The sequence below is a fragment of the Nycticebus coucang genome, chromosome 19 (genome assembly GCF_027406575.1).
Source record: "Nycticebus coucang isolate mNycCou1 chromosome 19, mNycCou1.pri, whole genome shotgun sequence".
In the NCBI taxonomy this organism is placed as follows: Eukaryota; Metazoa; Chordata; class Mammalia; order Primates; family Lorisidae; genus Nycticebus; species Nycticebus coucang.
This window is the reverse complement of record NC_069798.1, coordinates 22,777,119-22,921,297: the sequence shown is the minus strand read 5'-3', so window position 1 is coordinate 22,921,297 and position 144,179 is coordinate 22,777,119. Positions and strand designations below refer to the sequence as shown.

Genomic DNA, 144,179 nt, shown 5'->3' with positions numbered 1-144,179 from the left:
ATAAACATTCTGGTGCAAATGTCTTTGTTGTAAAATGATTTTTGATCACCAAGGTATAAACCTAGTAGAGGAATTGCAGGATCAAACTGTAGGTCTACTTTTAGTTCCTCGAGTATTCACCAAACTTCTTTTCGAAAAGGTCATATTAGCTTGCACTCCCACCAGCAGTACAGAAGTGTTCCTTTTTCTCCACATCCATGGCAACATCTGTAGTTTTGGGATTTTGTTATGTGGGCTACTCTTACTGGAGTTGGATGATATCTCAAAGTGGTTTTGATTTGCATTTCTCTGATGATTAAAGATGATGAGCATTTTTTCATGTGTTTGTAGGCCATGCTCCTGTCTTCATCAGAGAAGTTCCTGTTCAAGTCTCTTGCCTACATAGAAATGGGGTTATTCATTCTTTTCTTATTGATTAGTTTGAGTTCTCTGTGGATTCTAGACATCAGACCTTTGTCGGAAGTATAACCTGCAAAATTCTCCCCTTCTGAAGGCTGTCTTTTTGCTGTACTTATTGTGCTTTTGGCTGTCCAAAAGCTTTTTAGTTTGATCAGATTCCAGTAATGTATTTTTGGTGCTGCTTCAATTGCCCAGGGGGTCCTCCTCATAAAATATTCTCCCAGGCCAATTTCTTTAAGTGTTTTCCCTGCATTCTCTTCCAGTATTTTTATAGTTTCATGTCTTAAGTTTAAATCTTTTATCCAGTGAAAATCAATTTTGGTTAATGGTGAAAGGTGGGTCCAGTTTCAGTCTTCTACAAGTTGCCAGCCAGTTCACCCAGCACCATTTGTAAAATAGGAAATCTTTCCCCACTGAATGTTTTTGATAGGTTTATCAAAGAACAAATAACAATAAGCACCTGGGTTCATCTCTTGGTTCTCTATTCTGTTCCATAAATCTACCTCTCTGTTTTTATGCCAGTACCATGCTGTTTTAATCACTATAGATTTATAGGACAGGCTGAAGTCTGGTAATGTGATACCTCCTGAGTTGTTCTTATTTCTGAGTAATGTATTGGCTATTCAAGGTTTTTTCTTATTCCATATAAGACAAAGCACTATTTTTTCAAGTCCTTTAAAGTGTGACAATGATGCTTTAATAGAGGTTGCATTAAATCTGTAGATTGCTTTGTGTAGTATGGACATTTTAACAATGTTGGTTCTTCCCAGACATGAACATGACATGTTTTTCCATTTGTTAACATCTTCAGCTATTTCTTTTCTCAGAGTTTCGTAACTCTCTTTATAGAGATCTTTCACATCCTTTGTTAGGTAAATTCCCAGATAATATTTAATTGTTGTATAAAATTAAAATAAAAAAAATCTCTAAATGCCCGTATTTAAAAATTCAGCACACTTTTCCCACCCCCTTTGTCCTGTGTGCTTATGAAGTGTGATGTAATGGATGTGTTTTCTTAAGTTTGAGAGACTCAATATTTGGTTGCATTCTAATAACTTGAGGCATGTCCTCATTTATCAGCTAATCAATACAAAGGTAAATAAAAAGAAATATTTTTTTCTTAATTAATCTAATACATTTCTGTCACAATCCGAAACTTTTTATTTTATGTCTACTTAGATAATCTTCAGACTAGGTGAGGTTGGGTTTAACAAACATGCAAAATTATGGAGGTTTCATCATGTGACAAAGACATCAATTTTACAGTTTGACTGTATGACAAATCGTGATACCACCTTCTAACTGACTGAATCAAAATTCTGCTGTACGAATCAGCCAGAGTTTGCATTAGGCAGAAATAACAGTGACTTAAGCAAGGTAAAAATTTTATTTTTCTCTAATGTAAAATAAGTTCAGAGTCTTGGACTGAAATGGAGGATTCTTTTCCCCTCTTTTTTTTTTTTTAATTTCAATAGATTTAGGGGTTAGTGAGGTTTTTTTGTATAGCAGTGCAGACTGGGTTTTAGCATATCCACCACCAAAATAGTGTACACTATACCCAATAGGTAATTTTTCATCCCTCACCTTTCACATCTCCCCTCTTTTGAGCTCCAATGCCCATTATTTCATTCTGTATGACCAAGTGTACTCTGGTTTAGCTCCCTCTTATAAATGAGAACATGTGGTATTTCATTTTTCATTTTTGGGTGACTTCACTTAGGATAATGGCCATCTAGTTCCAGGAACCTTCTTTTCTTTCTGTCCAACTATATTTTGTATGAATTGTTTCATAGTCTCAGGATGGCTAACAAAACTCCAGCCATCATGTTTGTGTCTAAAGCAGAAAGAGCAAGGAATAAGGAGGGAGTGTCCTTGTTTTTAGAGAGCTTTTTCAGGAAATCCCCCACCCCCACCCCAAATATCATCTGCCTGCTGTCTACCTACAGGAGAAGTTAGTTACTTCTCTATTCCCATCTGCAAGGGAGAGTGAAAAATGTGGCTTTTCACCTGAGTACACCAGCAGAACAAAATCACAATATTGTAACTATCAAAGATGTTTAATAATGATGTTAGGTAATTTGGGGGCAAATATGCAAATATTCTTGCCCAATGTAACTCTGCTCAGGTCAATATGCTCTGTAGAAAAAAATACTTATTCCTTATAAGGAAATAGAGTGGGGTAACATGCATTTATAATTACAAATTTTTATTAAATATAGAAGAGGAAACCCTTTTTAAAAGTCATATAAATAAAACCTCAGATTTTTCTAGAGATTAAAACGTCATTACCAGGCCAGATATAGCCCAGATTTTTCTTAGTGGAGGGAGGTTTTTAGAGTTAAAAAAAAAGAGAGAGAGAAAAAAAAAATACATATAGCTCTCTCTCTTTATATAGTTAAATATATATATACAGCTATATATAAAAATAAATATAGCTATATATAATAAATATTGGTATATATATAAAAAAATATAGCTATATTAAAAATCAAAACCTTTCACCCCAAATGCAAATTTGTGACTTCTTTTAAAAAATTGGAAGGTCTTATAACATTGAGTCCATATTCCAGGTGACAGGCACTCTGAAAGACCTGACTTTAGCCTGATATTATATATCCATGTGACGAAAACACTTGTATTTTAAAATTTAAAAAGAAGATAATTATGGTAGGTGTTCATTTTCCCGTGTATACGTACATCGAAACACAATGTTGAATACCTTCAATGTGTACATCAAAGAAACAAAAGGAAACAAAATAATCATAAGAAATTATAAGCATAAGAAATTTGCATGAGTTAGTCATTTCAGAACATATACATGTATTGTAAGATCACATTGTATCCCATTAAATGTAGATGAATTGTTTTCGCTGCAGTTACCCTGACTGTCCGTACACTGATAATAATCAACAGCTTAATTTTCATTGTGTGTGCAGAATGGATGTACTCTTGGATTCCATACTCAGATTGCTTACTAATTATTTGCAGTTTGGAATCTCACAGAAATCTCAAGTTCAGTATTTTCAAAAGCAGTTTATTTAACTCCCTTACAAACTAGACCTTTTCTACTGTCTTTTTGGTTTGTAACTAATGATAGCATCTACGCATTGTCCAAATTTGATCCTGCAACTATCTGAGCATATGGAAAACAAAAAATGAAAGCACTCGAGAAGACACAGATCTATTAAATCAAATAATTACAATGCTTTGGTCAAGGGTAATAACAGAGGCACAAATGAAAGATTGGGTGCACACAGGAGGTTCAAGTGCATGTGGAAAAACACAGTGTGCTTCCTAAGCAAGGCGGGAGGAGGCAGGAGTCTCAAAAACAACCAAAGGCAAAACAAAACAGGCAGGAAAACAAGAGCCATCAGAGTTCTTAAATACACAGTTTGAAAACCAGTATTATAAAGGCTTCCTGGAGGAGTTGTAGGGCTGCCTGTAGAAGACCAATCAAGATGGTCCAGAGAGAAGAGGATGGAAGAAAAGGATGAACTTGGGGAATGAGAGGTGTGAAGGGGAGGCAAAGAGAGTGTCCAGGGTGGTTCCTTAGTTTCTTTCTTGGAGAAGTAGGAGGACCATGAAACCAACTACAACCAGGAGATAAGCTAAGCAGTTTTGTGGTGGAAAGTGAGGGATAGGCTTCCGTGAGGGATACTTGAAGGTGAGGTGTTCATGGACATTTCAAGCAGGGACTACCTGTCTCCAAATTGGAAGTAAGAGACATATAAAAGTCAATCCCCTCATTATTACCTAATATCCATGTGACTCATCCCCATATACTGGAGGGTCATTTAAGGCAGGGAGCACTTTTCATTTAGCTTTCTAAGTAACCAGTAGTATGAGTACTTTCTGTGTGAACATTTCAAGCATCTTTTCTTCTCTCTGCTCAGTAAGGGCATGTGAAGGTCCCCGCTTGTACCTCTGTCCTTTACCCCCACCCACCTGACCCCCCCATGTCCTCACTCTTTCTCTGGGATTTAGGGTTTTGTTGTGAAAGTCACCATGCTAATCAGTAATATGCTAGCAAGGATTATTTTTGAGTGAAATAAAATTAATAAAAAAAGATGTAAATTATAGACCAATAAAGTTGATATTTAAAAAAAGAAAGAGGAGACAAGGGGAGCCAGCTTTCCACAGAGGCCCCATCCAGAAGGAGAGTTAAAGGACAGAAATTTAGCAAGTAACCTGGTAGATTTGAACTGGACCAAGAAAGAAGGTTGAAGAACGCACATCAACCCCGGTGAGGTGAGCTGCAACCCCAGGGATACAAACAAAAGATACAAAATCCATCACCAAGCAGACGGGAGTCCCCTCCCTCATGAGAATGACTCTGAGTGCCCCACAAACAAACGAACAGAGTTCAAAGGACTTCCAACTACATTTCACGGGAGAGACCCTCTAAAAACTGGACCTACCTCCCCTACTAGGGTTCCACGGCATTCTCCTGCCAGGCATAAAACTGTATAAAACTGTATATATTCTCTACCTGCAACTTTGAGCTCCCAGCACTCCCCTCTGCTCTCACTCTGAGGTCTGGAGGCCTGTCCCCCAGGAGTCCAGATTCTTGGGTGATTTCTCAAAGAGTGTGGACAGTGAAAAATGCAGCTGTTCAGTGTTGACTCTGGGACACGGGAGCAAGGAGAGGATGGTCAGCTGAGAGGGAACCACACTGGAGCAGCAGTGCCCTGAGGTGCAGAGCAACAGCTGTCTTTTAGCAATAATAGGGCTCACTCCTGGATAGTCTGAAGCCAAACGCCCTGTCTCCCTGGGCAACCAGAGGAGGCCTGGGCATCTACTCAGGGGGCAACCACCACTGAACAGATCTGGGACAGAAACGCAGGCCCCGTGAATAAAGGGTTTGATGAGGCAGTACCGACCTAGGTGGAGCACAGGGACTGGAAACGCACTCCCAGACCCAGGAAGTTCCCAGGGCAGGGCTAACCCAGAGGACTGCTTTACTGAGCCTAAGATGCACCCAGCCCTCAGGGGATCATTAGCCTATAGACAAAGGAAGGCAGCAGGCTAGAACTGACAGGTAACTGAATACAAACCTGCAGGAGCAAAGACAGGGCCTGAGGCACAGGCTCTAGGAACTCAAAACAGCTTCTCTTCTGCAGGGGAATTTAGCAGGGACAGACACAAATTCCCTCAAAGTAGTTACATTCTGTTTTGTCAGTAACCTGAAACAGGGGCGGGGCTAGAACTGAGTGAACACACCCCAGCCTCCATAAAGTGCCTGAGGTTCTCAGGCCTCACCTCCTCCTGCTAGATAGAGGCAGAGCACAGTGGCCTGTCTGAGCAGAAACAGATTTCCTTGAGATTCAGGCAGGTGCAACCCCCTGGAGTATCTGTTCACTGTAGGCAACTGGATCAAAGCCCTTCGGGACTATCAGTGACTGGCTGTGACAGAAGTGCAAGGTGGGGAAGGAGGCATGAACCTTCCCAGACTGATCTATTTGCTGGGTGGGTCCTCTTGACTCCACGGAGCACTGGAACAAGCCATATCTGAGTAGTCACCAGACCCCTGCGATCCAGAGACCTTTTAAATTCTCCCACCTGAGACAGGTGCTGACTGAGACAATTGATTTGGACCTTTTGAACTGAGCCAATCGCCCGAGGACTATTCAGGTGGTGCCCTGGGTGTGTGGTAGTAGGAAGGTTTGATTTTCCTTTTCCAATTGTTGCCTGTCGGGGGCAGGGTGACTGAATTGCTGGTATTTCTCCATAGCTGAGACTTCAACCCATAGTAACTGTTTCACTAGGGTCAAACAGAGACCGGCTGAAAACAAGACAGAACCACTTAGACCCACCACAACAAACAGGTCCCCAGTTTCTCAGGCCTTAGCACTGTACAGGTCCTCGACAAAGCTCCAGGGGAAAAATCAAACGGTATAAAACAATCATGGGGTGGAATCAGTGGAAAAACTCTGGTAACATGAATAACCAGAATAGATCAACCCCCCCAATGAAAGATATGGCAGATGTAACTGAAGATCCCATTCATAAACAGCTGGCCGAGATGTTGGAAATTGAATTCAGAATTTGGATCGCAAACAAGATAAATGAAATGGAGGAAAATTTGGAATTAGAAATTCGAGCAGCAATTCAAAAGTTGGAATTAGAAATTTGAGGAGAAATTCAAAAGTTGTCTCAAGAATTTAACAAGTTTAAAGACAAAACCACTAAAGATTTTGATGCACTAAAGCAAGAATTTGGGCCATCAAACATCTGAAAAATACAGTAGAATCACTCAGTAACAGAGTGGAGGAAGCAGAAGAAAGGATTTCTGACATTGAAGACAAAGCCTTTGAACACTCCTAAACTCTCAAAGAGGAAGAGAAATGGAGAGCAAAAATGGATCATTCTCTCAGAGAGCTCTGGGATAATTCAAAGAAGGCTAATATCCACCTCATTGGAATCCCCGAAAGTGATGAAGTGGCCTCACTAGGCACAGAGGCCTTTCTCCATGAAATTATGAAAGAGAATTTTTCATACATGCCAAGAGATTCTGAAATTAAGATAGCAGACAGTTTCAGAACCCCAGCATGACTCAATCCCAATAAGACATCCCCCAGACATATCATAATTAACTTCACTACAGTTAATATGAAGAAGAAAATTCTCAAAGCAGCCAGACATAAGAAATCCATTACCCACAAAGGGAAGAATATTAGAATGACTGCAGATCTCTCTGCTGAAACCTTTCAAGCCAGAAGAGGGTGGTCATCAACTTTTAATCTCCTAAAGCAAAATAACTTTCAACCCTGGATCCTGTATCCAGCTAAACTGAGTTTCATTTCTGATAGAGAAATTAAATACTTTAATGACATTCATATGTTGAAGAACTTTGCCATAACCAAACCAGCTCTTCAGGATATTCTCAGACCTATCCTCCATAATGACCAGCCCAATCCTCTACCACAAAAGTAAACTCACTCAGATACTTTTGATCCAACTCCAACTTCCGCAGTGGCAAAAGGATTAAAAATGTCCACTGGACTTTCGAAAAACTCGAAAGCCAAAATTTTACCAGACTTATCAAAATTCTCCATTAATGTGAAAGGCTTAAACTGTCCTCTAAAGAAGCACAAGTTAGCTGACTGGATACAAAAACTCAGGCCAGATATTTGCTGCATACAAAAGTCACATCTTACCTTAAAAGACAAATATAGACTCAGGGTATAAGGATGGTCATCCATATTTCAGACAAATGGTAATCAGAAAAAAGCAGGTGTTGCAATTCTATTTGCATATACAATGGCTTTAAACCAACAAAAGTAAGGAATGATAAGAATGGTCACTTCATATTTGTTAAGGGTAATACTCAATATGATGAGATTTCAATTATTAATAATTGAATTCACCTCAATTTATAAGAGAATCTCTAACAGACATGAGCAACTTGATTTCCTCAAGCTCCATAATAGTTGGAGATTTTAACACTCCTTTGGCAGTGTTGGATCGATCCTTCAATAAGAAGCTGACCAAAGAAATTTTAGATTTAAACCTAACTATCCAACATTCAGATTTAGCGGACATCTATAGAATATTTCATCCCAACAAAACTGAATACACATACTTCTCATCAGCCCACGGAACATACTCCAAAATCGATCACATCTTAGGTCACAAGTTTAACCTCAGTAAATATAAAGGAATAAAAATTATTCCTTGCATTTTCTCGGACAACCATGGAATAAATGTTGAGCTTGGTAACAACAGGAATCTGAATACTCATACAAAAACATGGAAGTTAAATAACCTTATGCTGAATGACAGCTGGGTCAGAGATGAGATTAAGAAGGAAATTGCCAAATTTTTGGAACAAAACGACAACGAAGACAAGAATTATCAGAACCTCTGGGATACTGCCTTTGCTAAGAGGGACATTTATAACACAGCAAGCCTTCCTCAAGAAAATGGAAAGAGAGGAAGTTAACAACTTAATGGGACATCTCAAGTAACTGGAAAAGGAAGAACATTCCAACCCCAAACCCAGTAGAAGAAAAGAAATAACCAAAATTGGAGCAGAATTAAATGAAATTGAGAACAAAAGAATTATACAACAGATCAATAAATCAAAAAGTTGGGTTTTTTGAAAAGGTCAATAAAATAGAGAAACCTTTGGCTAACCTAACCACGATAAAAAGAGTAAAATCTCTAATCTCATCAATCAGAAATGACAAAGACAAAATAACAAAAGACTCCTCAGAAATTAAAAAAATCCTTAATGAATATTACAAGAAACTTTATTCTCAGAAATACAAAAATCTGAAGGAAATTTATCAATACTTGGAAGCACATCACCTTCCAAGACTTAGCCAGAATCAAGAGGAAATATTGAACAGGCCCATATCAAGTTCTGAAATAGCATCAACCATACAAAACCTCCCTAAAAAGAAAAGCCCTGGACCAGATGGCTTCATGTCAGAATTCTACCAAACCTTTAAAGAGGAATTAGCACCTATATTACTCAACCTGTTCCAAAATGTAGAAAAAGAAGGAAGACTACAACACGTTCTATGAAGCAAACATCACCCTGATCCTCAAACCAGGAAAAGACCCAACAAGAAAAGAAAATTATAGACCAATATCACTAATGAATATAGATGCAAAAATATTCAACAAGATCCTAACAAACAGAATCCAGCAACACATCAAAAAAATTATACATCATGAACAAGTCGGTTTTATCCCAGGGTCTCAAGGCTGATTCAATATCCATAAATCTATAAGTATAATTCAAATTAAAAACCAAAGACCATATGATTCTCTCAGTTGATGCAAGAAAAGCTTTGATAATATACAGCATCCCTTCATGATCAGAACACTGAAGAAAATTGGTATAGAAGGGACATTTCTTAAACTGATAGAGGCCATCTTCAGCAAATCCATAGCCAATATCGTATTGAAAGGAGTTAAATTGAAATCATTTCCACTCAGATCAGGAACCAGACAAGGCTGCCCATTATCTCCACTGCTCTTTAACATTGTAATGGAAGTTTTAACCACCACAATTAGGGAAGAAAAGGCGATTAATGGTATCCATATAGGGTCAGAAGAGATCAAACTTTCACTCTTTGAGGATGATATGATTGTATATCTGGAAAACACCAGGGATTCTACTAAAAAACTCTTCAAAGTGATCAAGGAATACGGCGCGTCTCAGGTTACAAAATCAACATTCATAAATCCTTTATATATACCAACAATAGTCAAGCTGAGAAAACAGTTAAGGATTCTATTCCATTCACAGTAGTGCCAAAGAAGATGAAATATTTGGGAGTTTATCTAACAAAGGACGTGAAAGATCTCTATAAAGAGAACTATGAAACTCTAAGAAAAGAAATAGCTGAAAATGTTAACAAATGGAAAAACATACCATGCTCATGGCTGAGAAGAATCAACATTGTTAAAATGTCCATACTACCCAAAGCAATATATAATTTTAATGCAATGCCTATTAAAGCTCCACTGTCATACTTTAAAGACCTTGAGAAAACAATATGTCGTTTTATATGGAATCAGAAAAAACCTCAAATAGCCAAGACATTACTCTGCAATAAAAACAAAGCAGGAGGACTCACGCTACCAGACCTGAGACTGTACTATAAATCGATAGTGATCAAAATAGCATGGTACTGGCACAAAAACAGAGAAGTAGATGTCTGGAACAGAATAGAGAACCAAGAGATGAATCCAGCTACTTAACCGTTATTTGATCTTTGACAAGCCAATTAAAAACATTCAGTGGGGAAATGATTCCCTATTTAACGAATGGTGCTGGGTGAACTGGCTGGCAACCTGTAGAAGACTGAAACTGGACCCACACCTTTCACCATTAACCAAGATACACTCTCACTGGATTAAAGATTTAAACTTAAGACATGAAACTATAAAAATACTAGAAGAGAGTACAGGCAAAACCCTTGAAGAAATCGGTCTGGGTGAGTATTTTATGAGGAGGACCCCCCTGGGCAACTGAAACAGCTTCTAAAATACACTGCTGGGACCTGATCAAACTAAAAAGCTTCTGCACAGCCAAGAACACAGTAAGTAAAGCAAGCAAACAGCCCTCAGAATGGGAGAAGATATTTGCAGGTTATGTCTCTGACAAAGGTTTAATAACCAGAATCCACAGAGAACTCAAACGTATAAGCAAGAAAAGAACAAGCGATCTCATCGCAGGCTGGGCAAGGGATTTGAAGAGAAACTTTTCTGAAGAAGACAGGCGCATGGCCTACAGACATATGAAAAAATGCCATCATCTTTAATCATCAGAGAAATGCAAATCAAAACTACTTTGAGATATCATCTAACTCCAGTAACATTAGCCTATATCACAAAATTCCAAGACCAGAGTTGTTGGCGTAGATGTGGAGAGAAGGGAACACTTCTACACTGCTGGTGGGAATGCAAATTAATACATTCCTTTTGGAAAGATGTTTGGAGAACACTTAGAGATCTAAAAATAGACCTGCCATTCAATCCTATAATTCCTCTACTAGGTATATACCCAGAAGACCAAACTCACATCATAACAAAGATATTTGTACAAGAATGTTTATTACATACCAATTCATAATTGCTAAGTCATGGAAAAAGCCCAAGTGCCCTTCGATCCACAAATGGATTAATTAATTGTGGTGTATGTACACCATGGAATATTACGCAGCCTTAAAGAAAGATGGAGACTTTACCTCTTTCATGTTTACATGGATGGAGCTGGAACATATTCTTCTTAGTAAAGTATCTCAAGAATGGAAGAAAAAGTATCCAATGTACTCAGCCCTACTATGAAACTAATTTGTGGCTTTCACATGAAGGCTATAACCCAGTTATAACCCAAGAATAGGGGGAAGGAGGAAAGGGAGGGGAGGGAGGGGGGAGGTGGGCGGAGGGAGGGTGATTGGTGAGATTTCACCTGTGGTGCATCCTACAAGGGTATATGGGAAACTTAGTAAATGTAGAATGTAAATGTCTTAACACAATAACTAAGAAAATGCCAGGAAGGCTATGTCAACCAGTGTGATGAAAATGTGTCAAATGGTCTATAAAACCAATGTATGGTGCCCCATGATTGCATTCATGTACACAGCTATGATTAAAAAAATAAATAAATAAATAAATAAAATTGAGGGCGGCGCCTGTGGCTCAGTCAGTGGGGCGCCGGCCCCATATGCCGAGGGTGGCGGGTTCAAACCCAGCCCCGGCCAAACTGCAACCAAAAAATGGCTGGGCGTTGTGGCGGGCGCCTGTGGTCCCAGCTGCTCGGGAGGCTGAGGCAGGAGAATCGCTTAAGCCCAGGAGTTGGAGGTTGCTGTGAGCTGTGTGAGGCCACGGCACTCTACCGAGGGCCATAAAGTGAGACTCTGTCTCTACAAAAAAAAAAATAAATAAAAAAAAATAAATAAATAAAATTGAAAAAATAAATAAAGAAAAAAAGAAAGAAAGAAATGAGAAAAAGAGGCTGAGAATGAAGAGGCAGTTTATTTTATGTGGCCATGGTGGTTATTGAAGAGCAGCGAGTGAGACGTGGGGAAGAGGCACATGGAACTTCTCAGGATGTGGAGAAGGCTGGCTACAGGAAGAACAGATTTTAAAGACAAGTGATGTGTATCAAGAATAGCCCTGAAGAGCTACAAAAGACGTGAGGGACGTGAAAGGGTTTTGTTTTCCAACTGCTTCCTAGAAAGCACATTCTGCTGAGACTGGACCGGGGGTGGGGGGAAGCTGGCAACACAAACACAGTATCTGGCTCCATAAATGTTTGCAAATGATTGGATTCATCCTCCTCCAGACTTTTTTGATTTTACCCACTAAATCACTGACTCCCTGTCTCCCACTTAAGCCTCCCCCTTGCAGCCTTGTTCCAGGCCCCAGGAGTCTTGGCCAACACTTGCAGTTATCTCTTGACGAGTGTCCCCTCCTCTTTTTGCCCTCCAATTGAAAGGAAGAATTCCAGGTTTGACCTACCTCACTCCACTGTTTAAAATCTTTCAGTGGTTCTCCATGTATTCACATGACAATAGTCAAAACTGGTATTTCTTTAGCAAATTTAGTGTACAATTTTTTCTTGCTAATGTGGTCACCCTCAGATGGCACATGTATTCATGTCCCCACTAAACGTTTTTGTGTCACTTGGCTTCAGTCATATGGGCAGCGTCACTCCCAAAGACATTTTCATTTGGGATTCCTTGCACATAGGACAGATAGACGTAAAGAGAAAAGGTGGGGGGTCAGAAACAAGGAAGGGAGAGGGAAAAAAGAAAGGAAAGAGAGAAAAAGAGCAGAGAAAGAATCAAAGAACAAAAGACAGAAAGAGAGGAGAAGAAATATAATGAAGAAGGAAAGAAAGAGGAAAGAAAGGAGGGAAGGAAGGAACAAGGGAAACGAGAGAAGGTGGGAGGGAGAGAGAAAAAAGGAGAACCCGGGTCTGTCTAATTTGTACAGAGGTAATCCTTATCTCAGAAATTTGTGTATTTGAGGAGACAGACTTCTTATAGACAGGGGAAATGTGACTCTGGGCTACATCATGCCTATTTAAGCCACTACAAATTAACACAAATGGTATCAAATGCAAGTTGCATCCTAATACTTATTAACACTCTTCTTTATGGAAGCTTAGTTAGATCTACTTATAACTTTGATCAAAGCTATTTCAAATTTTTGTCACCCATTTTAAGTCTGTCAACCCAATGCCATATGCCTCCCTCATTGACCAGAAAACTTTGCTTTCTGCTTTAAAAAGGAAGATACAGTTTCTAAGTGTGAGCTGTCTGCTTCCCCAAACTGAGGAATAGATTCACCATTCTGAATATAAAATTCTAAAACCTATAGATACCTAGAAACTCAAAGCTGTTTTTTCCCTCTGTAATTTATTTGGCGGCTGTACCAGACCTGCACAAAATTTTGGTGGCAAAAGTCTGGACTGAACTGAAAAAATATGTCTTGGGCTCAAATTTCCCTTCATTCCACTTACTCAACTGACTAGTCATCACATCAATGAACATTTTAAACCTAACGTGTCCCCAAAATTTATCTGTTTAGAGCTTTCAGAAAGTTTCAAGATTCAAGAACTAGAGAGATTACATTTCCAAAAGGAAAAGCCTCAGCTATGGACACAGTTTTCCCAGGGAGCATTTGAAGATCCTGGACACAGGTTAGATGCTTAGAGTCCTGGATCTGCCTAGCAGAAGGCCAAGAGAGAAAGTGGCAGAGCTTTGAATAATTGTTCAGGCCTGGAGTGACAAAATTAGAAACAAGAGGGATTTCATGTACTTCTGTTATTTTCCTCCAAACCATTTGTTGAATTCTAAAGTTTTATGGAGCAAGAAGCTAATGCCTTAGCCAAACCCCTCTGATAAACAGAGAGGAGTTTCCAGTCTCACTCAGTGCAGGAAACAAAGACTCACCAGGGGCAGGAGCCATAGCAAACATACCAGGAGCTTAGTTAAAAGCCCTGGAAAGTAATCAGAGACTTGAAATTTTAATTAGGGCTTTCAGGGAAGGCCGCACTGACAGAAGGATCAAAACCTGAAGGAGAGAGGGAGCAAGCAATGTGACTGTTTGAGGGAAGAGCATTCCATGCAGAAATGAAAGGCCGGGGGAGTGTGCCAACATCTTCAAGGATCAGCATAGAGTCCCATGGGCGTAGAGTGTAGTGCAGGAAGGGAGGGTGGGCGGAGTGGGAGTCAGAGAGGTCCACAGTGCATTGTGTAAGGACCTGTGGACCACTGAAAATATTTTGAATTTGAGCTAAATGAAATAAGAATTCTTGGGAGTATTTTTAATTTTTTTTTTTTTCTTTTGGAACAATTCTGGACGAGTTTGAGTACAGAAATGTCATGATCCAACTTATTTATTAATAGAGACAATCCAGCTGCTGGGTAGAGAATAGAATTAAGCAAGGAATGTTGGCAGCAGAAAGACCAATTAGGAGATTTTTGGAATAAACCAGGTGAGAGATGCCAGTGGTTTGGATCGTGATGGTATTAATGGAGATGGTGATAATGGGGTGGATTCCAGGTAGATTGTTAAGATTTGCTGGCTGACTGGATTCAGAACATATAAGAGAAAAACAAGAGCCAAAGAATTCTCCAACAGGTTTTGTCCTAAACAACTAAAAGAATGGAGTTGCCATTAATTGAAAAGCAAAAAGATTCTTGTGTGGACATTTTTAAGGGAGATCAAGAGCTCAGAATTAGAAAGATGAATTTTGCAATGCCTACTAGAAATCTAAGTTAAGGTTTCTTGCAGGCAGTTGGACCCCAAGTTCAAGGGAGAAAACTGAAAGACAGCTTTAGATTTGCAGTCATTGGCATAGAAATAGTGTGTAAAGTCAGAAGATTGAGAGCAAAAAGGGAGTGAGTATAGATAGAACCAGTATAAAGGTCCAACAATTGAATAACTGGAGCACTGCATTATTAAAAATTATGGAGAATGGCTTGGCGCCTGTAGGTGAGTAGGGCACCAGGAACATACTCGGAGGCTGGCGGTTTTGACCCTGGCCTGGGCCTGCTAAACAACAATGACAACTGCAACCAAAAAATAGCCAGGTGTTGTGATGGGTGCCTGTAGTCCCAGCTACTTGGGAGGCTGAGGCAATAGAATGGCTTAAGCCAACGAGTTTGAGGTTGATGCGAGCTGTGACACCACAGCACTCTACCCAGGGTGACATAGTGAGAGTTTGTCTCAAAAAATATATATATTTATGGAGAAGAAGAGGGAAATTATGGAGAATAAATTAATAAGATAGAGAAGGAAAAATAGAAGCCAAGTGAAGAATGGGTATACCAATTTTCTGCAACTGAGATAATAAGATGAAGCTGGAAAATAACCATTAGATTTTACAAATGAAAGTCTCTGTAACCTTTGTAAGAATAGTTTTTGGTTAAGATGTGGAGAAGAAAAACTGATCGGCAGGTGTTCAAAAGGTAATGAAAGGAAAGAAACTGAAGACAGTAAAACAGCTTTTTCCAGAATTTTTTTTATGTAAAGGAGAGAAGAGAAATAGGTTGTGGTAGCCAAAGGGAGAAATGGGATATAGAGAGGTAGGTATTTCTGTTGGTTTGGTTCATACGCTGTTGGAGAAATAGAGATGGAGTAAAATGATAATGTAGGGCAGAAAGGAAAGATTGCTAGGCCAGTGTTCTTAAGCAGGTGGAAGCAGATGGAAGTGAACACACAAGTGGGGAGATTGCACTTAGCCATGAACAGGGGCAGGTTTTCCACTATGTTGAAGAAAGGGCCTTATAGACAGCACAGATGCAGGCAGGTGGATAGATGTGGAGACACCTGTACAAGTTCTTGATAATTTCCTCTTTTTTCTGTGAAATAGAAAGCTAAGTCAATAATAGGATGTGAGAATGAAAGAGGTTCTACAGGAGGATGTGAGAATGAAAGAGGTTCTATAGGTGGTTTGAAAATATTGCCAAGGATAATGAAGAATTGACTGAACCAATAGAGTAAGACTGCAGGGCAATATTAAGGCCCAACAGAGGGGCTAAGCACGAGCTCACAGTGAAACTCCTGAGCCTGGATGTGACTTTATCTCTAGCCACATTGAACTGTGAGCAGCAGCTGGCAATGTGAGGAGTTATCTTTAATCAGAGAATAACTTTGACAATGGAGGGTGATGAAGCTACTCCCCCACCCTCCATTGTGATTGAGGGAACAAAAATAGAGTAGAGGTGTACACAAAAGGTGACTGTGAGGACTGTAATGATTATCGGGAAACATAGCTGGATGAGGAGGACATGGGGTGAAACAGGAGTGAGAGAAATAAAAATTTGGTAGAATCTACAGATGTAGATAATAGTGCAGTCTAGGTAATAGAGGGATAGAACTGTGAAAGTAGAAAAGATGGTCATTGGGTGGAATCCTTCAGATTGAGATTTGTGGAGTACTTATGATGCCTAGTAATGGTAAGTCTAAAGGAGGACTCTGGAGTGAATAATCAAGGTGAATAATTAAGAATATTATCCTTCACCTGGGAGAAATTCAGAGAACCAAGGGACTAGATGTTTTAGAATGATCATCTATGTGCATATTAGTTTTCTATTGCTGCTATAACAAGCTGTGATACATTTAGTGGCTTAAAATGACATGAAAATGCTGTCTTATAATTCTATCGGCCAGAAGTCTTATGAGCATCTCATGAGGTCAAAGCTGAGGTGTTGGAAGGACTTGTTCCTTTCTAGAGGCTCAAGGGGAGAATATTTTTTCTTTCCTTCATTAGATTCTAGAAGTTGCTTACATTCCTTCGTTCATGGAATCATCATCTTTGCAGCCAGCAAAGTGAGTCAGGTCTTATGTCCTGTAACTCTAACATTGCTCCTATCATCACATCTTCTTCTCTGGCTCTGACTTATTCCTTTCTAGAGGCTCTGACTTGTTCCTTTCTAGATGCTAGAGGGGAGAATATTTTTTCTTTCCTTCATCAGCTTCTAGAAGCTGCTTACATTCCTTGGTTCATGGAATTATCATCTTTGCAGCCAACAAAGTGGGTCAGGTCTTACGTCCTGTAACTCTAACATTGCTCCTATCATCACATCTTCTTCTCTGGCTCTGATTCTTCTGCCTCCTTCTTCTACATTTAGGACCCTTGTCATTATATTGGGCCACATAGATAATCCAGAGTCATCTCTCTTTTGTTTTTATTCTTTTGCAAAACAGTCTTACAAGGTTACCTTGGGTAGAGTGCCACAGCATCATCATAGCTCACGGCAACCTCAAACTCTTCAGCTCAAGAGGCCTCAGCCTCCCAAATAGCTGGGACTACCCACCACAATGCCTAGCTACTTTTTCTATTTTTTTTTTTTTATTAGAGGTGGGGATCTCGCTCTTGCTCATGCTGGTGTCGAACTCCTGAACTCAGGCAATCCACCTATCTTGGTCTCCCAGAGTACTAAGACTACAGGTGTGAGCCACAGCACCCAGCCCACCTTCCTTTTGGAAGGCCAGCTGGTAAGCAACCTAATCCATATGATACCTTTTTCATATAATGTTACGTATCTTCAGGGTCTGAGGATTAGGAAATGGGAATTTTCCAGGAGGCCATTAATCTGTCTACCATAGTGTATACATTGAAATCATCAAGAGTTGTGAGAGGAGTGGAGTTCTAAAGAGTATGACAGGGAACTGGATCCTTACCTTGGTATGGAATCTGCAGACGACTACAGAAGGAGGCTTAGAGTGGGGGCTATAGTCTGCCAGCTTGAGATTCAATGCCAGGAGAGGTGGTATTCATGGTAGTAAGAGAGAATTATTTGAAGATAGAAATGAGAAGCAAAGAGCACACCTATTCTACCTCTAGCCCCAAGTCCCACAAAAGGCCCCTATGTGAAAGGGCTTGTGTTCATTAGAGCAAGAGCTTTAAAAAATAATAATGATGATAAATAAGAGGCTGAGAATGTAACAGATTCTGCTGGGTTTAAGAGTGAACAGTGGAAGGGTTTTTAGTTTAGGGGTAGAGTCAGCAAAGGGTATGTCTGGAGCCTTATGGGGAAGAGATTCCAGGGGAAGAGGGATGTCCCAGTAAACCAGGAATTTGGGGGGGGGGGTTGAGATGAATAGGATAAAGATTCTAAAAAGATTAGTCCTATGACCTCCAAATGGATAATGTTAAGACATAGTGAAGGGTGGCTGAGGGAAGGAAAGTCTTGTCAGGGGCATGGAAATTTCTGGGGTTTCCTTCTGACTTCTGTTGGAGAGATGGAGCAAGCAAAGTGTTTGTTTCTTTCAAACTCAGGAGGTTCCACTTCATTGCTGCTCATAAAGGCCAGTAGAGATAGTATTATATTAAGGTTGGTAAGGTTGTAGCCTGATACACTTAAAAATAAGTCTGTACATACTATTATATATTACCTAATTACTGTTGAATGTTTACTATGTCCTAGACGCTGTTACAAATATATATAAGTAAATATAATTGTTATGTATATTATATTTACCTAAGAATTACTAAAATTTTTTGAAGTAGTTCATTGTTATCTCAATTTTATAGAAGAGAAATAGTTTCTTCATATAAATCACTGAGGACCACATTAATCAAAACCTGCATATTTTGGGGACAGTGAAAGCCCTATTCCCCCTTATACAATTCTAATAATATTATTCTACTATAAGTCTTTAATGACTGCTAACTGTACATTAAAATGTAGACTTGCCAATTATAACTTGTATCCTGGGGAAGTGTGATCCCCACACAAATTATTGTAAAAGGGACCGAAGAATCACAAAGCCATATGTGCTCCATATGCTGCCTTGACTTAAAAAGCCAAACAATCAAGCAGAAAGGGAGAGGGTTGTTAGCTCTATGCAGGGAAGCATGCTTAGATGATTGGTAGTCCTGTAAACAGGGCTACCTATGTCAATTTGTCCTCCAGCTTAGGTCTTAGAAGCAGATGCTATGTATTCAAGTAACCAGGAAAAGGGCCAAGAAAAATAGTAACTGCAGTTTTTATAACCCATATAAAACCATGCCATCCTATGATCAAGCCTCAATATAGAAGTGCAATTTTGAAACAAACAAGCACACAAAGAACCCAAAAACTTCTACACAAAGCTCTAAAAAAAAAAGTCTCACACAAAACATACTTTAAATAATTCAACTCTTTATTCATATCTTCATTAACTTCAAAAGAAAGAGTAAATGCCAAATGTATGGCTAACTTAAAATTTTCTCTCCTCTCTCTCCCCATTTATGACTTTAAATCTCCACTAGGCACAGTAAAAACTGCTCCCCCAAATGTTCTCTTTCTTTCATCTCTTCCATCAAACTTGCCTAAAACACCACTGCTGTGGACTTCTTCATCTTTCTTATACTTTCTTTTTCTTTTTTTTTTTTTTTATTGTTGGGGATTCATTGAGGGCACAATAAGCCAGTTACACTGATTGCAATTGTTAGGTAAAGTCCCTCTTGCAATACTTTCTTTTTCAATGTCACCATGATGTGTACTTCAATATTAAAGCATTTGAAAATTGATTATATAGAATTATCTACCATGACTATGTGGCTTTTAACCCAGAGATGCAAGGATACATAAAGCCATAAATGGGATTCACCACATGAACAGAAACAAAAATACAGACTATATCATCTCCTCAATAGATGCAGAAAATGCATTCAACAAAATCTAGGAGCCTTGCATGATAAAAACTCTCAACAAATTAGACATAGAGGGAACACTCTCAAAATTATACAAACCATACATGACAAACACGTGGCCAACATCAACCTGAATGGGAAAAAGGTGAGCACATTTCTCCCAAGACCTGGAACAAGACAAAGGGGCCCACTGTCCTCACTTCTATTCAACATGGTGCTGGAAGTCCTAGCTGGAGCAATTGGTCAACAGAAAGCAAAAAAGGGTATCCAAATTTGGGAAGAGGAGGTCAAATGATCACTTTTCATTGATGATATGCTCTTACATCTATAAAACCACAAAGACTCCACCCAGAGACTCTTAGAATTGATAAATAAATTCAACAAAGTCTCAGGTTACAAAATCAACATACGCAAATCAGTAGCATTTCTATGCACCAGTAGCAGTCAAGATGACAGTCGAATCAAAGACTCCATACCAATGCCATTCTCAATAGCTAAAATGAAAATAAAACACCTAGGAATATAGTTAAGCAAGGAGGTGAAAGATTGCTACAAAGAGAACTATACAACACTGAAGAAAGAAATCACAGATGACCCACAAAAATAGAAAAACATGTACTCATGTACAGCTAGAATCAGCATTGTTAAAATGTCTGCTACTCAAAGTAACTTACAGATTCAATGCAATTCCTGTCAAAATACCAAGGTCATGGTTTAGAGATCTAGAAAAAATAATTCTGTGCTTCTTTTGAACCAGAAAAGAGCCTGAATAGCCAAAGTAATTTCAAACAAAAGGAACAATTCTTGAGGCATTACATTTCCAGACTTCAAACTATAATACAAGGCTATAGCAACCAAAACACCATGGTATTGGCACAAAAAATAAAGATATAGACCAATGGAACAGTACAGAGAACTCATATATAAAATCATCCACATATAGCCAACTGATTTTTGACAAAGCAGATAATAATATACACTGGGGAAAAGAAACCCTATTCAATAAATGGTGCTGGGAAAATTGGATAGCCACATGCAGAAGAATGAAACAGGATTTACATCTCTCAGCATTCAAGAAAAATTATTTTATAATAATTAATAATTTAATAAGATAATTAAATGTAAGGCACGAAACTATTAGACTTCTAGGAGAAAATGTAGGAAAAACTCTTCTACATAATCCGTGGGCAAGAATTTATTGCTAGACTCCAAAGGCAATTATAGCAACAACAACAAAATAAACAAAAAGGATCTGATTAAATTAGAAAGCTTCTACACAGCTAAGGAAATGATCATCAGAGCAAATAAATGAATTATAGAATGAGAGACAAACTATATATCCGATAAAGGGCTAATATCCAGAGTCTATAAAGAATGCAAATAAATCAGCATGAAAAAAAAACTATTAAAAAGTGAGCAAAACACATGAACAGAAGATTTTCAAAAGTAGATAAATGGCCAATAAACATATGAAAAAATACTTAACATCACTAATCATCAGGGAAATGCAATTAAAAACACAATGAGATATCACCTACCCCAGATAGAAGGGCTTTTATTAATAAGTTCAAAAAAGCAATAGATGCTGGCTTAGATGCAGAAAGAAAGAAATGTTTATAAACTTTTGATGGGACTATAAATTAGTACAACCTCTATGGAAATTAGTGTGGATATTCCTCAAAGAGCTAAAAGTACAACTACTATTCACTACAGGAATCCCACTACTTGGCATCACCCAAAGGAACGGAAGTCTTTTTATCAAAAAGACACCTGCACTAAAATGTTTATTGCAGCACAATTCACAATTGCAAAGATGGAGAATCAATCCGAGTGCCCATCAATTCATGAGTAAATTAACAAAATGTGGCATATGTATATCATGATGTACTAATCAGCTATAAAGAAGGATGAATTAATACCTTTTGCAACAATTTAGGTGGAACTGAAGACCATTATCCTAAGTAAAGTATCTCAAGAATGGAAGAACACCACTCGTACTTGTTATTAAACTGAAACCAACTGGCACACATGTCCACAGAGGGAAGTAAAACTCAGTGGAAGTCAAGTTGTGGGAGTGGGGAGTGCAGCAGAAGGGTGAATGCCTACCTAATGAGTACAAGAGACACTATTTGGGTGATAGGCACACTTTCAGCCATGACTGAAATGTTACAGAAATGATCCATGTAACCCCAAATATCTGTACACCCTTAATATTTTGAAAGAAAAAAACAAAAAAAAATAAAAAATTGATTATAAAGTTGATTAGTTAAGATCATTTAAACAATTTAAACTGCAATATAACTGCTGGTTATTTTTGGCCATTCCAATATTTTAAACATAAGAGAAACAGTGATTTCAAAACACATCATTGTGCTTTTCTAGAATATCAATATGATTTAATTTATTTCTACATCAGTTTTGCATCTTTTTTTAACTTTTCTAGAATTACTGATATATTTATTTTATAATCTTCTTAGATTTTTACCAAGATTATTTTTATTTCTTTTGGGGGGTTGTAATACTCTGAGGAGGCTCTAAAGAAGAAGAAGAATAGCGTCTTTGACCCACAGTGGTTACAGAAGTTGGGTTATTTAGATAAACTGCATTTCGGTCGGGGCACAGGACTTAGCTATTTTCCTCAAGCTGATTAACACCCCAAGCATTGGTCATCTGGATTAGTTACCTTCTATAATTAAAGTACAGTTGCTCAGCAAATAAAATGATATTCACTCTTGTCACATAGCTATTTATTATTATATATAGCTATTTATTATTATATATTAGTGACCGAATGTCTTCCCCAAGATGTGTTCTTTGGATATATTTAGTATCCTGTAGATGTGTAACAAACCCATTAGCTCATCATTATAATCTATTGCTTTGGATGGTTAACACAACTTAACGCTTGTTTTCTCATTAGTTTTTATTATAATTATAGGTCACTTATAATTGCAGGTTAATAGATTATGAAGAATTGAATCTGTGTAGTTCACCCACCTCTTGAGGATATTTGGTTCATTTATCATTGTTGAAAACACCATCAAACCCTTCTTTTATTTGGTGATCGGTGACTGTGTGTGACAAACTGACTAACAGCTATGCACGTTTACTACTGGTTACTTTATCTGATTGTCTATGACCACTGGGGATTGTAGTCTTTCCCTTTTTGGTAGGAGTTTCAATTTCTTCTACCCATTGGGTTTATTAAGTTCCTTGGATTATTGTTTCTCCATTATAAGATAGAAACAAGTGTATACTAATACTTTATAAACAGACATATAAGTAATCATAAGAAAAACAACTTACTAGTAATTTTTTTCCTCTTCCACTTACCAAAATGGATGAGATTTAAACATACTACAACATATTAAGTTTTTCTTTCCCTTTGCTAACCCCTCACTACTTTTGTTCCTCACACTCATTCTCTCTAACTTCATTAGAGATTAGTTGAACATGCGTTTTTGTTTGTATAATTTTTATAAAACATGCTGCTATTCTGTGCAGCTACTTTTTTCTCTATTTAAATGTAGCGATACTCTATTTTCAGTTATTTCACTGGGTTCTATGCTTTTAAGATCCATTTATATTGCTATATGTGGGTAGCCTGTTGGTTCTAACTTGGCACAGGGATCCATAAGGTGAAACTGCCATTACGTTTTATCTATCTAGTCCCCCACGGTGGTAACCCAGATTGCCCTGAACTTCCTCCACAACAAATACTTCATAGACTCATGTGAGAATTTCTTTGGGTTATATAACCAGGAGAGAAATTGCTGGGTTATAAGGTATTCATATATTACCTTGAACAATCACTGTTAGGCTACTCACCTGAACATTTGATCAAATTTATAATTCTATCAGCAATACACCAATGTTTCCAAACACCCATGCTCCCATCAGCAATTACTACTATTCACCTTCCTATTTTTTCCCAGTTGAACAGCTGTAAAAAGATATTTGATGATTTTAATATGTCATTCTCTGATTTCTTTTGTAGGCTTTTAGATTCCTCTGCTGTAAGATGCCTGCTCCTACTCTCTGCCTGTTTTTCCTCTACTGATCTTCTGTCATGTTCTTGTCAACATGGAGAGTTTCTTATATGTTCTAGATATTATTCTCTTGTCTCTTTTAGGCATTTCAAATGCATTCTCCCAATCTATCATCTGAATATTTACTTTATTCAAGATGTTGGTTGTTAAATAGTAAGACTGAATATTTAAGGTAATCAAATATATCCTTTTAAAAATTATTCTGATAGGTATATGCTTTGAGGTTTTATTTCAATTTTTTTTCCCTATCTCCAGGTCACATAGATGTTCTCTAGACTGTCTCCCATTAATTTTATGTCTTTGCCACTGCAGTATAGATTACTCTATCCAGAGGCCAATTTGTATGTGGTGTTAAGAAAGGGACCAGTTTTATTTTTCCTTTCATAGTGGATACTTCCTAAATAATTTCTCCTTTTATTTATGGTGTCTTATGCCACTTCTATCAGATAGTAAGTTTACATTTATAAGCTGGTCTCTCTTGAATTCTAAATTAAGTTCATTTGTGTATTTGTTCTTGCACAAAAACCACACTAGGAATTTTTGGTAGACCATCTCAAATTTTATCAAATATACTACTGCAATATGTGTCCAACATATTTTAGGTTAGTTTAGAAACTCTTACCCTACAAAAGTGAACTGAGACATGGACAACTGAAACAGACAAAGAAAAGAATTGTTTGCCCCAAAATGCTCAGTAGTCATTAATCTATTCATTAATATGCTCACTCATTCAATAAATATTAATTAAGTATCTACTATGAATCAGGAATCATGACAGTGCTGAGAATAAAAGGATGAAGCAAAAAAATACAGGTCATGACAGTCATGAAGTCTTACCCTGTCACCCTGGGGTTGAGTGCTGGGGAATCATCATAGCTCACAGCAACCTCAAACTCTTGGCCTCAAGTGATCCTCATGCCTCAGCTTTCCAAGTAGCTGAGACTATAGGCCAGCAGTTCTCAACCTGTGGGTTGCAACCCCTTGGGGGATCCAATGACCCTTTCACAGGGGTCTTCTAAGACCATCCTGCATATCAGATATTTACATTGTGATTCACAATAGTAGCAAAATTACAGTTATGAAGTAGCAATGAAAATAATTTTGTGGTTGGGAGTGACCACAACATGAGGAACTGTATTAAAGGGTCATGGCATTAAGAAGGTTGAGAACTAGTTTTTTTCTATTTTAGTGCACATGGGGTCTCATTCTTGCTCTGGCTAGTCTCAAACTCCGAAGCTCAAGCAGTCTGCCTGCCTCGGCCTCCAGAATGCTAGGATTACAAGCATAAGCAACTGCGCCGGACCATGAGAAAAAAATATTATCAAATAATTAGTCAAACAAACTTAACCTTGTAACTGTGACAAGTGCTGTAAATAAGAAGATATGGCTTAACCGGGAAGACCTGACCTGGTAGGAAAGAAAGACCTGGTAAGATGGATGGGAGTTAACTGGGCCAGAAGGACTGGAGAAGTGCCAGGCAGAGGACAGGGTACATAAAGCACATGTAGCAGAAGGAGCTTCAGAAGCACCAGTGTTGGAAAAAAATATGGATGCATTTGTGTGCAGCAATATTTAGAGGCCAACCAGTATTTAGCTGTCAGAGCAGAAGGAGCCAGCCAAGAGAAATGCATAAATACAGCCAGCAAAAGGAGGAAGAAAGGCTGGCACGGTAGCTCACACATGTAATCCTAGCCCTCTGGGCGGCCAAGATGGGTAGTTGCTGGAGCTCAGGAGTTCAAAACCAGCTTGAGCCAGAGCAAAGACCCCTTCTCTAAAAATAGCCAGGCATTGTGTCAGGCACCTGTAGTCCCAGCTATCTGGGAGGCAGAAGCAAGAGGACAACGTGAGCCCAGGAGTTTGAGGTTGCTGTGATCGATGAGGCCACAGCACTCTACCGAGGGCAACATAGAATACTGAGTTATCTTGTCTCTATGTCTATTTAAGAAGAGAGTAACATTCCATAATCCAAATTTTTATATTGGTAATTTTGATCCTTATAGGACACAGTTTATATTTTATTTTGCATTTACTTTGAGATTTATCTTCCCTTGTCTTTTTCTGATAAGACATGATGCGAAGCTCAGGTGGAGGGTACTTCTTGTCCTACCGAGGTATTTTATATCCGTAGGTACATTCCTTGAGCAGTATCCTCTCCGTCTTTCTCACCTCTGCACTCTTAGTGCCCAGAACAATGCCTGAGACATCGGAGGGGCTCAATAAATACTTGTTGAATTAGCGAATCACTAAAACAAATGAATGACAGCTTGATTGTTTTAAGGATACATTCTTTATAGCACCTGTAGGAGTTCATGTGAACAGCATGTGTAGAGGCAGACCAGGCATTGTAAACTGTCCTCAGTCATGTCCAACACCGCTGCCTCTGAATTCATTCACTGGCTTCTTTTTATTTAGGGCCTGCACACCTTCTGGGGGCAAGACACGATTGCAAGAGGGACTTTACCTAACAAATGCAATCAGTGTAACCCAGCTTATTGTACCCTCAATGAATCCCCAACAATAAAAAACAAACAACAACAACAAAAAAAGAAAAGTACTACAATAAGAATTTATTTAGAGTTTATGTCATACTCTACTCTGATTCAAAAAATACTTTGACATCTAAGAGAAACTGGATTTTATCAGTGTTTCATTGAGGCCAATTTTGGAAAGTAAACTACAAAGACATATACGTAACATTAAAAAGTAAATATTAGAAAAGGTAAAATTTTAAAAACTTTTCTCACTTTGACGATTCCTTTTTAAAAATTGGTTCAAATTTTCAGAAAGGACATAAGGGATACTTTATGCAGCCTCTCTTAGTGTTGGATAGTTACCTCATTTGTGCCGGGTAAGATTTGGGGTTAATGTTGAAGGGAAGGAGGGTGAAGGTTTCGGGAGTGGTGAGGGAATTAGCACTAGCGTTCAGCCTCAGACCAGCACCGACGGCCCCCAGAGGAGAGGTTCTGGGAGAACAGGAAATGAGGAGATGGCATAGGACGAGGTGATCGTGTCGCAGAGAGTCCAGTGATGGGAAGAGGGATGCCCATCAGCGCTGCCCCTTAGGGAGCACCCGGAATGTGTCAGGCTTTGTTCTGAGTGTCTTTCATACATCCCATCATTTAATCCTTGCAACAACTGTAAGAGGTGAAGAATTGTGCTCAGTTTATTGTGTCAAGCAGATGTTTCCCTTTCTATTCCCACCTATAAAGTAACTAGACAGAGTCCTTTAATCTTGTTTTTCGTTTTCTTTTTCCCCCGCTTTTCGTCTGTGTTTCCCTTGCTTTTGAGTTCCATTTTGTCACCTGCCATGCTGAGACAGATTCACTCACAAGATCACACCTGCCAGGTGGGTCACTCTTCCTTAGGCTCTGGTGTGAGGACTGGCAGGAACCCTGAAGCTCAGGGAGAACTCTCCTTGTGTCCATCCAGTGAGTAAGGGAGCTGGGTTTTTTCTCTCTCTTAATATCTTTAGTTTCTGGCCTTTGAAATTAGAACACTGCGAAGCTCGGCTGCCCAGATTTGGCCCATGGGCCATCAATTATAGATGGTTCATTTCCTGAAGGACCTCTCTGATTCTCACTTTTTATGTTGTCTTTAAAATGAAGACCCATATCTAGCTAAACGTCTCAAAAATATGTCAGGCCATCTAAATATTTAATTTTAGTTGTGGAAAGTATCATAGACAGCATTCAGTATTACTTGGATTTTCTGAACAAATGAGAATGCTAAGACAAGACATATTACTTCAACAACCTAGAGGAAGTTGCCCCTTACTTGGATCTTGTGCACGCTTTACTACAGAACAATGGAAATGTCAGTACAATTGCATTCACAGGCACAAGATAGTCTTTAAAAAAAAAAAATCATGTCTACCCACATTTCATTGCCCCTTTAAATTGGTGCCTTTGTTTCAAATTTTTGTTTTTGTTTGTTTGTATGTTTTTTTGAAGGTCTCACTCTGTTGACCTGAATAGAGTGCTGTGGTGACATCATAGTAACCTTAAACTCTTGGGCTCAAACAATCCACTTACCTCATTTTTTTCTATTTTTAGTAGAGATGGGGTCTTGCTCTTGCTCAGGGTGCTCTCAAACTCCTGAACTTGAGCAATCCGCCTGCCTCAGCCTCCCAAAGTGCTGGGATTACAGACGTGAGCCACCACACCTGGCCTCAGACCTGTTTTATAGAGGAATTCATTTCAGGGACCGTATAGTCTAATCTAAATATGTGTAACATTGAATAAGTTGGGCCACTTATTTAGAGTAAGTAGTTTTTATTTTATTCCTTTGTTTGAAAGAATTTTTCATGATGAAATGAGCAGCAAAATCCTGACATTAATTGCTTCAATCAGTTATCTAGTGTGAAAGATGAAAATAAATATCTAAGATGTATTCTTGTCTAATTACTCTTCCGCCCTTTTCCAGAATGAGGAAAAACATGAGCCACCCTTGAGGCATTAGAGGTTAAACAGCAGACAAGAGTTTGGAAATGCCCCATTGTCAAAGGCTATGATAATAGTCTGAGTAGTTTCCTAGAACCTGAAACGAGCTTGCGTCTCTGTCTTCTGAAAAGCTTCATGCTAGAGATCATGATGTCATCATTAATAGGATAAGGTGTGTGTGTGAAATCACTGCTGGAAAAACATGGGTGTCAAAAAATATGGAAAAGGAAGAATGTCAACTATAGTTTCAGGCTGATGACCCAGGCTCATTTTACTAGCAAAGGATCAATGACAATTTTATGGACAGGGAGACCACAGAATAGCTCGGTATGTGGCATTCACTAATAAAAATAGAACATGGGACTAGCGCTGAGAATGTGAGGCATGCACTGTGGGGCCTTACTTTTGGATTTTAATACGTGCTCAGTACTGCAGTAACTCCAGCTTAGTAGATAATGATATTAAGATGGTAAATGTTTTCAAGAATAAGGTGGTGTGTGAGTGTCATGGCTGGCTTTTCAAACGGCTTTCTCCCAGCAGCCCTGACGAGACTTAAACCAAACAAAAGGGAACAGAAAAGTTTCTCCTTTGTGGTCACGACTTAACCTGATTTAAGTCAGTAATTGAAAAAGAGGTACAAGAGGATGAGTCAGAAGGCCTTGTCACTGCTTTCTGAAGCGCTGAAAACACACAGCTTTTATGTTTTAATCTTCCAGGATAAGTGCTGTTTAAATGCACTTCTAGTTTAAAAGCTCTTCAAATGGAAGGGTAAATTATCCCTCTCTCATTTCTCACCATGAAGTCTGGTTTTGACATCAGGACAGAAAGAGATCTCTCCACTAGGAGATGTTCAGGAAATAATAAAGAAGGCCTGCGGTTAACTTTATTCGTGGCGAGGGACATTTAGCCAACGTCTAGGACCTCATTCTACCATTTTCTATAGAACCTCACCCGTCGTGGCTGTATGATTTTCGCGCAGCCTCCAATCTCTAACTGTAGTGCGTATGCAGGTATTTTCGTTCCTAAATTATAGTAACCTTCTTGTATTGTTGTATAGTGACCATGAGATTTCTAATAACGTGAGACCCCAAAGAATGTTGTTCTACAGATGAAAATCCTGTCTGAGCTGCATTTGGGTGTCAGTAGGAAATTCCTTCCAGTAAGGAGTGTGTATTATAGTCTCCCTGGAGTCAGCCCTCTGACAGGTGGGCCTCCGGCAGCTGTGACTGCAGTCTCCGCAGCTCAGATCTAGCCGGTCCTCGCGGATATGTAATTGACCCCAGGGCAGCGGTCAGGGCGGAGCCCGTGCTGGGCAGTGCGCTCTGGAGTGAGTCTTTGTACAGTCAGGGCTTCTCCTGGGCAGGGCCGGTTGCTAATCTGGCCGGGCGGACACTGGGGCGGAGAGGGGTGGGGTGGGGGGATATAGGCGGCGTCCGCTGGAAACACCTAGCGCAGGTAGAAGGGTGGCGGCGAGAGGGAGTGTCCATTTGGGGCCTTCTGAAAGAAATGAAGACTTAAGAAAACAGCAAGGAGGGGCTGATCCTTGTCTTTCAGACGCACCTGGAGCCCCACCCTGGAGCTGGAGGAAAAGCCCCTTGGTTGAGAGGCTGGAGCTTCAGAATAACTGAGAAGAAAAGCGCCCGTCCGCGCGCTCCGCCTCCTCCGCCTCGCACTCCTGCCCAACAGCGGCCCAGCCCGCGTCCCGGCCGAGCCCTCCCTCCGGCCTCCCAGCGCCTGGACAGGCGACCTGTCCCCGAGTGCTCTCCATGGCTGCAGCGCGACCCACCGGCCCCCGGAGCGCAGCGCTCTGCGGGCAGCTCCTTCTGACCCTCGCGGTGAGTGTCCTGCCGCCCCCGCCGATCGCCGCCGCCGGGGAGCGGTGGGTGGGAAGCAGGGGTGAGTAGGGGCGAGCAGAGCCGGAGTTCCCGGCCTCGCTCGGGGTGGTCGAAAAACGTAGTTGGTGAGGGCGGGGGAGGGCACACAGGAAGAGGACGGCGACCTGGGCGCCCGGATCCCCAAGGGAAGGGAAGGGAGTCTCTGCAGATCTAATCAGCGCCGGCAGATGGAGAAAGCAGCCGCCGTCGCCCGGGCAAAACCGTGGCCTCCGGGTATGCACCGGGCAGCGGGGTGCGCCGGAGCGGCTGCTCCGCACTTCTCGCCCCTTCCCCGGAATGTGCGGTCGCCCCCCGGTTCTAGGGGAGCCGCTGGGCGGACCGGACCTAAAGCGAGTGTCTTTGGGTGGAAGAGGGGACTACTCGCCGTCAGGGAGTTGCTCGGGTCGTGGGAGGAGGTGGGGAAGTTGGGGGAGGGGAGTCTCGCCTTCGCGCTGCCCGTAGCGGGGAGGCCCCCCGGTGACCATTTCTGTAGTTTCCATTGTTTCTCGGTGTGTGGGGCTTCTGTCCCCTAAATCCTTGGGGGAATGATTGTCCTAAATTCTTGTCCTCAGAGGCGTCTAGATTATTCTGCTCACCCCTCCAAACCCCCAACCCTGCTTCTTTAACACTTTAAAGAACACAGCAGCAACGAACCTATAACCCCTTCCCAGAGCTGGAGCCAAAGGGGTTGGCCTTATTTATGGCGGGACAGACCCTCACCCGGGCAGAAAGTATGGGATCTGGCTGCAGCGCCAGAGGCATCGGAGTCCAAGGCGGGGGAGCAGTCTCTGGGGGAGTTTGAGGCCAAAGGTGTCCCATACTGAACTTTTCTGCCCCGGGGAAAGGAGGAAAGTTAATTTGACCTGGTGTAAAAAAGTGCTCAACTCAGTAGGGCCCCTTCGCGATGAGCCTCCGGCGCTGCGCGCGAGTGAGCTCTGAAGGACAAAGGGCGGAAGGAACCCAGGGGCATAATTCCTTCTAGGAGTGTTGGAACTGGGCGCCGAAACGTTTGAATAATTTCCTCTGCTCTTTTGCTCTCATTTCACAATAGAGTCCAAATCTGTAAAGTAATGAAATTGTAGCTGTTACTATTTTTAGGATATCTTTCCTAAGAAAGTGAATGGACTCCGAAGCCTTAAAACTACGTTCCCTGGGCATATTAAAAACAGAAAGGGCCAAGTGCACAGAAATCAACGTTTTACAATTGAGGAAACTGAGAACGGACTATAGAACGAGCATAAACCATGTTGTTGATGACAGATGAATTTTGGTTAGATTCCTAATAAAGCTGCCATTTCTTTTTAACTCGTTATTGTTTGAAATAAAAGGCCCGCTGACGCGTACTGGGAATACATAGCATTGCTCTGCATGCGTTTGCTGCAAAATCTTCTGGGTCACGTCTCAGAACCCTTTCAGAAGAGAGCGAGGTATAAGTGAATAAACTGGAATTGAATCCCCATTCCTTGGTCTTTCTTAGCTTCAGAGGGTGATAGACCAGGGTAGGATGAAGAGAAAAAGATTGCTGGCCCTGGCTCCACACACATTCTGCTATTAATATTTCCTAGTTGGAAAGCTTAGTCCCTTAACTTGCTCTGACACTCCAGTGTATATCCGTGCAAAGCCCTCCCAGTCTCAGGTGCTTCTTGTTGTGAGCCTCAAGCCTGAGAAACCTGTAGCCACTATGTAAGTGTAAAATACTGTTAAATCAGAATGACTTTGGGGGGACGCCCTTTAAATTACCGTCTTCCCATATACCTGAGTAATCCTTCACTGTTGCGCAGTCAGCTTCTTCTCACTTCCTAAATTGACTCACCTCTCTCATCTTAGCCATTTGAACTCTGAACACCATCTTCTTCCCAACCATCTGATGAAGCTTCTCTAAGATCTTCAGGGAGCTCCCTTGCTAAATCCAAATGACACTTCCTGGTACCATTCCACACTGTGGATTGTTCCCTTTTACTTGAAATTAACTTTGTTTTTTTTTTAACTTTTCTGACCACTCAATCAATTTGCTGCCTGATTTCTTCTCCACTTTTTTTGTTATTGTGCTTTAAACCAATTCTTCAGTGTAGAAGATCCTCAGAACTTTTTCATCTTGCATAACTGAACCTTTATATCCATTAAACAGTAACTCCCCATCTCCCCCAACCACATCACCCAGCCCCTAACAACCACCATTCTTGTTTTCTGTTCTGAGTTGGATTACTTTTTTCTCTACCTCTGAAATGCTATGTCCTTTGAGGCTCCGTTCTAGATCTTGTCCTTTGGAATTTACCCTTTCCCCAGGCAATTTCGACCACTTTCATACCTTGAAATATTACATAGATGCCAACATATCCTAAATTAATATTGCTAGTTCAGATGTCTCTGTCAAACAATAGGCTTTTGTATCTCCCTACCTACTATGATGTGTGACATATTTTCTTCCCAAACAAGGCCGTTTTTCTTTGAGTAGCCTACCTTGCAATAGTACTGTTAGACCTCTGTTCCTCAAGTGGGAAGTCTGGAAGCTGTTTGTTTTTCCCTCCTCACTGCTCCCCTTCCCTAATCCATCATTAAGTCCCATTAAATCTACATTCAAAGGTATCTCATGTTTACTTGTATCTATTACTTCAGTTGTTACTTTTTGCTGTTACAGATAGTGTTGCAATGAATAAACTTAGATATCTGTCATTGCACATATGGCCAGGTATATACTCTGGTTTTTCTTCCCATTGAATATATGGGCAGGTGTATTAACTGAACAGATTACCTATAATGGGATTGACCAATAAAAGTGTAAATGAGCCAGGCTAGGTGGCTCACGCCTATAATCCTAACACTCAGGGAGGCTGAGGCTGGTGGATTGCCTGAGCTCAGGAGTTTGACACCAGCCTGAGCAAGAACAAGACCCTGGCTGTAAAAATAGCCAGGTGTTGTGACAGGCACCTGTAGCTCTAGCTACTTGGGAGGCTGAGAATCACTTGAAGCCAAGAGTTTGAGGTTGCTATGAGCTATGACACCATGATGCTCTAAGGAGAGTGACAAAGTGAGATTCTGTCTCAAAAAAAAAAAGTGTAAATGACTATATAATTTGGTATGTATTGCTCTTCTCTCCGTAAAGGTTATATATGAATAGAGCACTGTCTTTTAACCTGTCATATCATGTCATTGATTACATATATATGTATTAGTGTAAGTTATTATTAAATAAGACTGACTTTGAGACCCATTGAGGTAGGCAGTAATTTGCCAAAAGATAAAGTTGAATTCATGCTTCATGCAGAACACCACAGAAAACTCCAAACAGGTGAAAGATTTCGATGGAAAATATGATACCAGGCTCGACGCCTGTGGCTCAAGTGACTAAGGTCCCAGCCACATACACCTGAGCTGGCGGGTTCGAATCCAGCCCAGGCCTGCCAAACAACGACAGCTGCAACCAAAAAAATAGCCGGGCGTTGTGGTAGGCACACGTAGTCCCAGCTACTTGGGAGGCAGAGGCAGGAGAATCACTTGAGCCCAGGAGTTGGAGGTTGCTATGAGCTGTGATGTCATGGCACTCTACCTAGGGCAGGCCAAGGTAGGAGGATCCCTTGAGGCCAGGAATTGAGTAACAACCTGAGCAACACAGTGAGACCCTGTCTCTACAGAACATTTCAAAATGAGCCAGGCCTGGTGGCACATCCCTGTAGTCCTAGTTACCCCAGAGGCTGAGGCAGAAGGATTGCCTGGACCCAGGAGTTTGAGGCTACAGTGAGCTCTGATTATGCCACTGCACTGTAGCCCGGGGGACAGAGTGAGCAAGACCCCATCTTTCTTTATTTTTTTTTAAGATATTATGCAGATAATAGAAGAAAACATGATGAATAGCTACACAAATCTGGAGTCAAGAAAACCTATTTTTTACTCAAATTTAAAAAGCCAATTTATTAAAATTGAGAAAATCCATTATATAAAACATATACACACATAATTCTCCACGGGAAATAAACTAAGCAAAACACCATAAACAAAGTCAAAAAGTAATTGGTAAACTGGAAAAAAATATTGTCAGATAATGTTTTAAAATACTAAACTTATTTATGTATAAAGAACTCTTGTAAGTCAAGAACAAGAAGTCCACCATGAACATGGTCACGAAAAATTCCTATAAAGTATTAAAATGGCCCTTAAAATAAAAACATGCCAATCTCATTCATAATAAGGAAAAATGAATGAAAAACTGCATTGAAATGTTTATTTCATACACGGCAAATATCCAAAATTTTGACAACATGCTGTGTAGGAAAGATTATGGATAAATCATTGGTGGGCGTAACAAAAAGTTTCAACCTTTATGAACCATATGCCGTCATATCACCTGCAAATGGACATTGTTTTACCTCATCTTTTCCAATTCACTTGTATCTATAGTATCTGTCTATTCGTATACTGATACTACATTATTTTAATTATTGCAACTTTATAGGGTCTTTTCATATCTGCTAGAGCTCATGTCCTTTCATTGCCCTTCTTTTTCATGATTTTCTTGTCTGCCCTTAATTTTGTTTTTCCTGATGACCTTTTGAATCAGCTTGTTTCGCTCCAAAATATTGGAATTCTCTTGGTATCACAAAATGTATATTTTAGTAAGGATTCGTGTCTGTGTGTATAGAGAGCACGCCAGAGAGGTGATTTTTGTCTTAATTTTTGTGCAAGTCTTTACTTTCATGTCCAGCAGAATTGTTTTTAGGTTTTCCTCAAATAGGCTTTGCATGTTTTTTGTTAAATTTACTCCTTGGCATTCTTTTTCTTGCTTTTGAAAATAATTTCTTCTCTTCTCTTATATCATCTAACTGCTTTGTTCATGGGTATGAAAACATATGATTTCTATATTTTTGTGGTTATTTCTGCACCCCTACTGGTCTCTTATTGTTTTATAGTAATGTATTGGTTGGTCAATAGGATTTTCCAGGTAAATAGTCATGTAAGATGCAAATACATAGAGAATTTTTAATCACTTCCTTTTTAATTCATGTGCCATCCTTCAGTGTGAGAGCAACTGCATATGGTGACCTTGGAAAGTGTGTCTGGTTTCTGAATTTAGTGGGGTTGCGTCTCATGCTTTTCCCTTTGGGTCATGATTATAATATATAAAAACATATTGTAAAAAATGCTTATTATTTCTTAATTTTTGAGGCTTCTTCAAAAAAATAAGAGTAGTTATTGAATTTGGTCAAGCGCCTTTCATTAGGTGGTGATCACATGCCAAGCCTTCTTTAAATTGGTTGAAGCTTCTACACCAAGCAAACAAGGTGAATGAGGATGACATATTCTTCAAGGGTCAATTTACTCCTGGCTCAAGCTTAAAAGGAGGACTTAGTATTCAGAGTCCCAGATGAATGTGGAGTGAGCGTCTCTTGATCTTGGGTGGGCGCCGTGATTTGATTTTTCTCTTCTCTCTGTGTTCTCTCTGCCATCTCTCCTTACCAGTCTGTGTTCCAGCTTTATCTTCAGCTCTTGCATAGCAATTTCTTGCTATTTTGCTAGCTCCTTTGTGCTTTTAGGACATGTAAGAAATATATTATCCATCATTTTCAGTGAGTTTTGACATAGGGTTTTCTGAATTAACTAGCCTGGTGTTTTTGGAAATAGAAGTTGCTTCCCGCTGATCTATTCTCTCCATTGATTAGACTTACTACGGTGTACTCAAATATAAAGCTGCTTATGTTATTTGCTTAAAATAAATCTTTGGTTTCCTGACATCTTTGTTAAGGCTGTTCAGAATCTGTTCCATACCTACTTTGCTGAAGCCATTTTAAAATTCTCTTCTGCCCCCCTCATGCTATTCACATCTGCCATCCCAGCTTTCTCTTTTAGGTCTGTATCATCTCTGAGTCTTCACTTATGCTGTTCCTTGGTTTGGAACATTTAAGCTCTGCCACCTCTGAACATGGCTAATAGGTAGCCACCCTGCAGGTGACTGCACTGGGCTCCTAGACCAGGCTGGTTCGTCCTGCTCTCCTGTAGCAGCCTGTACTTCTCAGTCATTGCATTTATCCAACTTTTTTGTCATTGCAAATGTGTCTTACCCTTGGATTGAATATTTATTTTTCTGTATCTGGGATAGTAGACATTCCATAAATATTTCTTGAATTCATAAATGAATGGATGTCCAGGATACTGGTAGCCAAAGGACTGTCTTAATCTGGGCATTTCTCACCTTCTCCACCCTTATTACCTTAGTCCAGGTCACTGTCATCCCTCTCTTGGATCCCTGATACAGCCTTGGACTTGATCCTAGCCTGGCTTTTCCCTGATACATCCTTGGACTTGAAATCCTTGCCTGGCTTTTCCCTGATACAGCCTTGAACTTGAAATCCTAGCATGGCTTCCTCTCCTGCTTCTCTATAGCCTATTCTCCACATTGCAGATTCTTAACCATGCTGTTGCTTCTCTTTGTACTCAGAATAAAATCTACACTTCTTACCATGGCCTTCAGCCCTGCATGATGTTCCCTTGACTGTCCTTTTGTCCTTTCCTGTCACTTTTCCTTCTCTGTGCTCTCCCACTGTGACGGTGCTGTTCCCCCAGCACACCAGGTGAGCTTCCCCTCCAGGGCCTTCGTTCTGGTTCTTGCCCTGCCTGGGAGACTCCTCCCAGTTGGGAAACTGGTTTGCTTCCTCATTTCGGTACACTTGGTCCTCCTTTTGTCATCTTCTCTCCCTGCTTTTTCTCATAACATTTATCTCTTTCTGCCTTGACATTCTGTGATGCTTGTGGATTTGTTTATTTATTCTTTTTTCTCTCATTGTAATGTATTCTTCATGAGGGCAAGGACTTGAATCTGATTAGCATCTAGTAAGTGCTCAAGATGTGTTGGTTGAATGAATATGTGTATGTATTCTTTCAATTGCCTTGAGTTGGAATCCTCGTAATCATGTACATAACCGTACATAATCTTACACAACCAGTGAAAATTCTTCTCATCCTTTAATTTTCAATTCACGTACAATGAAGTGTGTCTGGTTAGGGTTAGGGTTAGGGTCTATCCCTAATTTCCAAGTCAAACATAATCTCTCTCTTACCTGATCCTTCACACATCATTTAAATTGATAATTAAAGTTCTTTTTATTAAAAATGAAAACTTTCATCCAAATTTTGATGATTTTAGTTTGTGTCCAAAAACTTTGTAAATAATTGTATAAATGACTAGTTAGCTATCTTGCTTTTGGTCAAAGGTGTTTGCAAAATTGTGAAAAAAAGAATGGGAATCTTTTAGAAGCATCTATCGTAAAGTTTCAGAGAAAACAGAGTTCAATTTCTGTGTGCTTTAAATATGCGTCGTATTGGAATTGGTTCATCATAGGTCACAAAATTATTTGAAAAATTTTAAGTGAACTGTTTCCTAAATTGGACTTTAACTTTCATTTATGCTTAGATGCATCTTCAAAATAAGTTCCTATTTTAATATTATGCATCTGGCTGTTTGTGTGAAGTAATACACAGGACTCTCCAAATCACTCCAACACTGAGTTTTTGGTTAGGATATTACTGCTGTTGGTGCTGTGGCTCACGGACAGTAAAAAAATGTGTTGAAACATTTTGTTGCCTCAATAAATTTGTTTTGTCTCTCTTTCCTGTTTATGGACCTGGGTTACTTTCCTGAGTTTTCAGTATCCTCTCCCACAGATTGTTATTGGATCCTCCCTGCTGCCACTACGTTAGTCAGTGAAGTTATAGTGAACTCCATTTTACAGTAAGGGCAACAAAGCTGAAGAGGATGCATGATTCTCTGAGTTTCATGCTTTTTGAAGGAGGGAGCTATGACTTTTAGTTTATTGTTTAATCCCCCCCCCTTTTTTTTTTCGAGATAGAGTCTCAAGCTGTCACCCTGGGTAAAGTGTGGTGACATCACAGCTCACAGCAACCTCAAACTCTTGGGCTTAAGCGATTCTCTCGCCTCAGCCTCCCAAGCAGCTGGGACCACAGGCACCCCCTATCATGCCTGGCTATTTGTTTTGGTTGTGGTCGCAGTTGTTATTGCTGTCTTAGCTGGCTTGGGCTGGGTTCAAACCTGCCAGCCTCAGTGTATATGGCTGTCACCCTACCCCTGAGCTACTGGCACCACCCTAATTTTTTTCCTCTTGATATAATTTTTTTTGATTTTTTTTATTTCAGTGTAATTTGATTTTATTTTGCTAATTACATAAGCTGGTTTATAATTATATCACAAATATGAATTTATGTATTTGATTAGTATTTAGCTAATAAAACACATCTAATTAATATATTTAATCAATATAATTGGTTTTTACTTATAAACATTAAATGATATTTATATAAACTATATCCACATTAAATGAATATTTTTTAATGCATAATATTGATTTGGGGTTTTCTCAAATTTTTTAGATCTTAACATTTGCCAGCGATGCCTGTAAAAACGTGACACTCCATGTTCCCTTCAAATTAGATGCTCAGAAATTTGTTGGGAGAGGTAAGAAACTGCCAAAATATGTAATAAATCCTATTTGGTATGATGTTTTAAAAGTTAGTAATTTTTAGAATGATAACTCCGCTGGGGCTAATAAGTTAAAACGAGTATGGTATGTTATCATTTGTAATTCATGTGGTGTCATTCAAATGAAAGGGATATTATTCTTTTTTGGAAAACAACATAAGGGTGACATAGATATAAGGGTTTAGTTTGAGTAGTAAAGTAATATTAATATTTATATTGGATGAAGGATATTGAGGCTGTTTCTTGAGCTTTAAAGGTGTTGTTTTGGATTTTCATCTTAACATTTTAGTGTATTGTTGCATTTACTTCCATATATAGTTTTTTATAAGTTAACTTTTTTATACATACTCAACTCTGTAGAAAAGATCAAGCAGCTAAGGTGCCAGCCACATACACCAGAGCTGGCAGGTTCGAATTCAGCCTAGGCTTGCCATACAACAATGACAACTATGACCAAAAAATAGCCGAGAGCCTTGTGGCAGGCGCCTGTAGTCCAAGCTACTTGGGAGGCTGAGGCAAGAGAATTGTTTAAGCCCACGAGTTGGAGATTGCTGTGAGCTGTGATGCCAGGGTACTCTTCTCAGGGTGACAGCTTGAGGCTCTGTCTCCAAAAAAGAAAAGAAAAGATCACACAAATGAAAACACAAAAGATAATGACTGTTTAACTATTGATGTAAAGAGTTCAGTAATAGTTTGGCAGCACCTGTGGCCAAACTATTACTGCCAAATGAGTAGGGCGCCAGCCCCATATGTGGAGGTGGTGTGGGTTCAAACCCAGCCCTGGCCCAAAACTGCAAGAGTTCAGTAATATTTTAATTTAATAACTGCCATTTTAATCTGTAGTAAATTTATTCAAGTGTTCTTATATGTTATTCTATAAATAATTTCAGTTAGTAAATAAAATTTTGTGTGTGTGTGTGTTGGTTGGTTTATATATTCAAACACTGGAGTGCAAATGTCTTTATGTCAGGGCAAATGTCTCTTTAAGAGGGTATGAAGAAGTTATTAGAAATGACGTATGACCTAATTTACCATACAGTTCCATATGTCCTTTTAAAAATGCTAAGTTTTTAACTATCAGTATAATTAATTTTAAGTTTTTGGCTTCTCTCGCGTGCATAGATGACTGTTAAAACTACATATTGTTACGTTTTTACCTTAAAAATGACTGCTATGTGTATTTTCTGCAGTTGACCTGAAGGAATGCTTTAAGTCTGCAAATCTAATTCGTACAAGTGATCCTGGTTTTCAAATTTTAGAGGATGGTTCAGTCTACACAACAAAGGCAATTCTTTTGTCTTCAGAGGAGAGCAGTTTTACCATTTTGCTTTCCAACGCAGAGAACCAAGAAGAGAAGAAAATTTTTGTCCTTTTAGAGCATCAAACAAAGGTATGCAAGATGATACCAATGAAGTATAATGATATCTTTTCATCAGGCATCCTAACGTTGCCAGGGAAGATGAGGAATCAGAAAGGATATGGTATTGTTTGCCTTGAAGAAGAATGAAAACCATGAGATTCCGTAACAGTGTTCAAAAGGAAAAAACAGGGTTGTGCAACGTATGCTCTCATAGGCTGTCCTTCCTTCTCATTTGGATGTAGAAGGAGAGCTCAGGATAAATGACAGCATGAGAATTTGAGATTAAGAAACAAGGAAGCATATCTTGATCTTTACTATAGAATAGAGTCCCAAAAGAAGTTTTTGAACTCTATCTCTGGATAAAGCAAAACTTTTTTCTTAGCATAATTGGTAGTCTTAGGAAATAGATGACAATTTTAAGAGGAGGTTTGGACTACACGCATGCTTCTTGGGTTGTGACACCCAAGGTCAAATTTTATTCAACCATTGGCCATTCCTCAGTGCAGTAATTTGAGAGTTGTCACCATGTTTTTCTCCTTGTTCTGACACAGATCTCTGTTGGTCCCCTGGCTCTGCCTAGTTGCTGGTGAGTGAAAGATGATTGTGCTAAATTTAGAAAGGCACATACTCATTTTCCTGGCATATCTCTCCCCCCATGTTTTTGCATGGCAATGTGGCAACAGTAATTTTTTTTTTTTCCAGTTTTGCTTCTAGGCTTCCAATTCCATCTCTCTTTCTCCCATTTTTCCATCACATCATTTTCTCAAGAGGATTGCTGTGATAAGTTAGGGCAGTTATTTCTTCATAATCATTTTGCAATGTCGAACGTTTAGTTTGGTTTTCAAAGCACTACTGAGGTCTTATACCTCCCTGGCTAGTCCTCATGAGAGGAGAAAGCTGTATCAGAGTTCTAATGTTTGAGGATAAAGTAGTCATTGACTTAATCCTTTTTTCTGTCTTCTAAATTGAGGTACTAAAGAAAAGGCATTCTAAAGACAAAGTTCTAAGACGTGCCAAGAGAAGATGGGCTCCTATTCCTTGTTCGATGCTGGAGAATTCCTTGGGTCCTTTCCCGCTTTTCCTTCAACAGGTACAATTTACTTTCTTTCTGCTGTGGATTCCATCTTTTAAAAATCTGGACACTGATTAGGCAGTTATTTAAAATTAGCTGTGTGTGAGTACACTTCAGTATATGCGTATGTGTATAAGCATATCTCCTTAGACTTGCTTACATTTTTTTTTGAAGTTTTAACCATGAAAAGGCCATTATAAAACTGTAAAATCCAGCTGATAGTCTTAAACACATGGTTCCTTAATGAATTTTCAGTTCAGCCAGGGTATCACAGAGCTTAGGCACAAACCAGGAAACTCCAAAATGCGTTCTATAACGAAGAATAAAATGGTTGATGAAAGGCCAAGTGCCATGAAGGTGAAAGACACATCAGCCTTTCTGTTGCTCTTCTCAGTTCCACGTCTGGAATCACACTGTATAAAAAATGTTCTCCTTCGTTTACCTTTTAGTAGGAACCCCAGCTAATTTTCCTGCCTCCTGTTATCAGTGGCTACTCCCTGTCAGTCTATAACTTAGGGATTGTTTTACCCCTCACTTCTTGGAAGGGTGAGAGAGAATCTTTTTTTATAACCCACCACCAAGTTTAATGTATCTGAGAGAAGATCATATTAAAAGTTGAGTAAAAAGCTGTGAGAAAATAATTACATGACTCATCCCAATACAGATAGCCAAGATCTTAATGAAAGTATGAACACAGCTAAGGAGAAATTTGGTTTTTGAATCAAGGATCAGAATATCAGACATGCCAGGATATTATTCTATCTATAGTCTCACTTTTTTTCCTTATCAATTCCTATGATGAGGAAGATGCTGACAAATAGCAAAAACTCATTAGGGAAAGTATTTTTCAAGTTTTTGACCTTCAGACAGTACACTTTAAACCCAATGTCTCAAACATTATTTCATATATAAGAAAGCTCTGTTTTGTTTTGTTTTTTTAATTGACAACAGAATAATTTTTCATTCTTAGAATACTTTGTTTTCTAAGACAGGAAAAATCTTAAATGTTTGGTGTGTGTAGGCACCATTTAGTCTTTGGAAAACTGAGATACTGCATTAATTTATTCATGCTTTGCTCTTGATATTTCTCAGGCTTCCTTTTTATTTTATTTTTTTATTTATAGGTAATAGTAAAGAGGGCAATTATTTCTTGTAATAAATGGCAAAATGATGGCACAAATGTACAGATGAAAATTCTAGTGAACTAATAAATTGTCTCATGTTTATAATATTTACTTTCTAGGTTCAATCTGACACAGCGCAAAACTACACTATATACTATTCCATACAAGGTCCTGGAGTTGAACAAGAACCTAAAAATTTATTCTATGTGGAGAGAGATACTGGAAACCTGTATTGTACTGGCCCTGTAGATCGTGAAAAGTATGAATCTTTTGAGGTAAAGTCTGAAATGTGTCTACTGTATTAGTAGAGACTAAGCTTGGCCATTTTGTCTCTCCTCGATTTATTTCACCTTTTTCTGTTTTCTGAGCGTGTCACTGATGCTGTAGCTTCATCTGATAGCATAAGATTCTATTAAAATGTTCCTGTCATTATGGTTAGGTCTTTTTTTCCAGAGGAAGAGTACTTACTTAGTTGGCAGAAAAGATCTGTGAAAAGATCTGTAGTTACTTGGCTGAGAGAAAAGATTTCTGGAGAGGAGATTCCTGGTTCTTGGCTCCCAGTGTCAAGAATGAGTGCTGGGGCCCAGCTGATGATGGAGGGATCACAAGTCCAGAGCACTTACCAGCAATATACATTTATTACAGAAGAAAGCACACAAACCACAGGGAAAGTAGTCTCTCAAGAGTGAGACGGGTCCTCCCCATGAGAGGAGAAGCTCCCCCGAAGTCTGAACACACAGTATCTTGTATGAGCTAAGGAAGCTCACCCCACCCCTGCAACATTGGCTATTGCTCCCTCCTTGGGGTTAATCGACAGGTTGGGGTTATATAACAGAACTTCTTAATATGCATGTGTCCTCCCTCAGACCTTCTTGAAGAACCCATGGGGGTGGAATTTTGCAAGTTTAATTACAAGGTAATGGGCCCAATGGACCCAGGTCAGTGTAAGGGCTCCACAGACCTCAGCAACAACTTGGTTCCTATCCTGTGCCCTCGGCAAGGCCCCTTGGTCTCTGCGCTGATGAGGAGAGAAGCTGGGGTGGGGCAGTGTGGGCAGTGTGTCTCCTCCCAGGCCCAGCCCCTCTGGTCAGCGAGAGAGGTGGGGGGCCTGACAAGGCTTGTGGCCCCCCCCCCAAGAATGAAAACAACTGGGGGCTGAAGCTGCCCATCCCTCTTCCCTTCTAGGCACAGCAGCCCTGGAGGTGGGACAGGCCATGTGTGGTGGCCTCGCTGAGGGCTGGGGCGGCTGCTGCAGCCGGTGCCTTTGCAGTCTCAGCTGGGCGCTGATGGTGGCGAGGAGGCCTGGACAGGCTGCCTCCTCCCCAGCCAGGCACTGGCCTGTTCAGCCTGCTGGTGACCTGATGTGGGGGTACAAGGAGATGGCACCTGAGCCAGGTTAACGCCACCTAACAGTAGGAGGTAAATGAGGCTCAACAATTAAATACACCTCCCCTTTTCCAAGGGGAGAACTGTTAACAGAGAGCAGGTAAGGAGTATGGACAGTGCTTAAGTAAGCTTAGTTATTCCTTTAATCATCTGGTTAACTTACCACGACAGAATGTGAGTTAATATGTAAGAATTTAGCCTAATGCTGGTTTGATTTCTCGATGGGGCCTGGTCATTTTCCTTTTAATTATTTTTACATTTGTTTTGGATAAATTATTCATCGGAAGACCAGATTAATGAAAGAGACACACTAGCTTTGAATGAAGAATTTAGATTCAGAATTGCCACAACGTGGCCTTCTAATCACCTGGATCTTCTGGTCTTTTTCTATGATTAGGTGTTAAGGGAAAAAACGGAATTCAAATTTATAAAGTGAAAGGAAATAAATTATATTCCACACAAACTTCTGACTCCCTCTTTTTAAATTAAAAAATTCTTGTGACAGTTATCTAAATAACTAATCAGTATGCCTAAAATCCTAATTAGTAGAAAATGAAATAATATCCCAGTTAACTACTTCTGGAGAATTTGAAATTGTAACGAACCTGAAGTTAAGAAATATCCAGAAAATTTTATTTAAAATTTACATATTTGAAACCTTCAGACAAAACAAAATATAGTCCTCAAGACTGGGGAAAATGATAATAAAACTATTACACTTATGAGGAACAATACAGCAGTGGTGAGTAAACTAAAATTATCTGTTACTGTATTAGATAAATTTAAAGATAGGCTGCTATACCACACCATGACATTAGCCACTTCTTTCAGCCTTTAAGTTATGTCCACATTGAAAAGCAGAAGCAAGTGGTGAGACTCACCCTGCAGCGCTGAATAGACTCCGAATGAAAGCCAAAGAGAGTGTGAACCATACCCTAGCTTAAACACTTACATTTGCTTTTTTCTTTATTTCACTGTCTTTACAGATAATTGCCTTCGCCACAACTCCAGATGGGTACACTCCAGAACGTCCATTGCCTCTGCTGATCAAAATAGAGGATGAAAATGATAACTACCCAATTTTCACAGAAACAACTTACATTTTTACGGTTTCTGAAAATTGCAGAGTTGGTGAGTACCTACTTCAGCAGTGTAGGGCAGCTTAAATGTGTTTCATTTCATAAATCAAGTTTCATTTTGGCCATTGGAAAGCAGCATATCTTGGTGGCAAGAACAAGGGACTCTGAGTGGGATTTTATTCTGCCTTTCACTAGCTGCGTGACCCGGGGCAAATTCCCTAATCTTGACAAGCTTTAGTTTTTTGGTGTGTAAAATAAGTTATTGATACCAGAATGTGATGAAGATTAAATGAAACTGAACACACTTGTGATGTTAAGCGTAGTACCTTGAGGAATAGGTGTTCATAGATGTTATGTCACCTTCTCGTGTGAGATAAAATACTTTTAAGAGAGCATAGTTTAAAAAGAATAAGTCTTTGAGCAATTGGAGATTTAGTTCTGAAAATGTTCTATAGTGATTAAATGACAGTATTCTGGCACGATAGTAAAGTCACTGAGAATAACACAAATGTTTCCCAATCCCAGTGAAAATGGTCCATTTTAGTTGGAAGTGAGAATGCAGTTTTTGAGACTTCCTCTACAGAGGTCTGGAGTGAACCAAGAATTTTTATAGAGAATTGACTCATGTGGTCAATTTAAATATAGGTTTGCAAATAGGAAAAAGCTAAAGAGTGATTAGAATTCTTTAGAAATACAAAGGTCATGGAGGAATAATATCAACATTTATCGAAGCATACGTGAAATGCGGTAATGATCACCAAATTCCAAAACGTTACAATACTATGATATTTAAAAGGAAGCGATGCTTTACATAGAGGTTGGCAAACTTATAAAAGCCATGTTTCTGATATATAATAAAGTGGTTCATAACTTTTTTTGAGATGGTTGGAAAGGCATGAAGTCAATGGGAGGTTGAAAATGTGAAAGTTTTGGAAATCGAAGAGTGTTTTTCCCTATGTAGGTTCCACTGTGGGACAGGTGTGTGCGACTGATAAGGATGAGCCTGACACCATGCACACACGCCTCAGGTATTCCATCCTTGAGCAGTTGCCAGCGTCCCCCACCCTGTTTTCTATGCATCCAAAGACAGGTGTGATCACCACAACATCATCTCAGCTGGACAGAGAGGTAACGTACTCATTAATAAATAAAAAATTGATTATGACATTGCTATTTAATAGTACCCGCGTATCTCCTATAGACATGTTTTTGAAAAGTGTGTTGTTAGTCTAGTTTTAGAAAAAATACTGTTTTAAGTATGTTAATGGAGGACGGTAAGTAACTTTGAAGCGTGTTAACTTTGAAATTAATTCATTCTTTCCTGAATTTTATGATTTATTGTTTTGTATGATTCATAAATTATATGATTTATTTGATTGTATGTTTTATACAATCAAATTTCCTAATATAAACATATTTATATTAGGTATTAAAAATAAATATCAAATATGAAAAGCAAACTGGAAATGTGCAGGGATTGCTTATCCATGGAGAAATAAACACTTCTTTTTTCTGTTTGTTATCTCTTCAATAATCTCATCTACATTCTTCTCCTTATGTTGATGAAAAGGAAATCTATAGCTTTCTAATCTCTAGTTTGCCATTTTAATGACTGTTAGAAGTCTTAATTTGGATGTCTCATAGATGCTTGAGGTATATAATACATCTCAAATTTCACTTGTCTTTTTTCCTTCCTAACATGCTCTTTTCTCCGTGTTTTCTAGTTCAAATAGTATTAATGCGTTCCCCATTAATAACTTTATATTGGAAGCATGTCCTCTGAATTCTATTTGGTGTCTCCTTTTTACTCCCCTAGATCGAATCACTTTCCAGATATGTTGGTATTACCTCTGAGATTGTTTTATATTTATTGTCTGTCTGTTGTCATGGGAATGCTCTAAGTTAGTAATTCATTTACTTATTCAACTATTACCCCCTCCAGCAAGCACTAATTATCTGAATTCTTAAGGTAGTTTGTTTTTCCTACTTACTACATTTATGAATCTTAATCTTAAAATGTAGTAATAGCTGTTAATCAGATATGTCTTTAACTCTTAAATTTTCATATCAGATTAATCTTCTCTCCCTTTTTCTGTTCCTTATGGATTAGAGCAGTGTTCCTTCAAATGTTTGGTCTCAGGACACCTTTACAGTCTTACATATTGATGAGGAACCCAAAGATATTTTGCTAATGACTGTATTTATCTATATTTACCATTAGTATTTAAAATGAGAAGAGTTTAAATTATGCATTAATTTACCCATTTAAAATAATAAATGCATTACATGTTAACATAGATAACAAAGATAAAATTTTTATAAGAAATAAGTATATTTTCCAAAACAATAAATACTTGAATGAAAGAGTGGCATTGTTATGCATTTTTTCCTAAATCTCTTTAATATCTGGCTTAATATAAGACATATAGGTTCTCTTACCTCTTGCATTTAATCTGTTATACTATGTAGGTTTAGCTGAAGTATATAAAGAAAATGTGACATGATACAAAGTTAGAAAACAGGGGAATATTTTAATAGTAATTTCAGATCACTGTGGATATTCTTCTTGAGTATATACCAAAGTTTGACCAATGGTAATTTCCTAAATGTTTTTCTGTGAGTACTCAAGCTGTATCAATGAATTTGGTACTTTGTTACATGAAAGTCTATTGGTCTATCTTGTACTGTGAGTGGATATTTTATTGATGTAGGATTTTATAACATCATGCATTGCTCAATCGGAAAGTACATTTACAATTATGCAGATCCTTCATATATTGACATATTTCATTAAACAATATTAAAAAAACCTGTTCACCTCATTGCTATCACTATGGTTGGTAAAAGTTATCCAATAGTCTCATTTTTGCTGGAAAACTCCAAATTATCATTGGCAACAGAGATTTAACAGACTCACTTTGTGTTTGAGAACATGTCTTCCAAATACTCTGGGCTAGTCTGAATAACCATAGGTGTCTTTCATGTAAAAATGGTGCTCTATTAAAAAAAAAAAATCAACAGCTTGTTTAGCTCACAAATAATCACCCAAGTATTTTTGCTTGGATAGATCCTTCTGATAGAATCAACTGAAAACGTTTGATTAATGAAGTGTAATCTAGTGCTCTCTAGTAACATCTTGATCCCAGGATTCCAGGTTTCCTTTGTTGTCCACAACTTATTAAGCCTTTCAAATGTTAGAATTTCTCTCCCATCTGAAGATGCTATCAGTTAATATTTAGGGTGACAAAACTTCATTGCTTTGTTTTATCAGCCAATCTATTATTTCCATTAAATCTTAGTTCAGTACAAACAAAATACATATTCCCTTTTCTAAGTATATAGCATGAAGTTTTAAAAAATTTTTAATAAAAACAAGGCCATTATTTTTTATATCTACACATGATAGGTTATGAGGGAGAAGTAAATCGAGGCAATTATGTGTGCAAAAACAGAGATAGAGAGAAACTAACTTTGTTTTGAGTAATACATGAGGACAAGGTTGAGGAGGTGATGGAATTAAGGGAAAAAGGTGGCTTTATAAGAAGCTTGAACATCTAGGTAGAAGGTTAGGATAGCTTTTCATATACTATTTTGTCTTCTGAAAAGAGATGAGGAAAGGCAATCAGCCTCATCATTTTTTAGAAGAGGGAACCTAGGAACAGGTAATTTTCCAGCTGCCCAAGACTGCATTTGTTTTTTCTGAAGTTGGGACTAGAACCCAAGACTGCTAATGCTTATTCTGAAAGGCACTATTATGTTGTTTTTAATCCTTCCATATCTCAGTCATTTATAATAAATGAAGCTGTTATGATGAAAAACACATTTGTTTAAAGTAGTGATGTTAACAGGAAGCTCTAAGAGCCAGACCTTATTTTCCTTAGAAAGAAAAAATAATATAGCCCCACACTTTCATTTTCATACATTTAATGTTTTTCATAAATGTAAACCTTTAAAATCTATATGTTTTCATAAGAGGATATTTCATGTTATTAAAATACTGCTATCTATGTTTTTATAAACATAAGAATGTACTTTGAATAGGAGGCAAAGATTTTGATTAGTTACTAGGCAATTTTAAATGTACTTATGACTATAATTCTTCTCTTTCTGTTGAATAAGGATAAAAATCAATTGAGTCTATAGTCCATGAATCGGTAGCACTTTACATTTGAAAAAGTAGTGAATTTTTATAAATTAATTAAGAAGTACTAGTGTGAGGAAGTTATTCTGTATGTGGACACTATGAAATTGATAACATATCCCTTAAATTGTTAACACAAAGAAAATTATAGAGTGTAAATTAAGATTTCATTTACAATGTTGCTGCTTTCACTGAATAATTAAATTCTTTCTTTGTTTTCAGTTAATTAGTAAATACCAATTGAAAATAAAAGTACAAGACATGGACGGTCAATATTTCGGCTTGCAGTCAACTTCAACTTGTATCATTAATATTGAAGATGTGAATGACAACTTACCGATGTTTACCCGTACTTCTGTAAGTGTGTGATGCTCATTAAAGGAAAATGTGTACCACGTTTTAAATTATTCAGCATGTACTTTTTTTATTCATACCTGATTTCAAATGAAGTACCCCCCAAAACATAACAGTTATTTGATGTCAGGGTTTAAAATCACTCACACATAATATTTTGCAAATTGGAAGAGTAAGACTTCAAAAAATGTTCTTTGTGTATGAGAGAGTTACTAATGAATTTTTTTTTTTTTTATTATTTTAGTATGTAGCATCCGTGGAAGAAAATACAGTTGATGTGGAAATCTTACGTGTTACTGTTGAGGATAAAGATTTAGTGAACACTGCTAATTGGAGAGCTAATTATACCATTTTAAAGGGCAATGAAAATGGGAATTTTAAAATTGTAACTGATCCCAGAACCAATGAAGGAGTTCTGTGTGTAGTTAAGGTAAGAATGAATCAGCGAATTGGTTATTTGCTATTTAAAATATCATATAATAGCACACTAGAATTTAATGGAAAGAAGGGTATTCTGGTAAAGGTAGGCATAAACTAGATAGACAGGTAAATGTAAGTGGTGTGCTCTTCGTATATACAATAGAAAGAATATGTTCCTTTGGGGTCACCTTTTATCAAGGCATGATTTTAAAAAACGTGTGTGTTCAATTAACCAACACCTCTTAACAATTCAGAAATGAGCCTGGCTTTGACATCCGTGGGACAGTGTCAAAACTTCCTAGCCAGTTCTTTCTGTGCCTGGGTCAAGAGGACTCCTCTTATTTATTGGATTTCCTAAGTGATGAGTTACTCCTGGTCAGACCCATAGAGAGACTATTTGGAGGTTTGCTTATCTAAACCTTAGCATGCGGGTTTAGAATGAGAATCCTTGGCCATTCAAAGATAGAAATACTTCTAAAACTTGTTTCTTCTACCATCCGATAGCATCGGGGAACTTGCTGCTTAGCCAGAGTTAGCACGTCAGGTGTTCTGAGCTCCTTGGGTCCAGGGCAAAGTCATAGGCCTATCTCTTCTGTGTCTTTAACTGGGATAGGATTCCGTTGTGGGTCTATACAGTTTTTCTTTTGTATGTATTCACAAGGAGCATGGGTCAAAAATGATGAGTCCTTTTTCCTTACAGTGATGAAAAATTAGGTGTAATTTGTGGATTCATTTCTCTATTTTAAAAGAGCAAAGAAATATCTTTTAAATCTTCCTTTTTCCACCCCACCCTGACTCAACTCTTAGTATTCTCAGAAGGAAATTTATCTCTGTGAAGTCTCCAAGACCTGAAAAGACATTTTGTCTTAGTCTAGGATATGGCTTCGCAAATTCTTTGTTAAAATTATGTCAGATAAAAGAAAATGAAATTTTATCAAACTTGATATTTCTAGTTTTTAAGGAAGGAATTGAAATGGAAGGGGGAATAAAAAGAAATAGAGAAAGAAAGAGAAGGAAGGAAGGGAGTGAAAGAAAGAGAGGGGGAGAGAAGGAAGAAGGAAGGAAGGGAAAGAAAAGAAAAGAAGAAAGAAAATGCCATGCCCCTAATTAACCAATTAACTGAAAACAAAGAAAGAATTTAATTATTCAGTGAAAGCAGCAACATTGCTTTTCAAGAGAAAAGAACTTTCTCTTTTCTTGTTTCTCTCCTTGAAAGAATTTTAAAAAGTTTTGCGGCAGCACCTGTGGCTCAAGGAGTAGGGTGCTGGCCCCATATACCGGGGGTGGCAGGTTCAAGCCCAGTCCCGGCCAAAACTACAAAAATAATAATAATTATTATTATTATATATATCTATTCCTTTTAAGGGCGGCACCTGTAGCTCAGTGGGTAGGGCACCGGCCCCATATACCGAGGGTGGCAGGTTTAAACTGAGCCACGGCCAAACTGCAACAAAAAAATAGCTGGGCGTTTTGGCGGGCCCTTGTAGTCCCAGCTACTCCGGAAGCTGAGGCAAGAGAATCACCTAAGCCCAGGAGTTGGAGGTTGCTGTGAGCTGTGACGCCACAGCACTCTACCAAGGGTGACAAAGTGAGACTCTGTCTCTAATTAAAAAAAAAAAAAAAAGTTTTGCTTACTTTTTCAACCTCAACCAGACACCAATAATAGTTTTATTCATCTCAGGAGGGTGAGCAAGCTATCCTGAAATGTATGGTGAGGTAAATAACTGTTAGTTATGGCATAACCCCCTAAAGGAGTATCTCATGTAGTAACAACCAGGCACTTTCATGAAATACTTTCCAAAATCTTTATTGGTGCATATTATACTTGTCTTAAGAGTTTGGGGAACAGTATTTTGGGGTATTTTTTGCTGGCTCCACCCCGAATATTGAATCAGTGGAAGGATTTCCCTCCCTCGCCTACTGCCGGTTTCTGGGTAAATGTTTGATGTGCTCGTGACTATCCCAGTTCAGTACTGGGAATGTAACAAGTTACATGTAGTATTTAGCATTGCCAAATATTAAGTGAGTTCATCTGATTTTCAATGCATTTGCTTTTGTAGCCACTGAATTATGAAGAAAAACAGCAAGTGACCCTACAGATTGGCGTCGTTAATGAGGCTCCATATTCCAGAGAGGTTAGTTCTAGATCGGCCATGAGCACAGCCACAGTCACTGTTAATGTGCAAGATCAGGATGAGGGCCCTGAGTGTAGCCCTCGCACACAGACTGTTCAAATTAAAGAAAATGCTTCCGTGGGAACAAGAAGCCAGGGGTATAAAGCATATATCCCCGAGACAAGAAGCAGCAGCGGCATAAGGTATGTGTAATTCTGTTGTCGTTAACTCCAAATTTACAACTTCTTTTGATACCAATATTATAATTTGGCTTATGAGAATTTTTCTTATCTTCATTCATCATTATTAACAGGTATAAGAAATTAAATGATCCAAAAGGGTGGGTCACTGTGGATGAAAATTCAGGATCAATCCAAGTTTTCAGAAGCCTAGACAGAGAGTCCGAGTCTGTTAAAAATGGCATATATAATGTTACAGTCCTTGCATCAGACCAAGGTAAGAACATTGTTATTAAGCCAGCTACAGACATCCTCAGCTGTATATATACTCAGTGTCTAAACCAGTACTATACGTTTTAAAGCCTGGAGCTACAGACACTCAATCTTTATTTCTCCCCAGAATGAAATGGGAAGTAGTTGAAAGGTTTGCTATAATTTATTAACTCATGTCTGCTTTCTAATAGCATCCTCAGTATGAGATGTAATTACAGACTAATTTAGTCACAGAAACACTTGAAACCATAATTTATTAAAGTTAAATAATCATTAAAAATTGAGAAAACTACTTCAGTAAAGTTGGTTTTAGTTCATCTATTCATTCTTCTTAAAATATCCACTTTGGCAGGAATGGTCATTACCGGAGACCATACTTACTGCCACATCACGTGCTTTTGTAAAACAGCGTTAACTTTTTACAGGAAACCAACAACATAGTTGGGGGGTTGAATTCCAACTAAAGACATTTAGTAAAAATAAATGATAGTCACTACTAATAGCATATTATAAAATTTTTATTTATATATCAGACTCCCTACTCTGGCTTTCAAAGTCCCCTGACCCTTCCCCCCAGTGTCACCATTCTTCTCCAGATCATGGGTATATGTTCTTCTCCTTGAATTTCCTTAAAATATGCCAGACATGCCCTTGTTCAAACTTTCTTCCTTTCTCCTCTTAACAATTAGTCAAAATTTACCTTTGTGAAAATGTTTATTGCTGTGATCTAGTGAATAAACACATCTAAATAGCAGTCACTGTCTGTACAACCCGTTTGAAAGTAATAACTCTTTTCTCTTAACATTCCCTGAAGACATAGTCTGTAATTGCTTAGCATTATAACTTGTAAGTTATAGGTGCTTAATAAATATTTAAAAATATTTTTCAATGTGTAATTTCCTTGTGAAAACATAAAACATAAAAAACAATTTTTTTTTTTCTTTTTTCTAGCTGGGCGAACATGTACTGGGACGCTGGGAATTATCCTGGAAGATGTGAACGATAACAGCCCATTCATTCCTAAACAGACGGTGGTGATCTGCAAACCCGTCATGGCAGCCGCGGACATCGTTGCCATTGACCCTGATGAACCTAGACACGGCCCACCCTTTGACTTCACTTTGGAGAGTTCTGACTCAGAAACACAGAGGATGTGGAGACTGGGAAAAATTAACGGTATGTATTTTTAAACATTGTTTTGTCCTTTTCAACACGAATATATTTTTTCCTAATCAAACAGAAGAAAAATTGACTATATGGGAACCACCAACTTAAGTGCCTCAGTTTTGGTGTAGTGGGAAGTGGGTCTCTCCAGTGTCTGCCCCAGTCCTCTGCTAGGATTCCTTTAGGTGTGTCACAAATTCTCATTCCCACTCCAAAGGCACACACACATCCCCTTACTCAGACTAAGCCTAAAGCAGTCACTTCTTAACTTGGGTATCTCTCACCTACATATGTAGTTTCCTGGCTGATAAGAGCCACCCCATCTGTTGCAGACTGAGTTCCCAGGAGCAGACTGAGACTTTGAGGGCATTTCCAACAGGTGTTTATTAAGGAATTTGCCTGCGATCAATAGCTGTGAAAGAAAAGAAGGGATGCAGGATTAGGCAAAAAGACAAGTGAAGCCGGAGTGCAGGTCACATGGGCAGCCTCGGCTAATCTCATGGGAGTCTGAGCCAAGTGGCCCTTCAGAAGGTCCCAAGTCCATCCCCTGTTCTCTCTTCCTGTTCAGTCAGTTGATGTGCGCTGCCCAGAGGGGCATGAGCCTTGGCAAGGAGACACAATCACTGAAGGTGGCAAGGGTTCCCGAGCAGCTGAGACAGTCAGTGCCTCATTGCAAGGGACCGGGGCCAACAGCACAGTGTCTGCCGCCCTCTCTTCCCCCTGCTGCTGTGCTGACTTCTGACCATTTTCTGTGCACTGTGTTCTCCTTGGGATTCTCCCCCAGCCTGGTTCCCAGTCTGTATTTTTGACATTAGCCCAGAAGGATCTGTGGCGACAAGAAAGTAAAAAGTGAGGGGTCTTCTCTCCTTTACCACCACTGCTCCTCTGCATCACTCCCCACGCTTCAGCCTGCGACACTGTAAACTGAACAGCTTTAAGATGCCGCTGAATGTTTTCCAACCCCACACTTTCAGTGAATGTGCCTCAGTTTCCTAGTATGACAGAAAAGAAAGGTTCTGCGAGAATCTGAAGGAGGAACAGGATAGGAAAAGAGAAATGAGGATCTGGAGAGATGAGGTCTCGCATCCTGCTCAGTGAACGGAAAAGATTTTCAGTTTTTTATTTTTACCATAGTCTGGGGTGTATGGGTGTGAATGTGGATATCAATTGATTTATTCCTGGGAATAGCTAACTTTATTCTGATATTTAGCCCTTTCTACTTCTTTGGTGTCATAATACTGTGTCTTTTTGCACAGCATTGATAGGAGGTGGTGATTTCCTTTCAATATTCCTACTTAGCAAAATAAAACTTTGGCAGCAGTGTGTTTGTCAAAAATTTTGTTATTTTAAAGATTTATTGGTCTGTGTAGTCATCCAAAAGCTTTGGAAACACCAAGTTAAGAAAGACATACCCTGAAGAGGCTCTGAGGTCAGATAGGCTTAGCATCAGTGCTGGAGCCACCACGTATTAGCTACAACGATCTGACCATGCGATTTATTTGTTATTTATTTTTCCATTTCCTCATGTGTAAAATGGGGTTATTTGGAGGAGTAAGTGAGATGATGAATACAATAGACCTTGGTACATCATGAATCCTACGTTTCGGTTCTGTCAGTCTTGTTATATTGTGGTTTCTCTTAAAATGGATATAATTGAATGATCTCTTTACCCAAACATTGAAATTTGTATTTAAAGCTTCAAACACTGTACAAAGTGAGAATGTCACACTGGGCAGGTAAGTTGGAAAAGATTGTTCTCTGGCACGTGAAAACTACATTTAGAGTATTAAAATTTAATAATTTAATATTAAAATTGGCTTTTAGTCTGGATATTTTGTATTCTTGATCTAAAAAACGTTCATCAAAACTCAGAAATGTTTATTTGGTGCTGATGTCCTTCAGGACCAGGAGATGTAGTTCCCGGTCTGCAACTTAGCACCTGCTCATATGTTTATGGTCAGGTGTGTTAGGAGTTATCACAATCAGTTCCTCACAGTAAGTCACAAGAATCTATGTTTATTTGGCACAATTTACAAAAGCAAAGTTAAGGGAAACATCTAGAATTTCAGACTATTACTCTGATGAATCATTTATAAAAGGAAATACACACTGAGTGGTTTAATTAAATATTTTAAAGCTATGATAAAAACTGAAATCTTAACAAGTCTATTAATTTGATAGGAAGGATTTTCTTTTTTTGAGATAGGTCTCACTCTGTCACTCTGGGTCACTCTGGGTGGAATGCTGTGGCATCAGAGTTCACAGAAACCTCAAACTCTTGGGCTCAAGTGAACCTCTTGCCTCAGTCTCCCGAGTAGCCAGGACTACAGGTGCCAACCATAACACCTGCCTATTTTTTCTATTTTTTAGTAGAGATGGGGTCTTGCTCATGCTCAGTCTGCTCTCGAACTCCTCATCTCAGGCAGTCCACCCACCTCAGCCCCACAGAGTACTAGGATTACAGGCGTGAGCCACCGTGCCTGGCCAGATAGTGAGAATTTTTTTACAGACAAAATATATTACTACAAAAACCAAAAGTCCTATCTAGTCCTATATGCAGACTTTTGTATGCAGTGTGTTTGCAGTGACTGTAGATTGTTCACTAAAATTCTGAATCTTCCAGTAGTTGCACCACAGTCCATCAGGAATGTTCATCTATAGGGAACTGTGATCACTGTCTGGTTAGTAGCTAAGTTCAAAAGAAATTGATGACATTCCATAATGCTTGGTTTTATTTTGATTTTTTTTCAGATACAGCAACACGTCTTTCCTTTCTGAACGATCCTCCATTTGGACAATACATTGTACCTATCAGGGTTGCAGATAGACTTGGCCGATCTAGAACTAATTCATTGACTGTTAGGTTATGTGACTGTGTTACCGAAAATGACTGCACCTTCCGTGCAGATCCACGGGTTGGCGGAGGAGAAGTAAAACTTGGCAAATGGGCTATCCTTGCAATATTGTTGGGCATAGCATTGCTATTTTGTAAGTCCTTTTTTGAATTCAAATAATAACCTTTAGAGTAACTTTCAAGAAACGATCTTAGAACCAACATTATTACCTATAGCTGATCATTTGTATATAACTCAATCTCTGTTTATTTAATTTGTATATTTTAATCACATTCATTCTTTTCAGCTTAGATGTGAAATTCAGTGTAGAAATACAGCATGTAACATACATTGTAAGGCAGACTTTCCTATTGTACACTGTCTGACACAGACAGTCATATTGACGTACTCTAGAAAATTGTCTTCTTTTAATATATACTTTTAAATTTATGCTTTATATGTGTATTAATCACTGTAAATTCATAACTTCATGTTATTTTATAATAAACTCAAGTGATTTCTTTCTTTCTCCAGGTATCCTATTTACATTAGTCTGTGGGGCTTCTAGGGTCCCCAAAAAAACAAATGTATTTCCTGATGATTTAGCCCAGCAGAACCTAATTGTGTCAAACACAGAAGCCCCTGGAGATGATAAAGTGGTAAGAAATCTGTCTTTTTGAAGTAAATACAAAGGATGAATTAGCCTGTAATGTATAGTTCTTCTAAAATTATCTTTTCTGAGAAAACTTCTTTTGATGTCAGGTAACCAACCATAAAATTTCATCCATTCTGTGGATAAATGACTTTGATTTCCCTGGTGACATATGGTATTTCAATGTCAACATATCATGTTTTAAACAGTGAAATTCCTGTCACATGTCGCTATTATTATTTTCTGTTTCAAATATTCCATGATTTCAGTGTTAGGCCTGGATATATATATATATATATATATATATACACACACACATTTTATTGCTGTTGCCAGAAAAAAAAATTTAAAACAATTATGCTGGCGATCTGTGAATAATTACATGAAATATTTTTATAGCACAAACAACAGTTTAAATACACACATACATAATCTATGTATATGTGTGTGATATATGTAGTAACATATGTAGATATGTGTAATATACGTAGTAATATATGTAGATATATATTTAAACTGTTGTTTGTGCTGTAAAAATGTTTCATGTAATTATTCACAGATCGCCAGCATACTTGTTCTACATTTTTTTTCTGGCAACAGCAATAAAATTAGTACAGGCTTTGATCGTCGTGGGAAGAATTTTAATAGATTTTTTCTGTCTCTACTATGGTGGTTAGGAAAGAACATGAAGCCAAATATACGACTTAGCAATGCTAGTAAGTGGCCACATGGCTCCAAGTTGTCTTCTAGCCCAATATGTGGAAGTGGAACATGTAAATTTCCTATCAAAAGTGTAATTGAAGACCAGGGCAGGAAAGACTTCTAAAACAAAAGCATGAGGCATCTAGGAAGGGATTGAAAAAAGTAAAACAAGTGAGATTAGAGTTTCCAAAATACAACACAGATATTTCGTGGCCAAAGCTTTGTTGTTCTTATTTTCCATGCCTGATTTATTTTACTTAGATTGCAGGGACTTCTTATTGCAGTTAAGATTTTTATGATGACTTTATTTTTATTCTTTTTGTTTTAGATGAAGGGTAACTGAATTAGATGCCACATAGAAATAAATGCCCATCCTTATTTGTGTTTCTGCTCTAGTATTGGTAAAAAGGAATAAATTTAAACTAAGCAGGGTAAATATATATGAGAAAATAGTGCTGATTTTGTATCGTGCAGTGCTGGGGGGAGTTAATAACTGAAGTTGTACGCCCTTCTTAGAAGCTTTTTTTTTTTTTTTTGTAGAGACAGAGTCTCACTTTATGGCCCTCATAGCCGTGGCCTCGCACAGCTCACAGCAACCTCCAACTCCTGGGCTTAAGCGATTCTCTTGCCTCAGCCTCCTGAGTAGCTGGGACTACAGGCGCCCGCCACAATGCCCGGCTATTTTTTTGGTTGCAGTTTGGCCGGGGCCGGGTTTGAACCCGCCACCCTCGGTATATGGGGCCGGCACCTTACCGACTGAGCCACAGGCGCTGCCCAGTTCTTAGAAGCTTTTAAGGAAGAAATACACATCAGGCCTTCTGATTTGCCTCCAAATACCAACCACTTGACATCTGTGATTTGCTTCTTATGTTAGACGCTATGTTAAATTCTGGAGTTTTTAGGATTGGGATGACGGGTTGAGTTCCTGCCCTCAAAAACCTCACCTTCTAGCGCGCGCGCACACACACACACACACACACACACACACACACACACACACACACACACACACACACACACACACACACACATCGTGGCGTTCCCTGAATGGTGCTGTTCTTTCTCATGGTTCCCTCTGTATTTCCAAACGCAAACTGTTTTCATTTCAGTATTCCACGAATGGCTTCACAACACATACCGTGGGCACCTTTGCTCAGGGAATTTGTGGTACCACAGGATCAGGAGTCAAGAATGGAGGGCAGGAAACCATCGAACTGGTGAAAGGAGGGCAGCAGACCTTGGAGCCCTGCCAGGGAGCTGGGCACCAGCAGACCCTGGATTCCCGGAGGGGAGGACGCGTGGAGATGGACAACTGCAGATACACCTACTCCGAGTGGCACAGTTTCACTCAGCCCCGTCTTGGTGAAGTGAGTTTCCCGAAGTGTCCTACAAAGATATTTTGGTTTCCTTTAAACTTTATAAACGATCCCAATTTACTCTTTATTTTGACCTTTATTTTTAATTAATTATGGATCTGCTAATTGGAAAAATTATGATTTTTTTCTTAATTTCAGTTGAGTTACACTCAGATTTAAGCAGTTATTTGCTTTTTCTCATATTTTGTTCGGCCTTTCATATTCTTACTGAAATAATATCTGATGATATTTAAATGATTCTCTCATGACTCTGAGCTAACATTTCCCATCTGGCAAGTCATGTCTCAGAAACTCAGTTTCTAAGTGGTACAAGCAACACCAGCTTTCCCATCACTGTGCCTTCTGGGGAAGCTCTGAGTCCTGTCAGTTTGGGTTCAGCTTAATGGATGTGTTTCACTTTCGGCTTTCATTTCGAAAGGGAAGGTAAGGGCTACATAAAATGAACGCTTGTATACCTGCTGTCGCCTGTGTGACTTTTAGAAACCTGCTATAGACTGAATTTGTAGTGTGATTTATGATAGAGACCAATCATGTGCATTTTTTATGTGTAGGAATCCATTAGAGGACACACTCTGATTAAAAATTAAACAATGAAAGGTAAATCAAAGCAATCATTTTTATGTTAGTAAGTTTTGGTGTTTAAAATAATAATAATAATAAATGCTGTGTTTTTCCCCTTGACAGAAGGTGCATCTGTGTAATCAAGATGACAGTCACAAGCACGCTCAAGACTATGTCCTGACGTACAGCTACGAAGGGAAAGGGTCAGCGGCTGGCTCTGTTGGCTGTTGCAGTGAAGGACAAGAGGAAGATGGCCTTGAATTTTTGGATCATTTGGAACCCAAATTTAGGACCCTCGCAGAAGCATGCCTAAAAAGATGAGTGTGTTCTGAAAAGTCTACAAAAGACAGTGGCTTTATCATCTTTTCTTTTTGTAATTACAAACCAGGATTTCTTAAAAAACAGAAGATGCTACATTTGGGGTTTCTCCCTTTATTTTCATGAAATGTTTTTGGCCAAAGGTACATTTACAGAGACATGCTGTAAATAAGCACACAAATTTTTTAATTTTACCTAGTTTTTAATTACTTGTCTTCCGCTCAAGGAGATCCATAAATGGAAAAGTTAAGAAAGTCTGTATTATTGGTTACATTTGGGTATAATAATAACAGCCGATTTGCAGTGCAATCAAATGTAATCCATTCAAGTCTGTATTGTAGACTACTTAAGGTACAAGCTAATAGGCAATTGTAGAGACCTAGCTTTGACATTATCTCCAGTTAGCGAATTAATTAATTGTGTGGTGCTTGAAGACTACTGTTGTCCTAGATAGTCTGAAGTATATATACGGCATTCTTGGTATTATTTTATTCTTGTAACACAACTTTTCTTTGTTATGCAAGGGAAATTTCTACCCAGGTGTTGAATGTTATTACAAGTTTTGGTGGAGTTTAGTTTTAGGTTTTATTCTGTATCAAATGCTGCATTGATTCTCCATTTCCGTTGTTATCTACTTGGTGAGTAAAATTTAACTTTAAAAATTCTTTCAGAATGTATTCTTACTCCTGCAGGTTTTTTCTTTGAAATGCCAGTTGTCTGTCTGTCTCTCTCTCTCCCACTCCCTCTCTCCCTTCTCTGTCTTCCCTCCCTGTCTTTAAAATTTCCACTTGGGTTGGAGAATTCAGGTATTTTTTAAAACTGTTGCTTTTCTCTTATAAAGTGAATAATTCCTTTTTTATTTTATGTGTTTGTAATCTCGTTTTTTCTTAAAATGAATGTAGTGTTAACTTCGTTGTTTCGAACATCTTGGTGATTGCTACATTATATCCTCAACGAAGAACCTTTAATTCTGCCTTTGAAACTGTAAAACTATGTCATGCTTTTATTAGAAGCAACATTCTATGTTAACAAAAGGAATAGTGCAATTAGAATTGGGATGTGGATTTTGGTACATGGTAGCACATTTACAGTTCCTATTTTTAATGCAAGGATATAGTTTATAATTGCAAAATAGTGATGGTTTTTTAAATAAGCTTTGAAATACAGGGATCTTGAAAGCTCCCTGGGTCAACTATTTTATATCTTTTTAGATGAGATGGTTAGTTATATCTATGTGTTTGTAAAGTTATTTTTTAATATTTTAAGAATATAATTCTTAACAAATGTAGAAATGGGCCAAACTATTTAAATTTTAAAACTCTGAGGCAAAATTAAACTTAAATAGTCCACCAAATTTCCCAAATTAAACTTAATAGCCCTCCAAATTCCAGGCCAGTTTTCATGGTTTATTTCAGTCATGGTTTATTTAATTCATGTACTAAACATATGGACATTTTAAGAGTGTTTCTAATATTTGTGATTGTTAATCATCAGCCTGTCTTGAATTCACAGAGTTGTCTTATAACAATTATTTTTCAGGATTAACATTGGGCAATTATTTGATATCCAGCTTATCTTTTCAATTGTTCCATTACCGCTTAGTCAAAAATACAATTTCCCAAAGTTATTTTTAATAAATGATGTACATTTTTTTTTGTATTTTACTAGTTATGATTAAGTAAATTGAGCATTTGGTAAAAATTAGTAAGAGTTGGTTAATCATGGGTTTAATGTGAGCTTAAGGGCTCAATGCTTTGTGACTTTGAGAAGTGAGTCCCTTCATTAGGATCCTGTTGTACATTTTTTGGAGTTTAAATCTAGTTTGGAGAGATGTTTGGTGCATTGTTATCAACACATTTATATAATATTACTACTCTACGGAGTATTAGTTAAGTTGCATACTTTCTCTGTGTCTGTTTTCGTTATCTTCAAATTGGGGATAATAATAGAACTCCTTTCTGAGGGTCGTTGTAAGATGCTTGAATAATAAAAAAAAAAAAAAAAATGGTTTTGAAGCATGAAAGTCATCCAGAGTGGTCCACCTGTAAGGTAGCCCTAATAGTAATAAAGAATTTTAAGTCACATGTACAACCCATTTCATGTTAACAAAAAGTCAACTAAGAAAATAGGCTAATGGAAAGATATTAGAATGTCTCTTTACATAATGATTTCCTGATGACTGGGTCGGATATATGCAGCTGTTTGGAATGTATTAGTGCAAAGTTTGCTGAAGCATCCACACAGGATCACCAAGTGTAAAATGCAGAGAACCTTCATAGTCAACCACCTCCCTACGTTTGCCACCTTCTTATGTTGACCTAATTTTTGTAGCCTGGACAGGCACTGCATGTACTCAACGGAAGTTCCTTATGTTGACCAGTTTTATACAGTCCCATGGCTGGTCCACTTGCAGAGGCTCTACTGTACTACCAAACTACCAGGTTCAGATCGGATGAGAAGCAGAACATCTCCTTCTTATAATGGGCACTAATTCTAAAGCCCCATAAAAATGATATATGATTCAAATTCCTCCCATCAGGCCCTTCCTCAGCTGCTCTCGACATTGCCTGGCGGTTTATGACTCTGACAGTTGCCATAGTAACCCTACCTGCAAAGATGGCGCAGTGAGAGTGCCTGAAGCCAGTCCCATCTCCACCCTTATACACAGTGGTATTTGAGGAGTCACTTAAACTTTCTATGCCTCGTTTCCTCACGTGTAGGACCTATGCTGGAGATAGTGGTGGAGTCTACTTGATAGGACTGTTGTTAAAGTTAAGTGTTAGTTAATGAAAAGAGTTGGCCCGGAGTTAGCACTCACCTGCTATGTGAAGAGGGGACACCTGAACTAGAGATAATCACAGCTTCGGATTGCTTGACAGTTGCCATCTTGCTGTGATGCTCCTATTCATCTTTCCTGGAAGCTGGACCAGCAATTCACCTGTGATGGTCTTTGGGAACTTTGTGGCTTATAATGGTTTCCAGGTCTTTCATTCTTGGTATTCAGAAAGCCACATCTTACTTCCTCATCCATAGCCTAGCAATCAGTGTGATAATGACGTTAAGACTTAATCAACTTAATTGAAAAGGCACGTAAACTTCTTAGCCACATTTTGCCTCTTTAAGGATTTCCGCCTTGAAATCGGTGGTGCTTCTTCAGGAAGAGGAAGGCAACAGAGCTCTGCTATTAGTTCACTGCAGTTTGCTTCTGAGGGCTCCCTGTAATCGTTTGGTGCTTTCTTGTTTGTTTGATTCCCATCTTAAGACTGGTTTTGATCTTGGATCCTAGTTCTGCTGCACACTCAGGCTTTTGACTATAGGCTGCCCTTTAGTCTGTCACCGTCTCTTTTCGGGGGCTCCAGATGGAGGTATTGACAACCCTTTAGTGCCATCCTGAAAATAAAATGCTTTCTCTTCTATGTGCCTAGAATCATTGTATTTTCAACCTCCTTAAATACACAAAGCCCTGAAATGTTACCTGATGTATACGTAGAGCATATGTGGGCCTACAGCTTTTATTCTGCAGTTTTGTGGGAAACCTGTTCACCTTCTAGCACTTTAAACTCGTTATGCAAAAAGACAAACATATGCTACCACATCAAATCAGGCCCTCCAGAATTCCCCATATAAATAATGTACTTCTAATTACTTTGGCTTGAAACAGAGAATACTTGATTCCTCTTCCTTCTGCACAAGCATACCCTATTTGCTGCCCAAAATTGCCAGAATTTTAAACATAATTTCATTCATTAAATAATTTGTACTGTCTGGGCGGCGCCTGTGGCTCAGTGAGTAGGGCGCTGGCCCCATATGCCGAGGGTGGCGGGTTCAAACCCAGCCCCGGCCAAACTGCAACAAAAAAATAGCCGGGCGTTGTGGCGGGCGCCTGTAGTCCCAGCTGCTCGGGAGGCTGAGGCAAGAGAATCGCGTAAGCCCAAGAGTTAGAGGTTGCTGTGAGCCGTGTGACGCCACGGCACTCTACCCAAGGGCAGTACAGTGAGACTCTGTCTCTATAAAAAAAAAAAAAAAAAAAAAAATATATAATTTGTACTGTCATCACGTATGGCCTTCTTATGGACAGTTAAAGACTCTACTCCTATGAGAAAGTACAAGATGAGTCAGCCACTGTCCCCACCCACGTACTCCGATGCAGGACAGGTCATGGTGGGTGTGAGTAAGGAGTGGGCTAAGGCCTGTAAAACATGTCACACATTGCCAGGTACATAGTAAGTGCTTACGACATGGAATAAAAATTTCAGACGATGCCAAAGAACTGTAGGACTCTAACAAGTGAATCTGTGCTCCTGCTACTCCCAGGCCACAGGGTGGTGAAGATGGGGTGCGGCTTACCTCTCTGTTCCGCCTTCCTCATTCCTCACCAGTCATCCCCACCAGAGCTCAGTTCAAACCGGGGCATCACTCAGCCTCAAGGGTGTTTTTGCCCTGATTTCTTATCTCTTCCTTTCAGCTGTTGTCAAAGAACAGATAGGTCATGGCATTTTCCTGCCTAAGCACTTCTGTGGTTTTATAGATAAATTTTCAATACAAAATCTCAATCAGATACAGGTGCTCATTGGCATATGATAGGGTTACTTCCCTTTAAACCCATCGTAAATTTGAAAATATCTTTAAGTAGAAAGAGTATTTTCCACTTACAACAGTTTCAACTGATGACAGGTGTATTGGGACTTAACCCCATCTTAATTGGAAGAGCATACTGGATATAGATCAATGGACCATAATAAAGCCAAAAAATGGTAAGTCAAACCATCGTAAGTCAGGGACCTGCTATACCAGTTGTATCCCACATGCTTCCTTGTGCCTTGCCCAGGGTGGGTCTTTTTTTTGCAATGTCTGCTCATTTATTTCTTCTTTTGTAAAAATAGTACTTTTTTGAAGATCTAGCTTGAATACTATCTCCTAGATATGTGTGTGTCTAGAGCATATTATAAATTTTTAATTATAGGCTTCTATGTCTGTATATACGTGTATGTGTGTTTTCTCTCATGTAGGAAGCATGCCTATAGAATTATGGCCATTAATACATACTGATTAATAAAATTGCATTGCCCAACTCACAAAGAGAAAAAAAAAAAGTAAAGATTATAAATTAGGTCTCTTCATTCCTAGTGCACTGTTATTTTCCCTTGGTATAAATTTCCCTCTGTAGACATAATGGATATTAGATTCTGCCCTGAATTCTTTTTTCAATATAGAGACATTGAATGACTAGAACTTCAAACATTTGCATTCACACTTAGTAGAATAAAGGGAAGTGTTGGGATTTTGGACTCCCTTCCTACCTGCAGTAGTTGCACACATCTGCTTATAACCACCAATAATTGCACCTATTGAAATAGAGCAAAGATTCTTGTCTGTCTTCCCCACTGTGTGCTCAGCACGTAGAGCAGTAGACGCTCCTCAAGTTCATTGTATGAATGGATGAATAAATGAATGAATTTGTGTACAGACTTACTAGGTACCTGACCAAGGCACAATTGCCGTGTTGTCGAACAAATCTTTTTTTTTTTCAACGTGAAACTTACTGGCCAATGTGAAAATCACATCTGTGACTGTTTCACCTCGTCACCATGTTCCGACACTGCAGTGAAACTTATTTTTTTCACTAAAGAGCCACTTTCTAATCCCCAGAGGAAAAGCAAGGTCAGGCCTCAACTCAGGAAGCCTCTCGAGAAACCAAAAAGCAGGAAAGGAGTACAGGTCTAGGAGCTTCCGAGAACTTAAACTGGGAGAACATTCCACAGTGGGACACCTCAGGTCTCAGGTGTGCACTCAGAGAGAAGGAAATCTGCAGAAAAAGACCAGAGGAAGGGAAAAGAAATGTGTAGCAGTGGGCCTCAGAGGCAATGACTGCAGAGTACTGTGAGCTGATAATGTCTCTTGGAAGGTAACACATACAAGGTGGAAGCTGGGGAATCCCAAGAATGGAAGAAAAAATACCCAATGTACACAGCCCTACTATGAAACTAATTTGGGACTCTCACATGAAAGCTATAACCCAGCTACAACTTAACAATAGGGGGAAGTGGGAAGGGGGGGGTGGGTAGAGGGAGGGGAATCGGAGGGATCACACCTGTGGTGCATATTACAGGGGTATTTGCGAAACTTGGTAAATGTAGAATGTAAATGTTTTGGCACAGTAACTGAGATAACGCCGGAAAGGCTATGTTAACCACTGTGATAAAAATGTGTCAAATGGCTTATGAAGTGAGTGTATGATGCCCCATAATCATATCATTATATACAGTTATGATTTAATAAAAAAAAAAAAAAAGAAAAAAAAAAAGGTGGAAGCTGGCCTGCTGTCGTCTGCCCAATGCCTGGGGGTCATGCAAGGCTTAGTAAATAGTGCGACAGCTGCAGGTCTGGCTTTTCTGTGTTTTGCTTTCTAGGGGCAGGGAATCATTTGCTTGCTTTCTTCTATTATTTTCTCTTCACCAGTTCTTGGTTTCTAGGGCTAAAAAGTGAAATCCTAAGAAAGCGGAATCTGACCTTTCTAGGAATTCTATCTCCACCTGTCCCCTATCCTTTACTCCAAGAATGGCTAAGCACCAACTTCCATCATTTTTGCTTAGTTTTTTTTTTTTAATTAAGCAAATAAATACATCGAGCAGCTGAATTTTAAATTTAAGATCCCTTAAAGTTTAGATATGCAGTGTAGAGTCTTTAAGACAAAACAGCAGAATGCTAAAAGAAAAATAAAAAGGAAATAAAAAGAAAGCTTGTGTATTGATATAATTAGATAAACAGAGCACTTTGATCTTTTTTTATTTAAAAAATCCCAAGTTTTATAGGATAATTTTACTGTGTCATGGCTTTTCAACACATTCTTTGCCTTTAAAGCTATTTGGTGTTTCCTAAATTTTAGAACCAAATGAGAGGTTCTCACTAATGTCCCTCTGTATAGAGTGATAGCTGGCACATGGGAAAAGTCAAAGGTTGTTTCGTGCCATTCTCTGTCCCCTTTGTGACTGTACTGTCACATTCCTAGAGAGAATCTGGGCATACTTAAGGGATTAGAGTTGTGGAGTTTCTGCTAGCTGCCTCTTCTTTTTCTTTAGTTATTTTGTTAGGATTCAGGAGAGAGGGAGGAGCAGAATATTAATGTCTTTTTAATTAACAAATATTAGGGCAAACTTGCTGAGATGTTTGCATATATTTTTAGGGCACTGTTCACAGACCATCTGCATCAGAATCTCCTGGTGTTTGTTAACGTAAAGGTCCCTATTGAATCAGAACCACAGGAAGGACAAGCTAACAGTGGAGGGGGGATTATTAAAAATTACAAAACTTCACTTTGAATAAGTTCCCTAGGTTACTTTTGCATACTCAAAACTTGGGGGATTTATGCCACTTGAATAGCTTGTATCACTGAAAATCTAAACTTCTTAGGTTAGATGATGGATCACTTCTGAAATTTTTATTAACTCAGGTAGAGTGATTATATAATTTATCTTCCACAGTAGAATATTTTTGAGAATAAAAGGGGGACATTTTTAAGCAACAAATATCCTGGGATGACATTAATAAACCAGGACTGTCCAAAGCAAACTAAGACATATGATTGAATCTCTTGCCACTCTCTGTCCCCTCAAATGTTGCCATGTTGCCCTCTGAAATTCAAGGTCTGAATCAGAAATGATCACCCTAGACCTTTAATGTCTTTTTTGATTGGCAATGGCAATGAGGAGCATTCCTTCTCCCTCCTCTCCAAAAAGTATGTCGTGTACTTTAGCGTGAGCGCTGCTCATCTACATCACCCGCCATACCTTCTGGCAGGCATTAATTGACTTCCCTTTCTCATTCATTAAATATTGTAGAGCTTGGCGCACTATTTTTTAGTTAGTCCACCAGAGAAAAACTTCTCTGTTTTTCTTCAAAATGTAGCTATACAAACCCTTTTTCAACCCTAAAAACCTTTTAAGACTATCTTTCTTCATTCACCCCTTCTCATTTGATTTTGCAATAATCCCTAACTACACTACATCCACAATTTAAGTTTTCAGCATCATATTTTCTGAAAATTTCATCTCATCTTTCTAGTTCCCTTCCTCTAGCACTTCAATCCCTAATATATATATTAATAAAACCAAAATCTCTACCACTTTGTCATAGACTCCTTCATCTCATCATTTCTTTCCTTTCTCAACTTAAATCTATTTATTCATCACTTTCATCTGTAGCCCCCAAATCTCCAACTCCTTTATCCTTTTCTCTTCTGTTGTAATTACTGAGCAAAATCCTCTTACTGGATAAGCTCCAATTTCTACTGACTTCATGATGTTCACTTGAACCCTGAAACATGAATCCCTGCAACTCTCCCTTGTAACCCACAATTCTGTACCATTCCTTAGATTTTTCAAACAGTGAGACACAACTCACTGGAGGGACACAGTTCATTGGAGAGGTAGAAACTTGTATTATCCATGAATTAGAAGATAAGAACAGAAATGGTCAAAGGGTATTAGACATAGAAACAGTAAGTAATGTTCATGAAACATTTGTTCCGGGTTGTATATTTAATGTGTGTAGTTGCTCACAACATTAGAACAATTTCTTACAGTGGACTAGAGTCACTAATTCAAAACACTGGCCTAATCAATTTTCTATTTTATGCTTATTTCTTTAGCTCTCTAATCCACCGTCCTCACTTTACATCTGGTTTCAATTACAAAAGAGAAGCCAAGAGAATGCCCTCATCTTTCTACCCCCAACTACACCAGACAACCAATATCTGTACCATCCACTCTGACTACAGGGGCTGTCTAGAAAGTATCCAGCCACTGTTGCTACTGATTTCTGTAGCGTATGGCTGGATACTTTCTGGACAGCCCTTGTATATCCTTCTGAACAGATGAGTTTTTTCTGTTCTTATTTAGGGCAGCCTCACCAGTACTACATTGGTTCCCATGATCTTTTGCTTCCTCGATACTTTTGTTATTGTAACTAACTCTGTTTCCTATATCATCAATTATCTCCTTTTGCCTGGATCATCCCCAATGATAAACAGAAAAACCTAATAAAAAGAATAGCTATCCCATATAGAGTATTTATTATGTGCCATGTTGTGTAATAAATACTTCCCATGTTAATTCTTTTCTTTCTTGCACAAATTGAGAATTATTATTGCCATTTATGGATGAGAAGACTGAGGCACAGGGATCTTAAACAACTTAGCTCTTTGTGACAGTTCTAGGATGTGGCAGAATCAGTATATGAACTTGGCTGTCTAGCTCTGCACTCTGAATTCTTTTTTTTTTTTTTGAGACAGTCTCAAGCCGTTGCCCTGGGTAGAATACCATGGCATCATAGCTCATAGCTCATAGCTCAACTCTTGGGCTCAAAGGATCCTCTTGCCTCAGTTTTAATATTTTTAGTAGAGATGGTCTTGAACTCATGAGCTCAAGCAATCCACCCACCTTGGCCTCCCAGAGTGCTAGGATTACGGGTGTGAGCCACTGCACCCAGCAGTTGCACTCTGAATTCTTAACCACTATGGAATTTGCTCCTTTCATGGGAATAAAAATTGTTGACCTTAACTTGTCCTTTAGCTGTGTTTCTATTTGTTCAGTCCCCTTTATAGAAACACCTGTGCAGCAGAGACCCAGATGGTGCTGTGGCAGGTGTCTTTTGTGCTGCCCACCACGGCCCTTCCTCGCCCATTTGCAGCACAGCTGAGTCTGACCACTCCTAGCACACTGCCAGTAGTGCTCTAATGTCTCTCAGTCTGTACAAGGCCACAGCCAAGAAGGTCAGAGCGTTATTGCTCCTCAGGACCCACTCCTACCCAAAAAGGAGCAGAAGTCAATGGACTTTTGGTCTAGCTTGGTGAAGCTGCCCCTCCATTGGTTTCCAGTCTTTTGGTATCCATACTCCTATGTAATTTCCTTCCTCTGGAATGTCAGTGGGACCTGTGACTTGATTCTAATCAATAGGATGTGGCAATACAATATTCCTGTGACTGATGTTATGCAAGACTACATTTTTTAGCAGACTGGAAAAAGAAGTTCTTGCTAGCTTGAAGTAATGAAGTCACAGCCAAATTAAGGAAGTCTGCTTAATTTGAAGGAAATTAAGAAGGAAATGGAGTCACCCCTATAAACTGCAGGTGGCTGGTGGAACCTAAATGTGGCCTCTAACAACAGCCAGCAGAAAGCCAGCCTTCAGTTATATGGCCATAAGAAACTGTCGAGAATGTGGTGGAGCTCGGAGGTGTGTCCTTCTCCAGTTGAGTCTCCAGATGAAAATTCAGCCCAAACAACACCTGGTGAGACTCTCAAGCAGAGGACCCAGCTAAGCCCAGCCCAGACATATATATTCTTTTAATATTTATTTATTTTTGAAACAGAGTCTTGCTCTGTCATCCAGGCTGCTGTGTAGGCATGAGCCACTGCCATAGGCAAGCCCAGACTTCTGACACATAAAAACTGTGGATAGTAAATATGTATTGTTTTAAGTCTATAAACTTGTGGTAGCTTAGAGTTTCTTAGTAATATGATTTAACTCCAGAGTATAGCATCATTTCCAGGAGCAAATGAGACCTCCATACTAGCAGGATTGAGACCACTGCATTAATCAGTTCAATAACACATCCTGCATGGACTTCTATATTTTCCCATTCTCTGACTCTGCCTCCAGGTTCATCTCCCAAAAGACTAGCTTTACTTATATCCCTGTTTCAGGTTCTGCTTTCAGAAGAACTAACACGTGACAGGGGCGAGGGAGCCATGACCTGGTAAAGAGCTGCCTCTGTCTCTGTTTCTTCATCCACTCACCTCGTCTGTCACTGGCTCTCTGCAATCACATTTTCCTCACCACCACTCCAGTGAAACTCACTTTCCTGTGACCACCAATGACTTGTTCACGTCAAACCCAATGGAAAGCTTTACCTCTAATCTTACCTGACTTCTCAAAAGCCAGTGCAATAGGTAACTACTTCCTTCTTGTTGACAAACTGTCCTCCCCTGGCTAACGGGGCACCACCCTCCTGGGTGTTCCTCCTAAATCACTGCCACTCCCTCATAGTCTAGAAGAAGCTGTTTCCTCTTTCCCTCCTGACTGTAGGATTTGAGGTACCCAAGGGCTCTGTCACCACTCATTCCCTAGATCAACCTGTGGGTCATGACCCCTTTGTAATAATGAAAATACACTGCAGCATTAGGAAGGTTGAGAACCACTGCCCTAGACCTTCTCTCTCACTCCCAAAGTTTTTCAGGGGTCCTCAAACTCCACATGAGGCGGTGTGATTGTATTTGTTCCCGTTTTGTTTTTTTACTGCAAAATAAGGTATGTGCAGTGTGCATAGGACTTTGTTCATAGTTTTTTTAAAACTTTAGTCCGGTCCTCCAACTGTCTGAGGGATAGTGAACTGGCCCCCTGTTTAAAAAGTCTGAGGACCTCTGTTAAATAATACATCTCAACTTGGATATATAATAGGCATGTTAAATTTCACATATCCAAATAAAACTCCTTGGTATTTTCACCCCCAAAATTTCCCCTTCCAACATTCCCCATTTATTTATTCTATTCATACTATTGCTTAGTCCAAAGCCCTTGGTACAAGCACCCTTGAATTTTTTCTTTTCTCATACCTTATCTCCAATCTATAAAATAATCCTGTGAGGTCTACCTCCAACTTACATCACAAATCCAAATGTTACTCCATCTGCTATTTATTACTCTGTATAATCTGTTTTCTTGCAGCAACCATAAGTGATTTAAAAAAACGTTTAAATCAGATCATGCCCCCTTCAAAATCCTTCTATGGCTTTTTATAAACAGAACCTCCACTCTTTAACTAGGCTTATGAGTTGTTTTCACCTTTGCTGATTCATTTCACAGCTTCATGTCCTCACACCCTCATTATCTCACTCTGCTCCTGCACCTGTTTATTTCTTGCCCTTCTCTGAACATACCCAGTCTGTTTTGACTCCAGGCTTTGACACTTGGAGTTCTCTCCAGATAGAAGCCTTTCTTTCCAGATCTTTGGTCTCTTCTATCATTCAGGTCTCCCACCAAAGTTCACATCTCAGTAAACCTTTCCTGGAAAACCTCTCTGAAATAACCATTTTCTCAGGCTATGCTAGCTCAGGTGTCAGGGCTATTCTATCTTCCTAAAAGAGGTGTGGCAGAGAACTTTGGTTTCGGGCCTCATGGCATCATTGGTGTCAATTACATGTGGCCTGATAACATGGTTATTGCTCCGGTTGAGAGTGTTGGATAGAAAGACAAAGAAGTAATTAAAGAAAGAGATGAAGAGAAAACAAAATGAAAACAAAAATCCATAACCTCCAGGTCAAGATGAACAGAGCTATTTCAAAGGGAAGTAAAGTTTTTTTTCAAGACTGGGATAAACTCCTGATTGATAAGGTTTAGGTTTATACTGCAGCACTTTGTACGAAGGCAGTAGAAATATCCATCTATTTTTCATGTTACTGTCCCATGATTCTGAAAGCCTTATATAAGAGTTTTGGTTATCCGAGTAGGAAAAAAATATCAAAACAATACGGGCATTTTTTTCTTCATACTAGTGGCTGTGGACATCAAAGTAAACTATGAGAATTGTGTCTATTGCCAGCAGAGGAAAATCTTAATAGCATGTACAGTTTAGATGGAAATTATGCAAACATTAAGCCCCAAGAGTTAGAATAAATATTCTTTCCCTTGACATGAAAAAGAAGAACCATTGAAGTCTTTCTAGTCATAAATATTTCATCAAGAAATGGAAACTCCTGGATTTGAATGAGTATGTGGGAGAAATACTTTCTTAAGGTAGATTTCTATCGGAATTTATTTAAATCAAGCGAGAGACTCTGCAAGTAAGAATAACAGCATATAGATAACCATCCAGGCAATAACAGGGAAGAAACTATAATATATTTCATCATGCCCACCCTGAAATGACCTGATGGAATATGCAAAAGAATTCTTAAGCCTTTCTTGCTAAAATGCAGATTAGACAGATTATGTTAAGTGCTGCAAAATGGTCTAAGAAATGGAGAATGGAAATGCTACTTCTAAATCAAAATAAAACTAATTTTTAAAAAGGGTTATTTAGAAACTTGCTTCTTACAAACACCCAGAAGCCTGAATTCTTCCAAAATTGATCTCATCACTTCATGGGTTTTGTACCTCCGTCATCATATTTCAGGGTAAGTGAAGAACCTCCCAGTTCCTAGTGGTACACAAGGAACCGCATTTTGAGAACCACTTGTCTGGAGCAAGAATCACATCCCTGACCTGTCCATGAGTACCCAGGAGGCTTTTAAATAATACAAACAAAACTTAAGCCGCTCCCCCAGAGATGCTGATATAATTGGTTTGAGGTGAGGTCTGAGGTGGGCCTGAGTGTTGTTGTGTATTAAAAGCTTCCTGGGAGACCCTAAGATCCAGGCAGAGTTAAAAATACTCTGGTGATAATGCTCTTAAATTTGTGGCTTCACTCGTGTAGGTAACAAACCTTAGTTCAGGCCCAGTTGCAGCTGAAACTTCCCATACCTTAGAAGGTTTGCCGAGCTGGGTCTTTCTCTTCTGTGATCGTAAATTTCATATTAGCATTAAAAACCAAAGTTTAAAGGGTCCTTTGGTTCAAAAGTTTAGATAATAATAAAGTTTAGAAAACATCATTTTGCCTCCATCTTTCTATCTATAATTGAACCCGTGAAGTGAGGACTGCAATAGCTCCTATGAAACGGAGGAGGAAAAAGGGGGGCCTGCATTCTGTTTTTAACAAATAAAAGATAATTTTTTCAAAGTGTTCAAAATTTGGATTGGTGTCTGTAGCTCAGTTGTTAGGGTGCCGGCCATATACACTGGGGGCCGGTGGGTTTGAATGCTGCCAGTGCCAGCTAAACAACAATGACAACTACAACAACAGCAACAAAAAAACAGCCAGATGTTGTTGGGTGCCTGTAGTCCCAGCTACTTGGGAGGCTGAGGAAAGAGAATCGCTTAAGCCCAAGAGTTTGAGGTTGCTGTGAGCTGTGACACCACGGCACTCTACCGAGGGCAACATAGTAAGAATGTCCCCCCCCACCAAAAAAAAAAGTGTTGAAAATTTGAATTTCTTTTAGTAAATATTTGAATGATGTATAAATATTAAATACATTACATATTAAGTTAAATATTCATTGTTGTAAATATTATTGTTATGAAATTATAATAAAAAGATAAACAATTGTATTTACAAATGGCAAATAAGCACACAAAAATATGTTCAACATCAATAATCATCAGGGAAAAGAAAATTCAAAACACAGTGAAATATCAATGTATCATTAGGGTGATGCAAATTTAAACCACAATGAAATATCCACAACGGGTAAAACAAAAAAAAAACTGGCAAAAATATGTTAGCAAAGCTGTGGAACAAGTATAACTCACATATACTTCTGATGAGGAATTAATCTGTCAGTTTGTAATAAAGTTAAACATAATTTCTACTTTATGACCAGTTCTAGTGCTAGAGATATTCATAAAAGAAATGAAATTTTGTGCCCACCAAATAACTTGTATTCTGTTGACTTTGCTAATTGTTCATAGCAGGTTTAATCATAATAACTGGACTCAGGAATCAACACAAGAGTGAAAAATTAATTATACATACTTTAGTAAATGTGTACAATGCAATCTACTCGACAATAAAAGGGGCAAGGTACTGATACGTTCAGCCATATTAAATGAATTGAAAACATGTTGAATGAAAAAAGTCATCCCCCTAAGTATCCATACTGTGTGGCAGTTAGCCTCTAAGATGGTGTCCATTGATCCTTACCTTCCATAACCCTTTGTGTCATGTCCTTTTCTTGACTGCAGACAACTCCTAGTGACTTGCTTCTAGCCAATAGAATTTAACAGAGATGATAGGGTGTCACTTCTGATACTGAGTTACAAAAAGACAGTGCCTTCTGTCTTGGCACCCTACCCTTCTGGTTTGTTCTGAAGGAGGCCGGGTATCCATGTTTCCTGTGGCCCTAGAGGGACCTATTCAATAAAAAACTGATATCTCTGGTCAAGAAAAACTGGAAGCTTGCCAACCTCTACAAGAGTGAGCTTAAAAACAGATCCTCCCCCAGTTCAGCCTAGAGGTGATTGCAGCCCCAGATAAACACCTTGATTTCAGCCTCGAGCCACAGATAGTTAGCTAAGCCATTCCTGGATTCCATAGAAACTGTGAGATAAGAAGTCCTTTTCAGCCACTACATGTTGGAGTAATGCAAAAGTGATGTCCAACTGACAAAGCAATACAGCAGAAGATAATTAACATGGTGTGTGATTCCATTTGTGTGAAACTCTAGGTAAATCAAAAATACTCCCTAGTGGCAGGTGGCAGAGAACTGGCTGCCAGGCTAAGGTGGGTATTGACGGGGTGAAGGACATGTTCCATATCTCAGTTTGAATAATGGAGACGTAGGTTTATGTATTTGTCAAAACTCATTGAGCTGTATATTTTTGGAAAATTTTAATACATGTAAGTTATAATTCAATAAATTAAAAAACAAAAAGGACAAGAGTATCAATCTTTGACCAACTTGTTGAGGTAAATTGGGACCTATGCAAATGTATGAATCCCCAAAGTGGATCAAACGGAAAAGGATAAATATTTTTCAAAATTACTAATTTTTTCAAGAAGGAGTGCCCAGAGATTTGACAAATACATGCATCTACCCCAGGCAACTATGTCAAAATGCCAATAGTAAATTTAAAACTTAAGTTAGAGTCTTAAGTTAGAGTCTCTAAGCAGATAGGGCTAGAATATCCAGGTCCAGCCGACTTGGATACTCATTATTTTTGGCTCAAGTCTCTACATTTTACTAATACTATGTTGTTGCCGTAACGGTCTCTTTCATTTTGCCTCAACAATGGCCAAATGCAAAGCTTTTATTGTGAATTAAAGAAAATTTCCCCCATTTGTTCAAAATTTAAAACGTAAGACAAGGCTGGGCATGTGTTTCACACCTATAGTTTTAGAACTCTGGGAGGTGAAGGCAGGTGGATTGCTTGAGCTCAGGAGTTCCAGACCATCTTGAGTAAGAGGAATCCCTCATATCTACCAAAAATAGAAAAACTAGTTGAGAATTGTGGTGGGCACCTGTAGTCCCAGCTTGGAGACTGAAGCAAGAGGATCTCTTAAGCCTAAGAGTTTGAGATCACTATGAGCCTTGAAGCCGTGGCACTCTACCCAGGACAACTAAGACTCTGTTCAGAAAAAAAAAAAAAAATCCAGAGAAGAAATAGGGTAAAGGCCTTCAGAGAATCTTAGGAGAAAAACCTGCCTTAACTTCCATAATACAAGGCTTTCTTCTGTGAAGAGGTCGAAAAATGGTCACTGGTGGGACAGCACCTGTGGCTCAAAGGAGTAGGGCACCGGCCCCATATACTGGAGGTGGTGGGTTCAAACCCAGCCCTGGCCAAAAACTGCAAAAAAAAAAAAAAAAGTCACTGGCAAAGTGTGGCTGAGCAGGGCTTAGACCACCTTATTCTAAGAATAATTTATACTTTATAATAGGGGAATATAATGGGAAGTAAGATGTTCTTTTGTTTTCTTTTCTTTCTTTTTTTTTTTGCAGTTTTGGCCAGGGCTGGGTTTGAACCTGCCATCTCTGGCATATGAGGCTGGAGCCCTACTCCTTTGAGCCACAGGCACCGCCCAAAATAAGATGTTCTTTATCTGATGTTATGTCCCATGAACATGTCTGTGCTTGTCATTTTCCAGTGTCTCTCTGGAGCGAGACAGCCTGACATTCAGAGCACTGAATGACAAAGCAGGAGTTGAAAAGGGCTGACATTGGTGTCAATTATCTTGGGAATATTACAGAAATCAGGTCACCATAAAGGAGAAAAGATGTCATGGTCATATTCACTGTGCCTGTCCATTTATGACTTCTTTATGCCCACCCATCCCAGGATGTGATGAGTGGGAATAGTCTTGAGGCCTCCAAACTCTACATAGACCTTTGGGATAGAACAGCAATCAAGGTTAAATAATTCATCCTGGGAGGGTTGAGAAACGGTCCACATAACATCTGATCACTTACTTGTCTTGAGTAATAAGGTTCTTCTGGCTGATGACTTTCTTTCAGTCTGCAATCATTTATTCTGAGGCTTATAAACAATTATCTATTACTTTGTAGACCTGGAAGGGAGATTTTGTCAGAGAGTCTTATTTTAAAAGTGAAGTATAGTGAGTCCAAGGAATCCCTTGACCACCATCTAAACAAACCTGGGAAACTGGGATAAACAGCTGATTTTATTGACTATGTCAAGAACGCTGCCATTTTACTATGAAGGGGAAGAAATTAGCCTTTCTGCACCCACTTATATACCTACTGGGAAAACAAGGTGTCTCAAAAGTCACCCCTAAGGTTGCTACACATAGGGAAAATGGGAAATTGTACCTAAATGTACCTTTACTTACAAAATATTTATTACAAAATTGTTACAAAGTGGTGGCCAACATGTAGAGAATATTGTGTGAAATTTCATAATGAATATTTTGTAAATAAAGGTTCATTTAGCTATAATATCCCATTTTCCTGGTGTATGGCGACTTTAGGAGCAACTTTTGGGAAACCTTGTTCTATTAGCTCCTCAGATTTTTCTCTTCTTTTTTTTTTTTTTTAAGTGTTCAGGCAGGACTTCCATATTAGAATTGTTTAGAAAAATGGAGATCTGGTATAACCCTATAAAAATATGTGCAAGTTAACACAGTGCTTACCAGTTAGGGAGGGATATAGCTCTGTCATGACACTGACAGGTAAATACAGGTATGAGGCTTGAAAAGTATACAGGAAAAAAACTGGTTGCTGGCCAGGTGCGGTGGCTCATGCCTGTCATCCTAGCACTTGGGAGGCTGAGGTGGGTGGATTGCCTTAGATCAAGAGTTCGCAACCAGTCTGAGTAAGAGCAAGACCTTGTCTCTACTAAAAATAGAAAAATTAGCTGATTTTTGTGGCAGGAGCCTGTAGTCCCAGTTACTTGGGAAGCTGAGGCAGGAGAATCACTTGATCCCAAGAGTTTGAGGTTGCTGTGAGCTATGATGACATTATAGCACTTAACCCAGGGCAACAGACTGAGACTCTTGTCTGGGGAAAAAAAAAAAAAAGAACTGAAAGTTGTTGCAGCATTCAGCCTGCTCAGGGAACACCACATAGCTAATTGGTGGAAAGTTATTCCTCATCTATTGACAGAAGGGCTTGAAAAACTGGACCAGCTGAAAAGAAAATACAAATTGAGAATAATGAATCTTGGGGTAAATACAAAAGCATAATTGTTAATAAGTAAAATAGTAAATGAACGAATGCTAAATTAATGATTTACTACCTGTAGAGAGCTGGTGGGCAGAGCTGCTTCTCTACTTCTGAGGTACTGACCTACTTAGTGGGCATCTGAGCTGAGGGATATGCCACTTTCCCAGGCTGTTGTCGGGGGATGGTCATCCTGAACTTCTGAGAAAAGAGAAGGCTGGTGGCGGAGTGAATCAGGAGTGACACATGAGGTCTGGAACTCAGCCCATTCACACCTGTAACTTTCATGCTTGAGCAATGCCCTTTGAACAGACAAATGCACACAAAGAGCTCTGGGGGACATGTGAACTTACAGGAGAGCCGACAGCCTCACCCAGCGGGAAGAGATTTTTCACTCTGAAGGAAACCCAAGTGAAGAATTAAGGGACGATTCTGAGATCAATCTTTTCCCCTTAAAAACAAAAATTTACCTAGCATCAGGGCTTTTGTTCAGTTACTATAAGAAGTTATCACTTACACAATGAGGCTTTGTCTTCTGTATGGAAATTACTCTTCCTTCTTGCTCAGTGAGAAGTCACTGGTGCTTGCTTCTCTCTCCTTAAAAGGACTGTTTGCAGAAGAGGGCATTTGTAAGGGAGTCTGAAGATTTTAGTGGAGGAAGAGTAACCCCATTGTAATAGTTACCAGCTCATGAGTTCATAAGAAGAAACTGAAAGGGAATCTGAGCTTGGCATGCTGCACCCGGATTAGACCACTGTCATGGTGTTACTTAGACTGGATAGCTCTGAATTTCAGAAAGGTACAAAAGTCAGACTTTTGAATGATTGCTGTCAAGATTATACTGAAAGGCCGCACCTTTGTGGATGAGAGTAAGTTTTCTCCTAATGGATAATGTCACTGTCAGTCATTTTGGGAGAAAAGAATACCAGGATGAGAAATGAGAATTTGGGGAGACCTACCACACCATAGGTGAGGGGAAACCGGCTGGTTTGGAACCCACCAAATTCGGTGCATGTGGCTGGCGCCACAACCACTGTGCCACCAGCGTGGAGCCGATTTCTCTGTTCTTGCCAGCAGATGTGTCTCAAGCATCACACAGTTGTCCTGGTAGTACTTTACAGGAATGTTTGAGGAAACCCGCACTTAACACGTCACCATCCATATAAGCCACTGAGATGAGTAGCTGTGTTTGACCAGCACCTGTTGGTGCCGAGTTGGGCAAGGCAGGCTGGCTCAGTTGGCCAGTGGGCGGCTCCCACCTCCTAAGATCAGTTACCCTTTCCCTGGCCAAAGACTCCTCCCAGGAACACCGAACTCTTCTTAATTATCTTAAGCTTGATTTTTGCTGATAATGTTACAATTCACCTGAATTCCTGACACTTTTCATGTTTGATCCTTTGTTACTTGTTCTTCCCCGTCAAGCTAACAACATAATAAGGGAAAATAATAAATTGCCTTCCCATTTTAGGTCATTGTCCTTTTATCAATGACTTCCAACTGACTTTGGGATAAGGTGTTTAATGGAGGTGTTTCAAAAAACTTTATATCCCTTGTAATGTCACATGATGTTTTTAAAATAGAATCCAGTTTTAGCTCCCTTTAAACTGAAGCTCATATTTTGAATATGAGTGGAGTATGGAGAATTTGGAGACATTCTCTGAGAATGAACAACTTTCACACCTCGACAGATGGGTGCCTTGGGGGCTTTAGAGGTTTTCATCAGAAAGGACAACATACAGTGTCTGTGTCCTGATAGCAAAGCCTCATTTCAGGGAAGCCTCCGAGTCAGGGAACATATGCCTTAGTCAGGAGGTTTCCAACCTTTTTAGTACCAGGTTTCATGGAAGACAGTTTTTCTACAGACGAGGGATGTGGGGGTGGGCAGGGTGGTGGATGATTCAAGTACATCACATTTATTGTGCACTTCATTTCCATCATTATTTTATTATACATTAATACTATACATACATACATATGAAATAATTGTACAATTCACCATAGTGCAGAATCGGTGGGAGTCTGAGCTTGTTTTAGCATTACCAGCTCAGTTCCAGGCCTTAGATTCTCATAAGAAGCCTGCAACCTAGGTCCTTCACAGGCAGAGTTTACAGCAGGGTTCACTCTCCTGTGAGAATCTAATGCCACAGCTGATAGGAAGCAGAGCTCAGGTGGTGATGCCAGCAAAGGGGAGTGGCTGTAAATATACAGGGATCTTCCTGGCTCCACGGTTCGCCTCCGGCTCTGTAGCCCAGTTTCTACCAGGCCACTGGACAGTGTTGTTTTTTGCCCCGGGGTTAAGGACCACAGGCTTAGTCTATCACAGGTGACCAAAATGGAATGAGTGAAGTCCGTGACATTCTCTCCTGTTTAAACCCGACTGTCTGAAAGCCCTGACCTCAAAACTTCTGAATGGACTTTGAGGAACAGCAACAAATATTTGAAAGGGGTTTCTTTACCGGGTTCTTTTTGAATTCATGGGGATTTAGAGGACAGAAAGTCAATTTAGGCAGAAATAAGGGACTATGACCCTAGTGATATAAACTATGTCCCTATTAAAAAGTCTAACGTAGTGTGTTAGAATGACCTCCTTTCTTTCCTCCTAGGCTTTGAATTGTTTGGACAGGAACTGGGTTTCGTTATTTTCCTTTGTTCCATCATCTTATACAATGCTTAATGCTTGGTTGACTTTGGGCTCTGATAAATGTTTGCTGAATGATACTGAAGTTGTAAACCTCATTTCAGACTAAGTTTCATGCAGGTATTTCTTTGAAAAATTTCATGTTAATATAATCACCATGTAGGTAGTAAAACAATATTTTACATCTCAGAACAAATTCCTTCTTAGAAGGCTTATATAAGTCTGCAAAACAAGCAGTTAGTAAAGCTCTGAGGGTAATCACTTTGGCTGGGTAAAACGGTCAGATCAGATTTTTTTGCTTGGTTTTAACTTCTGTCACCCCAAATCCCTGTTTATTCATGCCACCTGGGATAATTTTCTTTCCGTCATTTATTTTATCATGGTAGTCAGTTTTGAAGAGAATACAGTATGGCTTTTTTTGTTTGTTTGTTTTAATCTGAAGACATGGCCCAGAATTTGTCCCGAAGTTGCAGGGCGGATCCCCTGATCCAATGAGAAGGGTGTTCCTGGCACCCAGGAGGGCCCGTGTTGGGACAGGGATCGCTGCAGGCAGACTGGGTTTTGCAGTGAGAATGCGCCACTCAGCGCCGGTGACGGGGACCCCAGGGTGAGGATCTGGGCGGCAAGGGCAGCGTTGCAGGCTGGGCAGGGTGGCAGCGCCGCGGGGCAGGCAAGGGGCGTGGGAGCGCAAGCAGAGGATGGGCCTGGGACCGCTTTCCCGAGCGCGAGCGCCCCGGCAGCCCCTGGGGAGCGGAGGGGCAGGCTCAGGCAGCTCCCCAGCGGTGATAAAACTTGAGAAATAAAAAGGAGGGGCCTCTTGGCGTCTCCTGGGTCCAATCCCGTCTCGGGAGCGAAAACGCTCACAGGCACTCAAGCCTGAGAGAGGCCGAAGCGACTTACAGACAAGCAGCAAAGGAAGCAGCTCCTCGCGAGCCCCTCACTGCGCGGGTCCAGCTCTCGGGATCCCCGCCCGACGCCCTCGCTCTGCTTCCCCAGCCGCGCGCCCCTATGGCTGCCCCCGGACCCCGGAGCTCCCTGCCCGGAGCTCTCTACGGGCAGCTGCTGCTGACCCTCTTGGTGAGCCATTGCCTCTCCCCCCTAAGATGGATCCGGGATGGGGAAGGGGTGGGGGGGATTCGCCCAGGTCGCCGCGGGGTGGGGTAGGAAACCAAGCGGGCCGAAACGTGGTGTCTGCGGCTCAGCTCAGTCCGGCTCAGTCCAGGTAGGAGTTGGCGCCAGGAGGGGTGAAGGGAGAACAGGAGTCTTGGAGGGATGACTCAGGGCTCCATTTTTTGTTCTCGGACAAGACAAATCGCGTTCAGTTGTTTGAATTGAGTAGCGCTTGGGCTTCGCTGCGCTCTGAAAGCGCAGTCTGTCGTGGGTGGAAAGGATTGGAATTCCTGCTCCTCCCCTGGCTGCCCGGCTGGCGTTGGTGGTTGGGGACGCCTTCCGGTGGAGAGGGGAGGAGAGTGTTTTTTGGCCGGTCATTTAAGATCCCGAAGCAAGCAAAACATAGACGTGAGACGGTGTGGAGAGGGCTGCTTCTGGCCAGGTCCCAGTTCATCTCCGGTGGGTTAGGGACCGGAACGTTCAGAGCTGTGCGCTTGTCCTGCCTGGGGTTGCTCTGAGAAGCGAGTTTCGAGGCTTTATCTCCCCGCAAGGTTATTCAGGAGCTCGTCCAAGTCATCCATCCCGCCAGCTACCGGGTCAGGGGCGGAATGCGCCTGGAGCGCGGAGGAGTGGGAAGGCTGGGTACCGGGTGCGCCGGTGTCTTGGTGATGCGGAGTGAGGCTGGGTGGGCTGCGGGGGAGGGTCGGGGTGGTGTGGCATCATGGGGTGGGGTGGGTCGTATTTAGGCTGGGTCGAGGAAGGAGTGTGCGGGCCCAAAGCCCAGTCTGGGGTCTCCAGTGCCAGGGAAACCTGGTTCGGAGATCCATCTGGAGAGGAAGTTTGGGACAAATTCTCAGAGAACCCAGGAAATGTGAAGCGAAAAAATCGGGAACTTTGATGTTGTGATAAGCGCGAAGCTTCAGACTTCACCAGCGTCGCTCTTGGAAGAGCAGAAAAAAGCCGCCGACTCTCCCGGGCGCCCGCGGATGGGCCGAGAGTCCGGGGGGCCAGAGGTCTGTGCCGGCCCTGGGGATGGGTCCGCTGCGGCTGTGCAGATTCTTACTGTTACCCGGCAAGTGGGTCCAAGCTTTCTCCTCTCCTTAAATCAGAGTTAAGAATATTGAATGGGGGGCGGCGTCTACTCGAAGGAGTAGGGCACCAACTCCATATGCCGGCCAAACCCAGCCCCGGCCAAAAAAAAAAAAAAAAGCTACACACATCCATCCGCCCTGGAACTTCAACAAAAGCTGATGAGATGACCCTGTCGAGCGGGACTGCCCACATGTGTGTCCTTTCGTGACATGTTTGAAAGTATTTCAACCTTTTCTTTGTGTAAGAAGCATTTGGGGTTTTGTGGCTCCTCTGCGAAGGGATTAGGGAACAGGAAGAAGAAATTCCCTCCGTTTTAGCTGGAGAGGGGGCGTGGAAGACCAGGCGCTCTCCCCGAGGGTGTGTTGGAGGGCGTAGAGAGTGCGAGTGAATCTAAAGAGAGAAAGAAGGGCTCCAGCTCTGGTCTATAATATACTCGTTTAGGGTTATTTTTTAAAAAGATCTATCAGGTATAGAACACAAATGTCTTAATGCTGTAACTGGGTAAATGAGGTGAAAACTATGTTGATTAGTAGGATATAAGTAAGCACTCCAATTTGTACAAATAATCAACACATCGAATCCCATAATGGCATAAATGTATTTATGATCTATGTACAAATGACTTAATAAAAAAAAGATAAATAGAAAAAAAGAATTTTATGAAGTTTAGATTAAATGGTATCTCTAGAAATACCATTTAAAGCTGGGGCGGTTAACAGAATGATAATTCCTGTCATCTGCAATTGTCAGTTCAAACTCTTTCAATTTTGGTCCAGATGGATAAATTAAAACCTGTAGTGACCATCTCATGTCTGTATTTCTTTCCTTTTTTACTAATACGACTCTAACCTCTCAGTATAATACTAGTGACATTGCACATTAGAAAGACGTTCTATTTAATGGAGTTCAGGGGGTCTCCTAAAAACCTTGCTTGTGGAAGGAGGGGTGTTTCAAAACAATTCCTTAATATAAACCTGAGACAGTTAATATGTTAGCCTTCCTACTGAAAGGTCCTATAGGTTGAGGAATTTTCCCAATTTGCACTTTTCTTTTCCTGACTCTCTTTCCCAACCCCCCAACCACACCCTAAAGCCCTAAACTGCAATCAAATACAGGTTCTAATAACCAGGTGGCCAAAGAAAAGAGCAGCGGAAACAAGAAAGGAAGCATATGAGACTATCTCCCAATTGTTTTACCTTTTGTCTTTTTTTTTTGGAGAGACGGGTTCTTTATTTCAAAAAGACACTTGTCAATATTCAGTATCCAAGCAAGTGCACTATTGGCGTTTTCTTTCTCCTAATTAGCCCCAAAGACACCAAAGGAGAGTGCAGTTTAAGCTAATAAGCTGCAGGAAGGACACCCAATAGGTCTCACTCACAGAAAACTCACCAAAAAGTGGGGATTGGGTGGGGAAAGAAACTTTAAGAGGTTTTCAGTACACTGCCAGCCTAGAGACCACAGCGACCTCTCACAGCCAGATGGGGTGGCCCAAACCCAAAGAAGCAAGGTTCCAAAATAATATAAAATTTTCTGAGTCTTGTACATAAGCTATTCAGGATTTCTCCAGCACAGACTGATGAAATAGTACTTTTAAAGATAGGAGCATCAGACACAGAAAAAGGTAATGAGATGCGTTTCATATGGCTAAATTAGTAGCAAAAAAGTAATTTTGTTTCTTTCAAAAGGCAGGAGAGCGGGGGCTGGGTTTGAACCTGCCACCCTCAACATATGGGGTTGGCGCCCTACTCACTGAGCCACAGGCACCGCTGCAACAAAAAAATAGCCGGGCGTTGTGGCGGGCGCCTCTAGTCCCAGCTGCTTGGGAGGCTGAGGCAAGAGAATCGCCTAAGCCCAAGAGTTAGAGGTTGCTGTGAGCCGTGTGACGCCACGGCACTCTACCCGAGAGCGGTACAGTGAGACTCTGTCTCTACAAAAAAAAAAAAAAAAAAAAAAAGGTAGGAGAGCAATTATGTGGTCCATTTTCTGAGTGGTTGGCAAGGGGGTCAAGACAGGATAAAAATCTGGTCTCAGAGGTCTTACCATCTTAATTTGGTCACTTTTAATGAAAAAAAAAAAAAAAGTTGTCCAAAGATACCTTATAGCTGAAAACCTGAACAGGATGTTTTTGTTGTTTTTGTTTGTTTGTTTTGGCTAACTCCTCCTGGGATCACCTTTCTTGTTTGTCTGGTACTTTGTACAGAGCAGTGAGGTTTCCCATAGAAGAGTCTTTCCCTGGACTCTGTTGGGTTCTCAGTAAGACAGTCCCATACCTTTTCCCTCCTCTGAGGAGAGGGCAATATAGATAAAGCTGAAAAAGTATTCCAAAGTGAGAAAGGGATTAGACTGCTGCTTCAGAGCTGGGGGAGTATTTGGAATTTTTTTTTTTTTTACAAATGGTTGCTACAGCAACAACAAAAAAAGGTAGTTACAAAATATGCACATCCCAACACGCTTTTGCAGACCTTTTGCATTGTGCTCATTCCCTTAAAATGTTGTTTCCAAAGGCGCTCATCCTCTAGCCCTGCTGGAATCTCTGGGAAGAAGCAGAGGCAGTTTGGTGAAAAAGGCCTGGCAGGGTGGGTGGGGGATGGAGGGGGGTGCTAAAGAAGAAAGCGGCCTTCCAGTTAAAGATCAGCCCTCAGTGTACAGGTCAACTTGGGACAGGCTGGCCTCAGGCTGAGTCAGGGTCAGAAGGAGAAGCGCAGCAGGGTTGGGACTGGGGGGCTCTACATCTCACTCAGGTCAGGCAGAGTCTGGTCCCCCATAGTTTGTGTACAGAGCACTTCAGTTTATCTCGCAAATCATCAGTTGTCTTCTCCAGCCTGGCTATGGTTTCTCAGCCAACTCAGCGTGAGAGTTGGCTGAGAACTCCCTGAGTTTATCAGTAAGAATCATCTCTTCCTCATATTTGTTTCATTTTGAGAACACTATTCTTCAGCAGTGCTCAGACACTTCAGGCTCTGGCCCATCATCTGCTGATCCATCTCTCAGCAACGGGATTCCGCCAGCTCAGCTCATTCCTCTGTGCGTTCCTAGTCTCCTTCAAAAATCACCAACTTCCCAGCCACCTCTTCATACTTCCTATTTGCTTCTTCTACAATTTGCTTAGTTTCTTTGAGCTGAATTTTCTGGAGTTCCATCTTTCCTGCATCTTTTAAGGCCCGGTTTTCAATAACCTTCATACTTCTGTCACTCTCAGCAGCAGCTTTGGTGGTCAGGCACCCTGAGCCCCATCCAGCTCCTCTTCAGCCAGCTGGATCGCGTGGTTCCAGGAGGCCTCCTTAGCCTCAGCCCTGAGACTGGCATGCTATCTGATTGTCTTCTGGGCACTCGCTGATCAGCCCTTCCTGGAAGAAACGTTGGTTCCTAAGCAGTTTGGTGTGCACTGATCACCTTCAGCCACAAAGGCCCAAATCTGGCAGAAGCCCTGTCTTTCAGGTCATCATGGGTGGGGCCAGGCAAATTTAGTTGGCTCCTACACTTGCACTAACATAGGAGAGAAATACCGTCTCCCCTCTACCTTCACGTTGATTCCCAGTGTAGCAGTTGCTAGAGCCCCTGGTGAGAGGAAAGGGCCCCAGGTTGGAGGATGGCAGGCAGTCCTGTGGCCTCAAGCTTCTCCAGGGAGGAAGGACACCAGCTTCCTGTCAGCTGACTGCTACCTCATTTCCTGAGCAGGAGGAGGAGAGGAAAGCTGCCAGCAGTCCAGGCCAGGGGCAGACCCCCACCAGCCCCCAGGCCTCACCCTTTCACAGAAGATTCCTTCCGGGCACTCGCAAACCAGAGAAGCACCCACTCAACTTGCCTGTTTTACGATTGTGAATGTCGCTGGAAGTGTTTGGTTCTTCTAATATAACAAAAATTGTTAGGGATGGTGAAAACTAATCCGCATTTGATCCCTGGTCTTCTGCTTGTTACAAAGAATGAGATCCTGTTTAGTATGTGTCAGCACTGTTGTAATCAAATCCACCTCAAAAATTGTATTCTCTTATTTATTTCATTTTGTCAATAATGTCTACTTCAACCCTGCTAATCCATCGTCTTGTTGAAAGGTTTCCTCTTGAAAAGGAGCTAAAATAGTTGTAACACTTGGAATAACAACCTTCAAATCTGTACTTTTCTTCCCTGGAGTATAAAAGGTCTGCCTGCAGCCTGTGGTTTATAAATGGGCATACTATGTTTTCAGATTTTATAAAATTAATTAGTGAGAATAATGTGACTCCCTACCAGAACTATTTTTGTTTTTGGTTCCTGACAACATTTGATATATTCATCTTTTTAAAATAAAAGAAAGTATAGTAATTTCTATTGACTTTCACATTCGTGAAATAAAGATGAAGGTAAATGAAGGAAGCCAATGAGAACTAGTTTATTTTAGAACTATAAATTTAGGGAAACTGAAGTTTTAGTATGTGTGTGCTTAGATTGATGCATAATCCACTACCATTTTGAAAGGAAATGGTTGATGTTCATGCTGAGACGTTACAGCTAACGTCTAACGGTGCTGAAGCATGTTAGACGTTATAGCTAACGTCTAAAGGTGCTGAAGCACCTTTTGAATAATAAAATAATAGTAAGTGTAAGCCCTTGCCCATTTCTTGGTCCGGTTGTAATCTCCATGGCAGCTCTGTTTCATAGATCGTATCTATAGTGGCCTGGGATTAATCACACTTTCCATTTAACTAGAATTCTCATCTCACAATGCGTTTGGGTAGGCGGTAATTTATTAGAATCATCAAAATGCTGAGAATAAATCTTGCAATTTACCTTTGTGGTAGTAAGAATATGAAAGGTAATATTTCCATTTTGCAGAAGGCAACTGTCCACATGCGAGTTTAAAATTTGGTGATATTGTGCTCAGGCAAGAGGTCCCTTTTGTATTTCAAAAGCTGCATACATCTCTATTATTTAGCTTTCTTTTCCTCTATTGAAGAAGGATGCTATTTCAGAAAGGCTACTTTGAGTATTCATGGGAAAACTGAACAATGTAAAATGAAACAATTGTAGACAACCCCTTAATTTTCACTCTCTCTTTGACATTACATTTTTCTATGAGGACGTAAAGATTTGTCTGATAAGCTTTCTATCACACAATTAATAAAACTCGCAAACTATTATAAAATACGGCAAAGCAATTTATTTTTTCCTAGGCTACAGTAGTCAATAACTTTTAAAAAACTTAGTTGTTGCATGTTACTTTAAAGTGTGGGCATGCTTCTATACAGAAGTTATTTTAAAAAATGCTTTTAGAAGTTATTAGCTCATCATCATTAAAATAATAGCACCTTTACATTTTTTTACTTGACTTTATTTTCAGTAATACTCTAACCCCCATAAAAATATTGCAGCAAATTACTTTATAGTTTCAAGAACCATATCATAACTGAAATCTATGAACATCATGTCTTTCAAAAATTATATTAATGAATTCGTAGTTCATTCTTTCCAATGGTGTCTCAATTTTACAACAATAAAAATGAATGAACTACTGCTGGATCCTCAGTAATATGGATGCATTTCACAAACATGATACTGAGCCAAGACAGCAATACAATTAGCATATGACTACAATATACATATTTTAAAGGCAGAAAATGGTAAAATAAAACGGACTTCTGGGGCGGGGCCAGTGGCTCAAAGGAGTAGGGCACCGGCCCCATATGTCTGAGGTGGCGGGTTCAAACCCAGCCCCTGCCCAAAACTGCACCCCCCCCTCCCCTTCAAAACAAAAAAACCTAACTTCTTTAGGGATATATACCCCTGGGGTAAAAATAAGCAAAGTCAAAGAAAGAAATGATTAACATAAAAATTATCTTGCCAGTGGTTACTTAACTTTGGCAGTTGAAGGCGAAGGGAGGAAGGAAGAATGTACTTGGGGAAAGGGATTTCCATATTTTGAGCCTTTAAAAATATTAGTAATGTTCTGTTTCTTAACTTAGAAGGGTGAATGCCATAATGCTCATTTTATTATTTATAAACACATATGCTATCTTTAATCAGTATTTATATTTTCTGAAGAAGATTTCGAAAGAAAAGAAACAGAGAAAAGCAATACAGAGGATGGATGAAACCAAAAGCTCTGTTTTAGAAGTATAGACAAATTCTGCCAAGATTGAGCAAGAGATAAATGGAGACCTGAGATTGAGCAAGAGATAAATGGAGGCGGCGTTGATAAAACAATATAAGGAATAAAAAGGAGACACAGTTGTGGGAAGACAGATGTTCAAAAATAATAATATTGGTCATTCCAATTAATTTGAAAACAGACAAAGTGAGCAATTTCCTACAAAATATTAATTACTGACATTGACTCTAGGAGTAGATAACATCTGAATAGCTTTGTAACCAGGAGGGAAATTCAGCTGGAAGGCAGACACCTCCACACACACTCCTTACATCTTCCAGTCTCAGACGCGTGATAGGTGAGTTCTTCCAAAATTATATGGAACAGACAATCTCTACCTTATATAAATTGTTTCAAAGAACAGAAGAAAATGGAATTCTTCTTAACTCATCTTATGAGGATTGTATAAAGTTGGAAAATAGTAGCCTAATCTCACATATGGACATATATGAAAAAGTAAAATAAATTGCAGCAAATCAAACCAATAATGTATTTTTAAAAAATCATTATTTCCATGTAATGTTTATTCCAGGAAAGGAAAGGTAACTTGCATTAGAAAATCTATTATTGTGTTTTAATGTAGCACTATACTAATAGGGAAAAACTATGGTCATTTCAAAACAAGTGGGAAAATTTTATTTATTATTATTATTATTATTATTAGCAAGGCCAGGTGTGGTAGTTTATGCCTGTAATCTCAAAACTTTGAATGGCCAAGGTGGGAGAATCACATGACTGCAGAAGTCTGAGGCCAGTCTGAGCAACATAGTAAGACACTGTCTCTACAAAAAATAGAAAAGTTAGTGGGGTGTGGTGGCATACATCTGTAGTTCCTGGCTACTCTGGAGCCCAAGGCAGGAGGATTGCTTGAGCCCAGGAGTTTGAGGTTGCAGTGAGCTTTGAGTATGCCACTATACTCTCTAGCCTGGGCAACAGAGTGAGAGCCTTTCTCTAAAAACAAACAAATAACAACAACAAAAACTCTTAGCAAACTAGGAATATAGGGAATGAACTTTCTCAATGTAATGAAGTGTATCAAGAATGAAAGAAAGTAATAAAGAAAAAAGACTCAATTAATGGTGAAATGGCAAAAGTGTTCTCTTTAAAGTTAGAAACACATCCACGATTTCTGGTCACTATAGCTGTTTTTATTCAATGTTCTACTGGAGGTTCTAACAAGCACATAAAACAGCTGTGCCCAATGTTTTTGGCACCAGGGACTGGTTTCCTGAAAGACAGTTTTTCCATGGATTGGGGCCGGGGGTGGGGTGGGGGAGGGTGATGGTTTCAGGATGATTCAAAAGCTTTACATTTATTGTGCACTTTATTTCTATCATTATTATCTTGTAAGCTATAGGTTGTCCCAAATGGCTGGGTAAAAGATTTAAAAATTAGGGCAGCACCTGTGGCTCAAAGGAGTGGGGTGCCCGCTCCATATACCAGAGGTGGTGAGGTGGCGGGTTCAAACCCAGCCCCAGCCAAAAACTGTAAAAAAAAAAGATTTTAAAATTAGAGAAAATATTGGATAATACGTTTATGATAAGATAAGGTAGGGAAAGAATTTTTAACTAATACACAAAAACACAAGCCAACAGAAATAATTAATAAAATTGACTAAAAAATCAAAAGAAATTATTAGTAAGTTTGGCTACTTTAAAATTGTTTAACAATAATTTCACAAAAAGAGGGAAAAAGTAAATCTCATAAACCTACAAGTAAAAAATTTGAAAAAGATAAGCAATAGAGAAATGATTAAAGGACAAGAATAGACAACTTACAGACGATGAACGGCAGATAAATACAAGAAAGATACCCAGTCTCACTAGAAATTAAGAAAATACAAATAAAACTGCAGCCATTAGGATGGCAAAGAAATTAAAAGTCATACAATTAATGATAGCAGACGATATGAGAAATTGATTTAATACTCTAGGGACATTAACACAACTTGATATTGCTACTTTGGAGAGCAACTTAGCATTAGCTAATGAAACCGAAGATGTTCATATACAGTTTGACAATTGCTATTGCACGGTTATATCTTAATGTTTTACACCTGCAGATCTGTTCACCTCTGTATCATTTGTAATAGAAAACAAGGAAAACAATCTAAATGGCCATCAATAGGAGAATGATAAAATAAATCGTGGCATATTCATGGAAAAATTTCAAACATGATTGGTAGAAGAAAGCAAATTGCAAAAGGATGCATATAGTAGTCTATATTTATAGACACATGCCCAGTGAATGTATAAAACCCCACAGAATGTTGATTCTTCCCAGCCATGAGCACGGTATGTTTTTCCATTTGTTAATATTTTCAGCTATTTCTTTTCTTAGAGTTTCATAGTTCTCTTTATAGAGATCTTTCACGTCCTTTGTTAGATAAATTCCCAAATATTTCATCTTCTTTGGCACTACTGTGAATGGGATAGAGTCCTTAACTGTTTTTTCAACTTGACTATTGTTGGTATATATAAAGGCTACAGATTTATGAATGTCGATTTTGTAACCTGAGATGCTGCTGTATTCCTTGATCACTTCTAAGAGTTTTGTAGTAGAGTCCCTAGTGTTTTCCATATATACAATCATATCATCTGTGAAGAGTGAAAGTTTGATCTCTTCTGACCCTATATGAATACCCTTGATCGCCTTTTCTTCCCTAATTGCAGTGGCTAAAACTTCCATTACAATGTTAAAAAGCAATGGAGACAATGGGCAGCCTTGTCTGGTTCCTGATCTGAGTGGAAATGATTCCAATTTAACTCCATTCAATATGACATTGGCTGTGGGTTTGCTGTAGATGGTCTCTATCAGTTTAAGAAATGTCCCTTCTATACCGATTTTCTTAAGTGTTCTGATCATGAAGGGATGCTGGATATTATCAAAAGTTTTTTCTGCATTGATTGAGAGAATCATATGGTCTTTGTTTTTTAATTTGTTTATGTGCTGAATTACATTTATAGATTTACGTATATTGAACCAGCCTTGAGACCCTGGGATAAAACTGACTTGGTCATGATGTATAATTTGTTTGATGTGTTGGTGGATTCTGTTTGTTAGGATCTTGTTGAATATTTTTGCATCTATATTCATTAGTGATATCGGTCTATAATTTTCTTTTCTTGTTGGGTCTTTTCCTGGTTTGGGAATCAGGGTGATGTTTGCTTCATAGAACGTGTTAGGTAGTCTTCCTTCTTTTTCTACCTTTTGGAACAGGTTGAGTAATATGTCCATACTACCCAAAGCAATATATAATTTCAATGCAATCCCTATTAAAACTCCACTGTCATACTTTAAAGATCTTGAAAAAACAATACTTTGTTTTATATGGAATCAGAAAAAACCTCGAATAGCCAAGACATTATTCAGAAATAAAAACAAAGCAGGAGGAATTACGCTATCAGACCTCAGACTATACTACAAATCGATAGTGATCAAAATAGCATGGTATTGGCACAAAAACAGAGAAGTAGATGTCTGGAACAGAATAGAGAACCAAGAGATGAATACAGCTACTTACCATTATTTAATCTTTGACAAGCCAATTAAAAACATTCAGTGGGGAAAAGATTCCCTATTTAACAAATGGTGCTGGGTGAACTGGCTGGCAACCCGTAGAAGACTGAAAGTGGACCCACACCTTTCACCATTAACTAAGATAGACTATCACTGGATCAAAGATTTAAACTTAAGACATGAAACTATAAATATACTAGAGGAGAGTGCAGGGAAAACCCTTGAAGAAATCCATCTGGGCGAGTATTTTATGAGACGGACCCCCCGGGCAATTGAAGCAGCTTCAAAAATATACTACTGGGACTTGATCAAACTAAAAAGCTTCTGCACAGCCAAGAACACAGTAAGTAAAGCAAGCAAACAGCCCTCAGAATGGGAGAAGATATTTGCAGGTTATGTCTCCGACAAAGGTTTAATAGCCAGAATCCACAGAGTACTCAAGAATAGAACAAGGGATCCCATCGCAGGCTGGGCAAGGGATTTGAAGAGAAACTTCTCTGAAGAAGACAGGCGCGTGGCCTACAGACATATGAAAAAATGCTCATCATCTTTAATCATCAGAGAAATGCAAATCAAAACTACTTTGAGATACCATCTAACTCCAGTGAGACTAGCCTATATCACAAAATCCCAAGACCAGAGATGTTGGCGTGGATGTGGAGAAAAGGGAACACTTTTGCACTGCTGGTGGGAATGCAAATTAATACATTCCTTTTGGAAAGAGATATGGAGAACACTTAGAGATCTAAAAATAGATCTGCCATTCAATCCTGTAATCCCTCTACTGGGCATATGCCTGGAAGACCAAAAATCACATCATAACAAAGATATTTGTACCAGAATGTTTATTGCTGCCCAATTCATAATTGCTAAGTCATGGAAGAAGCCCAAGTGCCCATCGATCCACGAATGGATTAATAAATTGTGGTACATGTACATCATGGCATATTATGCAGCCTTAAAGAAAGATGGAGACTTTACCTCTTTCATGTTTACATGGTAGGAGCTGGAACATATTCTTCTTAGTAAAGTGTCTCAAGAATGGAAGAAAAAGTACCCAATGTACTCAGCCCTACTATGAAACTAATTTAGGGTTTTCACATGAAAGCTATAACCCAGTTACAACCTAAGAATAGGGGGAAAGGGAGGGGAGGGAGGGAGGAGGTGAGTAGAGGGAAGGAGATTGGTGGGATTACACCAGTGGTGCATCTTACAAGGGTATATGTGAAACTTGGTAAACGGTCTGTGAAGCTAGTGAATGATACCCCATGATTATATCAATGTACACAGCTATGATTTAATAAAAAATAAAATAGAATAAAATAAAAACTCCACAGAAGAAACTATTCCCTGCAGAAGAGATGGGAATAGAATAGGGCATTAGACTGTAGCTGTATCTGTAAGTTTTAATTAAAAAATGAAATAAAAATCACACAACATTATTGTTTAAAAATCTCTGTGGGTGCTGAGCATTTATTATACTATGCTCTATTTGATTTAAATATTTCACAGTTTACTTAAAATACTTTAAAATGAGAGGGGATGAAAATATGTCAAAATGGCATTTTTGTGGGGGGTGGTGGTGTGGATTCATACATACCAATTACAGAGTTAAACTATCTGGACCACTGGGTGGATTGTTGAAGAAAATCATTTCTTACCCCAAGGTGATAACTATATGTGTAAGAACAGTATTAAATTAAACATATATGAGGTTGGACAATTAAGTTTGGAAACCCATCGGGGAAAAGTTGCTACGCACACGCCTCACTGCTGAATCCACAGTCACCTTCTAAGTCCTCGTCTTGGGAAGCTGTGCGCTGACGCCAGCACCATGCAACTTTGGAACTCTTTTCTGGCATGGCCACCAGAGCCATCATTGTAGGATGTCTGACAGGTTCAAGAAGTCATCCTGGGACAAGTGCACTGAAGAGTGAACTAGGCCCTGGCATTGGTGCATAGCTTCCCAAGGGGGGGTACTTCAAAGGTGACCACATAATATGCAGCAGTAACACATGTAACATTATTTCTAGGATGAATTTGCAGACTTAATTGTCTGACCTTATATAATGTGCTTTATTTTTTTAAAGGGCAAACAACTTATCACTCCATTGTCTCAGTTTGTAATCAGGTTATACTTTTCTGGAAATAACTTTTTGGCTTATGACATTTAAATTAAACAGCACTATTACACATTGACCTTATTCATCCGTATTTTTGAGGTGTTTACTTGAAGCAAGGGTGAGGTGGCTCTTTGAGAAGTGCAGTCAGTTTTAGAGCACATACTAGAAGAATTTTGATTATGTATTTATTTTATGCACATCTTTATAGTTATAATGACTTAAAAATCTTTCAACTTCGTGTGGAAATCTGTTTTATATTTGATAATGTCAGAAATTAAGTCATTTTCATGGTTATTACTCCATTTCATTTTGCTGAAATTACTTGGTGTTAAATTTAGAAATTTGAGAGTGTTGGTCACTGTCAATTTGTAGAGGTTAATGTAGAAGCAATGGTTTTTAAAATCAATAACAGGGTATCCTTTTTTGTTTTTAACAACTTTTATTCAGATATAATTTTTTTTTTTTTTTGTAGAGACAGAGTCTCACTTTATGGCCCTCGGTAGAGTGCTGTGGCCTCATACAGCTCACAGCAACCTCCAACTCCTGGGCTTAAGCGATTCTCCTGCCTCAGCCTCCCAAGCAGCTGGGACTACAGGCGCCCGCCACAACGCCCGGCTATTTTTTGGTTGCAGTTTGGCCGGGGCCGCGTTTGAACCCGTCACCCTCGGTATATGGGGCTGGTGCCTTACCAACTGAGACAGATATAATTTGCCTTCCACAGAATTGTCCCTTATTGACTTTACAATTAAATGAATTTCAGCAAATTTGCAGAATGTGCACTACCTGCCACATTTTAATTTTAGAACTTTTCCATCACCTTAGAAAGAAGCCTCGTGTATTTACGACCACTTCCCATTTCTACCCTCAGCCACAGGCAATCACTAGACTTACCCCTTCCCTCTACATTTGCTTGTTTTAGACATTTCATATAAATGAAATCATACACTGCGTGCTCTTTTGTGTCTGGTTTCTTTTGCTGGGTGTAACATTTTTTAGGTTTATCCATATCGTAGCATGCATCAATACCTAACAAAGTGCTTTCTTAGAGCTAAATGACATTCGCTGTATGGGTAAGCCACATTCACCAGCTGCCATTGATGGATTTGAGAGTTTTTTCCACTTTTTGTCTATTTTAAATATTGCTTTGAACTATAAATACTTCAGGTTTGCATTTTCCTAATGCCTACTGACGTTGGGCATCTTTTCATCTGCTTGTTGACCATTTTAGTATCTTTTTGGGTAATGTCTATTCAAATCCTTTGCCCATTTTTTTTATGTTATTAATCTCTCTTTTGAGTTGAAAGGGTTCTTTATATATTTGGGATACAAGTCTTTTGTTGCTATATGATTTAAAAATATTGTCCCCCAATCCTTGAGTTGTATTTTCACTTTCTTTGTGGTATCTTTTGGAGAGTGATAGTTATAAATTTTGATCAAGTCCTACTTATCAATTTTTTTTATCATTGTGTTTTTGGCATATATATAAGAAATCATTGCCTGATGTAAGATTGTGAAGATTTACTCTTAAGGTTTTCTATGAACCTTGGGCAGCGCCTGTGGCTCAATGGGTAGGGCGCTGGCCCCATATGCCGAGGGTGGCAGGTTAGAACCTGGCCCATGCCAAACTGCAACAAAAAATAGCCAGGCATTGTGGCAGGAGCCTGCAGTCCCAGCTACTCGGGAGGCTGAGGCAAGAGAATCGCCTAAGCCCACGAGCTGGAGGTTGCTGTGAGCTGTGAGGCTGTGGCACTCTACCGAGGATGACAAAGTGAGACTCTGTCTCTAAAAAAAAAAAAAAGATTTTCTATGAACCATTTTAGTTCTTATATTCATGTCTGTGGTCAATTTTGAATTAATTTGTGTGTGGTGTGAGTTAGGATCCAAATTCACTTTTTAGCATGAAGATCATCTAATTATTCCAGCCCTATTGGTTGAAAAGACCATTTATTTCCTTTGAACTTTCTGGAAACTAACCATAAAGAAGGGGTTTAGTTATGGGATTTTAATTCTATTTAATTCATTTATATGTTTATCTTTATGCTAGTACCACTATGAGTATTGAAGCTTTGTAGTTAGTTTTGTAATTGGGCAATAGAGTGTAAGTCTGACTTTTTTTTTTCTTTTTCAAGTTTTTTTTATTATTATTATTATTTTATTTTTACATATACATGTGCTTATTAGGTTTCCATTTTTTTGCCTTCACAAAATTAAAAAGGCTTAAAATTTGGGTGGTGCTTGTGGCTAAAGGAGTAGGGCACTGGTCCCATATACTGGGGGGTGAGGGGGTGGGGGGCTGGGGGGGGTTCAAATTCAGTCCTGGCAAAAACTGCAAAAAAAAAAAAAGACTTAAAATGTAATAACAATAACAATGTTTAAGATAGGGACTAGAAACAAAAACCTTGTAAATAATCAACGAACATAAATACATTCAGAAAAGGAATCAGACAATTTTTCAAGTTTTTTAGGTTCCTTGTATTTGCCTAAGGATTGATTTTCAATTTCTTTAAAAAAGTTAGCTGGGATCTTGATAGAGATTATATTTAAAATGTAGATGAATTCTGAGAATATATATTCTGTATGAAGATATCTCTTTATTTATCTGAGTCTTTTAAAATTTCTTTCAGCAATGTTTTATGATTTTCTGAGTATAATCTTATTTTTTGGCTAAATTTATTCATAAGTATATTCAAGTTCTTCTTGATACTGTTGTTGGGTTTCAGGGCAGCTGCCTATGTCCTAAAATGTCTGATGTTAGAGGAAAGCATTCAGCTTTTCTCTGTTAAGTAGGAAGTTAGTTTGAAAGTTTTTCATAGGTGCCTTTATCCTGTTGAGCAAGCTCCCTTCTATTCTTCCTTGGTGGAGGGTTTATGGTAAATGGTGTGGGATTTTGTCAATTGCTTGCTTGGCATCTATTGAGATGCTCATGTGGTTTTTGATCTTTATATTGTATTAATGTGGCCTTTTTAATTCTAGGTCTTCAGTTTTGCTGGTGAAGCCTGCAAAAAGGCGATATTTAATGTCCCTTCTAAACTAGAGGTAGACAAAATAGTCGGCAGAGGTGAGAAATTTCAAAATGGACTTTTAAAATCAGACATTGTTATTAGTTGACTGTTTGCCTAACTCATATGCACCCCATCATTCTTTGGGCTCAGGTGTATGACTTTTGGCCGCAGACAAATGTACGTATTGTAAAAGACTCAGACTATATTGTTAAGGAAACTTTTCTGTTTATTTATTCAGGTGTCTGTGGGCTTGTCATGATTTCAATGTGCTTACCTTTTTAAATGGAAGATCATTTTTATAAGCCTATTAGAAGCATCATAAAGGTTAAAAACATTATTTGATAGAAATGTATTTAAGAATTATTTTTTAACTAAAAGAAAATTATCATTTTTTAATAAAGTAAAAAGGTTAAGATGTTTGGAAAATGCAAAGCAAGGGCTTATTTCATTCTACTTCATGATTTTGAAGAGGATGGTATCAATTATTTTAATACCTTCCTTTGGTTTGCATGTGTTTCTGCCTTATAACTTGAAGACTTTTACTTGCAGTTAATTTGAAAGAGTGCCTCCGATCTGCAGACCTCATCCAGTCAAGTGATCCTGCTTTCCGAGTTCTAGATGATGGGTCTGTGTACACAGCCAGTGCTGCTGTGTTGTCTCATGAGAAAAGATCATTCACTATATGGCTTTCTGACACAAAGAAACAGACTCAGAAAGAGATTACCGTGCTCCTGGAACATCAGAAGAAGGTATGCCGTGGAGTATTTTGAGGCATCCTTTTCTTTTCATTAAAATACTTTCATTAAAAATGCAAAGAGGACCAAAGGATGCAGATATTTCTCTCCTCCCCTCCTTTCCTCTTCCTCCTCTCTTTCTTCCTCTCTCCATCTCTTTTTTTCATTCTTAACACCATGTCAACATTGGTTTTGGATTTACTTTGTTAGATCTAAATGATACTTCCTTGTGAAGGTTTTCTTCCACCTCTAAATTCCAACGAATGGCTTTTGGGCACCAGTGTTGGTTTCGTTACCCTTCTGTCGTAGCATTCAGAATTTTTCATTATGCAAACAATTTATCATGAGGAATGTTGTCACGAAAGTCATCACAAAATGATGAAAGGTTTAGACCGGATTATATCAATGTTAACAATATTCATGATAAAGCTAATTTAAATAACTGCTTAGCGCTTCATTAAATATATAATACAATTGTTGATAAATTAATTTTATGAAATAAAATGTCTCCCTTGGAACATCACGAAACAAATGGATAACACTAAAAAGTCCAATGGAACTTTCTGCGGTGATAGAAATGTTCTATAGTCGACACTGTCTGATATGGTAACCCAGTTCTAATGGCTGCTGAACACTTGGCAGGTGGTTAGTGCAACTGAAGGATAGAACTTTTCATTTTATTTAATTCTAGTAAATTAATTTTTTTTTTTTTTTTTTTTTTAGACAGAATCTCACTCTTTTCATCCTGGGTAGAGTACAGTGACATCATAGCCACAGCAACCCCAAAGTCTTAGTCTCAAGCAATCCTCTTGCCTTGGCCTCCCTAGTAGCTGGGTCCACAGATGCCCACCACAATGCCTGGCTAATTTTTCTATGTTTAGTAGAGATGGGGTCTCACTCTTGCTTAAGCTGGTCTAGAACCCTTGAGCTTAAGCAGTTCACACACCTCCGCCTCCCAGAGTGTTAGGATTCACGATTGTTGGTGTTACCACGTTGGCAGTGCACATAGAGCACTAAGGCAGTGAAAGACTTGAATTTTCATTCTGTGGTTCACCTGAGAATGTGAGGTTTTAACAGAAAAAACAGATGCGTTCAGTCCGGAGACTGTTATAGAGAGGAAGTGTTCTCTATTTGGGACAAAGCAAGATGGACTGAAAGTAAAGTGATGAACTTCCTTACCTGAAAGTATGGTCTGTATTAGAAAGGTTTACAAAAAAAATTCCCAAGGGTACATGTCAAATCCATTGAGAGTAAAGTATAAACGTCTTAACAATTAAGTAAGTGAGGTGAAGGCTATGTTAACCGGTTTGATGTAAGCATTCCAAATTGTATATAAAATCAGCACTTTGTACCCCATAAATGCATTAATGTACACAGTTATGATTTAATAAACAAAATAAAAATTAAAAAAGATAAAAAAGAGATTTACTCCCCCCTAACAATAATAATAATAATAATAGTAAAGAAATTCCCAGCTGGCTCACACCTGTAATCCTAGCATTCTGGGAGGCTGAAGCAAGCAGATCGCTTAAGCTTGTGAATTCAAGACCAGCCTGAGCAAGAGTGAGACACGGTCTCTAAAAATTAGCATCATGGTGGGGCGGGCACCTATAGTCTCAGCTACTCTGGAGGCTGAGGCTAGAGGATCACTTGAGCTCAAGAGTTAGAAATTTCTGTGAGCTATCATGCCATGGCCATGGCACTCGACTGAGGGCAACAAAGTGAGACAGAGTCTCACAAAAAAAAAAAAAAGAACAGAAAAGAAAAGAAATTCTGTAGTTTATGAAACCTTTACATTACGGGTATAGCCTTTCTTATCTTTCTAGTGCAAAAAGATTGTATTGACTGACTAGCTTTAGCGTGGGAATTCCTGAGCCTGAGCCTCCAGAGAAGCATTAGGTCTACAGGCTGTCCACTATTTTACAACAAAGTACACTGAGAAGCTTTTGTTTATTTTTTCTTTCTCTAAATTTCAGGTGTTGAAGAAAAGACAAACTAAAGGAACTGTTCTCAGACGTGCCAAGAGGAGATGGGCGCCCATTCCTTGCTCAATGCAAGAAAATTCCTTGGGCCCCTTCCCTTTGTTTCTTCAACAGGTAGGTTTGCATTCCTTCTGGTTGAGCCTGCTTTCATTCTGAGTCTGTTTTGTTCTGCTTTAATAACTCTGTGAACATTTAGAAATAAACTGAACTGATTGAAGATGTTCATGAGATATAATAGAAGTGAGTAAAATTGAGGAAAAAATTTACTAAAAATTAGTAATATGAGGAAGACTCTAAAGCCACTAAGTGAGCTTTGTTTATTCCTTTAGCAGATAGTTATTGAGTATGTACCTTATCCTGTAGAAGACACCTCTCTCGGTCCTAAAGATAGAAATAAATTTAACCATGGCCCTTGCTCTCACGTGGTTTGGTGGCTGAGAAGAGGAGATAGAAGTGGGCTAAGGATTAGAAGACTTAGGGGTGAGTGTTACGATTCTGTGATAGAAGTGTGGATTGGATACCACGTGGGATGAAGACCACCACTGAGATAAGCAGGTAAAAAGCAAGAGAAGACTTTCAGGAGTAGTCATCTGAATGGAGTCCTGAAGGATGGGGAAGTTCTGGGGAGGTGAATAATTGTGGAAGAAAAGAAAAGTATAATGAGAGCAAGTATGGCCCCTTCAGGAGCTCTGGTAGCCTGGTTTTCCTAAATGTGGTAGGAGGGTGGAGCAGGGAGATGGGTCAGAAGAGGCAGGTAGCTGTCCACCTACTATGGGCTGTGCCTATTCTGCTCAGAAGTTTAACTTTATCCCAGAACTGAGGAGACATTTTTAACTAGGTTAAGGACATGATCAAGTTTACTTTACACATTGAGACTTAAGTGGAACATACAGCATTGAAACAATTACTGAAGTAGAGCTATGGCCTTATGCTTGTCTTTTTTCCCTTCAATTTCTATTACTGTGCTTTCTGTTTAATACTGACAGTATGACCTGTGTGGTCCTTGTCTAATTTTTAAATATGCTTCCAGAACAGTCTTTCACCCTTATTTTTTTATTGTATCCAGTTTTAGACATTTGTTTCTTCTTCATGAATGTCATAACTTAAACACTGATGAGACATATTAAGAAATGCTTTTTGATTGCCAAAGTTATACTAATCACAGCTCATTTTAGCCTTTGCTAGACTAGTCACTATCTCTTAGTCTTCTTCATTTCCTTGACATATGTACATTTGACGCAGCTGGCCTATCCCTCCTCCTGGAAACATTTTCTTCATTTGGCTTCTAAAACACCACTCACCTAGTTTTCCACTTATATCATTGACCATTCCTTAGTATGTTACCATCCTTGTCCTCCAACCCAGTCTGTACACTTTGGAGAGCTCCAGGACTCAGGTATTTAATCTTGTGTTTTGGTACCCATGCTCTCGGTGATCTCATCCGATATCATGGCTCTAAGTACTGTTTATACACTGGATAGTTAACACTTACTATTTCCAGGTGAAACTACCTAGTGAGTATTTATTTATACTTGGAAGATTGATAGAATTCGAAATTGAACACATGCAAATAAAATGCTTGATTTTGCTCCTAAAAGCATCTTTCCATCTCAGTTAATGGCAGTTCAATGCTCTATGTGGGCCTTGAAGTCTCTTTTTAGAGGTTTTAGTTGTAGAAAGCACACTTCTCTGCACATGGTTAATAGACAGGGATTTAGAGTTTATAGAATTGTTGGGAGGACTGGAGAAATGAATATTAGTCGAACTTTCAGAAACAAGTCCCCAAGTTAGCTACACCATGGAACCCACAAGCGAGGGACGCATTGCTCCATGGTGGTGTAGACATTGATTCTAGACTCAGAGTGTCACTGGCACAGTCAGAAAAGCACTACAACCTGAAAAGGGTTCCTCCTCATGCAGCTTTAGAACAGTTTTCCAGGGACTCCAGCCAGTGTCAGTAATTCATCATCTGTCTCTCATCCTCCACAAAGGTGGTGAATAACAAGAACTTCTGCTGCAGCATGAAAAAAAAAAAAGAATGCTAGGAAAAGCAAAGGGGAGAAAAGAAAGGGAATCCATTTAAACTCTGATGCTGGCAAAAACAGCAGAAATGGCAAAAACAAGACCTCTGCCTCACTTACGACTTCCAAATCACGTGCAAGCACATCCGATTGTCCATATTTAAATTCGGAACTCTGGTTTGAAGAGTTTCTGCAGAATCTAAGGTTTTTGTTTGAATCTTTCTAGTATCTATCCTGGAAGGGCATTGTAGAAGGAAAATCAAACGGAAGTTGAACCCCATTTTACCGTATCCATCCATTTAGTTACTTTCATAACTAAAGTTTTAATTTCTATACTATTACAGGAATGGTTATAGCTGTATTTTACCAAGATCCCAAACAATAGTGACTTAAGAAAGACAGGGTTTATGCCTCTCATATAAAAATGTGATTGAGTAAAAGGGTCTGATCTGAGAAAATACCAGGGACCCAGGCTTTATTATTTTTTAGCATGATCAGCTCTACCAGTCTAAGATGGCTCTTCACCGTGTCCAAAGGGGAGAACGCACTTCCTCCCATTACCCTGACCTTTTTATTTATTTATTTTTATTGCAGTTTTTGGCTGGGGCTGGGTTTGAACCCACCACCTCCAGCATATGGGGCCAGTGCCTCACTCCTTTGAGCTACAGACGCCACCCTACATGACCTTTTCATGGGGCTAATTGCAAGGGAGACTGAGAAATGCCTTTCTTTGGGGGCAACCTTATGCTCAGCTCTTAATTCTAATACTAAGGAAGAGGGGCAAAACAGACATTAAGCACCCTCTGTCATAGCACCCTTGACTTTCTCTTTCTACCGCACATCCTACTCATCAGCACATTCTCGTAGCTATACCAATAGATTATATCCAGAATCCCGCCACTTCTCACCGCCTTTATTGCTACCAGGTTAGCCTGTCAAACTATCATTGTTTCCCTGCGTGATTGCAGTGGTCTCTCTGCTTTTTCCTTTACTCACTCACCTAAATCTAGTCTTAACAAGACAGCAAGTATTACCCTTTAGAAACAGAAATCAGACGATGCCTTCTTGTGTAAATTAATTTCTCTGGTGGTTTCCCATATGACATCCTTGGATTCTCCATGACATAGTCTCCATGACCGTATGACATCTTTATCGCCTATTTCTTTTCCCTGTTCTCTTTCTCTGCAAATCAGAGTGGCTTCCTTGGTTCTCCTTGAGTATTCCAGTCACAGCTCTGTGCTTGCTATTTCCTTGCCTGGAGGAGCCTTTGCTGTCTATCCTTAGCTCATTCTTCTAAGTTTTGTCAGTTTCCCTCCCCGAGGTACACTCCAATTGGCGTTCCTCTCATCTGTATGCGAGAGTCCCTATTTGCCTTACTTTCGGCAATAATGGGTATTAATGGTTTTTTCATTGGAAATCATCACGTTAAAATGAAAATATACATATACATACACAAGTATGAATGTATCAGCTACATTTAAAAATATCATTTTAACTGAATTTAATTTTAATTTCTTTTGCATACTTTTTTTCTTTTAGGTTCAGTCTGATGCAGCACAGAACTACACCATCTTTTACTCAATAAGTGGACGTGGAGTTGACCAAGAACCTTTAAATTTGTTTTATATAGAAAGAGACACTGGAAATCTGTATTGCACCAAGCCTGTGGATCGTGAGGAATATGATATTTTTGATGTAGGAGCTTCATTGATACACTTGATGCGATATTGCAGCACTGTTTCTTTTGATACTCCCTCCATCTGTTCTTCCTGTCTACTTACACTCTCTGCTTAGGATGTATCTTAGAGTCGAAGGAACGTTTAATGCATGGTATTTTGGAATACAAGGTCGGCCCTTTATCTCAACTTCTGTTAGGCAAGTCTGAAGTGAAGCAAAGAGGCTTGCGTGTAAATTTTAGTAAAGTTCCTGACAATTGGTTTTGCTTATGAGATAATCCCTCTTTCTCTCTCTCTGGTCACGGAAACATTTCTTCCCCATGTGTGATTTTTTGATCATGTCTGAGAACTAGATAAGGAAGCCAAAGTGGGAGAGCAAACCTAAATAAGGGTTGCTAAGCCAGAGTTCTGATACGGATGAGCTTACAGTCAATGGGGAAGAACTCAGTTTTCAGTATAATATGGTAAATGCTGCGGGGTCATGTGTGGTTCCTGTGGTTCAGGGGAATGATTCTTCATTGGAAAGTGAGATTCTGTTCCTAGAAGAAGAGGGAAGAGATACCACATAAGCAAATAGGACTGATGTCCCCCATGTGACACTCTTGGCTTTCGGTTAGAAGATGTCCAATTCAGTGTTCTGATCATATGCTGAGTAGAAATATATTCTCTTTGACATTCCATTGCTTTTAATTAATTAGCAACAGGGGCGATCAGTAAATACATTTTGTGAGAAAAACTTTTACAAATATGTGATCTCTTGGGTAAAACAATTAAAGGGCTTAGCAGTGACCAGGGTGGGAATCATTGACTTATTTAGAGGATGCAGTAGGGATTTTTCCCATTACAGCGCGTTTAATTGTTGTCCCCCAAGTAACTGTCTGATTATGGAGATAATGAAAGGAAGGATAGAGTCATTCCTTACTTCTCTGCACTGTGATCTAGGTTTTTATTTGAAGTAGCCCTTTCCACCAAATACTAGATGCTCTTTGTAGTAGTTCAAGTGTTTTCCCATTTAATGCTTTGATAATTTTAAAAGCATTGAATAAAAATAAAAATCTTTGATGTGGTTTATACTGAGAAGACTTGCAAAGAAGGCAGTAAAGTATCTTATTCTCTTCTGCTAGAATCTGGTTTAACGTGCAGTTTGACCTGCCGTTCCCTGTTTTGCAGTTGATTGCGTATGCCTCCACCGCCGATGGCTACTCGGCAGACTTACCTCTTCCCCTGCCCATTCGAGTAGAGGATGAAAATGACAACCACCCTGTTTTTACGGAAGCAATTTATAATTTTGAAGTTTTGGAAAGTAGTAAACTTGGTAAGTCTGCTCTTAAGAATAAAACATATCTTTTCTTTCTTTCTTTTTTTTTTTTTTTTGAGACAGAGTCTCACTCTGATGCCCTGGGTGCGTCATACGTGGTGTCATAGCTCACAGCAACCTCAAACTCTTGGGCTCAAGGGATCCTCTTGCCTCATCCTCCCGTGTAGCTGGAACTAAAGGTGCCCACTACAAGCTCAGCTAGTTTTTCTATTTTTAGTAGAGATGAGGTCTCACTCTTGCTCAGGCTGGTCTTGAACTCCTGAGCTCAAGCAATCCCTCTGGCTCACCTCCCAGAGTACTAGGATTACAGGGAAAACCCTACCATTTTAAATATGTTTATGCATACTTTTTGAGACATTGAGCTTTCCATATTCAGAGACAGATCATTCTGAGATAGCATTCAACTTATATCTACTTACTGGAAAAGATTTAATACCAATTCCAATCAATATGTGCTTTACCAGATGTTATAGGAGTTTTTATTGTTGTCAATATGATACTAATTAAGTATAAAGGCAGCTAACGTCAAGCTTTGTGCAGTATTTGATATATATATTTTATTTCATTTTCTCATCATGTGGGCTTTCCATTATTCTCATCTCCAAGAGAGGGCCTGGGCAATACAAGGTGAGGGGTGGGGAGAGAGGGAAAGAGAGAGGGGGATAGGGGATCACGGTGCATGGCACACCTCTTGGAGGTGGGACACAGCTGTAAGAGGGACTTTACCCACAAATGCAGACAGTGTAACTTAATTCTTTGTACCCTCAATGAACCTGAACCCATAAATAAAAGAAAAAGAGTTTGGTGTTGCAGCGAGCTATGATGATGCCATTGCACTCCAGCCTCGGTGAGATAGGTGAATTCCTGTCTTAAAAAAGAAAAAAAGAAAGAAAGAAAGACAGTACAGGCAGTCCCTGAGTTACAAACATCCAACTTAGGTACAGCTAGCACTTACAAATGGAGGCTATTACAGGAAGTCCCCAAATTACAAACGTGCAACTGATGTATGACTTGCACTTACAAATGGAGGCTATTACAGGAAGTCCCCAAATTACAAACGTGCAACTGATGTATGACTTGCACTTACAAATGGAGGCTATTACAGGTAACAGGTAAATGTATCTGTTCTAACTTACGTACAAATTCAACTTAAGAACAAACCCAAAGAACCTATCTCATTCATAACCCGAGGACTGCCTGTAAGTATCATGAAGAGGTGTGGGAGGAGACTTTTCATTACATTAATATGTATGGATAAATTATGGACATAAAATAGAAACGATTGCATGTTAGATTTAGAAGGAAAATAATTAAAATAAACACAGGAACAAATAAGAATAATTATTAGGAAACCTAATTTTAACAAGTAAATAACTTTTTTGTCAAAAGTACTCAGTATTATGAAAAAAGTACAAAAAGTTAGCCAACTCTCAGCAAGTAGCTTTGGATCTGGCCAAGAAACTAATGTAGGGAATAAAAAATCAAAGAGAGAGAGGACATGTGGGGTAAAATGAACAAAAAACTTAAAATCAGCATACATATTTTTAGGAGGGTGCTAAATAGCATTCACTGAGGATACAATTATTTTAAGATTTAATAAATATTCACTTCTTTTAAAACTACTACCTCACTACTTCCAGTTTAGGATGCATGCTGGAATAATTTCAGAGAAATTTACATCGCATATTCTCGGTCCTAAACACTTGCTCTTACATGTGAAAAACCAAAGTATTTCATTTTACCTGGCTCTTAATTGTGGCATTCGGCATGACTTCTGAGAATTGCAGTGTGGAGAACAGCCATTCACAATGAGATTGAAAAAGTATGAACTCAATAAAAAAAGGATGACTTTGATAACTTGCCTGTTAACGTTTCCCGTAGTTACTTAGATCTTCCTGCATTATTCTATTTGCTTTTTATCTTTATATTTTACTTTGTAATGTAATGTCATTGATGTTAACTTGTTTATTCCTCAGATGGTACAATGTAAAACTAAAAGAATCATTGGTTTGGAGGTTAAGAATCCTAGTTTTGTTTTCTTTTTGAATATATTTTACTTTGTATAGGTGGGGTTTACAACATGATGTTCTAGGATGCATATAAATAGAAAAATGGTTATGGTGGGGAGGGAAACCTAGTTTTTGATGTAGGGTTTGTTATTAATTCACTGTGGGAACTCATGGAAGTCCCTTTGAATTTTCTTTTCTGTAAAAGTAATTAATTATGTTACATAGCCTATAATGTTTTTAGCCTTACAATTTTACTACTGCAGACTTTGTTACATTTTCCCTTTTTCCGAAAGGGGTAATTGGTTTCAGATTCTTTTCTGACTATTCTGTTCTCTTCAATTGTAACAGAGAAAAATAAAGGACAAATGCTTTGACGTCCAGATTCATCCAGGGCGCTTTAAACACATTACATCAGAAGGTTCAGTCTAGTTAAGGCTGTGATACTAAGTTGGTGAAGCGAATGAGTGAAATCAGAGACTAGCAAAAAGATCACAGAGATGAGAGACTAGGGTACTGAAGTTCAGTTTGACCATCTATATAGTTACTGTATACGCACCTCTAGTTGGTAGGTACTAATCAAAAGTCCCATTAAAAATCTGAATTACTTAGGAGACATGGTTTATTCCTCTAGCTAGGATTGTTATCCCAATATGTGGGAATACTACAAAAAATGTTAAAATTATATTTGATTGACATTCAACTAATTTTTTAATGATTACTATCAGACATTTTAAATTGTGAGCAAGATTAAAGTATACCTTAACTTTCAGCACCCAAGTATTTTGTATGATAAATTCGAAATCACATTCATCAGTACTATGTAAAGATGCAATACTTCTTTTAAATGTATTTAAAAGAAATACATTTTAAATTAGGTTTTCACCATCACTGTTGAAACTTTGAAAATGTACGTACTTCTAAAGACAGAGGGCATGCCAAAAATGTGTACACCTTTGCAGAAATGTGTTATCTATATTAATTTTTGCAGTTGGATTGGAGCACTGTTACTGGGCAGGTGTAGCGAGACATGCTCCCCACATCCACTGTACCTGTAATTCATATCTTTTGGGAATGATTGCTTTTACTTCCAAGAAGATCTCTTAAAATGCACATATGTTTTTCTGGCACATTCAAACATTGTATATTTTTGACACATTTGGTAGCTAGCAATTTTGGAAATTAAGGGTTCTTTTCCTCTTTTTAATAAATGTGTAGGTACTTCAGTGGGGGCGGTTTGTGCCACAGACAGAGATGAACCCGACACCATGCATACACGCCTCAAGTACAGCATTTTGGAGCAGACGCCAAGGTCACCTGGGCTCTTCTCCGTGCATCCCCACACCGGCGTCATCACCATCATCTCTCATTATTTGGACAGAGAGGTAGCTTGCACCCTCCCTGGAGTTTCATTTCAGAGGGGAATTGAGCCCCTTTCCCATGGACTATAATTTGCTATCTGGTGGATTAATTTTTAATTTTATTTTAGGTGTAAGACAATTAGAATTTCTGGCATTTTTCCCATTTGTAATATTAATTTTATCTCTTCATCTGTAAGAGCAGCCACAAGGCATAGGAAAACAGATCAATCAGTATTTAGAAGAAGTAAGAAAAAAGTTTGCTCTAAAAATTGTTATTGAATTTTATTTTATTTTTTATGTGTGGTTAGTTGGTTCCAGTTCAGCAAAGGTTTCAGTTCTCACATAGGGCACTTAGTTTTGCTTGTCACACGAGTATAGATAATGCCAATTCTTTTTTTTTTTTTTTTTTTGAGACAGAGTCTCACTTTGTTGCCTTTGGTAGAGTGCCTTAGCGTCACAGCTCAGAGCAACCTCAAACTCTTGGGCTTAAGCGATTCTCTTGCCTCAGTCTACCAAGTAGCTGGGACAACACGCTCCTGCCACAACGCCTGGCTATTTTTTTATTACAGTTGTCATTGTTGTTTAGCTGTCCCAGGCTGAGTTCGAACCCCCCACCCTCAGTGTATGTGGCTGGCGCTATAACCACTGTGCTACAGGTGCAGCGCCAATACCCTGATTCTTATCCAGTTATTATAGATACGTGTGCTTTTCACTGGGAAAGGATTAGTTGAAATAAACTTGATGCATTATTTAAAATATGTGACACTTTTTGGATGATATTAATAGCATATTATGATGTATATAGCACTTTATGTTCATCCTTATGCATTATTTTCTTTGATTTTTAGTATTTCTTTGTTTTACTGGAGAGGTGCTATATACAGTTTATAGAAGAGAAGTTCTGACAGTCAGAAAGTCAAATTATTGCCCTGAATAATTTTTTTTTGTTGTTGTTATTCTGTCCATTTTGTCAGCCTCTAACTTGGAGCCATGCATTACTCACGCAGATGAATCAATTTCATATGTAGAAAATAGCTTTATCAAACTGCCTTAGTATTTCCCAATACAAATAGAGCACTGTAAAGGAAGGGCTGTTATTACTGGGGAGATACTGCAAAAAGATCAAAGGGATTTGATGCCAAAGAAAAAGGAAGGGATAGTGGGAATCCATGAGAAGGAATGAAAAGTAAACAAAGGTTGGAATTGTAGCTATTTATTTATTTATTTATTTTGGAGACAGAGCCTCAAGCTGTCTCCCTAGGTAAGGTGCCGTGGCATCAGAGCTCACAGCAACCTCCAACTCCTGGGCTTAGGCGATTCTCCTGCCTCAGCCTCCCAAGTAGCTGGGACTACAGGCGCCCCCCCACCACACCGGGCTATTTTTTGGTTGCAGTTGTCATTGTTGTTTGGCAGGCCCAGGCTGGATTTGCACCTGCCAGCTGTGTTGTATGTGGCTGGCACCTTAGCTGCTTGAGCTACAGGTGCTGAGCCAGTTGTGGTTATTTTTATTTTTGTGAATCTGGAACATTTTATGTTATAAACATAAAGATAATAATAAATAGGAAAGTTTGAAGGGGACGTATCTATGTATTTTTTTATCTGTAGAGTATGTAGAGATGATAATCACGTGAGTCAGTGACAAGTTCACAGGTTGCAATCAACAGGGTAAAAAATAAAGTTTAGGGGAGGCGCCTGTGGCTCAGTAAGTAGGGCGCCGGCCCCATATACTGAGGATGGCGGGTTCGAACCTGGCCCTGGTCAAACTGCAACAAAAAAATAGCAGAACGTTGTGGCAGGCACCTGTAGTCCCAGCTACTCGGGAGGCTGAGGCAGGAGAATTGCCTAAGCCCAGGAGTTGAAGGTTGCTGTGAGCTGTGACGCTACGGCACTTACCAAGGGTGACAAAATGAGACTCTGTCTCTGAAAAAAAAAAAAATAAGGTTTAGAAAAATTAAATTTAAGGCTGCCCACTACAGTTTGGGGTTCAACCTGAGGTCTGCTTGTTTGGTAAAAAAAAAAAAAAAAAAACTTGTAAAATTTAGCGGGGAACAACGGTGGGGGCGTGTGTGTGGAGGGAACATCAGAAGTACGGAAATGAACATGGGGGATGAAGAAACCAGTGAACCGAGAAAAGGCAAAAACAGGGTCTCAGAGAGTTTTAAAGACTATGGGAGGAGTGTTCTAAAGTGGGAATATTGATTTTCAGTGTGGAATGGAGATGAAGGATCATGAGGAGTGAGGGAAGGGAGAGAGAAGCAGAACATGAAGAAATATGAAGGAACTAAAGTGGCCACTAAGGAATAGTAAGGTAGGGCAGCACCAGAGGCTGGGGCTGCAGCCTGGCTGGGGCTGCTAAAGCAACAACAACTGCACCACCACCAACAAAAAATAGCCGGTGTTGTGGCAGGCACTAGTGGTCCCAGCTACTTGGGAGGCTGAGGCAAGAGAATGGCTTAAGCCCAAGAGTCTGAGGTTGCTGTGAGCTGTGACGTTACAGCACTCTACAGAGAGCGACATACTGAGACGCTGTCTCAAAAAAAGAGAAAAGATGAAAGAGAAAGCTAGAAAAGATGATTGGCCCACAGACTTCAATTCACTATCATCACGATTTGCAAAATTCCACCGCCAAATCCAGCAATTACCTTAACTCCCTGTCTTTTGTTAAAACTTGTTACAATTCTCTTTCCTTCAGTTTCTGGTTCTCCTCCTGCTTCTCTGATCTTTTCTTTCCAGTGGACTTTGCATGATCTTATTCATGCCGTGATTGAAATGCAATGCTGTCATTCCTTATACTCAGCTCTCCGATCCTGCAACCTTTCCTGAATCATCTTATTCCTGCCATAATTTCAACCACCATCTCCAGGCTGATGTCTTTCAGATGGGTTATTTCTGGCCACAGACTCTCCTTCTGCTTTTTCTGTAATTGGTTGGTGACATCCTCGTCCCCAGTCTCTCCAACTGGAACACTTACGCATCATTCTCAGCCTCCTCTTTCTTTCTTAACTTGTATACAGCAGTCGTCATCAAATCTTACTCCATTCTAACCAAGTCACTTTCCTGTCACCATTTCTCTTGGTCCTTACTGCTACTGCCTCAGATTTGGAGCCCCTGTCTTAGACTATTGCAGGGGTTCTTGGTTTAGTTGCTTTGATTTTCAGATTAGCTCATTCCAAATTAAATGAAAACTTCAAGAATATTCTTTCTAAACTGGATGTAGTAGCTCCTATCTGAAATCCCAGCACTTTGGGAGGCCGAAGTGGGAGGATTGCTTGAGACTAGCCTGAGCAACATTGTAAGATCCTGTCCTTACAAAAAATAAAAAATTAGTCAGCGTGGGAGTGTGTCCCTGTAGTCCCAGCTACTCAGGCGGCTAAGGCAGGAAAATCTTTTGAGCCCAGGAGTTAGAAGTTGAAGTGCATTGTAATATATGACTACACTCTAACCTGGGTAACAGAGCAAGACTCTATCGCTACCCTAAAAAAGAACCTTCTCTCTGAAATTCAAATGTTCTAATTTTGTGCCTCCCTTTTGACTTCCATGAAACTTTTTGCTGTTACTTGTTACATAAAGCTTAAGTTCTTAGTATGGCACTTTATATCTAACCTCTGCCTACCTTTTTAGCTTTCCTTTATTTACCAAATTCTTGGAGTGTAAGCAAATATGGAAATCAAATAAAAGTATGGATTCACACAAATAGAAGAGGATGCAGTTGAGGATTTATTTACAGATCTAAACAAAAATTTTCAAGAAAAGCTAAGTATTTGCTTTGTTCTCAGGTCGTAGATAAGTACACATTGTTAATGAAAGTACAAGATATGGACGGTCAATTTTTTGGATTGATGAGTACATCAACTTGTATCATAACGGTGAAAGATTCAAATGATCATGCACCCACTTTCAAACAAAATGCTGTGAGTATATAATAATAAAATCTGTGCTTTATTTATTGTCTTTTTTGATATGAATCAATAAAATATTTACCTTACTCTAGAATATTTATGTTTTATTTTATGACTAAAATTAAAGTTTAAATAGATGATATGCAAATCTATTTGATTTACTTTTATTAGTACTTGTTATTAGCTCTCTTTGGTTAAAGACCGGTAACAGAAAAGACTTTATTTGTAGTGAAGTTCGTATTTTATTTAAAAGATAACCCTTAATGAAACAATTGTATTTGTGATTCATGGTTTTGAAATAATCTGTATAAAATAATGAGGATAAGTACTTTTGGAATGGAAGAAACATTTCACGTTATTTGAAAAAGTTCTCATTATAAAGTAAAATTTCAACGAGCTCTTTCTGTTTCAGTATGAAGCCTCAGTAGAGGAAAATGCAGTTAACGTGGAAATCTTACGGATACCTATAGAAGACAAGGATTTAATTAACACTGCCAATTGGAGGGCCAATTTCACCATCTTAAAGGGAAATGAAGAGGGACATTTCAAAATCAGTACAGATAAAGAAACTAACGAAGGCGTTCTGTGTGTTGTAAAGGTACAGTAATAGTGAATAATTGACAACTTGGCTAGTTAACAGGTTTTATTCAATTAATGGTTTAATCAACTGAATAGTTTCAAATCATTGACTTTATAAATTGTAAGATAATTTAAAATTTATTGAGTCCACTGGATATAATGCCCGCCTGTCTATTGTAATTTATTGCCAGTTACTAGCCTGTTCTTGAACATTCCCAATTACAAGGATCTCCATGTTCTCTTATTCCATATCTAGAGAGCTCTGATTCTCAGAAGTTCTTACTTCTCCTGTGCCCAACAGTAGTAGAGAGCTTCTACTGTAGCTCTCCTTATAGCCTGCGTTCAGTTCTGATTCTTCCTCTGCTGCTGTACAGAACAGGTGTAATTCTTTTGAAAAGGCTGTTATGTCCACTTGAGACTTACCTACCTTCTCTAGGATAAATATTCTCGATTCCTTAACTAGTCCTTATATGGTATAATTTAGAAGCCTGTGTTCTTCTTATTCTCTCTGTAACACGTATCCTGGTTATATCTGATCCTTTTAGAGGTGATTATGAGGTTGAAATACAGTATCATATGAGAGGACAGTGAATGTATTTATTCCTTGTTCTGTATGTTGTGTACATGTATTTGATTGTGTCTTTACGTTTTGGGTGCGGGTTATGAGGGCAGGATGGACTCTGTTTGAGAAGGATCCTTGGTTTTAAATTTCTAGCTCAGAAGAAAAAAAAAATTGTCCTGTGGACAAGGAAAGGGTCATTATTTAGTAAAAGAGTCTTACCTGCCAGTAATAATATAGTGATATCTTCAGTACATAAACATCTTTATTTGTAGTTATTTCCTTGGTAAGACTTTCTAGGTATTATATACCAAGACTTCGAGAGTCCTGTCCAGATGGGAATGATCAAATCTCAGACTGCTCTCTATTTCAATTTTCTATAATATGGTCTGCTCAAATTGAAGACTAGAAACCAGATACTTAAGAAAAAAACCACTAAGCTTTTATTGAAATTAAGCTATAATTGAAATTAATAGGACAGGAAACAAGGAAATGATACTCATTATTTTTCCTTTTATTAGTTGAATTTGATCCAGTCTTCAATGGACTCCCCAGGAAGCAAAGCCCAAAGTAAAGACCTCAGTATAGATAGATATTTAGGACATGGATCCCAGGAGGCCAGAGTAAAAATGGGGAGTTAAGACAGGGAAGGATGAAACCCAATCAAATTTGCATTATTGAGCTGGTCATTCTGGTGTTGAACCATTGCAGGAACCATGTATAGTAGTACCTGGGACATTACCTGTCAGCCTCATTCTCAGGGCCCAGGCCTCATTGTTTGAGAGTTACCCCTATGGAGTCTTAATTTCTGGGCTAGGCTGTGCCTGCCATTGGCTGAGGAAGCTCCCTGAATCCAAAGAGCCAAATCTTTGGGTGCTTGAGATGTGACTCTATCAGCATCAGTGGGAATGGGCTGAGGGGCTGGAGTGTATAATTGTTTTGAAAGGGCTGCTGTGCATCTAATAGAGTTTCCATGGTTAGACGCTTATGTAGTACAGGCACTGACCTCAAAATTGATGTGTTTGCAGCAGATGTTTTGTTAAAAATTTATCCTGGACATCCTTCTTCCTTTCTTTTCCTTCCACACCTTGGATTCATCTAGAAATAAGTCAGAGGAGTAGTTTCAGATCTGGCATGGATAGATTATGCTGATCTTTGTACCTCAAGTTAGAGGCCCATGCTCAGACCTTGTGGCACGCTGTCTATCTATACTCCTTGACCAGAAGGCTCGGCTCTTCAGGCCTATCTTGTTCAAGGCCATCACCTAAGACCCACATGGAGAAACTCTATCATTTTCATTATTATTTACTATCAGTGGTTTTGTCTTGCTTAGGGAGGCAAGACTTAATGCTTGGAATTAAATTTCTATTTGTAAGTTGTTTCTTTTCTTTTTTTTTTTTTTTGTCCAATACAAAATGATCTCTAGTAAACTTTTTCAAAAGAATATATTCTTAAAAAAAAAGGAAGCCTAATCAATGAATATATGTACTTAGTATTCTTTTGTATGTCATTTTTTTCCATGGAGTTCTGATCAGAGAGATGTTAAGAAAAAAACTTCTGCAGTCTTGGGAATTATAACCCATATCTTGGAATATTTCTCATTGCATGTAAAAAACATTAGTTTTATTTCTGGGTACCACCGAAGGATTCCTAAGGATAGAGAGCAGTTAGATGAAAATACTTCACTCTTTTGGTTCAGTTTAACTTAATTTCACACATGAACAATATAGAAAATTTCCTCCCCAATAAATTTTATATCCATTTATTTCCATTGTTTTTAAACATAAGATAATTATATTTAATAATTACATCCTAGTTCCTGCACCAAGGAAATACGTTTAATATTTTTGGAATTTTAAAAGTCGTTACCTTGAGCCAAATCCCTTTGATGTCACAGAGAATAGTAGGCACTTCACATAAGTTGTGTCTATTTGTTACATTATCTATAGGATAATAAGATATTGGTATTCTCATTTAATGATGAAAAACAAATGAAACAAAAAAACAACAGCCGGAGACTGGTGGAGGTAAATAACTTCCTTAAAATCAAACATACCGTAATTGTTCATTCTGGAATACAAAACTAATCTGTATTGCTCCAAGGTTAATGATCTTTTTGTTACTTCATGCCATGCACTGTTAAGCTCATGTAGCAATTTATATTCAACATGTGACAGCATCTATCTGCAGCCTCTTATCATGAAATCTAATTATATTCTCATGTCATACCTCATATTAAACCCAAATTGTCAATAAGGGCTAACATTTATTACCATCTACCAGATGTTATGCCAAGTACTTAACCTGTAGTATATCATTTAATTGTTTTTAGTGTCCCTAGATGTATTTATTAATACATTTATGTATTATAATTATTAATTTACTATTTAAGTTTTGAATAAGTGGCTCATTCACAAAGTTCAAAAGAAACAAAAAGTATAGTGTAAAAACTTTTACCTTGGTCTCTCGGCCACTCAGTTCTCTTTGGAAGAATCAATAATTCTTCTTCTTCTTATTTTTGTTATTGTTGCAGTTGGGTCCGGGCTGGGTCAAACCGACCACCCTCGGTATATGGGGACAGCGCCCTACCCACTGAGCCACAGGTGCCATCCAGAATCAATAATTATTAACAGTTTCTTGTTTATTACTCCAAAGGTATTTTATATATATATATGCGAATACATTTAAGTAGTTTTAACATGTTTATTTTTTTTAAAAAGAATATATATTTTTTTCTATTAACTATACCTGAGTTCATTACATAGACGTCTGTAATATTTCATCATTTGGAGACATTATTCTTAGTAAAGCATCACAAGAATGGAGAAGCATGAATCCTATGTATTCAATTTTGATATGAGGACAATTAATGACAATTAAGGTTATGGGGGAGGGAGGAAAAGCAGAAAGAGGGATGGAGGGAGGGGGGTGGGGCCTTGGTGTGTGTCACGCTTTATGGGGGCAAGACATGATTGCAAGAGGGACTTTACCTAACAATTGCAATCGGTACAACCTGGCTTATTGTACCCTCAATGAATCCCCAACAATAAAAAAATAAAAATAAAAATACTTCCTTAACTATGGAAATTTAAATAACATCAATGAATATTGTGTACTCCTTTTCCTGGACTTGTCTTCACCCAGGAACTTATCTTCAAGTCATTACATATTAGTATGTAAATAGTTTCATTATTTTCTTACAGCTGTGTATTTCAGACATTATGGTATAATACCCATGATGGATATAAAATATTTTTTAACTAGTTCTGCATACATGGAAATTTAGGACATATTGATGGAAATTCTCATCTTTTTGTTATTTTAAAATATGTTACAAGGAGTATACCACAGTTTATGTGTAGGATAAATTCCTAGAAATGGGATTGCTTTGTCAAGGACATGGTTGCTTTCCATATGGTAGATTTATTGCTTATTTCTCAACCATGGTGGTGGAGCATGTTGACATTTTCACCAGAAATGTACACACACACGCCTGTAGTAACAATACTTGCCAATGAAATTATCAAGTTTTGCTATTAATCATTCTAACAGCAAAAAGAAAATGGTATTCTAATGGAGTTGAGCATTCTTATATTAAGGAACTTAATAGAAGGTACATCTCTAAGCTCTCTAATCTTACCTTTTTGCCACTTTCTATGTTTTTGTTCTTCTTGTCTGTTACCTGTTTGTAAGAATTTTATGCTAGGAAATATTTTTGTAAGTACTTTGACCCATTTTTATTGTCTTATAAGTTTTTTTGCAGCGGTTTCTGACTTTCAGGAATTTTTGTGGACAGGGCTCATTTGTTCAAGGTCAAAAAAAAAATTTTTTTTTTTTTTTGAAACAGAGTCTCACTACATGGCCCTCGATAGAGTGCCATGGCATCAGCACAGAAACCTCCAACTCTTGGGCTTAAGCCATTCTCTTGCCTCAGCCTCCCAAGTAGCTGGGACTACAGGAGGCTGCCACAATGCCCGGCTATTTTTTTTTTTTTTCTTTTTTTAATTGTAGTTGTTATTGTTGTTTGGCAGGCCCTGGCTGGGTTTGAACCTGCCAGCTCTGGTGTATGTGGTTAGCATCCTAGCCACTGAGCTACAGGCGCTGAGCCCAAGGTCAAAATTTGTTAAATCTTCTTTTATGGTTGTAGGGTTTATGCCAATATGTCAGCATTGATACTATGAAAGAATGTTATTAGATATTTTTCTTGTTAGTTGTTGCTTTATTATCTATCTCTCTCTCTTTTCATAAAACTTTGATTTATATGGAATTTATCCTGTTATAAAATGTGCAATATGAGTTCAACAGCTATCCTAACACAATTTGTTTCCTAAGACATTCCTCCCATTGACTTGACATATTTATTTGAAATATACTAAAGTAGATTTGTACTTGAGGTTGATCTTGACCATCTCTTTTGTACCATTAATTTATTGTCTATGAATTAGCATATACATGCTACCTTATTATTATTGCTCTATAAGACTATAAAATACATATAGTTTAGCATTTGCAATGTTCCACTCTCCTTTACTCTTCATTTTGACTTTTTTTCCTATAATATCATGGTTGCTTGTTTTACTCTATGAACTTTCATACTAGCTTCTACATGAAAAAATGCTCTTCATGATGACTGGGGGATTATATTAATTTTTTAAGAAAAATATTAGGAGAATTAATATTTTTCTCATATTAAGTCATATTCAAGATCATGACTGTAGTCTTTTCAAGTATTATAAAGCTAATCATTTATATAATACCCATAACCTAGTAAGTTTATTTATAGAAATTTTTATACATATCGAAACAGGGCTTGTTCTAACTGGTTATTGTTTTTATATATGAAAGTTACCAATTCATGTATATGCATTTTGTATTCAACCAGCCTATTCACTTCAGTATTCTGGTTACTTATAATTCTGTTTCAGTTGATCACTTTGATATTCTATGTAGATGCAGATGAGGTATACAATACATAGGGAAATAGAGATAATTTTATCTCCTTCTTTCTTTTAAATTATTATTAAATTGGGTACCAGAACAATGTTAGATCAATTAATACAGTGAATTACATTGATACATTTTTTTACTGTTGGAAAATCTTTGCATTCCTGGGAAAAAGAGTACTAGCTCTATCATATTATTTTTTAATGTTGGGTTTTGTTTCTCATTTGTTCAGGATTTACATCTTTATCTGCTAATGGATGTGTCTGTAGTTTTCTTTTTTCGTACAATTGCTGTTTTTACTGTCAATTTTATGATTGCTTCCCCCAAATAAAGCAATATATTTTCCTATTTTTTCCATGCTCTGTAAGTGTCTAAAATACCCCAATTGAATTGAAGGATTTTAGCCTTCGCCAGGGCCCCTGTGGTTGTTCCTTTTCTTCTTCCCGTACTCAGATGTGGAGGCTGAGAAGTAACATGCTGGGGTTCATACAGCTTGGTAGGTGACTTACCCCCAGAGGCAGGCAGGTGAGTGTCCGTACTGTGGAGGACAGATAACGCCGGTCCACAGCCAGGACGCAGACCCAGGCCTGTCTGATACAGAACCTGGCTCGTAATCCCCGTGCTCTTCTCCTTCCTTTTCCTTTGTGCCTTCTCGACTTTTTTGCACTTGGGTTACTCGGCTAGATAAAGCCATAGTTTCATTTGTCCAAGAGGATTTTCTCTAACTGAACCTTTAATTTTTACTTTTACAAGTTTACTTTTTCAGTTATATCCTTCGTTTGTCATTAGTGGCCTCTTTGCTAATCTTCTCTCTTTCTTTGAGTCAGTCGTATTATTTGCTAACATTTTGATCAAGATTTGCACTTGCCTGCGTTTGCCTTTCTTCCTTTTCATATTTTCTGCAAACCCTTAGAAAATCTGAATGCATCGCAGAGCTCCTTGGGTAGCCTCACGAATCCCTTTGAAGGGATTCGTTTCCTGGAAAAAGAGTCGTGATTGTCTAGTTAAGTTATAACACCAGGTACTTTCTAGTCTCAATGAGTCAGGTTTTATTTTAAAATCAAATGCTGTATAATCAGGGCATTTGAAATCCCAACTTTTCATGCACCGGTTAAAGTAAAGAATGGCATTGCTATATTAATAACTCTAAAGGAATCCTTTCTTACAATACCCTGGTTGTTTTTTCTGGTTAGTCAGAATTGTGTTGAGGAGAGGTGTGCACATTAATTCCTTCCTTGATAGTAGGCTGAACTAAAACCTGGCCAGGTGTACTTCTTGCAGCCAAACAAAGCTCACAAAACATTGTCTTATCAGTTGGTGTTTCTTATTATTGGTTAATATTTGCTGTTAATAAAAAATACATCAGCCGGGCGTGGTGGCTCACACCTGTAGTCCCAGCGCTGTGGGAGGCCAAGGTGGGTGGATTGCCTGAGCTCAGAGGTTCAAAACCCATATGAGCAGCAGTCAGCCAGAGTAAGACCCCGTCTCTACTAACAACATCAAAAACAGCCAGCCCTGCAGGAGAAAGAAGAAAATCAACAAAAAAGGAGTACTTCAAACAAAGATGAACAAGCACACTGAAATTAAAAAAAAAAAAAAAAATACATCACCTATTCCTTTCATTAGCCTGTGTGACCACTTAAGCAATTACTAATAACTGTAGTATAAAGCATTTACTTTGTCATTCTTACAATAATTTTACAAAAGAGAAATCTCCCATCCAAATACTAACCAGGCCTGACTCTGCTTAGCTTCCAAGATCAGACGAGATCTGGTGCGTGCAGGGTGGTATGGCCGTAGACCAAAAGAGAAATCTCAATCTCAAAAAAATTTAAGAAACTTTCCCAAAGTCACACAGTTAGATGCAGTATAGATAGAATTTGATCCTAGATTACTTTTATTTATTTATTTTTAATTTTTACATTATTATTATTATTATTTTTATTATTATTATTTTGAGATAAAGTCTCACTCTGTTGCTGTGGTGTCAGCCCAGCTCACAGTAACCTCAAACTCCTGGGCTCAAGAGATTCTCTTGCCTCAGCCTCCTGAGTAGCTGGGACTAGAGGCGCCTGCCACAATACCCAGCTAGTTTTATTTTTTCTGTTTTTAGTAGAGACAGGGTCTTGCTCTTGCTCAGGGTGATCTTGACTCCTGACCATAAGCGATCTTCCTGTGTCAGCCTCCCAGAGGGCTAGGATTGCAGGTGTGAGCCACCATGCTCAGTCTCTTTGATTCCAAGTATGTGCTCTTAAGCATTATGTTAAGTTGTTTTCCATAGCTGTGTGGTCTTGGAAAGTTAGCTTCCGTATTAATCTTCAGATGGAAATAAAACTTCTGCTTCCTTAATATTTATTCAAATATAATAATGAAAGTAAAAGCACTTGATGAACTATAGGATGTTTATTACGCAACATAAAATAAGCATGCTATGTTATTGCTATGTTAATAGTAATATCATAACTAATAATGACATAGTTAGGTTATTGTTTTACTTTACAAACTTATACTATGTTCTTCAGACTAGTGTTATAATTTTCCATAATAGGTAACTTTTCTGAATCCATAGAGTATGAGCTGATGCAGTCTTTAGCTGAGTCCTGGGTAATCTTTTCATCTGAGTGTTTGCTGTCTATTTTAACAGCAACAGGGGTGACAGAAGATATTATTACCAGCCATTCTCAATGTGGAGAGTCCTTAGTCCCATCTCCACAACGACACATTTTCCAGGTTGTTAAAATCTCAGTGCAGATTTGGGATATTTTTGAACAATTTTTCTTTGAGTGATAAAACAAAAACCGACATGAAATAAAATTCACATGCTTTCATTAATCATTGGGTTTTGTGTCTTTTCTTTCTTTTATTATTATTATTATTATTATTATTATTTTTTATTGTTGGGGATTCGTTGAGGGTACAATAAGCCAGGTTACACTGATTGCAATTGTTAGGCAATGTCCCTCTTGTAATCATGTCTTGCCCCCATAAAGTGTGACACACACCAAAGCCCCACCCCCTCCCTCTGTCCCTCTTTCTGCTTTTCCTCTCCCGCCATAACCTTAATTGTCATTAATTGTCCTCATATCAAAATTGAGTACATAGGATTCATGCTTCTCCATTCTTGTGATGCTTTACTAAGAATGTCTTCCACTTCCATCCAGGTTATTACGAAGGATATAAAGTCTCTATTTTTTTAAATAGCTGAATAGTATTCCATATGTGGTGTACATATACCACAGCTTGTTAATCCATTCCTGGGTTGGTGGGCATTTAGGCTGTTTCCACATTTTGGCGATTGTAAATTGAGCTGCAATAAACAGTCTAGTACAAGTGTCCTTATGATAAAAGGATTTTTTTCCTTCTTGGTAGATGCCCAGTAATGGGATTGCAGGATCAAATGGGAGGTCTAGCTTGAGTGCTTTGAGGTTTCTCCATACTTCCTTCCAGAAAGGTTGTACTAGTTTGCAGTCCCACCAGCAGTGTAAAAGTGTTCCCTTCTCTCCACATCCACGCCAGCATCTGCAGTTTTGAGATTTTGTGATGTGGGCCATTCTCACTGGGGTTAGATGATATCTCAGGGTTGTTTTGATTTGCATTTCTCTAATATATAGAGATGATGAACATTTTGTCATGTGTTTGTTAGCCATTCGTCTATCATCTTTACAGAAGGTTCTATTCATGTCTCTTGCCCATTGATATATGGGATTGTTGGCTTTTTTCATGTGGATTAATTTGAGTTGTCTATAGATCCTAGTTATCAAGCTTTTGTCTGATTGAAAATATGCAAATATCCTTTCCCATTGTGTAGGTTGTCTCTTTGCTTTGGTTATTGTCTCCTTAGCTGTACAGAAGCTTTTCAGTTTAATGAAGTCCCATTTGTTTATTTTTGTTGTTGTTGCAATTGCCATGGCAGTCTTCTTCATGAAGGCTTTCCCCAGGCCAATATCTTCCAGTGTTTTTCCTATGCTTTCTTTGATCATGGATGGGAAGAATCAACATTGTTAAAATGTCTATACTTCCCAAAGCAATCTACCTATTCAATGCCAGTCCTGTCAAAATACCAACATCGTACTTTCAAGATTTGGAGAAAATGATTCTGCGTTTTGTATGGAACCGGAAAAAACCCCGTATAGCTAAGGCAGTTCTTAGTAATAAAAATAAAGCTGGGGGCATCAGCATACCAGATTTTAGTCTGTACTACAAAGCCATAGTGGTCAAGACAGCATGGTACTGGCACAAAAACAGAGACATAGACACTTGGAATCGAATTGAAAACCAAGAAATGAAACTAACATCTTACAACTACCTAATCTTCCATAAACCAAACAAGAACATACCTTGGGGGAAAGACTCCCTATTCAATAAATGGTGTTGGGAGAACTGGATGTCTACATGGAAAAGACTGAAACTGGACCCACACCTTTCCCCACTCACAAAAATTGATTCAAAATGGATAAAGGACTTAAATTTAAGGCATGAAACAATAAAAATCCTTTCTTTCTTTTTTCTTTTTTTTTTTTTGGAGATGCTTTCATTTTGTCACCCTCGGTAGAGTGCTGTAGCATCACAGCTCACAGCAACCTCAAATTCCTGGGCTCAAGCGATTTTCTTGCCTAAGCCTCCCAGGTAGCTGGGACTGCAGGCACCTACCATAATGCCTGACTATTTTTTTTGTTGTAGTTTTCATTGTTATTTAGCAGGCCCTGGCCGGGTTCAAGCCTGCCTGCCTTAGTGTATGTGGCCGGCACAGTAACCATTGAGCTACAGGCGCCGAGCCAGTAGTTTTGATTTTATTCAACGTTTAGCCAGTGGTTATTTTAATAAACAGAAAGTGAATCAAACCCCAAATGCTTCCACTTTATAGTACACATATAGCAGACAATAGTGTTTTATGGATTTTGCTTGATTGAACCCATCATTGCACCTCGGTATAGCAGAGGGATTACAACGTGGAGGTCAGGGAGACAGACTGGGGCCAAACTACCTGGCTTCAGAATTGAGCTCAAATGAGTATGTTTTGGCCATAGGAAAAATCAGTTTATCTCCTTCTCTAGTTTCCTGCTGTCTAAAATGAGGATGATGATGATGCCATCACATAATGGTGTGAGGATTCAATGGGTTTGCTCCTCTGTAGAGCAGCGCTGTATCATAGTGATGGTTAAAACTAAGCACATTTTCCTTCTCTTACTCCTGCCTTTATCTACCACGGAAGTTTCACTGGATAAACTATGGACAGTGCCAAAGTAGAATTCTCACGTTGTCAAAAGTATGATTCTCATAAAAATAGATAGTGAGCATGATTAAAAATTTTATTTAACTAATCCATGAAGGAAGCAGCAAAAAGACAAAGCAGATTCCTAAGAAGAAATGAAACTCCGGATGGATTCCAATAAAAGGAAAAGCTGACATGAGAGGGCTCAGTTAGACGCCTTATAGGGAAATTAAAATAGACATTTGGAGGACAGTTTCTGTCAGATAGAAAATAAAGACACTGCACCTTTTCAGTTTTATTAAATTCATCATTTAACCTTACAAGGGTTTCTGAATGGCTGGTCCACAGTCAATCGTCAGGCGACAGTGCTTTCCCCCAGTTGGGTGACCATTAGGCCAGCACCAGCCTGTTGGCCTGTGCTCTGGACAGGGCCACAAGAACACTGTCATCTGTTTTTCTGTTCCTAGGCTCAGTGTAATTTTCCTTAGTTAAGAGTCAAATAGAAAAATATTTCAGGAGTGTCTTTTCCACCACTGTATAAAACCCCACCTGCAGACACATTTGGACTACGTTTGCTAAAGGCTTAGTACAGCGTCAGCTGTCTTTTCAGCAAGGGGAGAAGGTTAATGTTAACAAAATGTAGACGTAGAATTTATGCAGCGCTGTTTATATTGACAGAAGTTCGCTTGCTGTTTGAAATGCCAAATGTACTCTACATTGATGCTGATGTCCGTGTATTTATTTTAAAGCCACTGAATTATGAAGAAAACCATCAAGTGAACCTGGAAATTGGAGTAAGCAACGAAGTTTCCCTGACTAGAGATGTATCCAGAGTGACAAGCATGAACAGAGCCTTGGTTACAGTTCACGTGAAGGATGTGGACGAGGGACCTGAATGCAGCCCTCAGGTCCAATACGTACGGATTAAAGAAAACTTAGCAGTGGGGTCAAATGTCAACGGCTATAAGGCATATGACCCTGACACAAGAAGTAGCAATGGTTTAAGGTACAAAGAAATGTATAAACACCGACTAATAATGTATTGTAGTAATTGAGCTAGTGACTTATTTTAAAACATTGTGTAATACTAAAGACTATTTTTATTTTTCATTAACAGGTACAAAATATTACATGATCCCAATGGGTGGATTGCAGTTAATGAAATTTCAGGGTCAATCACAACTTCAAAAATCTTGGACCGTGAGGCTACAACTCCCAAAAATGAGTTATATAATATCACAGTTCTGGCAATAGATCAAGGTAAAAAAAAAAAAAGTTTTAATCTGGTGTTTTATAAAGGAATTAGTGAATTAGGAGTAATTATTCTTGTGCAGAATTATTATTGTGATACATATATGGAATTCTTTGAAATTACTTAAAAAACTCTGTTTCTATCTTTCTTAATTAACTAATAAGGTAAACCTGGTGACAATAAGCCATGTTTTATTTATCTTTATTTATGTGTATAAATCTCGGGTTAGAGGACAAATCTGGAACTAAATAAAATGTTGTCATCAGACTCCTCCACATCTGTTTGTGTCATGTTAAACTGCACCTTTAAATAGTTCAGCTTGCTATTAGCTCGAAATGATCATTTTCTTGAATTTTGTTCCTTAAACTAACCAAGAATTTCTCAACCTGGGCTTCATATTAAGTAAAATCATCAGTATGTAGACGTTGCCTATAACTGAATCAGAATCTCTGATTGTGGAATGTGGGCATCATAAATAGTATTTAAAATGTCTTTCTAGGTGGTTTGAATGTGTATTGGGATTAGAATAACTTTTCTGTAGCAACTTTAGTGCTCATTAACATCTGCACCAAAGAAATAAGACGAATAAATTCAGATATTTATTATTATTGTTTATTTATTTATTTCAGGTTAATGTGAAGGTACAAACAACTAGGTCAAAATATTTGAATTTGTTAGGTAGAGTCCCTTTTGTGGTTATGTCCTGCACTCAAAAGGTGTGCAACGCCTTTCAGCACGCCCCTTCAGTGGGAGCACACCCATCCCTGTCCCTCTCCCTTCTCTCTTATTCCCCTCTCCCCAACTTGAAATGAGTTTTTCTCCTACGTGGTCATGCTTTAGATTGTCCATTGGCTTCATGTTAGTACTGAGTTCATTGGATAATTGCTTTTCTAATCTTGTGTTACTTTACTGCAAAGAATGTGTTTCAACTGCAACCAGGTTAATACAAAAGATGTGAAGTCACCATCGTTTTTAATGACTGAATAGTATCTATGGTATGCGTGTACCACAATTTCTTAATCCGTTCCTGAGTTGATGGGCCTTTAGGTTCCTGAGTTGATAACTTTAGGTTATCTCCACATCTTGGCAATTGTAAATTGAGCTTCAATAAACAGTCTAGTGCAAATGTCCCTTATAATAAAATGATTTTTTTTTTTCTTCTGGGTAGAAGCCTAGTGGTGGGATTGTGGGGTCAAATGGGAGGTCTAGTTTGAGTTCTTTGAGGATTCTCCATACTTCTTTCCAAAGAGGCTGTATTAGTTTGCAGTTCCACCGACAATGTAAAAGTACTCCCCTCTCTCCACATCCATGCCAGCATCTGCACCTTTGGGACTTTGTGATGTGGGCTAATATCACTGGGGCTAGGTGATATCTCAGGGTGATTTTGATTTGCATTTCTCTGATGATTAGGGATGATGAGCATTTACTTTTCTTTCTTTTTTTGTTTTTGTTTTTTGAAACAGAGTCTTACGATGTCGCCCTGGGTAGAGTGCCATGTTGTCACAGTTCACAGCAACCTCCAATTCTTGGGTTTAAGCAATTCTCTTGCCTCAGCCTCTCAAGTAGCTGGGAGTACAGGTGCCCACCACAATGCCGGGCTATTTTTTGTTGTTGTTGTTGCAGTTGTTAGTGTTGTTTAGCTGGCCTGGGCCGGATTCGAACCCGCTGGTCTCAATGTATGTGGCCGGTGCCATAACCACTGTGCTATGGGCTTGTTTTTATTATTTGGTTGTAATTCTGGTTAAAGATTGGCTACTATATCTGATATTATGGATGGCAGTAATCATTTTAGATTATCTGATTTCATTTATCTATCTATGTCCTTATTTATTATTTCCTCAAATAATCAAAGTTTATTAAAAATACATATCACATATAGAATATAATTTAATTTCCTTTAAGAACTAATAAAACAATTTTAAAATAACACTAAACCTAGTTCATTTCTTCTTAGATGGTAGATCATGTACTGGAACTCTTGCTGTGAACATTGAAGATGTCAATGATAATGCGCCAGTAATACGCAATGATTATCTAACGATTTGCAAACCAAAGATGGAGTATATCGACATTTCAGCTGTTGATCCCGATGACCCTATCCACGGAGCTCCATTTTCTTTCAGTTTGTCAAACCCTTCTCCAGAAATCAATAGAATATGGACACTCACAAAAGTTAATGGTATTTAATCAAAAATAATGGTTTATGTACTCTGAAATAACTAGAATAACTAGAGGATGAATTTACTTGTTTACTTACACAAAGCGTAAAGTAAAATTGATTCTCATACAGTTTAAAGGTTAAGTTAACCTTCTTACAAATATTGTGTGGGGTGCAGTATTATAGATTACGTATAAAAGGAAGACGAAATTTACAACAAAGTCGAAAAAAGTTTTGTTAAAATATTGGGCAGTTCTAAACTGTTTTCTTTTTTGTTGGTTCTGATTTTAAAGTAATACTAGTGAGGTGAGGAGAGACCAGAGGATGTGCAGGGTAATTGTGTTGTAAGGAAGTGAGGAATCTGGGTGCATGGGGTGAACACTCCTTGTAGTTTCTGGAAGCGAACTTGGTGGGATACGGAAAGGGGTCTGGCCTTGGAGCTTTTAGGGATTGCCTCCTACAATAGCAGTTTCTGGGGGATGTAGTGGTCTAGATTTCATTCACACTTCCCTCTGTAGTTTTGTGACTTTTGTCACGCTCTTTCATGCTACTGGACTTTTGTGAACACTGCCCCTTCTATTTAGAGTATCTTTTTCCCAACATTTTTAGCTTGATATTAGTTCATAACATGTCTGAGCACCTATTATCTGTTGGGCACTGTTCCAGATCCTGAGGATTTATACAGAGGTGAACAAGACAGTCACAACCCCAGCCAAGGTGCTCAACCTCTGACGGTTTTCTTGACTTGGAAAGGGTGGCACCTGTATTGTAGCACCTTTCAGGTCTTTTTTGTTTGTTTGTTTTGTTTTTATAATCTGGTTACCTCTCTCCTCCAATATATGAATTTCTCAGAACATTTTTAACCCACCTTTATATTTCCAGCACCTAGCGTAGTACCTAAAGATGCTAACTGCTTAATAAAGGTTTGTTTAATCAACAATTGACCAATAACGTGTATAAAAGAAGAAGAAACATATGAGGAGAATAAGTATATCAGCATCATTAGAATTTTGAAGATTTTTCTAAGAAGGCCCAGAATTTGGGTAGGAGGAAAGATAGAATCTGGTGGCAAAAGGACTCTATGCCAGGCTGAGGAGACTGACCTTTGCACAGTAGGTGACAGTAGCTATGCATTGGGAATGTGCAAACCAGGTAATGCCATACCCAGATCTTTGTCTTTTAAAGGTGGCCCTGGTGATAGGGTAAGTTGAAGAGAGATGAATTCAGTGAGACAAGATCAGAGCCTGATGCACTCCTGTGACTAAATACAACCTGACTGTGGATCGGCTTGTGGTCTTGGGGGACTAGAGAGACCTGAAGGATCTTGCATTAGACATAATGTGATCTTGAAGGGTCCTAAATAAACCCTTTCTGGGATGAGGTGCAGCCAAAATCATTGAAGTTCTTGCAGCTACCCCACTGCAGTTAATCAAAGCTTTGAAATCCCAGATGACTTCCTAGATGTACATTATGCTACTTTGTCATCTTGGTTAGTCTATTATAAAAACTCGAGGAAGTTGTCATTGCCATTGAAAGTATGTGGAGCTTTTGGTACGTTGATAAGAAGTTGTTAAAATAAGATTTCAAGACTATGGGGGGAAATTGTCACAGTTGACAAAAATGAATTGTTATAATATAGAAGTACCTGCTTTTTTTCATGTAAGTCTTATAACTAGCCCGAGTGCTATTAATTAGCTTTCTAATATTGAGATTATTTCCAGATGCAAGGCATTAACCACAAAGAATCTCTTGTGTTTTAAAAAATTATCTTATGCAAAAGAATGGACAGATGCCAGATGGTCAATGGCTAAGAAAATCTGAACTTCAGACACCCTTTTTGTGCAGCTAAAAATGTCAATTCTTTAAGATTACATAAACTGGTAGTAAAGAAAAATGCTTTAACTGTATTTTAAGAGGCAACCTAATATTATTAGGTTAAAAAAATATTAAACTTTGCCAGAATACTGCTGGATTATTCCAATGCCAAGAGTTACAAGAGGCAACGCATACAAGGTAGTATCAGTGCTTGAAAAGGTTGATGATAGTCCTCCATTTCAATTTATTTTCTTGTGACTGGTAGTTACTTGAGAAAGGTGCAGTTGTGGTGACATAGATGCTAAGGGAGGAATAAGTGATCATTAAAAAATAACATTTTTCAATTTCCTTTCAGATACAGCTGCCCGTCTTTCATATCGGAAAAATGCTGACTATCAAGAGTATACTATTCCTGTTACTGTAAAAGACAGAGCAGGTCAATCTGCAACGAAACTCCTGCGAGTTGATCTGTGTGATTGTACTCACCCAGCTCAGTGTCGCTCAGCTTCAAGGAGTGCAGGAATAGCACTCGGAAAGTGGGCCATCCTTGCCATATTACTGGGCATAGCACTGCTATTCTGTAAGTACTTTCACTTATTTCAAGTTCAAATGTATAATTGCTGGGTGCAGGAAAGAGTCTTTGCTAAGTAAAGTAGCCCAAGCATTCACAGATGTGAGTCTCTTTTCAAGCTCCTTATGTGTTATTATTTAAATTCTGTTTAAATATTTTCCGTGGAAGGGAGCAGGGTCCTTCTTGTTGTATAGGATTTTATAGTTGGGTAGAGGTGCTGAAAATTCCTGAGACTGTATTGAATCTGCCAAATGAATAAGTTTCTATTTCTTGGACCCAATCCTATCCATTTGGGGGCTAAATAAAACAACCTACACCATCTGCTAGACCGAGTATGAAAGTCCAGTAAGGCCATTTCCACTTCATGTCTTCTCACCATCTTTCTCCCGGACTCATGGGGGATGTTCAGTTGACAGCGATGTTTCTTCTTGGGTATATCTTGCCCACGTTAAATTCTGTAACCCTCCTTCTTACCACTTGTGTCGTTCTCAGTGAAGCCATATTTTTTCCTCTTCACTCCTCCAGCCTGGATTAGCTTTGTTTTATGATAGGAATCGAGCTTAAGAACAAGGCTCAGGAACCAGACTGCCTGGGTTTGTACCTCGGCCTCATACTTGCAAGTCATGTGAATTGGGGCAAGTTGCTTAACTGTGCTGCAATTTCCTCACTTCTAAAAGGGAATAATTGTAGTAGCCTACTGTATGGGGTAGTGCTGAGGGTAATTGAGGTAATGCATGTGAAGTGCACGGTAAATTTATCATGTGTTCATTATTTTTCATCAACTCAACAAAATAAACATATACACTGAATACCTGCTGTAGCCCAGAAACTCTTCTAAGTGCTTGAAATTCATCAGTGAACAAAATAAAAAAAAAATTTTAAAACATGAGCAATCTTTCCTTGTGATAGTAAATGAATAAATAAATTAAATGCTATGGAGGAAAAAAGATCAGGTAGATAATTAAAATCTGCAGTGCTGTGGAGTGTGTGTTAGTGCAGTGGTCCCCAACCTTTCTGGCATCAGGGACTGGTTTTATGGAAGACAGTTTTTCCACAGACTGGGGTGGGGTGGGGGGATGGTTTGGGGATTATTCAAGCACATTACATCTCATCTCCATCTCAGATTATCAGGCATTGGATTCTCATGAGGAACATGCAACCTAGACCCCTCACATGTGTAGTTTACAGTAGGGTTCCTGATTGAGTGAGAATTGAATGCCACCCTCTGATGGGGGTGGAGCACAGGCAGTGATGCGTGCGTTGGGGAGCAGCTGTACATACAGATGAAGCTTCCATTGCTTACAGGAGGACAGAGTGGGGTAGGTGGTTGGGGACCTCGGTGTTAGAATATTGATGCAAAGTCCATAGATAACTGACCCAAGAAGGTTATCTTTGGTGATTTGGGGAAGAAGGGAATAGTCAAATCTACCCTGGAGATAAGGAAGATAAGAAAATATATAAATGATAGGCATAGTACAGGTGTGTTTCCATAGAATTTTATAAACAGCAAGTAAAATTTTAATTTCATATAGTTTTTACATGTCAAACTATTCTTCTTTTGACTTTTGTCAACCCATTAAAATAAGTTTTATTTTTTATTTTTTTATTTTTTTTATTGTTGGGGATTCATTGAGGGTACAATAAGCCAGGTTACACTGATTGCAATTATTAGGTAAAGTCCCTCTTGCAATCATGTCTTACCCCCATAAAGTGTGACACACACCAAGACCCCACCCCCCTCCCTCCGTCCCTCTTTCTGCCCCCCCCCATAACTTTAATTGTCATTAATTTTGTTTTTTCTTTTTTAACTTAGCTGTATTGTTAACTTTAGTATGTGGAGTTTATGGCGCAAAAAAACACAAACATTTTCCTGAAGATTTAGCACAGCAAAACTTAATAATATCAAACACTGAAGCCCCTGGAGATGATAGAGTGGTAAGTCATTTTTTTAATGAATATTTACCTGTATCTCCCATAATGTCTTTAACTCAACCTCATGAACTTATATTAGAATTTAGGAGTTAATTTAAATTTTTAACTGGGTCATATTTTTAGGAATAAATACTCTGTCTATCAATATTTAAATGTTTCTGCAGTGATAACTTATTTTATTATTATTTTTTGAGATAGAGTCTCACTGTGTTGCCCTGAGTGGAGTGCCATGGTGTTGCAGCTCACAGCAACCTCCCGCTCTTGGACTTATGCAATTCTCTTGCCTCAGTCTCCCAAGTAGCTGGGACTACAGGCGACCACCTCAGCTCCCAGCTGTTTTGTTTGTTTATTTTTGGGTTGTAGTCGTCATTGTTGTTTTTGCAGACCTGGACTGGGTTTGAACCCGCCAGCTCTGGTGTACGTGGCTGGCACCTTAGCCACTAGGCTACAAGTGCTGAGCCTGCAGTGATAACTTATTAAATTTCTTAAACCAGATGCGTTGTTTCACTTATCTCTTTTCCACTCTCTAGTGATTTAATACTCATCCTTTGACTTTATGAATTTATCATAACAACAATTTTTTGGTTGCTCTCTACAGTGTGTATTTCCAGATAGTATTTGTTTGTCTAACTCTTTGACTGTTTATGAGAAAAACACCTTCTAAAAGTTCATGAGATAACGAGGAAAATATCAAAGACATGTACTTAATAAACAATGAGAGATTAATAAACAATGTCACACTTTCCTTACATATAATTTGGGACTTCGGAGGTTCTTGATACTATTCTTGCTTTGCGAAAAATGTATATGAGAAAATTATGTGCAAGACATGTTCTCTCCTCAAAAATGTTTAAATTTATTGATGAGAAATAGAACCTACTTTTTGCAAAAGAGAGTTAAGAACATGACAGCAAACCAATAGGATGAGGCACTGTCAAAGATACTCAGGACACATAAGTGTATTACGGTATCTGGACCAAGCAGGAGGGCCTGGTGGAGGAGACACAGCTTACTTCTGCAACTTAAAGAATAAGAAGGCTTTGAAAGTTAAGAGATGGTGGGAATAGCCAATGAAGAAGCAAACAGCCTAACAAATGAGAACGGCAATGCCAAAGCTTAGGGGCTGTGTAACATAATAAATATGAGGTGTGACAATTAAGTTCATGAACTCATCCAAGAAGAAGTTGGTGAATGTCACTAATGGATAGTGCTGAATATTACTAATAGTTACCTTCGAAGTCTCTCCTTAGGAAGCTGCACACTGGGAGTAGCATGTAGTCCAGTGGTTCTCAACCTTCCTAATGCTGCAATGTATTTTCACTGTTACAAAGGGGTCGCGACTCACAGGTTGAGAACCGCTGACCTAGTCCTCCCTTCAAAGTGATTCTGGAATGGCCATCAGGGTTGTCAGTGTGCAAGGAGCTCACCAGTAAGCAAAAGCAAAGGAGAGTCAAAGTGGGCCAAGATCTTTTGGAGAGGCGAGACGCTGTTTGTTGGGCAATGTTATTACTGGTGATGAAAGACAGGTACTGATACAACCCCAAAATAAAGTGTCAAAGTGCAAGGTGGAAGTCAGCCAGCCAGTTCTCTAGTCTGAATCAAGAGTCAAAGTGATGTTTGCTAACTTTTTTTTCTCTTCTTTTCTTTTTTTTTGAGGTATTCTAGTGTCTCTAGGATGCTCAGGAGTTTTTTTTTTTGGCCGTGGCTGGGCTGGGTCTGAACCCGCCACCTCCGGCACATGGAGCTGGCACCCTACCCCTTTAAGCCACAGGCGCCACCCTGTTTGCTAACTTTTTTGATGTCAGAAGGATTGTTCATTATGAATTTGTACTGACTGTACAAACAGTTAACCGAGTTTACTATTCAGAAGTGCTGAAAGTCTGCATGGAAAAGTTAGACAATAACCTGAACTTTTCACCAACAACTCATGGCTCTTGTGTCATGGCAATGCACCAGCTCACACAGCACTGTGAGGGAGTTTTTAGCCAGTAAACAAATAAATACGTTGGAACAACGTCCCTACTCCCCTCATCTGGACCCCCCAGTGACTTTTTTCTTTACCTGAAGACAAAGCAAATATTGAAAGGAAGACACTTTGATGACATTCAGAATATCAAGGATAATACAGCAATAGTCTGATGTTTATTCCAGAAAAGAAATTCCAAAGTTGCTTTGAAGGATGGATTAGGTGCTGGCGTTGGTGCATAGCTTCCCAAGGGGAGTCCTTCAAGGGTGACTATAGTGATATTCAGCAATGAGGTGTGTAGTACTTTGTCAAGAATGAGTTCACAAACTTGTTTGTCAGACCCAGTAAGTCAGTTTGGAATGGAAGAAATCATGTGTTGGAATAGAACTTGAAATTTACATTAGGCACTTAGGGACAGGATATAAGAAAGAAGTGGGAGATGGGACCTTCCTACGCTGCACTAAGGGTGTTGGATTATTCTTTTGCTAAGGAGAGCCAACCAAGACATTTTTGCAAGAGAGTGGTCTGATGCAAGTGGGGGATACTGAGTCAGTAGGGAGATGAATGTGAATAGGAAGGTGTTAGGGTTGGGGAAGATGAAGACTTAGGATTTTTTTGTTTTTGTTTATTTATTTTTGATAAAATGGTTATGACAGGCAGCCTGGGGACAGCTTGTATCTTTTCCCCCAACATCAACTATGAAAAGGTAATTGATTATATCAGTTCTCAGAACTTCACAAACAACACAATTAAATAAGTAGGAAATTTTTAAAACGAAATCTTCTAAATAATAGTAAAGGTGATTCTTTTAACAAATGGTACTATTTGTTACAGTGAGGGAAAATGGGAGTTTTCTGAAGAATCCCAAACCTCACAATTATTCTTATTTTATACTCACTCTGCCTAGCTCTCTAATAAACACAGATGCAAATACTATAAAATCTTGATCTCACATGTACAAAAAAGCTCTATAAATATTTGGGTGAAGTTGAAAAAATCAAAAATAGCAAATGTCAAACAAATACAAAAATTGGCATCTGTTAAGACTTTATCAGAAGTAAAAGAAAAACAGACTTTTAGTTTAAATATCTGTACATAGCTACAAGAGAATCAATGAAACCATAGCTTTAGTGCATAACTGAGAATTATGACTATATCCTTTGCTTCAAATACTTTTATTCTAAAATGTGGCAAGTAAGACATATATATATATATGTCTTATAAATTTATATATTTATATATATAAATTCTTTCCATGAACAACTTGATAACAGAAAACCAAAAAATATTTTAGATATATCTTAAATATCTTAACCCTTTTTCAACTGGGTTCTGTGCTGGTAGTTTTATAGAAGAATTTTTTTTAAGTTTTAATTTCAATGATAATATAAATATATCCTAAATCACCTGAATAACCAACTCATAACTAAACACTGCATTATTTCCGTGCATAGGATCTTTTGATAATTGAAGCATGAGATAATTCTACCAGGATGATGGTAATTGTAATATGAAGATAGGGAAGAATAAGAAATATTTTAAAGCCCTGAATGAATAAGCTTGTTGACTGACTGACCTTGAGGAACAAAGTAAAGGTAGTCTAAGAGGGGACTGCCGGTGGAGGTGGGCAGGAAAGAACAGAATGGAGAGAGTTCTGTGGTTTATTTTCAATTCCTCTTGCATTTAGCTTAGAAATATCATTTATTTATGATAAAATTATACTATCAAGGAGCTTCATTTTTTTAATCAAGGAGGATTTTTTGTTTGTTTGTTTGTTTTGGTATTAGAATTTTACCGTATCAGCAACCTGAGTAAAAGTATAGGCTAGCACTGCCACCAAATGGCTACTTTTCAATTCTATTTTCTGTTTTTTTTTTTTTTTTTTTTTTGTTTTTGTTTTCTAAAACAATGACATAGTACCTATGACTTTTGTAGATAGATTTCAGGTTCAGGAAATCATCTAAACTTGAAAGATCTTTCAGTTTAGTTAGAGACTTCTTATTTCCAACAGAAAAAAAAAAAAAAACTTATAAGAACATAATGGAACCTGACTATAATGTAAGTTCTTGTCATGAAAGTAACATAACTGTTGAGTGGCCCCTATGGCTCAAGGAGGAGGGCGTGGCCCCATATACTGGAGGTGGTGGGTTCAAACCCAGCCCTGGCCAAAAAATAAAATAAATAAATAAATAAAATGAAGTAACGTAACTGTTCATAGGGAAATCCGACATGCTGAGATCACCACTGTAACTACACTCCTGTCCTGTGGCCCAGGGAATTGGACTGAAATTCTAATTTTAAATTAATGTTTAATCAAAATCCTCTTCATTTTCAGGCATTGCATTGACTATTTTCTCTAGTTCCCTCCATCTCTCTCTTTTTCTTTGAAACTGAACTTTTTGAAAGAACATTTTATAGTTGACTTGTCTATAACTTTACTTCCCTCAGGACTCCTTGGAAATTCTTTTGCCAGAGATCACCAGTGACCACTCTTTTATTTGAATCCAGCAGGCGTGCACTGTATTTGAACCTTTAACTTGCTCTGATTTTTTTTTTGAATCATTGACCACTCCCCTTTTACCATATTCTGCAATGTGGCTCCCGTTCTGCCTCTCTCGTTCCCTCCCTCATCTCAAGGGCTGTTCAGATTATTTCTGTAACAGATGTATTTCTCTTACGTGTCTTTTGAAACATGACTTATTTTGTTTCCTTTACTTTTTGTTTACCGTTTTCTCTGAATAGCTTATCTATTCCCATGACTTTAACTGTCACCTATTTGGTAGTGACTCCGATCTCTCCCTTGAGCTCCAAATATACATATTCATATATTCATCTTGGGAATCCTGCCTGTCTCAAGTTCATCACATCCATAAATGAGTTGCTCACCCTTCTCTTGCCCACAAGCACATCGTTCATCCCTATTTTAGTGATTTGTACCCTCGGTAATTCCTGATTCTTCCCTTTGGTTCCTCATCCTTCTGGTTACTGAGTCTCTGCGGAGTTGCTCCACTTCCCTCCATCACCACTGCTTCTGTCTTGGCTTAGGTCCTTATCAGCTTTTACCTAGAATAATTCAGTGACCCCATCTGCCTGGACTGATATTTTAAAAATGTGTTCCTATCTGTAATAAGTTCAGATACTTCATAATCCTCATTATTGTCATGGTAAAGTCTAAATTTTTTAGCATGGTAAATAGATCTTTATGTCCTCCGATATCCTCTCTCTCTCTCTCTTTCTCCCCTGGGGTGGCCACTCTGAAGTGAAGTTGAGGACCTCTGAAGTAGGTCTTGAAGGCAAGACCTTGCTTGCCTTTGGCCCCACACCTTTCTGCAGCTGTTGCATTCTTCCTCCCTCCTGTACCAGTCTTTAGTCCCTCAGCTCAGGATTTTCCCAGTCTGCTCCAGTTGCCCTTTCTGCATTTGAATTTTAACGCTCTGCCTCCGTGTTCCTGTAGCGTTCTGTGCCCGCTTATATAGCACAGCAATCCTATTCTTAAGGTAATAAGATATCTTAAGATAATATTCTTCTGCCTCACTGGAATAAGAGCTTCTGGGAGCCACTGAGGAGCCTGTCTTGGCCTGCCTGTACTTCTGCTCCTGCTATGACTTGAATGTGTCCCCTAAAGTTAATGTGCTGGAAATTCAATCCCTGATGCACCAGAGCTGGGAGGTGAGATCCTTAAGAGTGATTAGATCTCGAGGATTATGAGAGGGTTCATGCCTTTGTTGTGGGAGTAGTTTCATTATCGTGAGAATTTGTGGTAACAGTGAGTTTGCTTCTCTCTCTCTTGTTCCCTTGCTCTTGAACTTGTCACTTTAAGGCCACACGTGGCCTTCTAGGTCCCTAAGTGTGGCCTTTTGACTGAATCCAAATTTTATAGAACAAAACCTTTTATTCAAAGGGGTGCAGCAGAGGAAGATGAAGCTTTCCTTGCTTTCTTTGGTGCTTAAAGTAGAACAATCTTGAAATCAGAAGGCCTCAGGTTCCCCACACCCGCATGAGCCCTTGCCAGGTGTGGGCCCCTGCACTGCGGGCTTCCAGGCTCTGGAACTGTAAGAAATAAATCTCTCTTCTTTATAGATTACCCAGCCTCAAGTATTCTGTGATAACAACACAAAATGAACTAAGACAGCATCTGGGCACGTAATTAGAAACTGATAAATGTCTGTTGAATAAATGAGTGAATAAAAGATCGAATAAACGTTCTTTTTCTTGTAGCTACTTGGGATCCATTTCCTCTCAACATGAATTGTTTAATTTAATTTAATTAATTAACTAACTAATGAATTTATTTTTAGTGTTCTGCCAACGGACTTACTACCCAGACCGCTAACAACTCCAGCCAAGGTTTTTGTGGTACTATGGGATCAGGAATGAGAAATGGAGGGCAGGAGACCATTGAAATGGTGAAGGGAGGACAGCAGACCTTGGAATCCTGCCCAGGGCACCATCGCACCCTGGACTCCTGCAGGGGAGGACACACAGAGATGGATAACTGCAGATACCCTTACTCGGAGTGGCACAATTTCACCCAGCCCCGTCTCGGTGAGGTGAGTTTCCTTAGGCGTTTTGATCTGAAATTTAAATATCTGAGTGCAGAATAATAGAATATTGAAATTATCACATATTTTCAGAAGGTACTTTTCTATATTTTTTTAGGTTCCCTTCCTTTCTTACGCATAGTCATTTTTTCTATGGTCTTTAATTTTGTTACATTATTTAATTTACAAACAGATTTTATTTAACCTGGTATATTCCACTTAATTTCTAAAATCCCATAAAATTGTAGGTTTCTAATGTCTTTCAATAAATTTCATTTTTAGATGTGCACTTAATACCAGTAGAGAAAAATGTGATATATGAGAATGGGAAAAAAATTCTGGTTCCTATAATCACGAACTTTCCAAATCAAATTTGTATTTCTCTGTGAAAACACAAATATTTTATACCCAGTTTTAGAAATTACATATAGCATATAAAATTTTTTTATTTTATTGAAAATTGACAAATAATTGTATATATTTATAAGGTGCAATGTGATGCTATGGTGTGTGTGTTTATATATATAGGAATGCAATGTGGAATGATTAAATCAAGGTATTAACATATCTATCATCTCCAATACTTAGTTTTTGTGGTAAGAACATGTGAAATTTATTTTCTTAGGAATTTGCAAATATATAGTATGCTAACTATAGTGACCATGATATGAGATATTTTTAATATATCAAACACCATACACATATAAAGTGTTTTTGTTCAAGGAAAGTAAGAATATGAAAGAAAGGGGGGATTAAATAAATCGTTTTCAGCTCACATCAAAATCCCTTGGGAGCTTCTAAAAACTACAAATGCCTTTGCTCTACCCTGAAAGATTCCAATTGAATTGGTTTGGCTTTCTTTTTTTTCAATTTCTCAAGTGATTCAAATACGCAACTAGGGTAGAGAGCCAGTAGATTAGATATTCTTCTGTTTCAAAACTTTCCATCAGAGGATCCCACCAGCATGTTAGCACAAATACTGGGCCAGAATCTTTGGGTGGAATACAGATGAATAATATTCTGTGTTAGGGCTGCAGGTTATCCTAAATTCATAGATTTTTTTCTTTATTTTTAAAAAATTTTGGTCATATTCAAATGTTAACCCTCTTTCTATTTTTAGACAGTCAGTATTCATGTAAGATCAGGTTGAGTTGGAGAGACGCTTAAGTCACACTGTTAGGAGTGTCCTTCAAAGTGCACATCAGGTAATGGGAGGTAATGCTGTCAAGGTCATGAAGAAAGACACTTGATAACATAAGCCACACACATGAGCTCTTGTGCAGATAGTGAAGGCAGGGACACTCAGGTGAGGAAAGGGAGGAGGCATAGCAGGTTGGCAAGCTAGCAGACAGGCCATGGGCAGACAGGGTAACTGTGGGCGAATGCCTGGCCTCTTCATTACAGAAGCCCAGTTTTTGTAGTCTAGGTTTTATTGGTTAAAGTTTACCAAGTTATTTTGTGCATCTAAATATTTTGCCATATTTTTGCCACCTTGGAAACTTGATTCCAAAGCTAATATGATAATTCTTACCAAATTTATAAGTGCATATAATAGCAGTTTTAGTTAACATTTATTGCACATTTAATATATTCTTGGTGTAATAAGCATGTTGTATGCATTATAATGTCATCATTCATTTCCAGAATAATCCTATGAGATGGTCACTGTCTGTACTCCCATGTTAAATTTGAGAAGGATAAGATTTAAAGATGTTTAGTAACTTGCCCAAAGTCATATAGGTGGATGGAAAAGCCAGAGCCTTGCCTCAAAACCAGGACTGCTGGACATCTAATTCAGAATTCCTAAACACTACGCCTTTTGTCTCCATTTTGTAGACTAGCCTGACTGCTAGATACTTAACAATAATTTGAATGTACTTAAACGTAACATTTGTATACATAATTTTTTATTTATACGGATTACTAGAAATGTGAAATATACTGATTTTATGATATGATTGTGATAGAGACCAATCATGTGCGTTTTTTGTGTGTAGGAATCCATTAGAGGACACACTGGTTAAAAATTAAACATAAAAGGTAAATAAAAAATACATTTTATGTTCATAAGCTTAAGTTGTTTAAAACAATAATACAATCCATTTTTTTTAATTTTGCAGAAATTACATCTATGTAATCAGAATGAAGAACATGTGCCATCTCAAGATTATGTCCTTACATATAACTATGAAGGGCAAGGGTCTCCAGCCGGCTCTGTAGGTTGCTGCAGTGAAAAACAGGAAGAGGACGGCCTTGATTTTTTAAATAATTTGGAACCTAAATTTATGACATTAGCAGAAGCATGCACCAAAAGATAATGAATATCTCAGTGCTACTGCTGGGTCTTACCCAGGTATTCTGGAGGTTTTCCCAAAATAGTATAGTAAAGTTCAATTTCATCATATAGGTACAATGAATATTTTCTCAATTTTGAATTATGCTACTCACCAATTTATAATTGTAAAGCAATGTTGCTCACCTTTTCCAAGAAGTACAAAATGTTAAAATAGATGATTAGTAAATCTCATACTGCAGCTTTGGAATAAAGGTCTCTACAGGGTCAGCTCTCCTTTCCACACACTTTCCCACTAAATTTGTTGCGTAAATATTAGTCCCAACAATTGCTAAGCTGTGTTAATATCACGTTTTTATATACTCCAAGTGATAGTTTGAGAAATAGGCACGAAATAATAAGTATCACTGTTTGAAGAAAGTTTTGGGAGAGAAACAAGACTAAATTAAATTAAAAATGCTGCAGTTCCAGAAAAAATTGATATCGGCCTGCCATCTGCCCCATTTCCAAATTCTTCATTAGACTTTAGAGGCAAAATTTGTTGAACTAGCCCACGAGGGGGCAGTTTTCTGTAGCAATATAGTTGGAAATGGGTATATATGTATATAAAAATGTTAATTGAGACAATATTTAAAGTGAAACTAAAAGAAAGGGGAAAAAGTTAATAACTTAGAATCTGGGGGTCTTGTTTGCCCTAAAATAGTAATCCCGGGTTTATAACAGAGAGAACTTCTATGGCCTAGTTCTTCCATGTTGAGTGGTAACTGAGCATGTTGGGAAATAGTTCATGTCTCTTTGTCTAATTTGTCTAAAATTGTAAACAAATTAAATTCTTCTGATTTTTGTGGGAAACATAGAGTGGCAGTAGCAAAGCATTGCACTTCAGTCTTTTTAAAAGATTTTTGTATCCACAAATTAGTAGCAAACTGGAAATAACCCAGCACAGGCAGGGCTGCCTGTTTTCTGGTTGCAAAATTCCAGAGATGAGGTGTTTCCCTTGAGAGTTAATACAACTTATTTAAACCTATCTCTGCTGTAAAACTCCTGGGCTCAAGTGATACTCTTCCCTCAGTCTCCCAAGTAACTGGGACTACAGGCACCCGCCACAATGCCCAGGTGTTTTTTTGAAGACAGAGTCTCACTCTTGCTCAGGTGGGTCTTGAACTTGTGAGCTCAAGAGATCCACCTGCTTTGGCCTCCCAGAGTGCTGGAATTATAGGTGTGAGCCACTGCCCCTGCCCTGTAATTATATATTTTCTGTTATCAATTTCTTTCTTTCTTTTCTTGACCAACATCTTTTTAATTTAGAGCCAAATACTCATGTCCTCTCAGAGAGCTAGAGGGAGCTAGGGGAAAATCTTACTGAAATCATCTAATGGGGAGAGATTACTCTCATACCCAAGCCCACAAACCCATCATTGCTTACACCGTGTTGTGTTTGCTTGTTGGGTTGATTTGGGGGGGAGAGGGTAGAGTGCTGTGGTATCAGTCTAGCTCACAGTAACCTCAACCTTCTGAGCTCAAGCGGTCCTCCTGCCTCAGCCTCCCAAGTAGCTGGGACTACAGGGACATGCCTCAAGGTGCAGGTAATTTCTTCTATTTTTTAGTAGAGACAGGGTCTTGCTCTTGTTCAGGTTGGTCTCAAACTCTCCTGAGCTCAAGCATTTCTCCTGCCTTGCTTCCCAAGAGTGCTAGGATTATAGGTGTGAACCACTGGACTTTTTTTTTGGCAGGGTCTCACTCTGTTACTCAGGCTGGAGTGCAGTGTCCTGATTGTAGGTCACTGCAGCCTCAAATTCCTAGGAATCCTCCTGTTCAGCCTCCCAAGTAGGTGGAACCACAGTTGCATGCTCCCATGCCTATTAGTTTTTATTTTTTTAGTTTTAGATACAGTCTTGTTGCATTGATCCAGGCTGGTCTTGAACTCCTCAAGTTGTCCTACTTTGGCCTCCTTAAATGCTGAGCCACCATGCATGGCCTACACTGTGCTCTACTCAGGGCCTAGGAACTAAAAGGTTTCATTTTCCTCCCCACTCCTTTAGTTCACTGTCACTATGGGCCATGATACCTCCAGCAGATGGTGAATTAATTTTTATCAATTTGCTTTCTTATAAGAAATTTTAAAATGATATCATAGAAGAAGTATACATTTTGAATGCATGAAAAATCAAGTTGTCATTTTGGGACACAGGAAACTTTGGGAGGAGGCAGCCCAAGTGGTGTATTTGGGCAGTCAGAGAGCAACCGAAGACCCAGGCCTCAGGGCAAGGAGAGAGGCCAGCAAGGGCCATGAGTGCCAGTACAGGCCCCACTGTCTGCTTTTTACTTTTCCAGAAGACTGGCCCTGCCTTTTCCTTCTTTTCTTAGGCCAGTGGCATCTGCATTTAATTTTGGTGCAGTATCAGCCAACCCCTTCTCCATGCCTTATGTGGGGTGAGGAATCCAGGAGATGAGAGCTGACCACAGGATGAGTCTGAAGGCACTTGCAGGGTGGGCCCGAACTGGTTGTGCACAGCAAACCAGTCATTCATGGGAGAGAGTGGCCCTCCAGGAAGGTTTTCAATTAAATGTGTCTCCAAAATTCTCATTTGATTATACATTTTCTGTTTTCTAATTTGCTCCTAGAAATCTGGGTGCCTTAGATTTAGACTTGTATTATAAAAAGGTAGTTTTCATTTTTAAGTCTTCTTAGTTTAATGTAATCATTTTTAACATGTGTGAACATACGAATTGGGTCAGTCTCATTATATCCGACTAAAACAGGTTGGGGGGAGCTCAGGGCACATAACATACCTTCAAGAATGTAAGTCACTGCAAACCTTGCTGAAATTGCCTGCTGTAACCTGAAACTGGTTTTATCTACTGGTTCCTGAAACCACCTGCTGTGTTTTAACCTCGCCTCCAATCAAAACCTGCCAGCTCCGCAAGACCCTACCAGTGCCAGTGAACTTGTTCAAAGAATAGTTTGTAACATTTCTCTTTTCATAAAACTTCTAACCTCTTTGTTCTTTGGAGGTACTGAAGGCCAGCCACTTGTGCGTATGCCCCAAATTGCAATTCATTCCTTCCAAATAAAATTTTTATAAAACTCTGAGATTCATCGACTTTATTTGACTTTGAAACAAGTAATATTTCCTTATATGTAAGGTGAAAACTATGCTATTTTCATGAGTGAGAAAGTATCTTTTTAAAGCTTTCATTTTTTCCCCCGCGGTGACTGATCTTGAATTTTTAATGTAAATGTACAGAATGTTTTTTCTTATCTTCATAAGGAAGCAGTTAACTACCTAAAATTTAGTGGGATTCATTTTGCAACATTTTAAAGAGAACTTTAATTTTGCTATTCAAAGATGTTATTTTGCTTTTAAAGAAACTTGACACGTTAAAATATGTAAAAACTGGATGTTTAAAGTAATATTTATAGATATGGGATGTAATAAAACAGTATTAACTTGGTTTCTTGGCTGTGTTGTATTTAGAAGTTAAATGATTCTAAGGTGAATATGTTGCAAAATTGTGCTTAATGCTGGCATGGAAACAGAAATTCTCAATAATGTCTTTGTTGTTTCACTGGGGGATATTTTAGAGAATGAGTCATTATCAAATTGTCAACATCATTAGTATATATTACCCTGCTGGGAAGAGATCCACTATTTTGGAGCATAGTTTTACAAAAGAGTATCTTATCTATGTGTACATATGTTGAATTTTGATTAACTTTAAATGGTATGAGAAGGTGGTTGTAACTACTGAGCATTCCAGAAATAGTACACTGATATACTTTGAGGAGCATTGCAGTCAAGGGATAACATTATAAGTTAAAACAACAACAACAACAAAAACCCAAACACTATTACAGTCTTAATTCTGCCACTAACAGGCTAAATAATGCCTAAACTATAATCTCAAAATAATCCAGCCAAATAAGGTGTGATTTGCGTCACAGCAAATCTATTCCCCATGAATGGCTGACCTTTTCAAACACATATTTGTTATCTTGAAAGTCTTAGATTCTAACAG

General features: G+C 38.8%; 2 protein-coding genes and 1 pseudogene across 5 annotated transcripts; 2 read left to right on the top strand and 1 right to left on the bottom strand.

The window, feature by feature from the left end:
* The first annotated feature begins 29,454 nt into the window (after positions 1-29,454).
* On the top strand, positions 29,455-62,885 carry DSC2 (desmocollin 2). 3 transcript variants are annotated; one of them, XM_053571791.1, is made up of 17 exons: positions 29,455-29,836; positions 38,252-38,336; positions 39,551-39,750; positions 40,691-40,810; positions 42,036-42,191; positions 44,289-44,433; positions 45,343-45,509; positions 48,745-48,879; positions 49,121-49,306; positions 51,357-51,613; positions 51,724-51,866; positions 52,814-53,038; positions 55,778-56,014; positions 56,395-56,519; positions 58,324-58,581; positions 59,142-59,187; positions 59,275-59,411. In XM_053571791.1, exons 1-16 carry the CDS (start codon positions 29,768-29,770, stop codon positions 59,175-59,177), a joined length of 2,544 nt encoding a protein of 847 aa, XP_053427766.1. In that variant the 5' UTR covers positions 29,455-29,767; the 3' UTR covers positions 59,178-59,187; positions 59,275-59,411. The 3 variants fall into 3 exon arrangements, with proteins under 3 accessions (XP_053427766.1, XP_053427765.1, XP_053427764.1); XM_053571790.1 differs by lacking the exon at positions 59,142-59,187 and having other exon boundaries at positions 40,700-40,810; positions 59,275-62,885; XM_053571789.1 differs by lacking the exon at positions 59,142-59,187 and having other exon boundaries at positions 29,456-29,836; positions 59,275-62,885.
* An 18,209-nt stretch (positions 62,886-81,094) lies between these two features.
* DSC3 (desmocollin 3) lies at positions 81,095-140,537 on the top strand. 2 transcript variants are annotated; one of them, XM_053571955.1, is made up of 17 exons: positions 81,095-81,447; positions 97,312-97,396; positions 97,890-98,089; positions 100,051-100,170; positions 103,617-103,772; positions 104,924-105,068; positions 108,296-108,462; positions 112,215-112,349; positions 112,750-112,935; positions 124,381-124,637; positions 124,749-124,891; positions 126,838-127,062; positions 129,212-129,436; positions 131,241-131,362; positions 137,624-137,875; positions 139,864-139,906; positions 139,987-140,118. In XM_053571955.1, exons 1-16 carry the CDS (start codon positions 81,379-81,381, stop codon positions 139,888-139,890), a joined length of 2,514 nt encoding a protein of 837 aa, XP_053427930.1. In that variant the 5' UTR covers positions 81,095-81,378; the 3' UTR covers positions 139,891-139,906; positions 139,987-140,118. The 2 variants fall into 2 exon arrangements, with proteins under 2 accessions (XP_053427930.1, XP_053427929.1); XM_053571954.1 differs by lacking the exon at positions 139,864-139,906 and having other exon boundaries at positions 139,987-140,537.
* Positions 85,299-94,092, bottom strand: LOC128572105 (tropomyosin alpha-3 chain-like; annotated as a pseudogene).
* Positions 140,538-144,179: the final 3,642 nt, after the last annotated feature.

What these genes read in the sequence shown, in the direction of transcription:
- DSC3 (XM_053571954.1), top strand. Translation starts at nt 81,379, where the DNA reads ATGGCTGCCCCCGGACCCCGGAGCTCCCTGCCCGGAGCTCTCTACGGG. An exon ending in TCCCTTTGTTTCTTCAACAG is followed by an intron (nt 100,171 to 103,616) that starts GTAGGTTTGCAT and finishes TTTTTCTTTTAG; the next exon opens with GTTCAGTCTGATGCAGCACA. An exon ending in GCGTTCTGTGTGTTGTAAAG is followed by an intron (nt 112,936 to 124,380) that starts GTACAGTAATAG and finishes TTTATTTTAAAG; the next exon opens with CCACTGAATTATGAAGAAAA.
- DSC2 (XM_053571789.1), top strand. Translation starts at nt 29,768, where the DNA reads ATGGCTGCAGCGCGACCCACCGGCCCCCGGAGCGCAGCGCTCTGCGGG. An exon ending in TTTTAGAGCATCAAACAAAG is followed by an intron (nt 39,751 to 40,690) that starts GTATGCAAGATG and finishes TTCTAAATTGAG; the next exon opens with GTACTAAAGAAAAGGCATTC. An exon ending in CCCCTGGAGATGATAAAGTG is followed by an intron (nt 56,520 to 58,323) that starts GTAAGAAATCTG and finishes TTTTCATTTCAG; the next exon opens with TATTCCACGAATGGCTTCAC.